At 37.5% G+C, this 128,535-nt stretch overlaps 3 protein-coding genes across 4 annotated transcripts in view; 2 read left to right on the forward strand and 1 right to left on the reverse strand.

The window, feature by feature from the left end:
* The window catches only part of birc7 (baculoviral IAP repeat containing 7), a 9,853-nt gene extending 6,365 nt beyond the window's left edge, over window positions 1-3,488 (forward strand). Inside the window, exons 6-7 of the mRNA XM_059527364.1 lie at window positions 2,820-2,873; window positions 3,056-3,488. Coding sequence (XP_059383347.1) covers window positions 2,820-2,873; window positions 3,056-3,258 — 257 coding nt within the window. The 3' untranslated portion in view covers window positions 3,259-3,488. The remainder of the gene's footprint in view (window positions 1-2,819; window positions 2,874-3,055) is intronic.
* A 2,488-nt stretch (window positions 3,489-5,976) lies between these two features.
* LOC132117683 (sodium/potassium-transporting ATPase subunit beta-1-interacting protein 3-like) lies at window positions 5,977-65,814 on the reverse strand. 2 transcript variants are annotated; one of them, XM_059526996.1, is made up of 7 exons: window positions 65,559-65,814; window positions 35,869-36,006; window positions 30,508-30,588; window positions 24,974-25,171; window positions 15,969-16,029; window positions 10,880-10,964; window positions 5,977-6,317 (listed from the first exon to the last, which is right to left on the reverse strand). In XM_059526996.1, exons 1-7 carry the CDS (start codon window positions 65,610-65,612, stop codon window positions 6,308-6,310), a joined length of 627 nt encoding a protein of 208 aa, XP_059382979.1. In that variant the 5' UTR covers window positions 65,613-65,814; the 3' UTR covers window positions 5,977-6,307. The 2 variants fall into 2 exon arrangements, with proteins under 2 accessions (XP_059382979.1, XP_059382981.1); XM_059526998.1 differs by lacking the exon at window positions 10,880-10,964.
* Window positions 65,815-71,541: 5,727 nt separating this feature from the next.
* On the forward strand, window positions 71,542-121,518 carry LOC132117962 (uncharacterized). Its single transcript, XM_059527365.1, has 6 exons — window positions 71,542-71,763; window positions 104,160-104,342; window positions 109,487-109,722; window positions 111,210-111,751; window positions 115,264-115,383; window positions 120,438-121,518. Exons 3-6 carry the CDS (start codon window positions 109,584-109,586, stop codon window positions 120,900-120,902), a joined length of 1,266 nt encoding a protein of 421 aa, XP_059383348.1. The 5' UTR covers window positions 71,542-71,763; window positions 104,160-104,342; window positions 109,487-109,583; the 3' UTR covers window positions 120,903-121,518.
* Window positions 121,519-128,535: the final 7,017 nt, after the last annotated feature.

Below are 128,535 nucleotides of genomic sequence, written 5' to 3' on the forward strand. Positions count from 1 at the left end.
TAATTTCATTATGAATATTATTTCCTATACATATACCAGACACATTTCTCCTAAATAAACACAACAAAGGTTCAACTGCTAATGCATACAACTGACCAGACAAAGGACATCCCTGTCTGATTCCCCTTTGCATTTGAAATGGTTGACTTAAATCTCCTCCAATTTTCACTAAACATGAAGCATTTGTATACAAGATCTTAATCCAGGATAAAAAACCATCACCGCAACCAAAAGCTTTTAGTGTTCTGAATAAATATTCATGGTCTACACGATCAAACACCTTCTCTTGATCTAATGATAGAAGACCTAAGCTGGTACCATTTATTTTACAATAATCCAGTAAATCTCTCACTAGAAAAATATTATCATAAATTCATTAAATCTGGAATACAATATGATTGATCCTTTGAATGATATTACCCAAAACACACTTTAATCTATTGACCAAAATTTTTGCTAGAATTTTATAATCAGTAGTGAGGATGGAAACGGGTCTCCAGTTCTTCATGAGACTTAGGTCTCCTTTTTTAGGAATAAGAACAAGAATAGCCCTCTGACAGCTCCTGGGAAGGCATTGTTCCTCATAACGTTCCTGTACCACCTCATAGAAGTCTCTAACTATGATTCCCCACATAACTTTATAAAATTCCCCCGGCAGACCATCAATACCTGGTGCACGGCCAGGTTTCACCTGTTGTACTGCCTCAGTCAGTTCTTGAAAGGAAAAAACACTGTCCAACCTTTCTCGCTGTTTTTCATTAAGAGTAGGAAGTTGTTCAATCAAGTCCGATGTACTTTGTGGATCTTTTCTCCAGCTCTAAAAAGTTCTGAATAAAAGTCCACAGCAATTTTCCTCATCTTCTTTGGGTCAGACGTTTTAGACCCATCAGGGAATGTCAGACAATGCATTATATTCTGCTTTTTTGAGACTTTTTCAAGATTAAAAAAATATGTAGTTGGTGCATCCATATCACGCACTGAGAGAAACCGTGACCTTATTAGTGCCCCCTTAGCTTGCACCTGTAGAAGAGAGGTAAGAGCACTCTTTCTCTCACATAAGTTCTCAGTCATTACAGCATCTGGTTGCAGCAGCAAATTCAATGTAATCTGCACTATTTCCTTCTCTAAGTCGGTGATTTTTCTCTTAAACTGTGTTGTAGAGAAAGAAGAAAACTGCTGACAAAAAAATTCTAATTTGTGTTTTTCCCAATTCCCACCACTTAATTAAATTTTCATATTCACAACTTTTTACAACAAGAAGGCGACCTTTTTCTAATTCTACGTTTAACAGTAGCTATATCTACATTGAGGTAAGGTGAAAAAAGTATGGCTACCCCAGCACTTAAATTGGTTCCATGGCTTAGAGAGTAATTGCCCTCCCAACACAATCCCCAATCTGCCTCATTACTCTCAACACTATGAGTTTCTTGTAAGAAGGTTACATGCGATTCTTTAAGCTTAAGAAACTCAGTTAATAAACCTCGTTTTTCTCTATTCCTTTAAAGAACTAACTTTTATGATTTGCATGATAGAGGAGGGAAAGAGAAACAAGAAAGAAAAAAGACAGAGGAAGAAAAAAAAATAAGAGCAGCACCCATCACCATGTGAACCTATTTATTTTTTCTCTTTCCTTTTAAACTTTTACAAACTACTGTAGCCAGTTTCTTCTTCAAACACACGTCATCATCATCGTCATTCTCAACAAACTGTAAACCACTTCCACTAGCCTTTTCAATTTCCATATCCTTGCCACATCTGATCAGCTCCTTCTAAAACACCAAGCACTTTAGGAAGAGAAGAGTCAATCATCTGATCTTGATAACGGCTCCTTATCTGACTCAACCTGTCCTTCCCAAAGCTCTGTTCTCAAGCGAATGAATACGTCCACTGTTGGTTGGGCTTTTCTCTTGAGTCTTCTCTATTTGTTTTTCATTCTGTACTTTTTGTTTTTTACTTTTCGATTGTGGGTCTTTTTTCAGCTTTGTCAGTTTTACCGCGATCCGACTGCATTCTTGTTTCATTGTTTTCAGTCTCTGCACTTTTCTCCTCGTTTTTGTCTCAGTGAGGACAAAACAATTTTTGTGGCCTACGTCCCCACAATCAAAGCATCTCATACTTTCTGTAGTTGCAAAAATCATATAAGAGCTTTTGCCGTGTTGTATATACGGAAGGACACCTCCAAAAACTTTGTCGATGCTTGCAAAAACATGAAAACCTGTCTCCGAAAAGACGTTACGTGCTTCAGTGCGTCGTTCTTACAGCCAAGAGGAACAGCTCTAATTGTACTTGCAAATTTGACAAAATGACTTAGTTCTTTTATAATCACTTTGTTTTTAATGAACGGGGGCGCATTCGAGATTATGACACACGTCGCAGGTGAACGCAGAGGTGTCACCTGCACAAACGTGTCCGACATTTCGATTCCACTCTCTACGAGCACATTCACTAATTTTTCTTCCTCTAAAAACACAACAATGGCCTTGTTCATCCTAGACGCCGAAACAATCTTATCATGGCCAACAACCTTTCCCATAGCCATAAGAACATCCTCCACCGTGCAAATTTGATCTGGAAAACATTTGCAACCGTTTCCAATAGAGAAACCCGGTGTTCCCTTATTAGAAGGCGAGGCCATGTTTAACATGAGACAGAGAGACAACATGTCCTGTTCACGCTTGTCTATATCAAAGCAACAGAGAAAGGAAATTTGGAAACGGATTAGTAAATAATGACATAATTTAAATTTTTGAACTTGTCTTTTAATTTTCCGATAATGTGTGCCATTCATTCCTCTAACATGTGGATGTTTGTTCCCTCAGAGACTGTGGGGAGGCAGAGAACACCAAGAACGCAGGTCTCAGACAGGGAGAGAGGTTCATATTAACATGCTTTCGTGGCACTTTTAAAGTGTGTGTGTGTGTGTGTGTGTTTGGGTATATCCTAATCTTCTCTCCATCTTGTAGCTTCAGGGATGAATCAGATCATACTATCAATCATCTCATCTGACCCAGACTGATCTGAAATGTCGTAACTTGTTCATTTGTGTGTTTTCTAGTGCGATCAGACCGGAGTCCGGAGGAACAGCTGCGACAGCTTCAGGAAGAGAGGACCTGTAAGGTCTGCATGGACAAACTCGTCTCTATGGTCTTCATCCCCTGTGGCCACCTGGTCGTCTGCACCGACTGCGCAGCCAGTCTGCGCCACTGCCCCATATGCAGGGCAGTCATCCGGGGAAGTGTGCGAGCATTCATGTCATGAAGCGCAAACACATGTTCATATACTGCATTGTACAACAGTGTCATTAGCAAGAATTATACTGCACTCGGGATATATAGTGAAAAATACTCAATAAATGTTACAAAGAGCTTCCAAATCAGCATCAGTGCTCTGAAACATGGACATATTGCATGATATTTGGCTATACATTAAAGCTACAGGGGTCCAGAAGTTCACTTCACATCTAAAGTCTAATTTAATACATTTGAGAAAATATTTATAAATTATATATAGATGCAGTTTAACTGCAAGAACATCTGATCATCTGTACGAAAAAAGGCACATCTGTACATAAAGAAAAAAAACAAGGTTTAAATGAGATTTTTAAATCCCAGATTTCTTACGTGGACTTTTGGACCCTACAGTAGTTTCAAATGTTTTGCATGCTTGTAAGTTCTGGACAAAGTTGATTTTGTGTCATGCCAAAGGGAGCAGCTTTTGTACATTTTAAATCTTAAAAATATATAAAATGAATTTTCGTATGGCAGTTTATAAGAGACCATATTGTAGAACAATATTTTATTATTGCTGTATTAACATTGCACTTCTATTTTCATTAAAAAACAATTTGCATTGCACATCTTTGTCAAAGCTCTGCTTCTGTTACATATTAACCCTCATACCGAGTTCCAGTAGTTTTGACCCGTAGAAAATGATGTTTTCGCATTGGACTAACACCTACAGACTTTACTCGAAGAGGGTATAACACAAACAAGACATGTAGTTAGTAGATGAATAGCATACTTTTATTAACAAACATCTATTTACACTCTGGTTAGCAAACGTGTTGATGGACAGGCAGTCAATAAAGAACTATGGAGAAGAGACCAAACACAGAATAGAGAGACAAAAACACCTGTAAAGAGACGAGGGGAGAGGTGTGATATAAATCAATATCATTCTGTTTCTCCTTATAACACTTCTGCAGCAGACTACCATTGCTGGAGTATGTTGAAGATCCTAAACTCTACAAATACAAAAGAGAGGGGTAGAAAAGGCAGTTTTCCTGGTCCATAGACTCGAGTTGTCTTGTACAGAAAGACATTGAACACTAGGGGGCAGGACAGATCCATGACCATTATGAGGATCCGACAACGTTGAACAAGATAACTGTAAGTCGTTATTAAGCTGAAAACGTTAGTTTATGACATTTAGTTCATTGCAAATTGATAAGGCTTCCCCAAACTTCAACATTTAAAGGATAAGGTCATCTAAAAATGAAGATTTTCATCATTTACTCACCCTTATGTTGATACAAAACTGCTGATTTACTTACTTCTGAGGAACACAAAAGAAGATGTTCTGTAGAATGTTCAAGCTGCTCTTTTCCAAACAACAAAAGCAAAAAGCTAATACAGGACTTCATATGACTTTGAACATACAGTAGTCATATGCAATCTTAAAAATACAGGTGTCAAAATGGGGTTGCCATAGAAAAAAACAAAACATTTTGGTTCCCCGAATAACTTTGCAGCGAACAGTTCTTTAAAGAACCTTTTTTTTTCTTAGTACAGAACAATATCTATTACACAAAAGGTTCCATGGAACTCTTCATGGAACCCCAGATGCCAATAAAGAACCTTTATTGTTAAGAGTGACCACTTTTATGGTGCTTTCTTTGACTGGAAAAAGAGCAACATGAGCATTTTTCAAAAGTTCACCTTTTGGCATTTCAAGGGAATAAGAAAAACTTAAAAGCAATAGCAACATCCAGTTCCTTTACTATCAGACCACGAGCACCCAAAATGCTGCCGATACAGTACACAAGTCTCATGATATGAAACATCTGGGATAACAAGCAACTATCAGACTATGAAAGTTAGCGAAAACATACTGACCTTTGGCCTTCACATCTCAGTTTGGAAAGAAATACACAGTCCCTCTCTTCAAAACATGTCACACACACTATGATACATGTCAGGTCAGTCATTTGTGCTTTGAGGTTTATGTTTCCAGTAAACAGCTACAGTAGCTCTGCATCTACAGTGAAAGACATTGACAGCCACTCAACCGCTACTCATATTCACAGAACGACATGCTGACGATTTGTTCACAAACTAATATTTGATCACAAAAGCACCATTCAAATGAAAGAACCGTTTTCTGTTTCGTAACATCAGCCAGTCCTGTTATAATATCAACTGAGGTTATGTAATAATTGTACTGCCAGTGACTACCAGAGGAAGGCCAAAACTAGTTTCTGTTCGATCTAAAGGCTGATGCAAACACACTGTGCAATACATGAGGATTATTAACATTAAAAATACAGACAACATGCACAGTAACCCTAAAAATGTAATTGCATTAGATGCAAATCAATTAATAAGCATCTGAAAACAAATCAGCCGGACAACTGAATAACTATTATACATTATTTCATGTGATTTGAGTGTCTAAATACAGTGATTTGGGGTTCACTGCATATAAATCAAGTCTTAAAGCAAAACAAAAAAGACTAAAACTGAATTTTACAGTGAATTATGAGAATGGTACATCAAACTATGACACAAAACAACTCAGAAAAGCTCTAATTGTTTCTTGTATTTATATTTTACACTTCCTTTGCTACTATTTTTGACTGCCACAGGAGGCCAGCTTGCTTTGTCTATTTGTTGTATTTTTTATGTTTTCCTCCTCTCTGCTCCCTGCTCGGTTTGACTGTGCAGATCCTGTGTGAAGGTACACAGCACACAATGGCCCTCCTGCACACACACAACACAGAGCTGGAACTGCTGCACCTGAACATCTGAACTCTCCTTGAATAACTCAAACGCATGGACCACACACCACACCAACAAAATAATGGGACTTTTTGTTTCGATATGTTTTACATCCACTTGTAAGAGCGTCTAAATGAGGCAGCTGGAGCAATGTGCCAGAGCGTCTGATGGAGCAGCTGGGTTTTGTCCAGTACTCCAGAAAGGGCTGATTTAGGGACGATTAGGTAGCGTTTTAAACAGAGGAGAGGCGGGAAGTGAGGAGCAGAGAGGAGGAATGGGCAGAGCGCCTCTTCTTCACAACACACTTTCATTTACGAAGACCTGAAAAACACATAAAGAAATGTTATTAGAGCCAACCAATATATCAGCTTAACAGATCACTTTGGTACTGATAGTTACTTGCTTTATTTGGAGTGTTCTGTGATTCATTTTGTGTATCACTTCATTCTTTTATGTTTTTTATTGATTTATTATGAGATTGTTATTTAAGTGTTACTTTTTTGGTTCAGTTTAAATGTATACACTACTTTTAAACTGCGTGGGGTCAATATGGTTAAAATAATTAAATAAATGTATACTTCTATTCAGCAAGGATGCATTAAATTGAACAAAGGTGACCATAAAAATATTACAAAATGTTACTGAAGATTTAAATAAATGCTGTTCTTTTGAACTTATTCACAAAGAATCCCAAACGTTTCATTCATAATATCATAAAATGAATAAATCAATAAATAAACAGTTTCTGCAAAAATACTAAGCAGCACAACTGTTTTCAGAATTGATATCAGTGTAGTAATGGCTGCGGAAAACTGAGCTTTTCATTAAAGGAGATTTCATTTTATAAAAAAAACAAAACAAAACAAAAAAAAATTATATATATATATATATATATAGGTATTTTAAATAGAAATGATATTTCACAGTATTACTGTTTTACTGTATTTTTGCTCAAATTCATGCAGCCTTGGTCTTATCACCCATGAACCGTCGCACATTAGTGTATCTGATATTTTTATTTCATTTAATAATTACAAAAGATTTTCATGGAAAAATTATAATTTGATTATTTGTTAAGTGTGTAATAAAGCTTAGCAACATTTTACATTAGGTGGAAAGTTTTCATTCATTTTTTTGACAATCATATTAACGATCTGGTTGGTTTATTGGCCTGTTTTCCCACCTTAAATATTGGTATTAGTAAAATCCACTTTCAATCAACCTCTAATTACAGTACTACATGTTCAGATTTACTTGTGAATGTGCACACACACACACACACACACACACACACACACACACAAACACACACCTGCTGGTTTGATTTATTAAAATCCCTGTGATGGTGAAACGCTTGTGTATCTAGAGACAGGACAAGTACTTTGCTCATTTGCAACTAGTCTGATTAAACTGTCATGAAAAATGTCCCTGGGGCAAATATAATGTGTTTAGCACCTCCATGTACACAGATTGAAAAGGCTTCTTCTGCACACACTCATTACAGAGTCTGCATAATTTAAGGCTTATTGAAATGAGGCCAGGACCTGTCTCAGAGGAACCACTCCACTGATCCAAATTTCCCACATCAAAACCACGATAAATCTCATACTGTAAGATCGAGGGTATATTGCAGCTGGCAGAAGGAGATCAAGACCCTTTCTGTCATAAAAGCATTTACCGTATTTTCCGGACTATAAGTCGCACTTTTTTTCATAGTTTGGCTGGTCCTGCAACTTATAGTCAGGTGCGACTTATTTATCAAAATTAATTTGACATGAACCAAGAGAAATGAACTAAGAGACATGAACCAAGAGAAAATATTACCGTCTCCAGCCGCGAGAGGGCGCTCTATGCTGCTCAGTGCTCCTGTAGTCTACCACTGAAAACATAGAGCGCCCTCTCGCGGCTGGAGACAATAATGTTTTCTCTTGGTTCTAAATAAATGCGACTTATAGTCCAGTGCGACTTATATATGTTTTTTATGTTTTTGGACTGATGCAACTTATACTCAGGTGCGACTTATAGTCCCTTACAGAGGGATTTATAGTCCCCCTCTACATGAGATGAACAGGCCTGTCACTCTGTCAGAACTTTCTTCTCTGGAGTAAAGCACAAGTAGGTCTATAATACCTCAAGCTTTCACATTAATATCAATGGCTGTTGCTTGAAAGGTCCCCTGGAAGCAAGTGACCCGCGTGTTGCTGTCTCTGCTTGAGGGCACTTCACGGTTCTGAGGTAATGTCTTTCAGCCAATCACCTGAGCCATAACTGTCATGTGACGAATCAATCTGGAGCCACAGGAAAATGACATCCTGACCCACTGACTGGTTGATAAATCAACAGGAACACACACACACACACACACACACACACACAATCCCAAAGACTTCAGTAGTGACTAAACTGTGACACTGAAGTCAGCAAAAAAAAAAAAAGGTATAATGTATGTATAATGCTTAAGAGAAAGATAAAACTATCTTAAAATAATACAATATTTTATTTATTAATTAATATATTTATGTATTTACATTGTTATCGATATATTTATTTAAAGGCTTTTTTGTTTGTTCTTTTGTTTTTGTTTTCTATTTACTGTTGTATTGGCTGATTGTTTGCTTAGAATAAAAAAAATATAAAAAATAAAAATGACTAAATTAAGGCTAATCTCATGATTTCCAACCAGTCTTTAGAAAGCCCAATGAAACAGTAATTATGCAAATAATTTTTTTCTTCTCTAGACATTTACACAGATAACCTAGCATCCTTGTGTTTATTTTTCCCTACACATTTCCCAAACTACCCCCCCCCCCCCTTTTTGTCAAAGCGAATATTTCAATAATTTAACATTGCATGTTCACAGATCTCTGATATCGGCTGATGATCAAATGACATGCAAGTAAACTTTTTTTTTTTTTGATTACTTCTACAGTATCTTAAATGTATTTATATGCATTTTTATGCATTTACATATATGGCTATACAACTTGGCCAAAAACTTTATTGTGATTATTCTGTCGTATACTGCATCATATCAATTCTCAAGCTTTTATTTTGACAGAACACTGATGAAACGCTGTTATTTACTATTGCAATCTTCATTTGAATGTAAATACGGTGTACACTGCATTCCCAGATTCACACATTAATGCAGTGCTTAATTAATTCAATTATTAGCTTTTCTCAACTCATTAAGCCCTGACTTATATGATTCACAGTGATTCATGGGATGAGAAATTCATTCCTGTTTATAATGTTGTGATGTTATGATCCATCTTAAAGCTAGTTTGGTTTGGTTCAAGGCTTTAAGAAATCTTTTTAATATAATACGTGTCTTTGATCTTCTTTATTAATGTTCAGTGCATGAAAGAACATGCAGTCTCAAATTAAAACAGCTTCCCTACTACTAATCCTACTACTAAGACTACTAATGTATTATTGAAACTAAATCACAAATATAAGTTATTCTGAACAAAACTTTTCTAGTAAGTTGAATGGCCGGACACACTTACACGTCAATAACCCGTTTAGTTTTCAGCAGCCTGGCTCATCCAGCCACAGAAAGCAGCGCAGACTATTATTCTCAAGAAGATGCTAATAGTTTAGTTGGCACTTAACTAATGATAAAAGCAAGGAAAGTTGGACAAACTTTGCGCCGCTTCCGGTTGCCAGCCTTTAAAACGAGATCTGAACTTAAAAAGCCTCTGCAGTGCATAAACAATAAAAGTGCTGGCATAGGTCTCATGTTAAAAATGAGACTGCGCTGGAAGCATATCAACACACTGGCACTTTCTCCATGTTAAACTAACAAACATTTATATGTCCTAGCTGATATAAAAGCTCCTTTAGTGTTCGATTGAGCTTCCCACTGTTTGACTAATCCCTCACTGGACGAGTTCAGAAGCTTAATGAATGAACTAATTAAGAACTTACACTAATTAAAAGAAAACAAACTTTAATTAATGCTTCAGATAAGGGGCAAGCAGGGACAAGTATAAGAGGATCTATTTTACTTAACTCGCACACACAGATAGGATTCACATTCATGCACACATTTTACTTTTAAATAGGGACATAAAATAGACGCCTAAATTGGTTTTATTACAGCTGTAAATTAAACCTACTAATTAAAAACTCTGAATAATTACTATAATTATTTTAATTTGTAATACTTTTATACTACATGAGTGCTTGAATCTGATTGGCTGACGGATGTTCTGAGGTGTGCAATTAGCTTCAAGGATTGGATCTTGATTTCACTTCACTTTGCCAAAATGATTTCGGTTATTTCAAAGATCCTTTATGACCTAAAACAGCAAAATGACCAAATCCCACAACAACACTGACCAAGCAAATAAAGCAACACATAAAGCAAACTAATTATTTCTTTGTTTTTGCCACAAAATTAATAACTCAACAGCCCATTGTCAATTATTCCTTACATATTTTACATCATTTATGAAACAATTTTCAAACTGATTAAATGTCCTCAATAGGAGGTTTCGCCAGATTTTGTGCACATGTGGTACATTAACTGCATTTCCCCCCCCCCCCCCACACACACACACACACACACACATTTTGTGAAAAGTGGGGACATCCCATAGGCGTAATGGTTTTTATACTGTAGAAACTGTATATTCTATCGCCCTTCACTAACCCTACACCTAACCCTAACCCTCACTGGAAACTTTGTGCATCTTTACTTTCTTAAAAAAACTCATTCTGTATGATTTATAAGTGTTTTGAAAATGGGGACATGGGTTATGTCCTCATAAGTCACCCTCTCCTTGTAATACCTGTGTCATACCCATGTCATTATACCTGATATGTCACAAAAACAAGAGCACACACACACACACACACACACACACACAGGTACTTACTGAGGCACAGGCTTTAACAGAAGATGAGATGGTTTCTCATTGACATGGTAGAGAGGGAATGGCTCAAATCCACCAATAAAATCAACTGAAAACCAAACAAAAGATGAAATTAAAGAATTAAAGAAATGAAACAGGACAATGAGCCATGAAGAGAACAAATGAAACATGAAATGATAATCGCTATGTAAAAACCACTAACAGACATAATGCATGACTGAAATGTGAAAATTAACGCTGGAATATACTGAGACACTTCACATTACACAAATCCGACAATTATTAACAATGAACTGTGTGTACATATGAAATGTAAAATAATATAACTCTTACACACACACATTCATCTAAGTTTGACTAAAATTAAAGTACATTAAGTTTTTTCCTCCCTCTCTCTCTCTCACACACACACACACACACACACACACAGAGAGAGAGACAGAGGAATGAATAACAGGTTTCTGAATGAGTGATTTTCATTATCAGATGTCTGGCTGCATTCAGTGCTAGACTCGACACAGAGAATACAGACACACACTCTCTCATTCCTAACTTAAATACAGCAAAAAAAGAGGGAGAGATCACCCCTGCGTCCCAATTCCAATAGCACCTATTGTAAATATAAATAAGTATGTGAGATTAGTATGAGCCCCAAAGCACAGCATGTTGAATATAGTGTGCCAATGTGTCCAAATCGTGTATGATTTCTGCTGGGAGTTTTGAAATATGATATATTTATAAATAAGATATTGCACTATGAAGCTTGTGAGTTAAAGAGATTGTTTACTCATAAATTACAATTTTCATCTTGTATTCAACTTTATTCATTCTGATCTCAAGTGACTAACTTTCTGTTGTGAACACAAATGGCCATTCTTGTCCATACAAAAAAAAAATTATACTATACACTAATAAGATGGCTCAGTTATCAAAGGCACTTTTATAAGCATGCATTCTAGTGCATACTTGCATAGTAGGTGAACTGGGATCTGCTGTAACTGAACATGTGTTTTAGCTGTGAAAGCACAAATCCATAAAACCGCAACAGACGGCAATCTCAAGAGCAATTTCACCTCCATGTTTACACACATTAAACATACAGCAGGTTGGAAAATAGCAGGACTGGTTTGTTTATCACAAACGACAGGCTTTGAGCTCAAAATGTGTCATTAGTGTCTGCAGGATCCGTGGAGCTCCAGAGACCATGAGCGGCTGCTGTGCGAGGAATGCTGGGAAGGCAGAAGTTATTCCTACTAATGTGAGCAAATGGAAAACTTCACACGTACTTCATACTTTAAGACTTGTTTGAAGGGTTGGTTCACCCATAAATGAAGTTCTGTCAGCGTGTTCATGTCTTTCCAATCTCATAAGGCGTTGGTTAATCTTTGAAACCCAAATTAAGATATAAACAAAACTAAGAAACACTTATTTATTAAAACTAGTTTGTATAAAACGATATGAAACATTAAATCACAAAAAACTCAAATTAACCATTTAAATACTATTTGTGAATTCAGGCAACACAAGTTTATAATGTATACCATGAAAATTGTTACATTAAACACAGTGTTTATGTTTTTACTCCAGTCTTCAGTGTCACATGATTCTTCAGAAATCATTCTGATATGATGATTTGCTGCTTAAGAAACATTTATTATCATCAATGTTGAAAACACTTATGCTGCTTAATTTTCTTTGCAAAAGAAAGAGCATTGTGTTAGGAGCGCAGGGTTGTGGGTTCGATTCCCAGGGAACACATGTTAGGTAGAAAATGTTAACCTGACTGCACTGTAAGTCGCTTTGGATAAGAGTGTCTGCCAGATGCATTAATTTAATTTAATATATATTACAGTGTATAGTAGGAGTTTAAACCGTGTTAGCTTGGCATTGCATTACAGGTAGAAAACACATACATCTCACACAAATGAAACAACTTGAATTCACATAAACAATTCTCTGTGACTCTATACGGTATGTGTCTGTGTCTCTCTGATGCCCCTGTCTCTCTCCTCCACTTTTACTTGTCTCTCTCTATACCCTGCATTATGTCACACACATACATTGGGGAAGCGCACATGCTAACATTCAGCTCTACACTATTTTGACCCACTTTCATAAAAAGCCTGCATAGGAATCTGCTCAGCACTGATAACCAACCAGACACTCGAGGTCCCACACACATACTCTCTCTCCTGTTCCTGCTCTGATGTGAAGCCAGGTTTGTGTTTTCTTTTGGTAAAGGCAGGTCTGAGAGAGGATCCGGGCTTAGATCAGTACTCAAGAGCCCACGCATCCCTAGAGCTGGCAGTAGGACTGTGATTAGATTAGATTCACACCGCAGCAAAGTGACTGCTGCTGCTGCTTTTAATGAGCCAGCGACAACAGTGGGACTGCGACTACAAAACTAATTATGGACGCAAGTCAGTTAAAACAGAAAGAAAGAGCGAGTGAGATGAGAAGGAAGGGTGGACAAGGCAGAAGAAGAATCCATGGAGAAAAATGAAGCCTGATACATTATTATTCAAATCACCTGTAGAGAGAGAGAGAGAGAGAGAGAGAGAGAGAGAGAGAGAGAGAGACAGACAGACAGAGAGAGAGAAACTTCAGAGGCGAGAAAATTAAATCCTCCACTTCAAATGAGTGTGTAAATGAAACACACACAGCTTTGCATGATAGAAAACAGACTCACTGGGCTGCTTACACACACACACACACTCATCTCTGTATGTCCAATGGCAATGTAGCATGAGGAAAGGAAAAAGTGTGTTAGCCTGCAAATTTGAACTTAGTCATGTCAACAATCATCTCCCTTAGATACCTAAAATACATATTTTAGGAGAAGTACAGCATCTGAGGTGAAGTTGGTGCTTTGAAGGTCTGCAATTTAAGCCACAGAACTGCAGAAGAACCACACAAGATTCTTTCTATCACTTTCCAGTCATTGCCTTCACACCCAAATAATGCTTGGGAAGCTGTGAAATGGCAACTTGGCAATGTAAAGCGTCTCAACTACTGCTTAAAAAATATTATCATAACTTGTTGAAACTATAATTATAAAAAAAAAAAAAAAAATGGCGAAGAGTAGCATTTAACATAATATTATGCTGTACACTTATTGTAATAGAATTAATGTTATTCTTTATACACTAAAAGATTTTCACTTCTTTTGAATCAAATGATTTATATGAACCAACAATGAACAAATCAATTCACTAAAATGAATCAGACTTCCCAAAACTTCATATGTGAGAGATTTAACATTTTAGCACAGCGCAGTCTAGTTTGCTGTATGGGCTGCAAAACAATTAACAATTAATGAGAGTATTTTTTGGGGGGTGAATTATCCCTTTAATAAACAAGTACTGAAAATGTAGCTACTGTAAATTACTTTTCCAAATTTTCATTAGCGCGACTACGTTTTGCTACCTGCTATTCCTGATCAGTTTAAGGGTGCTTTCTGTCATTCTAGAGAGCATTTAATTGGACAAAAATTTAAGACCGTGTCTTTATATATCTTCAGTCTAGAAGAGAAACTTTATCATTTCCAAATGCTTCAATGTGTTAAAAGTTTATTTTGCCAACTTTTAGCAGTGAACTAGCATACAGATGTCCTCAAAACTAACAGGCATGAAAGCCACCAAATGGACATTTTGATTTCATGCGCTCTTTAAATCTCCTGGGCTATGAAGCAACCTCAGAGCAATAAAACTTTCCTCCGTGTACTTTTAATCACTTTGATGTTTGTAAATTTGTACAGAGCACACATACAGAGTTCACCCGAGCACATGTGCATGATAAAATACAAAAAGACAAACCGCCTGTTCTTGATGAGTGATGATGCTCAAAGGTCACTGGAAAACAAAAGCAAACAAGAACAGAAAGTTCACCAACTGTCTGCAATCTAATCCTTCTTATCCAGGAGACACATTCCTCCAGGGAATGTTCAGCGGTGGTAAATGAAAGAACGGTATTGCCTACTTATTCGGAAGAGGGGAAAACATTAATAGTCAGCTGAGGGCTGGTGTTTGGCCCTTACAAACATGGCAGTGCATTATCTCTCATCCCCTGGGCTTCACTCTGGTCCTCTCCCACTTCTATTCTGCCAAGAGCAAATAATTGCTGTGTATATGCACTGTGAACAATATTTTGAAAACTGATGTGAAGGAACAAAATTCCAAAGAAGTAAGAGCTCCAAAGAAAAGAGCACACCTATCTCTGCTAACAGTATCTGTACAACACTGGAATGCACTTTCTTCACCTGGCAAACTCTAATCTGGTTGTTTATCAGATTTATCTGGCAAACTCCAATATCTGCTGCTACTGGAATCTTCCAAGAGTGTTATACACAGACACAGAAATTTCCCACACTAACACACAACCCAGGCTTCACTGGAAAAAAATGTGCCTGGGGTGATATTTCTGAAAAATAATACTAGGTTGCTTCTTGCATGTTTCATGGCATGCATTCATGAGTGAGTGGCGCCAAAAGTGCTTTCTCTCTGATGAATCTGGCAATTTTATTCTGCTGGTTGTTGTATGCATCACAGCGGTTTTTAAATGAAATGTCCAGTGCCACTAAAATGTTAATCACGTCTCTATGACATTTGAATATAACGTACCACCTACAATAAACCTTACCTTAAACCTAACTGATAATGTAAAAAAACAACAACAAAAAAACAGCAAACTTAATATAAAAACACATGTGCTGTTGCAAACATGCCATTTTAGTTTGCTTCTTCAAGTCTTTCAGCTTTTTCATTATACAGTAACTAGTGTTTCACAGGACTCGCAAGTCTCAAAGGCAACGCTGTACCAGGTGCACTACAGAGCAAGTTTACTATATGGAGCTGGTTTAACACACTTACAAAAACACAATTTTACAAACTGAGTTGAGTAATAAGTGTCTGTTTTAGACACATAAACAGGGGAAAGAATGTGTTGTTTGGACAGACTTTTATTTTTCTCATATCTCACACACGCAAACACACACACATTTTGACCTGAGCAGATAGACATCAGCCCTCCACACCAGCAGAACTATTGCCAACCAGACGGACGGGCACGATAGGAGATAAGAGAAGATACTCACAGCTGTCCTCCTCCTCTGTGATGACACTGATGACGTAGCAGGCGTAGACGAAACCCAGCAGCTGAGGAGACAAACACAAACACGTCAGTGTATCGACAGAGACAGACAGCACCAAGAGCACACCATTTCACATTTCCCTTTCGACTCATGTCTTCACCTTACGTCAGTACATCATTATTCTGTAGCTAGATTTTTTTGTATTTCTGTGATTGCCTGGACAAAAATATCCTGTGATTCTAGGTGTGATGTGGGTGGTCGCCAGGGTGTTGTTATGTGTTTTGGGTAATTACTAGAGCGTTGCCTACTGGCCCAAGTTCAGAGACCCAACCCCTACGAAGGAGATTATGTTTCCACAAGTTTATTATATATTGTACAACAAGTTAAGAATTGCTTGTGATGTTATTTTCAGTAAAAACATCCACTAAATGAATAAATGTAAATGTATATGCAAATGAAAAAGGTTTGATGCATCATTCATGTGTGGGATTAGTTACTCACCAAAGTTTAATACTCAGCATTAGGGGTTTGTTGAAATCCCTAACCATAAGTGTGTGCAGCAGGAATAGCAGGCACATCTAATAAACCATTCATTATGAGAAACACATGGCCAATAATGCATTACTCAAAGAGACGTTAGAGAGAGTTTAACAAAGTCCTGTGCCAAGTGAACAGGGGATGGGTGTGTGTGTGTGTGTGTGTTTGTGTGTGAATGACGGGCATATTGATGGGTATGGCAGTGCCACAGAGGCAGATGGCACAGCTCTGTATGAAAACACACAAGAGGGCAAACCCAAGTCCCAGAGAGTGGCACTATTCCAAACCAATTAATCTGTTATTGGGCGGACTGCCCACATGCACCTACCCTGAAAAGAAAAAAAAAATGCTGTGTGTCTGCATATGAACTAGAAAGAGATATATATCTATATGAGAGAAAGAGAGAGAGAGAGAGAAATGGATACTGAAAAAAAATGTAATGCCTAAATGACTATGTCTATGTCTATGAGGCCTGTGAGAGGTTGTGATCAAACTAAACGCCACATTGCAGGTGAGACACACAATTGCATTGCAATTCAGACCTCCAATCAGCATCTATTACACTGAAGGAGTTGTGATATACCAACTGCATCAGAGGAAATGTCATAAACCAGACTGCTAGTATGTTATATTAATCTTGAATCTGTTGCTCCAGGTTGCCATGTGTAGGCTAAAGGCTGTGGAAGTCATTTTAAGCCAGTAATAAAACAGTTATATTTTTACATCGAAAACGATTTTTGCCCTGAGGAAGACCATTGCGGTCGAAACATGTCGGCATTTTAATTTTGATATTGGCCATACCACAATAAAGGCTTCTTAACGTTTACCTTCTCCACCTGAATTCTTTTTGAGTGCCTGGGACCTGTGTATTTTTCAGTTATATTTTTACATTTTAAATAAGTGTTTTCTATTTGAATATGTTTTTAAATGTAATTTATTCCTGTAATCAAAGTAAAATTTTCAACATCATTACTTCAGTCTTCAGTCTCACATGATCTTCAGAAATCATTCTGATATGCTGCTCAAGAAACATTTCTGATTATTATTATTGTCGTTAAAAACAGTTTTGTTACTTATTATTTTTGTGGAAACAGTGATACAAATTCTCAGGATTCTTTGATTGATATAAAGTTTAAAACAACAGCATTTATTTGAAATAAAAAAGTTTTGTAACATTAAAAATAAATTACTTTGATAATCAATGTAATACATCCTTGCTCAATAAAACTGATTTCTTTAAAAAAAATTAAAAGAAAATATTCATTTTATAAACATGCATTGCTCAGGGCTCTGATCATTTTCTATTGTGATAATAACTGGCTTACTGTACATTTTCCCTTGTTCCATACAGACTAAATCACACAGCAGAACAGGCTATTTATTATTCAGCTATAAATAATAAATCCTTTGTTTAAGAGCACTCTTACTCTGCGATCATGAGACAGATGTAACCCAAATGTAATAAATTCAAAATGAATTCTTGCTCCGGGCATCTCAGACGAAGAGCGGCTCTGCACCTGAGATCCGACCACTCTCAGCTCAGATCCAGTGCAACACTTGATATCACGCTAATTATGGTCATTAAAAAACATAAGCTATTTAAAAGTCAAAGTCTTAAAGCCAGGACCCTCTGTTTCAGGCCTTCCTCTTCTGAGTTTCTTTCTCCCCTCTGGTGAAGTGGTACAAAGTGCTGCAGATTTAACCTGTTCTCTCTCCTCTGATATATAAAGCGACAGTGCTGAGAGGTTGAGTGAACGGTATTTGGGCTGTGTTTCATGGACGGATCAGTCAGGTCAAAGGGTAAAGCTGCTGTAGAGAGACAAGGTTTCTGGGTCAGTGGCCTCCATCTCCCTCAGGGTGTTTCTCATGCCAGCTAATTCAGATTTCAATCTCTCAGTCTAGCCTCTATAATGCCTTTAATATGAATGGAAGTATCTCAAAAAATTTTTCGTAATCATTGTGGAATCTGCCTTAAGAAATAATTCTTAAAACTCATTAAAACTGTAATATAAAAGAAAATCAACTTGGAATTCAGCCAATATCAAAATTCTTTAAAATAGTGCCAAACTTCAGAAAAAAAGTGCTATTTTTATATACAGAAATCCTTATTTTCAAGAATCTTAGACTTCCACTCTTCTTTTTATCTCAGGATGATAACCATATATATATCATCCTGTTTATATAACATCATATTGAATTCTTTCAAAGGATAACCACAATATAAATTTGGAAATTGACTATTAATTGTCTGTAAAAAAAAAGTTGTTTGTGATGAATCTTAGCTGTGTATACGGCATTGGATGTGAATTATTTACAAGTTTATGACCAATTCTCTGATTCGGAAAGAGTGAGAGACGTTCTGTCGGTATGACTGACAGATCAAACGCGGCTCTATGCACACGACCTGGTTCTGTCATCCCAACATCTGTCTGATCTGCGCTCTGGTACTACACACCTAAATAATGCTCCAGTTTGAGTTCCCCTGGAAATAAAACCTATATTAGGAAGAAATCACATCACAGGCCTGAATTTCAGTTTCACAGATAAGAGAGAGAGAGAGAGTGAGAGAGGGAGGGAGAGAGAGAGAGAGAGAGAGAGAGAGAGAGGGAGGGAGAGAGAGAGAGAGAGAGAGAGAGAGAGAGGGAGGGAGGGAGAGAGGGAGAGAGAGAGAGAGAGAGAGAGAGAGAGGAGAGGGAGGGAGAGAGAGAGAGAGAGAGAGAGAGAGAGAGAGAGAGGGAGGGAGGGAGAGAGAGAGAGAGAGAGAGAGAGAGAGAGAGAGTGAGAGAGGGAGGGAGAGAGAGAGAGAGAGAGAGAGAGAGAGAGAGAGAGGGAGGGAGGGAGGGAGAGAGAGAGAGAGAGAGAGAGAGAGAGAGGGAGGGAGGGAGAGAGGGGGAGAGAGAGAGAGAGAGAGAGAGAGAGAGAGAGAGAGAGAGAGAGAGAGAGAGAGATTATTTACCAGTATGTCTGTAGAACAAAAAGGTGATGTTCGTTGTGTATATGCATTCTTTAAAGATGTCTCTTATGCTAATCAAGGGTGCACTTATTTGATGAAAAATACTGTCAAATTCGCAATATTGTGAAACATTACTACAATATAAAATCACAGTTTTCCATATAAGATACTTTAAAATATAATTTATTCCTGTGATGCAAAGCTAAAAAATTTTTAGCATCATTGCTCCAATCTTCAGTGTCACGTGATCCTTCAGAAATCAGCTGAACATGTTGATTTATTATCAATGTTGGAAAGAGATGAGCTGTGTTTAAAAAAAAATATTTGAACATATTATATTTTTTTCAGGACTCTTTGATGAATAAAAAGTTAAAAGAAATATAAGTCTTTTGTAACAATATCAACTACTGTTCAAATGTTTGGGGTCAGGATTTACTTATTTATTTATTTTTATTTTTTTGAAAGAAGACAATTCAAGAAGTTAAATTGATAAAAAGCGATGGTAAAGACTTAAATTGTTGCAAAAAATTATTAAGTTCAGCTAATTGCATTTAATTTAAATTTACACTATAACATATACATATATTATTATTTATTTATTTTTTATGTAAAAAAAATATTCCCTTCCCTTCACACTATAGTATAGAATGTAGCTATATTATTCCCATAATAAGTATTCCTTTAGAAGTAAAGTATAGTAGTACTTTACAAGTGAGCACCAGCTGGAGCATCAGTCCAAAAACTCCACTTCCATTTCTTATCTGCTCTCAAGTAGTGTTATCTACCTCTGTGTCAGCTGGCTGATGCAGAGGGAGAGAAAAAAATTATAATAAGAGAGACTGTAGTAATACAGACCCAAAACTGTGAATGCATGTCTGAAAGATGAACACATATCACAAAAACCTAATGTTTTGACCCAGAACATGAACATGATGTCTGACAGGGTAATTATGTGCCAAAGTCACCCTGCAGTGACAGAAATTAGTCCAGCGCGCACACACACACACACACACACACACACACAGACTCTGGAAGTCTCTCTCTCTCGTTCACAGCTGTATCACATCTGAATCAGAACACTCTCAACAACACTCCACAGAAGTGCTCTCGCTGCAACACACACGTACAGCACTTCACACCCACCAGATCTCAGATTAAATACCAGGCAAATATATCCCACCTGTCATGGCTGCCGAGCGGCTAAACAAACCGCTCTCAGATGATGCAGCCGGCCACGTCTAATCAGAAATCCACTTACATTTGTGTATACATGAGAAGTGATTAAACCGCCGCAGGGAGCGAAGGGAGACACTTTGAAGTGAAACTTTTCTTAATCATGTTCTCAGACGTGAACTCAGCAACAGTCGGATGGGCGAAAAAACAAGCTGAATTTGTGATAACGCTGCAGAGTTTGAACGTGACCCTTTTTTTAAAGTGTGTTTGGGTGCTGAAGGAAAATGAGCAGGAATTCACCCAGGAATCATACATTTTTAAACTGCTTGTTTCTTAATATTTAAAACATTTAAAAATGTGGCATTTTGAAGCTCTATCTCATGCCAATACCTAGAGAGTAGTTAATTAATATTTATTATTATTATTAATAGTAGAAAAAGCAGTAATTAGTAATAGTATAGTGATTCAATTTCATAAATGTCAATTGAAAGAAATAGTAAAAAAAAAAAAAATTGTTTTGGACAGTTTTCTTTTGAAATGATGTCACGTTTGTGGCCTCAATGCAATACTAAACTTTGCAACAAAATCCAAAAACTTTTTGAATATCTAGTAGATTTTCAGAGTGAAAATCTGCTAGATATTCGCTCCCTGGGGAAGAGAGCATGATGGGAAAGGAAGTGATGAATTCCCATACCTTCCTGACTAGATATTCTTCTCTGTCTGAAGCTGAAACTGCCTTATCTTAATTTAAGTGTTTTACTGAACAGAGAAGCAACTGAGATATGAGAGGAAGAGATGTCAGATGAGAAAAAAAAGAGGGAAAACAGCAAGAGACAAAGATGGAAGAGGAATGAACTCATCCACCCACCTATGCAGATAAAACATAAACGGAAAAAGTACAGAAAACTGAGTGAAAACTGAGACGCATACTAGTTATGACAGCAGTACTGCTTTTCTTTTAAAAAATGGTTAGTTAAAGAATGTGCTTAACCTTCAAACTATATTGACTGTCAAACTAAATATTATACAGATTTATTTTCATTTGATTTATATTTGCAATCCCATTACTAACTTTGGAACATTCATTTGTAAAAAATTTTAATTCAAATTAAATAGACAAAATGTATAATATAATATAATATAATCATGCCAAACTAGTCTGTAAATAAATAACTGCATTTGTGCACAGATATTTAAAGAAAAGTAATCATGGCAGACCAAAGTGGTAAAATAAATAAATCAGTCATTGAGAGCTAAAAGTGTAATCCCAGAAAGAAGGATGCTGAAGAATGAAAAACAGAAGAGCGGGTCGCATGTGAAGGGCGATGTTTATGAGTTCTCTGCACAGGTAGCTCCCTCATGAGTTACACTAATGAGGAGAGCAGATGGTGCTCTCTCTCTCTCTCACACACACACACACACACACACACTCCTCTCAGTTGTCACAGAGGGAGGGATTTACATGTAGCTCTGCTAATGACTCTTTCAGTTGTTCACTTGTCATCTCAGGTGTGTGTCCTGCTCTACTCTCTGACTGTCCTCCTGTGATGAAATTCCCAGAAGCATGAGAACGTGACTATTCACTACAGAAGAAGTCTTTTTGATAGTGACCTAGATAGTCTGAAGTTACACACACATAAACGTCTCAGAAATGTTTATGGAGCATCTGGCCCGACTCACTTGCTCTATCATTTGCTCTCTCAATCCTGAGCAACAAAACAATTTGTCACAGGTGACAGACCTCTCTCCAAATGTTGCCCACTTCACCAGCCATGTTACTCCCAAATATATTAATTTGTTTAGTTGGTTAGTTAGTGTAAATATCAGTGCTGTCAAACAATTAATTATTAATCGCATCCAAAATAAAGGTTTTTGTTTGCATAATATATATGTGTGAATTAAGAGAGATTTTGGTGGAAGAAATGAAATTAATAAAAAAAAATATATAAAACCATTTTTTTGCATTATCATTGCAGAAGAAATATTACTGTATTGAAGAAAAAATACTGTAATAGAATCTTGCATCTCAAATGTGATACTGTATCTTAATTGCTCTAAATCATTTTAAGTTATATAATTATTATAATTAGTAGTATTATGAATTCAGACTTCTTGACTATGCCTTGACCCACTGAATAAAAATAAAAATACATTTGCATCCAAAATAAAAGGTTTTGTTTGCATAAAATATGTGTGTGTACTGTTTATATTATGTATATATAAATACACATATATACAGTTTATATATATTTTTTTTTTCAATATTTACATGTCTATATTTATATTCATATAATTGATATTATAGATAAATATATTTAATATATGAAAAATGTATATTTATATATACATAATAAATAAACAGTACACACACATATATTATGCAAACAAAAACTTTTATTTTTGGATTTTTTTATTTTTCTTCTTTAGTGGGTCAAGACGTAGTCAAGAAGTCTGAATTCATAATACTACTAATTATAATAATTATATAATAATTAATTAACTTAAAATGATTTAGAGCAATTAGGATACAGTATCACCTTTGAGATGCAAGATTCTATTACAGTATTTTTTCTTCAATACAATAATATTTCTTCTGCAATGATAATGAAAAAAAAATTCTTTTTTTTTTTTATTAATTTCATTTCTTCCACCAAAATCTTTTTTCTCTCTTAATTAATTAATTAATTAATTAATTAATCATGAATTCATTCATTCAAACCTCGTTGAGAGATTCACATGGCCCTTTAGCCATCTTCTCATTTGTCTGAGCATTGTAGTACTTCATTTTCAAACTGTGGTGTAGACCACAAGCGGAGTACTTTGGGCACTGGAGATAAAGACCCGTTCCCCTCTCACGTATCTCTGCATTCCCATTGAAGAAGCCTGTAGAAACTTGACTGGAGTGTGTGTTCCTGCAGGCCACTTTGTTCAACTCTCACCGTGAAGTTATCAGTTCATTGTTTGAGCATAAGCAGATAAAAATCACTCTTAATAAGCTTCCAGCACTCCTAACCTACACTGAACCAGTTTTTAGTTTGAAATACAAACCTTTTGTAAAAATATATATGTCTTTACTGTCACTTTTGATCAATTTAATGTATCCTTGCTGAATTAAAGTATTAATTTCTTGAAACAGCACATGTTTGTAGCGCGGCTGACACAGAAGAGCGTAGGCAGTTCGAGTGATGTAGAGACACAGAGGAGTCTGTTGACAAAGGAATTGTTGAATAAAGGCATTGTTTTTGTTTTATTTGCATAAAAAAAGTACCAAGCCTCTTGGTTTTCATCCAAAATATTTTAAATTGTGCTCCAAAGACAAACAAAGCTTTTACAGGTTTGGAACGACATGGGGGTAAGTGATATAAGTATGTATGTATATATATATATATATATATATATATATATATATATATATGTGTGTGTGTGTGTGTGTGTGTGTGTGTGTGTGTGTGTGTGTGTGTGTGTGTGTGTGTGTGTGTGTGTGTGTTTATATATAAATAAAGACATACACAGTACACATACACATAATACGTAAACACAAACTTTTATTTTGGATGTGATTAATCACAATTAAATGATTTGACATTAATCGATTATTCAGTTTAGCCCTATTATATTATATTATATTATATTATATTATATTATATTATATTATATTATATTATATTATATTATATTATATTATATTATATTATATTATATTATATTATATTATATATTGTACTGGTGTTTGCAGATGCCACTTCGTTTAATATTTTGGCGTTTTCTCTATCTAATGCAATAAGATTCAGAAATTATAAGTGTGGCTTAAGTCCAAATACTTTTGGAGGCCATTGTCCACAGTGCATTTAAGTCAGTAAATCAAATCAGTTTTCAGAAAATGAGCTCACAGTCTTTGTGCTGGCTGCCTGCTGATTATAATCCACTGAGTTTACCCAGACCTCAACTCAAGAGGCCACTTCAGCACAACAGCAGGGCTTCAGGACTCAGGCAGGGGGGGTTTACACATGCACAGAGTGTGCAGGCTACACTTTAGTTTGCTGTGGCTTTAAAGCACTGGTTAATCATGTACAGAGACAGCCAATGATTTCCTACAGTAATGAAAAAGCACCATTAGGATGAATGCATGTCTGAGAAAAAAAATGGATTATGGGATGCTTTTAGTTATGCCATGTAGCAAACATACACATATAGTAAGTCTACATATAGTATGTGGAGACCATAAATTAGAGTAAAAACAGGGTATTTGGACTGTTGAACGAACGCTTATTTAGTGCTTTAGCTTTTCTGCATGACATGGCATATTTGTTTGTGTGTGTATGTGCATGTGTTTGGAGTGACTTACAGAGATAAGGATTTGGAAGCCGCTGTGCAGGACTTCAATGTACTGGTACTCCAGCAGGCAGCCCATGATGGATATATAGGACTGTGTGTCTGCACTGCGGTCTCCGCTGGCGGGGATCTCTCTTCGGACACAGCCTGGCCCGTGCTCGCTCCACCAGGAGTGGTGTGCCGAGATGTTAAATGTCAAGAAGTCGCTGTCCTAAAACGACAGAGAGGAGGAGCTGTCATCAGCCTCAGCCGCATGTCAATATAAAGGATGAGGGAGCGAGTGACAGAGAGGCTGCACACTGTAAAGCATGCATGCATAATTTAACACGGAGCTGACAAAGAATCTGTTCCATAGACATGAGAGAGGGAGGAAATACATGTATAAATACAAAAGATGGAGAAAGCATACTATCGCTTTCAATATGCGTTCATTGTATATTTGTTGTGGTCATATTTATGACTGATTTTACACATGACAACTAATAAATTAGGTAAATTGTCCACATGTGGACAAAATAGAAAATACAAATAAAAAAATAAAAATAAAAACAAAAAGCACTTTAAAGGCATTTCAGGGCAATTACATAAATCTCAGGAAATATATCAAACATCATAAAAGTGTTAACAATATTACAAGCTATATGGCCCAGCCCTATTATCAGTTTGTGTAACAGCTTGTTCAGCAATACTATCTTACAACATTTCTTTCCATTTAAAATAAAAATAAAAAATTGACTCCCAATTCACATATTACTACAAATAAAGAGAATAATTCTGTTTGCATCTGTTCACACAGTTGTCACGGTGTCTGGTCTGTGTTTCCCTGGGTGTCCACTAGTGGTCTCACTTCCCCATAGGCACCTCACCGCAGGCACTAAATTTCCCACAAAGCCTTGTCCCTTCATCACGGTAATTGCACACCTGTTAATTGCACTCAGGTGTCTTCACTTTTATTGTCATTATCCTGTCTATTTAAACCGGTCTGTTTTCTGTCTGTGTCATGGAGTCCTTATTTTCCGTCACCTGGTTTCCTCTAGTTTCGAGTTTCTTGTTTCCTGTTTGTTTCTAGACTGATTTTTGGTTATGACCCCCTGCTTGTTTTGATTCTGATTCTTGGATTACCCTATAAACACACACTGCTCTTGGATCTCTCGTCTCCTGTGTCCCGATCGTTACAGAAGGACTCCATCCGATCAGATCCAGCGGTGTGGGATTTTGTCTCCTTCTGTCTCGACCGCACAGATGTGGTGGTCTTCTGCGCTGCCCTGGTGGGCTTCTGTCTCGACCGCACGGCTCCAGTTCCACCTGATCCACCCAGGATACTTGCCCTGTCGGCTCGGCCCTGGGCCCCAAACTTTCTGTTCCCTCCTGGTCTCCTTGTTTTGCACTTCCTGTCCCTGTTTCCCTCTGTTGCCTGGCCCTCCGTCCCTCTCCCTGGTCCTCCGCCGGTCCACCTCCCTCCTGGTTTCTGTGTTCCTTGGTTTGTTCTTGTGTTCGGGTGGAGCATCTGGTAGCTGCTCCGTAGAGGAGGGGGTAATGTCACGGTGTCTGGTCTGTGTTTCCCTGGGTGTCCACTAGTGGTCTCACTTCCCCATAGGCACCTCACCGCAGGCACTACATTTCCCACAAAGCCTTGTCCCTTCATCACGGTAATTGCACACCTGTTAATTGCACTCAGGTGTCTTCACTTTTATCGTCATTGTCCTGTCTATTTAAACCGGTCTGTTTTCTGTCTGTGTCATGGAGTCCTTATTTTCCGTCACCTGGTTTCCTCGTGTTCCCTCTAGTTTCGAGTTTCTTGTTTCCTGTTTGTTTGTTTCTGAACTGATTTTTGGTTATGCTTGTTTACCCCCTGCTTGTTTTGATTCTGATTCTTGGATTACCCAATAAACACACACTGCTCTTGGATCTCTCGTCTGTCCCGATCGTTACAACAGTCCTTAACCTGAACGCTCAACGTGTGAAAGTGCTGTGAAACACAAGTGTCGCCTCAGAGTTATGTGTCTGTGTTGCAATTGTTCCTCAAACGTTCAAGGATACGTGTACATCAGATGTAATTGATTGTCAATCCACACAGTTCTCAGGCTGTGTGAGATGAATGACACTAGTCAAAATGAAAACGTATGGACTTTTCTATGCTTATTAGAGAGGAACCCGTCCTTGACCTCTTTCTGGCTAATGGAGACACAGAGGCATTTGTCCCCTTTATCATCTGCAGGCATTATCATTATACGCGTCACTATATGTCACTGAGAAGAGTGTGTGTTTGAATGTTCAGAGAGGGGGTCGATACAGACCGTCCTGTCCCGTATTTAATCACAGCCACAGTGTGAGACTGACAGCCACAGCCTGCGGCCATGCATGAGAGGACAACCCCACCAAAACACCTCAATCACGCAGACAGAGAGATAGAAAGAGAGCATGTGTCATAAAGTGCCAAACCACTTAATATGCCTTTCCTCTTCAGTGAAACTACATGTCTCATGTTCAGAGAGTTAATATGGTTCTCCATTATCTGAATGTGAGAGATTAATTCCACATTCATGTTGTGTCAGAATTATCGTAATTATGAGATGACAACTCTGAATCTTCTGAATTATTCGTTTCCGTGGCAGTGCTCACAGCCATCATAGATTCATGTGCGGTTTTGTTGTTGATGACAGCAAAATACTTTAAGACAAGAAGATTAAAGATCAAAGAATCAGCACGGTAGAAAAGTTTACAATTAATATTCTTATTAAAATAGTCGCTTTTTTTCCCCTGGATCATCGGACAGACATGATTAACACCGCAAGGCATACAGATAGAAAAACATGATAAACACTGTGAGAGAGAGACACTATAAACACACTGACAGACTGACGGACAGATATGAAACCCATTACAAGACAAACAGATAGGCAGATTTGATAAACACTGAGACGGCAGACAGAGAGACAGACAGATACACAGAATCTAATGTCAGACTGTTTCATTCATCTCATCACAGTCTAATCATAATCAGTCTTACAGTAGGGGGTCCTCAGTGCAGCATCATATTATCATATGGTGTGTCACTTGCTGAATGACAGTAGAGACATCAGTGAGATATATTTTGAGTTGTTTCATTGAGGCATGTGGTGGGCCGTGTTAATACAGGGGTTGCATGAAAAGGGCTGAATAATGAGGAGCAGGTGGCAGAGGGTCGGACTCGGGCCATTAACACAACAGATGGACACACAGCGCTCCCTCACCGCTACATATGGACAGCAGGAGGACAAGCAGCTAACGGAGAAAACACACACACACATATAAACACACAGAGACAGAAGAGAAAGGATCAATGCGCAAACTTGCTGCTTTCTGGACTGCAGAACTGTCTGAATCAGCTCAATATTCATGCATAGACTTTATCGAGGTGAGGGGGGTTTTGGGGGAAGGGTGTCCCACCTGTGACAGCACAGGAAAGAAAAGGGAGGGAGTGACGGAGCGTGACTGTGTGAGACAGAGGAAGAAGAGGATGAGGATGAAAGAGAAATAAAACCCCACAGAATTCAAGGTAGCATATAAATGTGACTGAGCACATGCGCATCAAATAAATGAATAAATAAGCACATAAAATGCTTCCCATATCTTTTGTTGTTAACGTCCAAGGCCATGAGTCCAATTCCACGACTTTATTATTAGCAAAGAACAAATCTTATTGAAAAAGATTCAAATAAATACATGAATCTAACAACATTTAATACATATAAGGGTGGGTTGTGCTGAACGCATTATGTTTTGTGGGATGAATTATTGGCTGCTGAGCTATTGAAATTCAAGAGACACTAAGAAACCAAGCACTCAAACCATAAGAAAAAGCCTGTTGAGATTTTTCAAAGTAAGATATATATGAAACATAGGAATAAACTACTGTTTAAAAATGTGGATTTGGTAAGATTTGTGAATGTTTTTGAAAGAAGTCTCGTGTTCATCAAGGTTGCAGTTATTTGATCAATATTGTGCGATTCAAAACAACTCTTTTCTATATATACAGTATATATATTTTAATATGTAATGTATTTCTCTGATGCAAAGCTGAATTTTCAGCATCATTACTCCAGTCTTTGATTTTAACATTTCTTATAATTAATTACATTTAAAATAAATTAAAATAAGAGCATTTATTTGAAACAGAAATCTTCTGTAACATTGCAAATGTATTTTTGATCAATTTAACTCTTCCTTGCTGGATTAAGAATTTTGTATCGTAAACAATTTTGATACTGGGTTGCCTCTCCACTTGATGTCCAATGTTAAATCTGGATTTTGAAGCAAAACCGTTTAAGAAACATCCTCTAAGCAAGTATGCAGAACATTCTTACAGACTCCAATAGTGACCGTCATTTTACTGAGGAGGATGTAATTAACCTGTTTTGTTGGACATGGAACAACATTCCTGTCAAACAAAACATTATCCTAACCCTATTCCCAACCACAACTATTAGCAGTTCTTAAAGGGATAGTTCACCCAAAAATGAAAAGTTGTATCTGCTTACCCCATGGGCATCCAAGATGTAGGTGACTTTGTTTGAGATACACATGTAACACTTCAGTAGAACTCAAACTGAGATTTTTAACACAAACCGGTGACGTCTATCAGTCTTATAATGGAGATGGATGGGAATCACGGCCAAAACATACAATAAAACTAAAAAAAATTCATTTTTGGGTAAACTATCCCTTTAAAAATTAAATTAAGTTCAGACCCCAAACTTAGTCCTAACTTAACTGTAAACCCATAAAAATCTGATTGGTTAATTACAGGGGGAAAAAAAGAGTACTTTATGTTCTGCTTGATGAAAATCATGGTCACCCAAACCCAGTATTTCCTTAGTATGAATTCTGTACAAGTTCTGATGTTTTCTGGACAAATATTTCCTTTGTCCTGGGATAAAATGAGTCATTTGTCCCATGCAGCTGCGACAATTGTGGAAAAGGTTCATTTTGAAAGAACTGCAGTTCATTTTACAAGTACCAGATTAACTCCTCATGCATTTGCACGCAGACTTTATGATGTTCTTGTGCAATCTCACTCCACCTTCTGAAAGCAAATAAGAGCTTTTCATTGTGGGAACAAGAAATCTGAGTCCAGGAAACAGGCCAAGCAGGAGTCATTAACAAGCACCCACAGAGAGAGGAGAATGTGTAAATTATACAGCGAGCTTGTTTCTCACTGTGCTAATACACTAGGGGCTGAGTGTTTGAGTCCATGACCTGTTAGCACATGTAGACAGAAGTGTATCATAGGATGGGTTCGGGATAACACAATTACTTGTTATAACTTTCCAAAAGGCTTTCATCTGAATTCATTTCCTCTACACTGTTGTTTAATGTGCCAGTTTCTGGTGTTTAGTGCAACCTAAGCGTAAGACACAAAGCTCTGGCACTTCTAAATAAAGTTTAAGACAGTGTGTAAAAACATAAATGGCCCCATTTAGCTGTAAAACAGGGTCATTAAAATGCCTCGTACCTCATACATCGACGGCTGACCCGTGTGTAACTTTAGATGGGAATCTCTCTTACCTTTGATAGACCTCCAACATCCAGGTAGAAGCAGATGATAAAGACATTCCAGGCCACCCACAGCGCTGTCCACACAGTATACTGTCAAAAAGATGGACAATACATTACTCCAACAATTCATTCAAACATTCACACATAGGCTTAACTGGTATGGTCAAATTTACTGTTGCTCAATTAAGCTCCACGGACAAAATCCACCCATTTCAGCAGGAATCTGCACATTTGGCAACTGTGTGTGAGAATGGAAAACATCCCAAAGCAGATTTCTCTCATGTTCAAGTTGATCTTATGAATTTGCAGAGCTGACAAACCTGAAAGCTGATTTGTTTGAAAGTGACTTCTGTGTGAGCTGTACTTTTTACATCTTCACACTATTGACAATTGACAATGTATTTATTTTGCCCACTAAATTTCAATGAAATATCGCTAATGTGGCCACAGTATAAGAAACTTATGCACTTTGTTAATGTGAGAAAAAAAAAAACGATTGTTTTTTCTCAGGTATTTTACCGGTGTTTTAGGGTTAAAGGAAAAGCCTATAAACTTGACAGAAAAAGTAATTTTCTGCCACGACATTTTCCATTTTTCTATAGATTTTTTTTTCCCGTAAACTGTATGTTATGATACATAACATACAGCCCTAAAGGCATTGTTGACTGAAAAATATACATGTAGATATTATTTACTTACCATCATGTCATTACAAACCTTTATGACTTTCTTCGTTTCTGCTTTTGTTCATACAATGAAAGAGATCTAAAAACAACTTTTGGACCCCATTGACATTCTCTAATACAGACAAAACATTTTCATCTCTTTTAAGTGCTCCACAGAGGAATAAATGACAAAATATTCATATCACATCACATTATTTCAGTAAAACCATTCAGTATAGTATTAAAGTACCATGGTATTACCACCTGATACGATCACTGTACCACTGTATTACCAGGGACAGCTGGCAACTACCCATCTAGAACAAGTGAAAACTCAAGCCGTTTCAGTAGCCGTAACATCAGAGCTGTTATATATGGAAAACAGAAGTTGAGTGGATGCTTGAAAACATCGGCATTGAGCATGTGTGTATTAAGGGTTCAGTCTTGAGAAAAGCACTGTTCTTTTACACAGGCTCTTATCATTCATCTCCAGATTTGAATCTTTCTTCGTTCTGATTTTATCTTCTTTTTATAGCAGATCATCAAGACTTTTGTCTTCCTAGCCGTTTGTACTGTTGTTTGCCACACACAAACACAATCAATTAGGATTTTACCAGCCTATAAATCCCATTGAAATGCTAATCTGAAATAGCGCTCCAACAGCTTCATATTTCTGTTCATAAACTCTAAGATTCAGTTAAACCGTTGACTTCCATTGTACGTACTTTACTGTAAATGACAGGTCAAGTTGTGTTTCACTCAGAGTACTCCTTTAAAGTTCAAACTGGCTTGACAGGACACCTAGCAAAAATACCAGCAGGTCAGCAAGACTAAGGCTTTAATATGTCTGTCTCTCAGAAGATGGATGTCTTGAAGGGAAATGATGCACCTCAGACAGCATGATTCACATGCCAAATCACCGTTATATGGGGACTGGTGTGATGTTATGCTGCTGTGAAGCAGAATGAGTCTTTATAACACGTGACAGGGACACAAGCCTGAGCAATACTCCTCACCATTCCCAGGAGTCTCAGCAGCGCAAGTCTTGTTTCAGGCTCATCTCTCGCTCTTCAACACTTTCTCACGCCTTTGTCTATTCTTGGCTTCTCAACATTTTGTCACTTTGATTAACTTGATATTTCTTCTCTATTTCTTCTCTGTGAGATCAGTGTTTGACTTGAATTAGCATCACATTTTGGTGTAATCAAATGTGTAAATCTAATGTGTAATGAGCAACTAATTGATAATTTACTGTGTACTCCCATTCAATGGCTTCAGAGTTTTATACACATAAGAGGTAAAATTATTACAGTTTTTTTGAAGACTAATGTCTTAAAGACTTTATTATGTGGCTTGCAATCTATGTTTGTTATATTTTGAGGCTATGCTTGTAGATAAAATGTCTACATTGAATGCAAATGTGAGTGACTTTGGATAAAAGGTTTATATGTATGCTCATGTACTTCTAAAAGTTTACTAAATACATATTTAGCAGATATTCCCAATATAATATTTACAGTTTTTCTACTTCTGGCAATAAGACCAAAATGTCAATAACTCATCTTCTCAGTTTTATGTCTTATTATCTTTATATCAATTTCAATGCTAAAGAGAATGAAGATGCCCCTAATATCAGAAAAAACACTATAGTAAAATGCATATGAAAATAATGCCAATCATAATTAGATTGGAATACTAACTTAGTTTTACAATATATATTTTAATGTATAATTTTGCAATGATAAAAGTTAACAATAACAGTATTCTGCATTGATATTGCAAGACTTTATGTTTTTTCACAGAATCTAGCTACTATATTTGAATATATAAATAAAAGTAACCATATTTAATTCCATTTTGTTTAAAACTTATATGACTTCTTACAGTCTGATTAAATAATGAATCAAAATAGATATTTTACTGTGGCTAATGTTACTTCTAGCTCATTTACATTCTTCTAAACAAAGTATACATATTTTTGTAAATTTAGTTGGCCATATAATTTTTTTGAAACATGAAAATTTGCAAACTGTACACAGAATATAACATTCAGATATTAATTATAAATTATAATGCAGCAATAGTAAAAATAGTCTGTTATGCTAATTCAAACAAAGCCATGATGTAAACCGAAGACTCTTGGTTATAAAAAATAAAAATAACAATTCTGTATGAATATATTAATTCCAACAATAGCATGCTTCTCGTCTCATCAACTAAACTTAAAGGGTTAGTTCACACAAAAATGAAAATTATGACATTAATAACTTACCCTCATGTCGTTCCAAACCCGTAAGACCTCCATTGATCTTAGGAACACAGTTTAAGATATTTTAGATTTAGTCTAAGAGCTCTCAGTCCCTCCATTGAAGCTCTGTGTACGGTCTACTGTCCATGTCCAGAAAGGTAAGAAAAACATCATCAAAGTAGTCCATGTGACATCAGAGGGTCAGTTAGAATATTTTGAAGCATCGAAAATACATTTTGGTCCAAAAATAGAGAAAAACTACAACTTTATTCAGCATTGTCTTCTCTTCCGTGTCTGTTGTGAGAGAGAGAGTTCAAAACAAAGCAGTTTGTGATATCCGGTTCGCGAACTAATCATTCAATGTAACCGGATCTTTTTGAACCAGTTCACCAAATTGAACTGAATCGTTTGAAACGGTTCTCGTCTCTAATACGCATTAATCCACAAATGACTTAAGCAGTTAAAATGACTTAAACATTTGCGATGACTGCCCTTTTTTGACGAGTGGGGCAGGGCCGAGGGCCGTGGGAACGAGCGAGGCCGGTGGAGTGATTGGGAAATGAACGACACCTGTTCGACCCACCGGTCTTGAGTCCCACGGAGGAGATGGAAGGATATAAAACAGGAGCGACGACAGTGAAGGACGAGAGAGGACCAGGCTTGGTTCAAGCCTTCGGTTTACCCGCGTTCATAACATTAGCACAGAATCAGTTCAGAATCAATCACCAAAAGAATCAGTTCGGTTCAGACGCCCTGTGTGTCGGTTTGCTTCACGCTGAATCACACATGCGCAGTATCATCAGCTCCTCGGTTCTAGAATCGGACGCGTCTGACAGAAACGGTTCTTGACTCGAGAATGAGTCATTATCTGGCTCAACTCGGTGTTCATCTTCAGTTCTCTCTTCACAGCAGTTCAGTCAGTGTACTGTTTGAGTGCATGCATTACTCCAGGATATTGGTTTGTTTGAACTCAGAGGGAGTGTCAGCCACATTAAAAAAGTAAACAGCTTAAGTCATTTGTGGATTAATGCGTATTGGAGACGCGAACCATTTAAAATGATTCAGTTCGATTTGGTGAACTGGTTCAAAAAGATCCGGTTACATCGAATGATTCGTTCGCGAACCAGATATGACAAACTGCTTTGTTTTGAACTCTCTCTCTCACAACAGACCCGGAAGAGAAGACAATGCTGAATAAAGTCAATAGTTTTTATTATTTTTGTACCAAAATGTATTTTCGATGCTTCAAAATATTCTAACTAACCCTCTGATGTCACATGGACTACTTTGATGATGTTTTTCTTACCTTTCTGGACATGGACAGTAGACCGTACACACAGCTTCAATGGAGGGACTGAGAGCTCTCGGACTAAATCTAAAATATCTTAAACTGTGTCCCGAAGATAAACGGAGGTCTCACGGGTTTGGAACGACATGAGGGTGAGTCATTAATGACATAATTTTCATTTTTGGGTGAACCAACCCTTTAAGACTTGATAATCCTGTTGAAGTTGAAGTGAAGCTGCATCATGGGTTGACCCAGTGAGGAACTGAAGGGAGCTGGACTCTAATAATTTAATTCATGGTAATAATTAGTTGCAGATTTAGGGGATTAAAATGCCATACAATGTGTCAAAGTATAAGGCTAGTCCAGTGTCTGCAGGGTGCATTATCAGAGCTGCGTTCAATTCTGCTTCAGAGGCCTGCTGTCTTTGATCAGCAGTAAGCAGATTTGCATATAAGCATTCCTAAAACAGTACGACATAAAGAAACAGATCCGAACTGACACTGTTATTAAACAAATTTTCAGCCAGCATGGTTGGAGAAACCTACTGTAGCAAAACCAGTCAAGAACATGTCTGGGTCATATTTCAGAATGAACAAAATGAAAAATAACATTTTGATGAATCTTTTGGGGCATTTGTGTGTGTGTGTGTGTGTGTGTGTGTCCATATTGCATTTTGTGACACTTTATATTATCTTGATGCAAAAAAAAAAGAAAGAAAGAAAGAAAAACACCAACTCTATGACAGAAAAACAAAAAAGTAATTGAGACTTTTATGACTTTATTTTCACATTTCTTTTATCCCACCACAGAAAAAATTAATAAAAGGAAGCCTAACTGTGACATTTTAATTTCACAATTCTGTTTTTTTCCTCTGAATTGTGAGTTTCTATCTCACAGTTAAGAGTTATATACTCAAAACTCAAAGGAAACAGATCTGAATTCAGAGATATAACCTTGTAAGAAAACAATTACTTTTTTAATTCCATGGCAGAAACAAGCTTCCATATTCATGAGATGAGAATCAAATGAGAATGACAACTGAAAATAAATTATATTCAAGAGTAAAATATCCAAACTTCATTTCTTCCATTTTAATTTTTGTGATTAAAATGTGTCCAGAAAGATTTACAAGGTCATCATAGCGAAGATGAATTTAAAGCAGCACTTACCACCACAATGTAGCGAGGTCTATATTGAATAGTGCCAAACAAGCCCAGGATGACAACCAGGATGTGGAAGAAGTTTGCAAGGATAGGAGCCCACTGGTAGCCCAAGAAATCAAACACCTGCCTCTCTAGCGCCACCATCTGAGAGAGAAAGAAAGACATGAGAGGACATACTGTATATTTAGATGGATGATTCAGATGAGGAACCATTGGAATAAAGATTTAAAGCATGATAATTTTTCCTTTTATTCTTTAATTATTTCAGTTGGAGGACTATCAAATGATTTTTGACAAGAGATTTTTATTTGTCAAACTTTTGCGAGAACCAGAACATCTTAGTAATGATTCTTTCAAATTCATCTAAAATCTCTAAAATAATGACACTGTAGTAGCAACATCTGGAGCTGTTCAAACGCAACATCAAACACCTTTCTAAAACTTCAATTATTGTCACACATTTGGAGCCAACACATTTAGTTGTGGTGCCAGAGGTTTTTTTCTTTTTTATATAAGCATGTTAATGCAAATATATCAAATACACAGTGTAATCACATCATAAAGTGGTTCAGAAAAGAGATTTTGATTATATATATATATATATATATATATACAGAAATACCACGTTTTCTCATTATTGACTATTTCCAAAGAGAACTCTCTCCAAACGCACTTTACCTGGTTCTGCATGTCCTCTGAATAAGAAAAAAACACTTGTTTTATCATCAAGCATCTTAAGTGGCTCTTAAAACTCCCCACACTTGTTTTAATCATTCTAGCATGCATTTACTCAAGAGTGTATCAGTCTACTAATGTGTGGAGCACAAGGGTGGCGATTCGCAGACAGGTCCCTGTGTCCCGCCGCCTCCTCCTGTGAGACTCGCTGCAAAGGGATGGTTTAATGAGATTACAGTGAGAGTGTGGTGCATGTTGTGAGCTGGCGAGCCAGTGACTGCCTACTGTGAGATGATGAAAGAGGAAAAGACATGGAAACCTGCACCGCTTGCAAAAGGAAATAATGTTGTGTGATAGATGGTAATGAAACGAAAACGTTAATGTCAGTCTAATTAAACAACCCTGTTTCTGCACTCATGTGTGCCAATTTAATGTCAAATAGAATGGAAGAGATTCAAATATTGTCGAATTCATCATATAAACTTTTGAAAATAAAGTTGTTGTTTTGTTTTTCTTTGGCATCCTTGGTTTCTATTCCACAAAAAGGTTCTTTATAGTGTAAAAAACGTTCTTTAGAATCTTCAAATGTTCTTGACAATAAGAAACAAACTGTTCTTTTAACAAGTGTTTACTGAAAAGTTATTAGTGGAACCATAAATGGTTCTTTTATGGCTTTTCCTGTGAAAAACACTTTTTGTAATCTTGGCTTTTAAGAGTTTTGGAGAAATACAGATGACTACAGTGAGTTTGATAACTTCAGTGAGTTTGCCTACTACTTAAAGGCCATATTCTTGGGTTTAAGTGAATATTTCACACATAGATGAACATTCTGTCATCATTTACTGAAAAAAAGAAGGGACACAAAAAGTCATGAGCCAAGTTTCCATCCAAAGTTGCAAATTTAACTTGTGTGCAAAATTGGAATGTCCAGCCCAATCTCACGGCAATCCGTACATATTTTATGAGGTGGCTAATTCATATGAATTCGTATAACCTCACTTGTACAAATTTATAAGATTTTTGCTAAATCATACATATTTTAGAGTTGCACAATTTGTACGAATTTGTACGAATTACCTACTCCTAACCCTACCCCTAAACTAGACAAATCGTTCTAAATCGTAAGGTCATACGATTTAGCCACCTCATAAAATACGTAAAAATTGATTGTGAGATGATGTTGGAATATTGCATAAAACATTTGCAAACAAGCAACGTTTCCATCCAACGAGTCAAAGAGAACAAAATCGTCACTTCCCAAAGAAACTGGCAGTATATATCACTAAGAAAAGTAGGAGAAGCTACTGAACACAATAATTTTCCTATAAAATAAATAAATTCCACCTCAGAACAAGACGAAACACAATGAATGCGATTATTGCTTTCGGAGCTGGAACGCAGTCTTTAATAGTGCTGAGAGGCAATTATACAGAAATACTTTGATGACAGACTTTGCTCGGGCATTTCCGAATGAACATATCAACATTTCAGATGCTGTGGAACAAGATCGGTCCGCTGGTTAGTCAGGATTTACCGTCCCACAGCGCAAAGTCACTTGACTTATTTGATGTGCTTGGAGGAATTTTATTATCAAAATGGATTTCCATCTCCCATTATTCACATTAACCCCTTTTTCACACCAGTCAAAAACCACCACTTTTTTGTGAACTAAGGCATTTTTATTCAAAATTCAATGTTTCCATCAATCGTTTCTGATGCGACAATTAAAAATGTGCATAAAAGCAGGGTGATGAAAACAGCTAGTTGACTGGAAAGTTTTTACTCTTGACTCTCTAATTTGTGCCTTTGCGCACTGAAACATGGTGTGTGAAGATAACAAAGCTGTCTTATAAACGATAATGATGTACCAAGTATGAATATATGAAAATGTAAATGAGATTTAAAGGGTTAGTTCCCCCACAAATTAAAATTCTGTCTCTTTCATGGCATTCCAAGCCTGTTACACATTTGTTCATCTTCAGAACACAAATTAAGATATTTTCGATGAAATCCGAGAGCTTTCTGACCCTGCATAGACAACAACACAATGTTCAAGGCCCACAAAGGTAGTAAGAATATTGTTAAAATAGTCCATGTGACATCAGTTGTTCAACCTTAATGTTATGAAGCTACGAGAATACTTTTTGTGTGCAAAGAAAACAAAAATAACAACTATATTCAACAATTTAATCTCTTCCATGTCAGCCTTCAACACGCATTCATTTTTCTTTGTGCACAAATCGTATTCTCATAGCTTTATAACATTAGGTTTGAACAATGATTTCATCATAAAATTTGTGTAGATGAACAAAGTCTTTCGGATTTGGAATGAAATGAGGGCGAGTAAGTAATGAGACAATTTTCAATTTTGGGTGAACTACCCCTTTATGAACTACCAGCTAACAGTAAGATTTATATTTCAGTCTGTTCCTCAAACAAAACTATTGTCTCATTTCACAAGACATGGTATATACAGTGTACAAGCTGTATGGACTATTTTTTAGATACGTTTTGAAACTTTTCTGCTTTTAATGTATAGAAACAAATCAGCATGAACATTCTTCAAAATATTTAGTGTTCTACACTCTTATAAAGGTCTTATAAAAATAAAGATTCCTTATTGGAATCAATGGTTTTAACTAAAGGTTCTTTATAGTGGGAAAAGGTTATTTAGATTAATAAAACTTCACAGACCTGGCAGACACAATTAAGCATCTGCCATGATGGCTTGATCCGAGCCGAACATCTTGGACAATGTGTGGAGCAGAGAGCAGGAGTGATCACACACACACACACACACACACACACACACAGAGAGAAGTGTGGTGGGGGTGGGTTGTGACAAAAAAGAAAGGGAGAGGTTGAGGAATGAGGAGAGAATGAGTACAGATGAGAGTGGAAGAAAGAATACAATGAAGAAGATGAATTGACGGGGAAACAGACGAGTGGGATGTCACTGAAAACAAGTGACAAATAACAGAGAGAGGGAGAGAGAGAATAAAGGAGAAGAGTAGATTGAAACTGACAGACAAAAAATATAGAAATAACACTTGGGTAAAAAAAAATAAAAAAGTTTATTGGAGTGTTTCACAAGAAAATACTATTTCAGTTTTTCTGCTTCAAAATTTCAGTCTCAAAATGTTTTTATTTTATTAATTTATTTTTTTATTATTTGTTAAATTTGCTACTACCTCTTGAGTAAAAAATGTTTTAAAGTAAACAATCACACTATTTTTTAGTGTATATGAATTTTCTCTTTTTGCATTTAAATAGTCAACTCCAAAATAATTGAAAGTGCCCCTATTATGGATTTTTGAAAATTACCTTTCATGTCTGTAACACATCTCTAAGTGAAAGAAAACCGCTTGCAAAGTTATAAATCAGAAAGTGCACCATGTATAAAGTTATTTTCTTGAATCCCAAGCAGTTTCATGTTGACGTCAACATGAAACATTAGCATATTGCCCGCCCACTTGTTGCGCAGACCCGGGAAAACATTCATTCTTTGCCACTAGGTGCCGATTTTGGAGCGGTAAAAAGTTTCCCTGGTAACTGATGTCCACAACACTGCTTTATTGCCTTAGTGACTCCAGCAAAAAAGAAAAATTGTGAGTGCAAGTGTTAGTTATGGAGCAAGTTGTTACATTTTGCAGAACAAGTCCAGGAACTTTTATAAAGAAAGCAATTAAAAACCCTATCTTCCCAATCCAATTTTCAGTTCATGTTGACTAGGTTCCACTATTTCACATTTAGCACAGATTTTTAGTGAGCAGACTCTCACTCTCCAGTGAAAAACACTGAATATTGACCATTATCCAAGTGTAACATTCCCAACCTAATGGCGTCCAAGTTTCCTGCCAGAGAGAGAGAAATCAAACTCACGACACACAGGAGGATAACACAACCGGACGACTGATCGCTTTAGTAACCATCTGAGAAGCCAAAATTGGGAAAGACTGTTATTGGTGAGTGCTGGAATTAGGCTAATCAGGACTTTGGCAGGTGGTGTGATGGTGCTTGTGGAGTCCTGGAACAGTTTCAGTGCCGGAGTCTGATTTCTGTCCAGGCTGTAGAGAAGAGTGCTGGGTTGGGTTTTGGGGTTGTCCCGGAGTATGAACAGATTAATGGAAGAAAATGTGGTCAGGTCAGCTGGGGCTGAGGGTAGAGATCTCAAACTAATTGAGATGTCAGACTGGAGAGCTTCAGGTTATATGAAGACCTTAATGCAGCTGATAGTGAGTCTAAAGGCTTAAGTTGATAAGTAAGATTTGTTTTTCGTATAGTTAGTATATGTATAAACAATGTGCACCCAGATCTATGTAAGAAAGAGATGGTTCCTTAAATAACCTTTGACTGAATGGTTGTTTGTGGAAACAAAAATGGTTCTTCTATAGCATCACTGCTTTCATCTAAAATTTGTATTGCATTTCAGATTTATTTAAAAAAAAATTCATTAACAAATGGTCTACCACAGATGTGTGCAAATGTTAACATGTGTGCAGCAGATCACACAACAATCACACATGACAGTTGTAACTGAACATACAGTTAACTTTTTTCTCACTAACTAACTTTAATGGCTGAACAGCAACCTCTAGATAGCGTGAAAGCAAAGGAATCGGAGAGATGGCATGTTTAGTGTTTCACGCATGCAAACAGCTAATGATGAAGGAGAACGAACTCTCTTTCTCTCTCTCCTTGACTTGTGGGACTCATTAGCACGTGCAGGAATGGCCGAATGCTTTTAGAGGCTGAAAGATGAAGCAGAGGTTCCTGGCAAAGTATTCCGATCTCCATCATATCAGATTCACTCCCGCTCCTTAAACCAGCCATTTCCCCTAGATTAGCTTCAGCTAGCCCACAAATCAACTTGTGTAATGCGCCATTTTTGTATCTGATCGATTACCACGAGGCTGGGATCCGCTGCGGTACTCATCTGTTTAAGTTGGAGCTAATCCCATAAAGAGTGTGTGTAATCCTTCAAATCATTTGGAGAAGATGTTACGGGTGTGTCAGCGGGGGTGAAGCTGGGAATAAAGTCCAATAAGAGAAGGAAAGAAGTTTTCCATTTCTCTAAAGCCTAAGTTATAATCAAAAGAGCTTTTGTTCACCACTAATAAATCCACACAGCTACTTAGTAAACACTGGGGAGAAAAATCTTATTATATAACCTTATTTTATACAGCAAGGATGAATTGAAATGAACAAAAGTGACATTAAAGACATTTACAATGTTACAAAAGATTTCAATTTCAAACAAATGAGGGTTTCCACAAAATTATTAATCAGCACTGTTCAATTAATTAATCAGCTGTTTTCAGCATAAGTAATAATAAATGTTTCTGGAGCAGCACATCAGAATATTATACTGATTTCTGAAGGATCATTTGACACTGAAGACTGGAGGAATGATGCTGAAAATTCAGCTTTATATCATAGGAATAAAATACATTTTAAAATATATTCAAACCAAACATTTGCTTTAAATTCGAATAATATTTCACAATATTTTTACTGTGTTTTAACGTGTTTCATTGAGATATTTAAGCATTAAGCATTAAAAAGTATAGTTGTAAACTATTCCAAAGCTATTCAAGCACACACACCACCCTCTGTGTTTCTGAATGATAGCGAGGGTGTGATTTCCGGTCGTGACGGGTCACGGATCCATCTATCCATCCATTCCCCTTCTCCCTACTTCCTGACCAACATCAGAGAGATCAGCCTAACCCTCTTTTTCTGACCCATTCTTCCTACTGATAAAGAGGTGGCTGTTTTCCATCCTTGATAACAGGCCTGCTGTACAAACATCACTCAGACAGAGATAAAAGCAGAACATCTGAACAATTCACAATCATTCCATGACCCTCCATTTTTTAAAACTTTCCTCTAGCTGGAAATATCCCGTTAAGTCATTTCTACCTCAGTCTCAGGCTGCCTCAGACCGCATATTGATGCATATTGCATATAAAAATAGCAAGAGCTGGCTGAAATCACCAGCTTCAATCTGATTGGCTGGCTTTACACAGCTTGTGGAATTAAGAGAGCCAGTGTCAGAAAACAAAAGAAGCTTAGGAAGAAAAAAAAATGTGAAAACAAAAAAAGAAAAGGTCCCCTGAAATGTGCAGGCAACAAAATATTGCTGTACTGAATTTGCAACATCTGCCAACACATAAACAGAATGATGAACTGCAAACAGCTAATGAACTGCAGTTGGCCACTTAACATGTTGTTCAGAGAGTCTCTGTGGTTTCGGATCAAAATGAACTACAAGTTAAAGGCATAGTTCCCCCCAAAATGAATATTTTGTCATTGTCAAGATTTTCCAAACCTGTATGAGGATCTTTCTTATGTTGAACACAAAAGAAGATATTTTGAAGAAAGTTGTTAGCCAAACTGTCCCAATTGACCATTCCCAAACAACCGCACACCCTTAGTTACTGTTGCTATCTCTGATACGGTGACACATAATAGGCTTGTTTGATTTTATGCGTGCAGAAAATATTTGCTGCCACTTGACAAAAGCAATGCATTATGGTTAGAAAATTTGTCCGACTTTTATCAGCACTGCAGCGCTCGTTTTACTTTAGAGAGTAAAACGAGACCAGCTGCCGAAGTCATGCGCTGCAGTTACTCAAAATTGGCTGCGAAAGCCTTGATGACGACACACTTTATTCTCATTGGTTAGATTCTGTGATGACAAGCGCGATGGTGTCGCCTGTTTATTCTAACAATTCAATTCAAATAATGCTCACAAATCTGTTTTTATAACAGTAAAGCTTTGTAACAGTAAAAAAAAACACTCACAAAAGCATATATACCCACACTTTATTGGTATTTAAATAGTTGATGTCAAACTTTATTTATTTATTTATTTCTACTATTTTTGTTAAAATTTTGTTAATTTTGTTAAAATATTGCCTTTATTTAACTTCATTTCAATGTCACTACCAGGAGCAGAAAGTGTCCAAACTTGAGTGGCTACTCTCGCTAGCCGGTGACAGGTTAGTGTATTTTATCTCAAACAATCCAAATATCTGGGTTCTGATTGGTCAGATCGCCTGTCAATCAAGCTCCAGCGAACGGTGAGGTGACTTCCATGTTTGGTTACCCATATTCTTTTGTGCTCAACAGATAAGAAACTTAAGAAACTTAAGCAGGTTTGAAACAACTTGAATGTGATTTAATTACAGAATTTCATTTTTGCATGAACTATCCCTTTAACAAACGACAACTGACACAAATGACAATTAGTTGTCTTCATAAAACCTGAAAGCATCTGAACAGTGAGTACTTTCATTTTAAAACTAATATTGCTGTTCTGAACTAGATCTGTGGCAATTACTTCAAAAGCAAAGAAAAAGGACAAAATTATGTTTTATTTTATAGACTATAATAACACTGCAAAAAACTATTGTAATACATTCCCTTTGAAGCTAAATGCTACAGATCGATTTTTTCTCCAAGCCACAGCAAAACTGCAACAGCTGCCAGGATGTTTTTCATCAAAGTGTGTTGTAATTAAGTCTCTGTGGCATTCATCATTGTAAAATCCATCATAATTCATCTTTATTTGCAGTAATTAACTGCTCCAAACACAGTCAGCTGTCCGGTTGATAAAGCCATTAATTAGAACATCACACAATGTGCGATTACAGCTTGTTCAACACAGTCAGCAGCTTTCAGCAAGTAAACTGTGTTCAGACCTGTGAACTCTGAGCCAGTGAACATTAATGACATACTACAACATCTCTGCACTAAGGAGTTTTGCATATAAAAGACTAACACATACATCCAGTAACAGTAACATAGTGGGGGCTTGTTTAATGCTGTTAGTAAAGCCTTCTATCCATGATGTGCATTGCATATACAAACATGCTCTCTCCCTTTCAAGCCCCAGCTCACTGAAGATTTACACAGTTCAGTGATCTCAGGGTCAGCAGGAAATCAATGAAGAACTGAACGAGCTGAAATGATAATGGATGTGCATCTGGAGGCCTGGAGATGTCTACAGGCTGTTTAGTTTCACATAACCAGACCTTTGAATATCAGCATAAGGTCTGGTCCACATTGCAGATAAGACCAGTGCATTTATACAGAAACAGACGATCTGACATTCAAAGGTCTATTCACACCAAAAAACGATAACTATATTGTTGTCTACACCAAGTGACAAATATAGTATGTTTATTAGAAGCACACTGCAGTCTTTTCATTAAATTTTAATTTAATGCTTTTAAAACGATCCCCATTCACATAGATCCATGAAAACAACTAAAAACCCTGTATTTGAATGCCAGGCCAGTAGTTGGCAGTGTCACTTTGTAAAATACACTAAGCATCTGGGGTGCGTTCTCCGATAACGTTGTCTCTTAGCGCGCTACGAATACTCAAAAGGTACACCTTAACTACAGGTATACCTTTGCTACGTGTGTTCTCCGAACTATACCTTAGGATGTAGCTTAAGGTAAACCTTCTTAAGTTCGACCTTAGCAGTTGCTGTCCATGGTGGAGGCGCTGAATAGGTTGATATCGACGCCTCGATGATCGATTGTGCGCTCTTTCCTTCACAGCGGTATAGGTAAAGTATTGAGAAAACAATGTTCTTTATAAAGAAGCGTTTTAGAAATAGTACAAACTGCATTTATCGGGGCTTATTGAAATACGTACATGCAGAAATAAATATGAGTATGTGTTTATAATTTAGCAAGTGTACAATCCCAAACCCTCACGGCCATAAGTGTGTTAATGTTCTCCACAACGTATGCTGATTATCCACCAGCCGTATCACATTATTGGCGTAAATCGCTCATTTGTGTAATTGGATGATTTCCTCAATAAAAGCGCAAACATGAGAGACATACCGACATTCACTATGTCGGGGAAAAAAGTCCGCAAAAAGAGATCGCCCAGCCACACTGAGGTCTTACTCAGCCCATATCCATCCCCAACAACCTCCAGAAAACTCCCAACAGCATAAAAACGAAGAGCCGCCAGCAGCTGAATTTCGGGGCTGAGGGGGTAGCTCCGTCGAGTTTGTCTTGACAAATCTGGGCCAACAAGATGCAAGAGCTGCAGAATTTGCTCCCGTGGCAGGCAAATTTTTTTTACAATGGTCTCTTCTGACATGGTAGTCAGTGGACTAAAATGTTCTCTTATAAAGTAGTTGACATACACTAACTGGCTCCGCGGACGCCGCCGTCTTTGATTTAAAACAAGTACTCGCTGTCTCGCTGCCATAGCTATAAAGTTTGTGTAAACTCATCTTTCTTTATATAGACTCCTAAGCCTTTTCTGTCAAATGGTTCGCCAGCTGATGTGCCTTAGGATAGTAATTAAAAAAGCTAACAACCATTAGTGTATGGAAACTTTATTAATGAAAACACTTCCATACACTGGGTGTAGGCTATAACAACTTAAGTATTTTATGTGTATAATTTTAAAGTAAAGTAAAAATGTAATTTTAATTCTAAATCAGATTTTATATTAAAAGTTCATATAAAATTTTCTATGTGTAATTAAACTGCAATGTAAAATCTTTTTGCGTAGTGGTGGCCACTAGCGGTATGAACCGTAAGCAGCGATAAGGTATAGCTAAGAGCGCTCCAGACCAACCTTACGAACGCATGACTTACAGAAGGTATACTTAACTAAGAAGGTTTCGGAAACCACGTATTAACGATAAGGTACTTCTTAAGGTACAACTTAAGAACGACGTAGCGTTAAGGTAGTTTCGGAGAACGCACCCCTGGCACATAACTATAGACTGAACACATAATTCGTATGCGTCACAGCTTTCACAAATATGATTTTTCGTAGTTCACACAGAGATGATAACGGTATTGTTTTCGAAAAAGTGCATGTCGAAATTTTCCAACATTTTGTGTTTTCAGTCAACCAAAATGTTGTGTAAATGAATGGACAAAACGTATAAAGTTTAAGTCAGGTTTTAGATTAAAACTGTGTCATGTAAATGCCCATTAATCTATTTTTACGCTCCTCATCCAGTTAACAAAAATACTGCAGTACTGACTAACTAAAGTTCCCTTTCAAGGGAACTTCGAACTGCGTCCTCTGAGGGGACACTATGGGGAACACCTCGTCGTGACCCGTGTCTGAAGCATACTTTGAAAAACGCCAACGTGTTGGCCGGCGACAGCCTCTGACGTCACTACCAGCGCGACTATAAATACGCGCCCGTAGGACCCGTCACTATCTTCTTCGTCTTCAGTTGACTGTTTTGTTTGAAGCGTGCATCTGAGAAACGACCAAAACGGTAAGAGCGATCTATTACTGTTTTCATCATGGCTTCCACTAGCAAGGCGTTTAGACAGTGTGTGCATCCGTGTCAGCGTTATCTGACACCCGATGACACGCACACTCTTTGCGTCTCTTGTTTGGGCGAAGAGCACGCGCGCGATGTCCTTGAGGGGGCGGTCTGCGTGCACTGCGAGCGTTTCTCTCTGAGAAAGCTCCACTCTCGTTTGTCTCTCTTTTCGAGGAAAGAGGGACAGCCATCTGGATCCCGCGGCTCAGGTCCCGCCGTTGCCGAGGCACGGAGGAGAATGAGCTCGTGGGGATCACAAATGGATCTCGCTGAGGAGTGTAGAGAGGGACCTTCCTTTTCACACTCTATGGCGGCGAACGAGAGCCAACTTCGGGAGGCAGATGTGGTATCATTAACCCATTCTGACACTGAAGTTAGTGCTCTGCTGGGTTCTACCCAGGAAGAGCAGGAGATGTCTGAGAGTGGTGAAGAAGCTGAGGCTGAGCCTTCTCAATCCTCCTGTCCCGCGTATGAGGAGCTGTTAGAGGTTATGGATCGCGCCACGGCAAAATTAGATTTGCCATGGAAGCGTGCCAGCAAGGTGGCGCCACGAGGTCGCCTTGCTGAGCGGTACTTGTCTGACCATAGCCCTCCAGCCCAGGTGAGCCTTCCATTCTTGCCTGACTTACATGCAGAAGTCGAAAAGGAATGGAAGAGGCCGTTTTCCTCTCGCATCCACCGGTTTCAGCATACGAGCTATGCTAATATCGAGGGCTTGCATGAGAACGGCTATGAGAGGATGCCCCCTGTAGAAGAGACGCTGGCTTGCTATCTCTCTGTGGGGCAAACATCCTCTCTTAAATCTCCCGCTTTGCCATCTAAGCCCCTCCAAGATACATCCCGCTTAAATGGCAGGTCATACGCGGCAGCCGGTCAGGCTGTGGCTTCACTGCACACGATGGCGGTGCTCCAGGCCTACCAGGCTGACCTGCTGAAGGACCTGGATACAGGTGAGGGCCTTTCACCTGACCAGGTAGCCGAGCTGCGCCGCACCACAGACCTCTCTCTCCGAGCTACCAAGCAGGCCGCCTCCGCCATGGGCAGGTCTATGGCGGCCATGGTGGTGACGGAGAGACATCTGTGGGTGAACCTGGCTGACATCGGGAAGGAAGAAAGGGGGTTTCTTCTCGATGCTCCGGTCTCGCCTTCTGAGCTTTTTGGTACCTCCATCGAGATGGTGGTCGGGAAGTTCAGGGAGGCAAGGGCGCGCTCAGCGGCCTTTAAATCCTTCATTCCACGAAGGTCCAGGTCCGAGCCCGAGCAACTCAGGGGTCCTGGCTCATCTCGATCTGAGGGTCGTAGAGGGGCGCAGAAGGCTAGTGTTGCGGCTCGCGCTCCTCCCCCGCCTAAGGGCAGGGGCAAGAGGAACCGCGGGTCACGGAGCGGTAAGCAGGGTCTGAGGGACGTGATTCGGACGAGGCAGCGTCCTCGCCCGGGTCAGAGCGGTAGTATGACCTAGTAGCTCCGGATGTTTTTAACCTCTGTTTTTAACCTCTGTTTTTTGTCCTCCCCTGCCTAATTCCCCTGTAGCCACCAGCTTCCACCTGATCGAGGTTAGGTGGACGGTGCTGGTGGTTATATGTCTACTAACAATCTCTGTGAGTTTCCTTACAGTAGCTAGGTGGCCAAAGAATTGGCACAGCACTGCAGGGAATTCCATAGATGTCCGGCTAGAGGACGCAGTGTCTCGTTCCCTCTCAGGGAACCATGGTTACATTCGTAACCTGAGACGTTCCCTTTCAAGGGAACTTCGAACTGCGTCCTCTGAGGGGCCGCCTGGCGAGGTGATGCTCCCCTCGCCTAGAAAAGAGGGTTGGAGCTCACCGCTCCCGTGCGATCCAGCGCCTCTGCGATGCTTGGGAACCTCTCTGTACACACGCTTGCCTGTGTACTTTCTCAAAGCCACATAATGGTCAGTGTGCACGTTAACGCTTGCGCACTGTCTGAAATCCACGTAAAGTGGTAAGTGTGCACGCAAGACTCTGCGCACTTTCTGAAATCCACATAAAGTGGTAAGTGTGCACGCAAGACTCTGCGCACTTTTCTAAAATCCTGTATGGTAAGGGTTACGCGCTCCGCTTCGTTCCCTTTCTTGGGATGATTCGCCCCCGGTGTTCCTTGGGCTTCATCCAACCAGTGTGTATTTGTTATGCACCTCAAGCATCGCTTCCCTCAACATGAGGGGCTGGGTTGTCTCCCTGGAGATTTGGCTCCCACATACTGTGCGTCTCCACTAAATAGCATATTGTGGTTTTCAGATAGTAGGCTTCACCAGGTCTCTCTGAAGGTGAGCTCCCACGTTCGGTGGTCGCCAGGTAGTAGGCCTCACCAGGCCTCCCTGGAGATTTAGCTCCCACATACTATGCGTTTCCACGGAATAGCATGTTGTGGCTTTTTTCAGATAGTAGGCTTCACCAGGTCTCTCTGAAGACGAGCTCCCACATACTGTGGTTGCCAGGTAGTGGGCCTCACCAGGCCTCCCTGGAGATTTAGCTCCCACATATTGTGCGTTCCACTAAATAGCACATTGTGGTTTTTCAGATAGTAGGCTTCATCAGGTCTCTCTGAAGACGAGCTCCCACATACTGTGGTTGCCAGGTGGTAGGCCTCACCAGGCCTCCCTGGAGATTTAGCTCCCACATATTGTGCGTTCCACTAAATAGCACATTGTGGTTTTCAGATAGTAGGCTTCATCAGGTCTCTCTGAAGACGAGCTCCCACATACTGTGGTTGCCAGGTGGTAGGCCTCACCAGGCCTCCCTGGAGATTTAGCTCCCACATACTGTGCGTTTCATAAAGAAAATACGAGCTCCCGCGATTTGTGGTTGTCAGGTGGTAGGCCTCACCAAGCCTCCCTGGAGTTGAGTTCCATATTGCTTTCAGTTTCCACTGAGGTGGTTATCTGGTAACAGATAGTAAGCCTCTCTAGGCCTCTCTGTAGATGAACTCCCACATATTGTGGTTATCAGGTAGCAGGCTTCACAGGCCTCTCTGAATGTGAGCTCCCACATACTGTGGTTGTCAGGTAACCTTTCAGTACACACGCTTGCCTGTGTACTTTCTCAAATCCACGTAAAGTGGTAAGTGTGCACGCAAGACTCTGCGCACTTTCTGAAATCCACGTAAAGTGGTAAGTGTGCACGCAAGACTCTGCGCACTTTCTAAAATCCTGTATGGTAAGGGTTACGCGCTCCGCTTCGTTCCCTTTCTCGGGATGATTCGCCCCGGTGTTCCTTGGGCTTCATCCAACCGGTGTGTACTTATTGTACACCCCAAGCCCCCTCAACTTGGGGGGGCTGTGTGGGCAATTCTCGGGTAGTTCAGCAGCACCCCCCTTTTCTGAAAGGGTCACCTATGAGCATGCTGCTCGGAGCTCGGAGTCTTCCTCTCTTGGGAGACTGATTCCCGGTTCTTCAGAGCGCTCCAGTACCACATACTGTTTGAGACGCTCTGTGAGAGCAGGCATCCTGCTGAGGCAGGGGCTGAGGCCTCCAATTGCTCTGCTCCCGGGCCATTCTTCTACGAGCTGCTCTGACAGAGTCCCACGAGAACCCCTCCTTAGAACAGTATTTTAAATCCATGTTATGGTAAGTGTGCACGGGAGTCTTTGCGCACTTTCTAAAATCCACATTGTGGTAAGTTCGCACGCTAGTCTCTGCGTTCTTTCTAAAATCCCTAGATGGTAAGGGCTTCGCGCTGCTGCTTCGTGCCCTTTTCTTGAGTTGGTTTAAGCCCCGTTCATCTTGGGCACCACTCCACCTAGGTATCCTCGGATACCTATCTAGAACAGGGCGCCGCTACTAGAGTGCTGTAGGGACAGCCCTTTCGGCAGGTTTTTGCGAAAGCTAGCAGTAGCCCCTGTGTGACAGGCAAAGACTTGGTAGAGGAAAGTGCCAGGCTCTTAGCCGTATCCCTTTAAAGGAATCTCCGTGATTCCAAGCCTTTAGCTCTACCCCGGGCCAAGGCCCTACAGGATAAGTTGGGTATGTAGCTTAGGCCTTTGGCCGTAAGGGATAATGTCATAAGGCAGCCGTCAGACCGTCCCAGGGGCGACTCCCGGTGAAGAGAAAAGCGGTAGAGTTGGTACTTAGTGTTTGCCATGATTCTGGTCTGCACTCCCCTCAGCATGGCGGCGTGGGTATACTGTTCCCCATAGTGTCCCCTCAGAGGACGCAGTTCGAAGTTCCCTTGAAAGGGAACGTCTCAGGTTACGAATGTAACCATGGTTCCCTGAGAGGGAACGAGACACTGCGTCCTCTAGCTCCCTGCCATGCTTCGGACGCAAGCTTCACGAAGAAGATAGTGGCGGGTCCTACGGGCGCGTATTTATAGTCGCGCTGGTAGTGACGTCAGAGGCTGTCGCCGGCCAACACGTTGGCGTTTTTCAAAGTATGCTTCAGACACGGGTCACGACGAGGTGTTCCCCATAGTGTCCCCTCAGAGGACGCAGTGTCTCGTTCCCTCTCAGGGAACCATGGTTACATTCGTAACCTGAGACGTTATATAGTCCCTTTGTCTAACTGCACACATAGAAATTAAATGTCTAGAATTAGCAAATTTTAAATAAGCACATTTAACAAGCAGCAGATCATCTTTTTTTACTTTTTTTCTGCAGTTTAACAATTCAAAGGGCTAAATCTGCACTGATCTGAATGTTCTTATTTATCATCATCACTTCACTTAGTTGCATGCCCCTCCTCGTTTTGCATATTAAATCCATATCCTTCACAATAGCTTGATTCCTGCTGCATAATTTTGGGGGTTGCTATGGGAACCATTCCACTGGACAGCTCATAAAGGTGCTTCTATGGAGAGAGAGAGCACTCTGATCTCTGTATTCATTTTTATAATTGGTCTTTCAACAGTAAAGGTGAGACGAGGAGGAGCGGAAAGTCAGCACACTCCACCCCCTGTTCCTCTCTAAGCCCCCCGGCACATACGATAAATCACACTCTACAATCAATAATTCACACATGCTCAAGGAGGGGGAGGAGGTCAAAGAGACAATTAGAGACAGATTCAGATAAAGGGAGGAGCATGTGCAGAGACAATGGTGACTAGGGAATCTCCCTTACATTTTTTCATTTTTGGTAGTACGTATTCTAGCATAACCACTCAAAACTCTGTCTCTCAATATCTCTATTCTGAAAAACTTTCTGCAATTTTAAAACCCATCTGAGGCATTTCCTCTTCAAACAGGAAGTTTGGGTGGGGCCTTAACAAAGCCAGTAGGGTTTTGTTCATCTCAGCCATTGAACATCGGTACATTGAAATTGTAAACTGATGTCTGAACAGTTACTAGATTTCACAAGGAACAAACTTGGCTATACAATATGAAGTCTGCATTTTAATCTGTATGAGGACATGAACAAATAAACTTCATCTCCAGAGCTGCTCTGAGAGTCACTTCAGCAGCATTTTACAATTTGATGGAAACACACAGAAACTCAAAGGTCTTTTCTATAACACGCCAAAATAAAAACTTGTATTTACTTGAAGAAATTATGAAATATTCCTTTTATACAGTAGAAAGTAACTCTCAATATTATTGATAAATTGTATTACAACTATTAAAACATTATTTAAGGAACCACGCAATATCAACACGCTCTGGTGTTACGTTATAACTCCTGTTTCACACAGTCCAGTCGTATTAACGGATTCCAGCTGCACGAGGTTGCAGTCCGTAAGTGCGTTCAAGGAGCGGTGCTCTGCAGCAGTGCAGTGATTGTTAACGTACTGAGTCTATTTTTCCCATGCTGCAGGCGCTGAATTAAAGTGAATGCGCATTGTTCGCGGGAAAAATTAACATGGAAACGCAGTCACATGGGTTTTTGGCTAGGTTTAAAACAAGAAAAACAGCACTTTTAGATAAACAAGGAAAACAATATATGTTCACTTTTATGGAAGCAGAAAAACAAAGTTCATTAAGACCCGTGGGATTGCTTGTTATAAAGATTTAAACGCAAAATGCACGAGACTGTTTCTGTCTGTGGTGTTTTAATTTTAAATATTTTAACAAGAAAAGTAGGCTAATTATTGTGTTTAAATGTTTTGCCGCTTGCTTGAGCAGCTTATTATAAGTAAAATGCATGAATAATGCGTTGTTTATATTTATTGAGTTTAAACTAATGTCTATATGAAAGATTGTTCTGTGATAAAAGGCTTACGATGCTGAAATATATATATATATATACACACATATATATATATATATATTTTTTTTTTTACTGTTTATTTTTTTACATGATATGAAATCAAAACAATGAACAAATGTTGTGTTTGTGGACTAAACAGACGTGGATCAGTAGCGGACTGCAAACACGTCCTGTGTGAAAGCACAATGAGTCCGTGCTGCGGACTGCATATGCACCACAGGCAGATTATGCATATATAATTGTTTTGGTCAAACCGCCCAGCACTACCCATAAATCATAAGTAGTGTCTCAGAGTTTACAGATCACAGAATCTGTAAAGTGTGACATCACAATTTACCAGCCCCACCCACGACTGTTGACTGACACTGCTGTAATCTAACTGAGCGTGGAACGCACACAATCTGCCATGTTTATCTTCATGCTAGAGCGTTTAAAAGAAGCATTCAAGTAAGAACTGTTTTCTTATTACAGCTACATAAGTTATTCAGTTCAGAAGCAGTGACTTTCTGCTTTTATTCTATTGCTTGAGGCATATTAATAACATAGACAGCAGTATGGGTACTGTGGTACACAGATTTTATATAAACATGCAATTTCTTTCCTAGATGTTTACCTTCACAAACATAACCGACTGCGTTTTTATTACTTATGCATGTTTCTGACATAAACTTGTGTGTGCGAAAGAGAACTTAGTTTAGTACTCACATGCCTTTTGCAGCTGCTTTCTATACGTGTGCTTCAGATGTGTGCATTCAGACAACTGTATATCAGAAGTTTAAAATTATATGGTTTTTAAATGCATTATTTGGGCGCGATAGACATGATAATCAAAACCAAACAGATGTTTTTTAGCAGTTACAAGCTCTAAATATAGCTGTATAAATACCGTGAATAAATATATATTACAAATTATTCAGAATTTGGAATGCATTTTAAGAATATAATTCCCATCAGCTGCTTAAATTTTTGAGCTCTTTAATGAGCTAACATGAACTAAGACTTTTAAGATTTTTTAACAAAGATTAATAACTTCTGTAGTAAATGTAGCTATTGCTCTTTGTTTAGCTGTGCATTTATTGAATGAGCACTATGCGATTACACTATATTTTATGTATTGCACTGTATATTATGTAAAATCATTTTCTATTTTTAAACTGTCTTAAATTCATTTTAAGTCAATTTTTAAATCATTTTCATTTTCAAGTTCTTAAATTGCTTGTTTTATTTTTGTGATTATTTTTCTTCATTACTTTTTTTTTACTTTCTTTTTGAATTACCATTGCGTACAAAATGTGCTATAAATAAACTTGCCTTGCCTTGCCTTGAATGTTAATGCATTAACTAAGGTTAACTAATGAGGTCTTATTGTAAAGTGATACCTATTGGTTTTTATAGTTCTTTTGCACTTTAATGTGTAAAACATTTAACTTTTCTATATTTTTCTGTATTGCTTTATTGTTTTAAATGTTTAGTTATTTTTGTTATTAAAAAAAAGTTATTTAACCTGTTATACTGTATTATGACCACTTTTTTAAAACAAAATTTCAATACCGTGATAACACCGTACACCGTGATAAAGGCATTATCAATTAACCGCAAGAGAGAATTTGATACCGGCATATCCCTATTGGCATATAAAGAGACATGCACTAAAATATTGCACCTATATTACATATTGTAAAAAGAGGCATAATTAACCATTAAAAGGTAAATCAAAGAATATTTTAAATAGAAAAAAATGTCTTTTTTGGGTTCTTTAAGGTCATATCACTGATAGTCATGATTGACAGATTAAACTGGTTTTTGTGGCTAACACTGTTAAGCTAATTGCTTGACTAATATTTGCTAGACACAAACACATCTAGCACAATGTATTGTGTGAAATTGCGAAATAGTTGTAACTTTCCCTCAAGAGCTCATTTTCTCCGTCTCCTTCACTTCTGTAGAGTATCATATGATCAGTCACCTTTCCCCTCAGAGCTATTGATCAGCATCTGGGTGAACGACTGGCCTGCTGTTGCACTCAATACAGGGGCTTCAGTATTTCAGAGCGCGGTCAATATTCATACTCAAGGCATCAATTGACCCTATTCAGGAACATCTTGTTGTGGACTCAGCACACAGGTGGTCTAAATCAGTTGTCACGGCTGAGTAATGGTCCAAAAAACCAAATGCACAACTTAGCTAAGCGTGCTAGCTTAGCCACAATGCTTTATTCACAAAGCAGTCAAAGTTAACCTGATTCATCTATTCTAAATAAATGCTTTATATCGCTGATATCAGCAGCTGCACATGTGACTGGCCTTTCGTTTATACTTCAGTGTTTTATTCTAGGTGCAATAAGATTTACTTGCACTTCCATTTAGCCCACTCTTGTCCTGAAGATGCTGTTTGTTGGCATTATAATCAATGTCAATGTTCTCCCAGACAGCACTCTTGTTTGTCAACTGGCCAATGTTCACAGTCAGAGGCTTGACACCATCAGTTTGCCACAGTCTGATGGGACTTCAGGAATGAGAGAGAGAAACAGAGCACTTCTTCTCCAGCTTAAGGTGCTGCACAAAACATTTAATCTGTAACTCAACACTGAAGCTCACCATGGGTGATCAGGATGTCAGTAAATGGAGGTTGGATATCAGCTGGTTGTTTGCTTGCTGGTGGAACGTTGATAAAGCAGTGATTCATATGCACTGACAGTGTTGACTGTGCATGAAAAAGCACAGATATGGAAATTAAAATCCATCATTGAGAATTTCTGGGATATGAGAAAAACATAACATCTAACTCCTCCAAAATTTCAATTTGCTTCCACTTCCATTCAGTTATACATGAACTATTATGTGATTCAGTGTTTCAACTCGGTACCTACAAACTTACATATTAAGGATGTTGCCTTAAGCCAAAAGTTTTCTTCAGTTTTGACACAAATGCTAATGTATGAACATTTTAATGTATAAACATTTTAAAAAATCAGGCAGTGTAAATACTGCATGTGTGTACTATGCTAATGATGCAATTCATGTTATATACACTGTAAGCATAACCTAGAGTATTCCTGGGGTTTTAGAAGGCAGTTCTCATGAAGGAGATTCAATAGGTTCAATTCAGTTCAATGGCTGAACATCATTGGATTTATGTATAAATATTGTTAATTTCAGTCCACAGATCTAATAACCAGTCTAAGGTCACGTTCTATTTTAAGGTCCAGATCCCACAAATAACTATCTACTAACTATGGCTTTTGCATCAGTAAACTCCTAATTACTGCTTATGAATAGTTAATAAGGCAGTTGTTAAGTTTAGGTATTGGGCATGTAGAATATGGTCATGCAGAATGCAGGCCTTCCTGAGTGAAGCAGAAGCATTAGGTGGAAATGTGCTTGTGTGTGTGTGTGTGATCTTGTTTTTGTGACATATCAGGACACAACTCTGTATAATGACATGGGTATGACAAAGGTATTACAAGGAGAGGGTGACTTATGAGGACATAACCCATGTATGTCCCCATTTTTCAAAACGCTTATAAACCTTACAGAATTAGTTTTTTTGAGAACGTAAAAATGCACAAAGTTTCCTGTGAGGGTTAGGGTTAGGTGTAGGGTTAGTGAAGGGCGATAGAATATACAGTTTCTACAGTATAAAAACCATTACGCCTATGGGATGTCCCCACTTTTCTGATTCATTCCACTGACTTTTCTTTTCTGATTCATTCCACTGATTACCCTTAATAACAGCCTGAGTGCATTAATGAAAAGTTGTTAATGCAGAGTACACAGACTGTGTGTGAGTGAAAGAAAAAAGAAGTGGTGGCGTCCTTTGTTTTATAAATATTCATCTGCTTGTCTGGCTGGGGGATGCACATTGGGTGTTCGGCTGGATCATATGCAAATCAGCTGATAAACAGCGCCGCACATCCCTGCCTTCATTTGTCTGGGAGATAGAGGCTGCCGTCAGGTCTCGTAAAACCGTCAGGTGTTTCTGTCTCCCCTAGCTGTCGTGAAATAGCCAACAGGGGCAAATTAACCTTTACAGGAGGGCAAAAGGTTCCATCAACATAACCAGTGAACCCCTGTAGCCTCCTAATGACACCTCGTGAGCAAATTAAACCACAAATTACCCCATTCTAAAAAAAAATCATGCCCTCCCGTGAGGGTCTTTGACTTTGCAGAGTCAACTGGTGCATGTTTCTGTGGCTTCTTCTTTCCACTGGGAGTGCTGTTTGTTTAGATAATCTGGCTCTCAGTAGGGAAGCTAAGAGTAAAAACACATGACATGTCAACTTTACTTCTACTTACAGATGGACCAAGAGGCAAGGCATGCTGACTGGACCTCTATTAAGCATTTGTGTAGATTTCAGTGTGGGTTCAATAGGAGTTAAGCTCTTGTGACAGAATCAGTGACATGCTGTCGATTACCTCAGAAAATCATTTAATCTCATCTGTCAGTTTGTAAAACCAAGCAAATAGCATTTACAGCAATGCACTTGTATGGTAAGGCTATAAGGCAAGGCTCCTGACTAGTTATGCGTTGTTTTAACAGTATAACCAAGAAATTGTTCCATTTTCTAAACAAGAAAAATTCTAGAACCAAATGATATTCCGATGGAACACCGTACTAAAATACTTACATATAAATATGAAATACTTCAAATATTTCCTGCACTATTTCCAAGGGCGACACAACACACAACACCGATGGTGAAACCCACATGACTCCTAAGACCGCGACATATCAGGCCAACGAGAAAGTTCATTTCTATATGTGTCCCAATTCAGAGGCTGCATCTTTCAAAGGCTTCAAAATCTGAAGACCAAATGTGACACAAAAACGCATGTCAAAGACTTTCCCATTTCAAAGGTTCCTTCAAACCCGGCCTTGAAATGCGTCGTTTGATTCCCAGGCCATGCAGGAATCAGGATACAACTTATGGACCCTTTTCAGCAAAGACAATCCCAAGACTCATTGTGCAGCAGTTACGACAGGATTTTATTTTTAGCAAAATGTAATATTTCAGTTTCAAATGGGCTACTGACTTTCAAAGTACTCAAACATATAAAAAAAAGTACATTATTATGTACATAAATGTACAGTGGTTGATCTGGAAGCATTCAGGTTTTAAATTATTTCCATGCTTAGCCACACGACTTAAAACATTATTTGTGCTGATCTGTGCAAAGTTATACTCAGTCTTTCAACTTCTATCATGACCATGTAAACAAGTAAAATATACAACTGTTGCATAATAAATGCAAGCCAGTGTTGGGAAAAAAAACTTTTAAAAGTAATACATTACAATATTGTCACAGTTGGTAAACCGTGATCTCTGGGTTTTGCACTTTGTGGTGAAGTCTGTGTGTTTCGCGTCTGCACTGATTAGTTTGTGGGCGTCTCGGTCTTATTGACTTAGCCTTACGAGTTGATGCCCGGATTAATCGCCTGGGTCGTCAGACCAGTCCTAAGCGCCATACCATCTCTCCGGACAGGGGGCATTCGAGTCGAGAGAACGTGGTCGGTCACATCGACGACCACGAACCCATGCAGGTGGGGAGAGCTCGGCTGTCCCAGAGGGAGAGAGAACGGCGGAGGTCCCAAGGACTATGTCTGTACTGTGGAGGCTCAGGACATACCATCTTCACCTGCCCGGTAAAAGAGCCAGCCCGGTAGTAAACTTGAGGCTACTATCGGGTGGGATCTCCGCTGGGAAGTCCTAAACAACATCATCGACTCTCCTTCCGGTGAAACTGCGGTGGGAGAATCACACTCACGGCTGTCACGCCCTTCTGGACTCCGGAGCCGAAGGTAATTTCATCGACTCACTCCTTGCACGTCACCTGAAGATTCCTGCTCGGCCTGTGTCTCTTCCCATCCATGTCACCGCACTCAATGGCCAGGAACTGCCTCACGTCACACACTACACAGAACCCATCACTCTGCTCACCTCTGGCAATCATTGTGAAACCATATCCTTTTTCCTCATGGACTCCCCTGTAGCTCCCATTGTGTTAGGTCACCCCTGGTTAGTAAAACATAATCCACGAGTGGAGTGGGGTTCCAACACAGTCACATTGTGGAGTGAAAGTTGTCATGAGTCTTGTCTGGTTTCTGCTTGTCCTGTTGTCCCTGTTTCTGTCTTTCAGAAGGAGAACATGGTTTTGCCAAACATGCCCGCAGAGTATCTGGACCTGAAAGAGGTGTTCAGTAAGTCCCGTGCTGCTTCTCTTCCTCCGCATCGTCCCTACGACTGTGCCATAGATTTAGTGCCAGGTAAGTCTCCGCCTAAAGGCAAGTTATACTCTCTTTCTATTCCTGAGAGGGAGGCCATGGAGAAATACATTTCTGATTCCTTAGCATCTGGGTTCATCCATCCTTCCTCTTCTCCAGCGGGGGCGGGATTCTTTTTTGTGGGTAAGAAGGATGGTTCTCTGCGACCTTGTATTGATTACCGAGAGCTGAACAACATTACGATAAAGAACACTTATCCGTTACCACTCATGTCTTCAGCTTTCGAGAGGTTACAGGGAGCATCCGTATTCACAAAATTAGATTTACGTAATGCTTATCATTTGGTCCGCATCAGGAAGGGGGATGAATGGAAAACCGCCTTTAATACCCCCAGAGGGCACTTTGAATACTTGGTGATGCCGTTCGGGCTCTCCAACTCGCCGGGAGTTTTCCAAGCACTCGTTAATGACATGTAGAGAGATATGGTAGATCAGTTTATATATGTTTATCTGGATGACATACTGATTTTTTATTCATCTCTCCAGGAACACGTTCAACACGTCAGACGAGTGCTCCAGAGGTTACTTGAGTATGGGCTTTTTGTCAAGGCGGAGAAATGCGTATTCCATGCACAGTCTGTTCCCTTCCTAGGGTATATCATCTCGTCCGAGGGAATATGTATGGACCCTGACAAAGTTAAGGCTGTGATAGATTGGCCATCTCCAGATTCCCGTAAGGCCCTACAGCGGTTTCTGGGGTTCGCCAATTTCTATCGGCGTTTCATTCGCAATTTCAGCCAACTAGCCTTACCGCTGACAGCCATGACTTCTCCCAGTACTCCGTTCAGGTGGTCGGACGCAGCTGAGACTGCGTTCACTAACCTCAAAAGCCGCTTCGTTTCGGCTCCCATCCTTGTGACCCCTGATCCCACAAGGCAGTTTGTGGTGGAGGTCGACGTGTCAGAGGTGGGGGTAGGAGCAGTGTTGTCCCAACGTGCTGTCTCGGACGATAAGGTACATCCTTGCTCAATTGCTGAACGCAATTATGACATTGGTAACAGAGAGTTGTTGGCAGTCAAATTAGCTTTAGAGGAGTGACAGTCTGCCTCAAACTACCTCCAGCGTACAGGAGGATACACCCCACCTTCCATGTGTCCAAAATTAAACCCGTGTTTTATGCACGTATTAATCCGCCTACTCCGGTTCCCCCGCCGCCGCGTCTCGTAGATGGGGAACCGACTTATTCGGTTAATGGTATTCTGGTCTCGAGACGGAGGGGACGAGGATTCCAGTACCTGGTGGACTGGGAAGGTTACGGTCCGGAGGAGAGGAGTTGGGTACCTGCTAGGGACATATTGAATCACTCCCTTATTGATGATTACAATCAGCAGGTAGGCCCTTTTGGGAATTCTTAGAGGGGGGGGGGGGGGGGTACTGTCACAGTTGGTAAACCGTGATCTCTGGGTTTTGCACTTTATGGTGAAGTCTGTGTGTTTCGCGTCTGCACTGATTAGTTTGTGGGCGTCTCCGTTAATTGTCATCAGCAGCAGCTGTCACTCATTACACAGTCCCTATATATTGGCTTGTCTCACGTCTTGTGTTTGTGAGAACGTTGTTTCATGTCTGATCTCTGTCTCTTGCTTCTGTGTTGTTTGCGTTGGATGTCCGTGTCTTCCCCCGGAACCTCATCCACTCTCCGCACTTCCACAAAGCATCACGACTTACCTTCGGCTCAATTCCACGCAGTTCCTGTGCCATCCTCTCCTGCTGCCTTCTCACCGTCACCATCCGGATTCCTCACCGCCTCACCGCCGTCTTGGATTGTCGTCTTCCCAGCATCGTGTTGTACCCTTGTTTGTCTGTTTCATATTCATTAAACTGTTCAACTCGCACTTGTTTCCAGCTCCTCCTTCACCCAGTCGTCACAAATATTGCGTTACTCCATAAAAACAAGTGACTAACTGCATTATGTTACTTTTTGTAATCTGGGCTGGGCTTGCTTTTTTTTCTTTCTTCTTTATTAACAACAATATATATATATATATATATATATAATTTTATTTATTTTTTGGCAGCTGTAAAAGCCCTTTCAATGAAATGAATAAGCCTCAGGCTGAAGTAAATTGTGTTACATATTTGAAAAAGTGATGCTTCTAGTAAATTTAAAAATAATGTGCTACTTTACTTACTAAGTAATCTGATTACATAACTTGCGTTACTTGTAATGCATTTCCCCCAGCACTGATGCATGCTTATCAAAAAGAAACACAAAATAGAAAGATACATCTAAAAACAATTACTATGAAAATACAATACAGTTATCAGATGTTACCTACCTATAATAGTGCCACCACTAAAGATAATTTGGAAGAACATAAGGGTTAACAACAAAAGTCTATATTTGTGGTTTAACCCCTCCATAATGCCATACCCCATAGACTACAAATGTACGTTTATCAATGTAAACAGTGTTTGGACAAATAATGCCATCAATGTAAGTTTTTTTTTTATCTGTATGTTAGGGGGTCACAGACATTCAGGCTTGAATTTGACGTGTGTGTGTGTGTGTGTGTGTGTGTGTGTTTACGAGTCAGAAGTCAGAGAGTATCCTCCTCCTGACCTCATTACCATATCTCTCCACAAGCCTCTCTGACATATAGAGGTCAAAGCCACGGCCATTTATTACCCACAGTCCATCAGTCACTCTCTCTATTCAGGGGTTGTCAAACACACGCCATTAAGTATGTCTCTTTTCTCTAGTCAACACACCGCAAGTACAACCCTCTTCCTCCTTTTGTGTTCAACAGAAGAAAAAAGTGAGTCACACTGGTTTAGAACAAGAGTTTCATTCTTTGGTAAGTCAAAGATAAAAAAAAAAAACATTTTTAAACAAGAAAAATTTGCCTGGATACAGATTAAATTCCTCCCAGGTTAACTGTGAATCCCTTATACATCTCAGAATTACAGTAAACATTCCAAACATATAGTGATTTCCATGTCTATGTGGAGAATGTCTGTAAGAAAAAGCCAGATGAACTCACCACCAGGGAGACTTTAAACCAGCTGCTGACAGTTTCATGTGCTTTTAAACAAACTCCTCGTCTATTACTGCTAGAGCAGAGATATGGAGGAGGAGGAACCAAACCAGATGTTCCTCAACAGCTACAAAGGGTCAAGTTCACTACGGTTTCCATGTGTGTGTCTACCTGTGTTTCCCATGCTCCTCTCCTTCTCTTATCTGGCACAAACAGGTGTGTAAAGCTCTCACGAATGACACTGGATCAACAGCATCATCTCCAGTGTGTGGAATTGAGAAATAATGAGCCATTCAACAAAAAGTAAACTTGGACATGCAAACTATTCTGCCTTGATGCTAGGACATTGCTTGGTGGCTGCTAAGGTTTTCTGCATAGTTTATTGGCCTCTCGAGTATAATATTTTGGTTAGGGATGCACCAATATTAAAGGACAGAAATGAAAAAGAAAAGGAAGTAGCGACAGATCTTTCCTTTGACTATCCATAGAATATCGCAAAACTGATTCAATGATTGAAAGTCTAGCACGCATCATCAAAGAGGAGAATGTTGTTTCAATAAAGACTGAGCTTCCATTTTTATAAAAAATTACATGGTCAAAAAATTAATAAAATATAATAAATAAATAAATACAATTATAATAGTAATTTTTTAAAAAAGTATACATCGATAAATTGTCCACAATAAGATTAGTATCATTCATTTACAAAATATATTAAAACTGTTCAAAATTTGACACTTTTTCTTTATTTTCTGTAATTAAATTAAAAATAACACACTAAAAACTAGAAAGTCAGTCATTTTAAATCCCACAAATTAATTCAGGCATCACATTATAAACACTCAGCTTAAAAAAAAATTATATTCATTTTAAGATTTGATAAATATCGCATTTAAATGACTGGTTTTAAAGGTTAACTTTAAGCTGGAAAGTTAATTGGCATCAATTCATTATTCTAATATCGATTTTATTAAAAAAGCTCTAATATTGTCCAATAGCCAATATAGCACCAACACCAACATATCTCCAGAATAAAACTCATGTGCTTCCTTCAGTGAAAATCTATGACATTTTTCATCTGTTTTATAATCTTGCGAAATTCATCTGATCACTTGAAAGTAATATCACAAATCTCCTCAACAAGCCACGGCGAGGAACGAATTAGTTTAGTTTAAGGGTTTCTAGTATGAGCAAGAGTACTACGTTTGTCTAAAGCACTACTAATAAATAATAGCATCAATCCACCAGCCATCCAATACATTATTAATATTTCCAGTCAGCTTAAGAGAGTTTTGTGACATCTTTCCATTGAAAACCGCACGCATGAGAACAGCAGTAACTGCAGACTCGTTGGGGAAACTCTATAACATCAAGATAATAAGATCTCATAGCAAGAAAGAGAGCAGGACTTCATCAAAGCGCAGGAATGTTTCCCTGAGGTGCCTGAAATGAAAGGACGACGGACCCGGTCTAGCTCCGGGAGGATCAGAGGTCTGAGAGTAGCCGACGTGCAAACATGCATGTTACACCTCTGTCTTTAGAGGGCAGCAGGTGTCAGCGTTTTTTAATGCCCCTGTCAGAGAGGATTGTGGGAGGAATGGTCAGAATTACACAAGCACTGTCACAGGTACCAGAAATAAAAGACGCGACTACGGTGTCAAAATTGAATAACGTGCAATCAGTCTCCAGCAGCTGTTTAGCGGTGTAGGAGTTCAACGCATGTTTACATTGCTGTGGGATCAGTTCAGTTGTTGAGACTGGGATTGGTGGATGGGGGAGGCTGACTGAAACAATGCAAAAAGCAGCTGCAAGACTTTCCACATGGAAATGAGGACACCAGCAACTCACTGCCAATATAACACATTGACAAACAACTTCTACGAACACTTAAGCTAGGATGGAGTATCCGATGAACCAAAGCAAGCTGCAATAAAGATTAAGTGACAATTACAGTATAATAGCTTCTTGGAGAGACGAACATCTCTCTCTTTGACAGGAACATTGGTAGATCTAACTAATGACTCCTGCCAACTCTATCCAGAGTGTAAACAGATCAATTTAATGCCGAGGGCCATGCTGTGGGGTCTACAGGGTCATCGCTATGCACTTTTACATACTAAACTATTGTTTAGTAAGCATGTAAACAGTGTCAGCACAGTCAGATATTTATGGAAACTTCATTATGAAGGTGTTCTTTATGTTTTTCACCTGTTATGAGTTCAGGGCCGCAAAGGTCTGTATGCTTTGGAGGTTTTTTTAATAGTATACTAATTATCTACGAAACTGTAGAAGTGGCAGATCTTTTCTTCAGTATAATGATGATAATCATAAAATGTAGATCAGGACTTGTTTTAATCCGTTGATTGGAATGTCAGCTTGCAGTCGATTGTAAGGAAGTTAAAGTGGAATAAAAGAATGGAGAAATCCAACATAAGTCAGAGACATGTCTGCCGTTTCACTAAAAGATGGAGTTTCGATAGTTTGATTAAAAATTATGAGGTCAAAAAAAAATGTAAGCATTCATTAGACCTATAACAACAGGCATATAGAAAATAAATTGGGTGAATTTTCATTTCATGCCAACTTAAGTAGTGGTGCAAATATTTTGATGTCACAAAATGACATGTCGACTCAAATCTTTAACAAATGGTTTTAGACAATTTAACTAGCAACACACCAGAAAAACAAAATGGCAAAATTAATTCATTTTTGATGTGGAAAATATGGTTTTATTGGCAATACTGTGGGATGTTTTTCTTGTCTTATTGTGGTGACAAGTCAACAAATGGTCAGATTTTAAATGTGAAAATGTTCTATATTAATAATATATTGATTACAACACTTTGTGACACTGTGTTGACACTGTTGTGAGAAACAGAAAACCTGATTAAAGAAAAACAACATGAAGTTGTTTTAGCCCTGTATTCTGATCTATCTCAGTGAAAAATCAGTGTAACAGTATGAGAAATGTTCATCTGTGTTGACTTAAGCAGTCCAAAAGCAAAAGCATTAAACTGCCCATGAAAGTATTTTACAGCTCAGGGTTATTTTATGGAGGGGCCAACCACTTAAACACATGTTCGACCTTAACTCTGATCAAGATAAAAGAGTTCAAACACACACAATGTTTAAACAATGTACTCATGCATGTATCCAGCAACATAAACAAAAAGCAACAAACCAAAAGGCAACATATTAGGCTATAAATCAACCAGCTCACATATGTTGAGCAGTCATATTTGTCGGTGTGAAATGCACATTTATCAGAAAACAAACTTACCAACTGAAACGTGCACAGAAATATAAGGGTGCACCGTCCGCTGCAGCAGCCCATTGTGTTAAAGCTTGATAACGAGATCCTGAATATATGAGACTATCAGCAGAAAGTCCTAAACAAACACAGAGAAGCGCGTCAGTCTCTGTCCGACACAACACAAAGCGGCTCCGCTCCCATTGTTTCCAGCGGCGCTCAGTGAAACGCAGATCACTACTGTCGCGCGAGGAGTGTGTGACACTCGGGTGTGAGACTGTGAGTGAAGTGAAGTGCGAAGAAAGAGGGAGAAGAAGAAGAACGGGGGGGAGACGGGGTAAGGGGCGGGGGTCGCAGGCAGAGGGGGTGTATGTAAATCACAGTGGCTTGGTTTCACATACACGGACACAGGCTGTGTGGATAAACCACGGTGTGTGTGTGTGTGTGTGTTGATTCGAACCCAAGAAAAAAGCTGAAAAAATACCCAAAAACCACAGCATTCATGAAAATAACAACTTAAACCAAGCTACGGCTGACTGTCTGGTTTATTCTGGGCTCACAGTCTGGCCAGTCAGCTGGTTTATTTTTTGGTCAACAAACGGAAAGTGCCCAGACCCCTCTAAATCCAGCAAGCTGGGAGAGCACCTTAGACTAGCAAACAAGCACAGAAACCATATCTAAAGACAACCTCCCTAATGAAAAAAAAAACTAAACCAAAAAAAAAAAAAAACTAAACCAACCTAAAACCTAAATCAGCCTAAACCAGTTTTATCTGGTTTGAGATGGTCTTTTTTATTAAGATCAGTCATGCTTGTCGTGATCAGCCCTGGAGACCACATAAAACTAGCCAATAAGCTTAGAAGTCATATCTAGAAACCACATCCCTGCTGAAGGGGGGGAAAACCTAAACCAGCCTAAAATGGTGTGCTGGTTTTATCTGGTTTAAGGTGGTTTTCTAAGCTAAGAAGCTGAAAGTGCACCAAAATCCTCTAAAACACTTATATGTCTAGATAACACATCCCTGCTATTTAAAACAAACAAACATGTAAACCAGCCTCAGGTAGTGTGCTGGTCTGAAATGGTTTATGATGGGCTCCCAGGTTTAAAAAAAACTGAAAGTGCCTAAACCGCTCTCAGTCAGGCCTACAATAACCAGACTGGGAGACCACTTAAGACCAGGAAACAAGCACATAAACAATATCTAAAGACAACATCCCTTATAAGGAAAAAAATAGAGAGAGAAAAAAAACCTAAACCAGCCTACAATTGTGTGCTGGTTATATCTGTTTTAAGATGGTCTTCTTTGTTAAGAAGCTGAAGTGCCCAAAACCCCATCTTTAACCAGCCTTCGTGATCAGCCATTAAAGCATATGTATTATAACAAGCATAGAAGTCATATCTAGAGCCCAAAGCCCTGCTATAAAAACAAACAAAAATGTTAACCAGCCTAAGATGGTATGCTGGTCTTAGATGGTTTCCCAGGCAATTATTCAGATAAAAAATGATGAGTAAAATCAACTGGTCCCCCTTGACATTAGCCTTAGGCAGGGGGTTACAGAACATTTTTCGATTATTATGAGGGAAGATAAATTTTATGTGATCTTTATTATTATTTAATTGTTTATTAATTCATTTGACAGTGGTAGTGACTGCCAGGTTCCCACAGTTTGCAGCAATAAGGACTGCAGTAACTTCAGTATTTATTACACTGATATTTTTTTGTATTGTGTGCGGAGTGATAAATGGCATTGGTTGAGATATTTCATCATCACAAAGGTTGCACAGCAAATGCAGTCTGTATCTACAGTTATTATAGTTATTATGAGGTGTGCACTCTAGGATGTTCGCCTCATTGAAGTCTATTGTCAAGTCCGAGGCGCCATCTGCTGGTCGCGTATCACAACTATATCCTGCCTAGTGTTTTAAGATGTAAAAAATGGTGCTATTTGTTACTTTTGTCAATTTGTCACAAGCACAGTTATCATTTTTCACAACAGTAACTTGTTAGCATAATATTTTCCTGTAATATACTGTTTTTTTGGTTGACACTCAAATCTACTGTATGATAATGAGTTACAATGCAAATAAATGATGCATTGCAGTCAGTGCAGAGCCTAATGAAGGATTTATTCTTTGCGGATTTGACTGGTCAAATTTCCTGTTGCAGTTATATACATACAAAGGATGACTATAGAGCAATATACAATAACAAGCATAACTCTTTTATCAATACATAACTATTGTAAATGTCTTTTCAGAGAGAGAGAGACACTGCATTGACTTACTGATAAGTTCAACTGCCTAAAGCTATATTGCTCTTTCACCTATCATATTCAGACCCATATTTATTTACATGATAAACAAGGGCTTCCATTGCCAAACGTCTGTAAATAACACCCACATTAATAATATCACTTGTTCTTTCCTAACCCTTGTCTTCTATCCATGACAGCTGTGGCTCTGTCTGTGCTGATCCATTATAGAAAAGCGGTTAAAAGAGGTTCCTCCCCCATGCTGCTCTACTCTTTCCTCTCTGAACATGAAGAAGAGTGATGAATCTTTTACAGTTTAAGCATGTATTGCCATGGAACACTTCACTTCTCATTACATCACTGTAGCCTCTGCTTCCTCTCTTAAAAGCTTCCCTCCTCCCTGTCACACACACACACACACACAGATGCTCAAACACAAACCGCTATAAATAGTTTTTGGTGATATATTTAGATGAGAGAACTGCAAGTACTGTTTTTTGAAGAACATTATTCTTTTGCAAAAATCTAATTTGTATGAAGATTTTGTAGTAATTCTGGTTTGCAAAATTTTATGAGACATTTGTGCATTTTGTTTGTTTGCTATCATCTTTTATTTCATTTTTATTAGTTTAATGTTTTTATTGAAAACATTATTCTCTTATTATTCTCTAGATTGTTAAAGAATATTAATTGCAAAATGTAATTAATATTATTGCAAAATGTAATAAGACATCTGTACACTATTATTTGTTTGTTTTAAATTGTTTTAATATGTTTTCATTGAAGAATATTCGTTGGTAAATATATGATTTAATGAAATTCAAAATGTTTTGCAAAATTAGATGATATATTTGTACACTTTATTTGTTTATTTTAAATGCCTGTTTCTTTGTTTGTAAAGATGTTGTATTTATTTAATTAATAACATTTTTGCTTTGTTTTAGTTTCTTACAAATTCCTTTGTAAATACTTCATTTTAATGTAAAAAGATTATCTTTTAATATTAACCATTGCTTGCAAAATTTGGGGAGACATTTGTGCTTTATTCATTTATTTATTAGTTTGTTTGTTATCACTTTTATTGATGTTTATTTCTAAGTTTATTTGTTCATTGTTTTTTTGTTTTAGTTTGTTTTCTTTAACGAACATTTTAATATTAATTTGGTAACACTTTACTTAAAGTTTTTATGCTTAATGCATTACAAATGTTTTCATAATGTAAAATATAATGCATTTATTCTTTTCATAAATAATTGTAACCTAAATTAAAATGCATTATAATATTAGTAGGTTTGTTTTTCATGTGTTTAAATGCATTACTATACTTTTTTAAAGGTGTAACAACGAATATTAAATGTATTATAACTGTAGTTACAATTATTCATGAGATCATATTAAATGCATAATTAATGCATAAAACATTATAATGCATTATATATAAAGGCTTAAGGTAAAGTGATACCATTCATTTTAATGTAAGAAAGGTTTAAAAAATAAATATTTACAATGACTTGCAAATTTGATAAGGAATTCATTCATTCGTCCATTCATTTTTATGTATTTATATTTTAAAGTTTTGGTGAAGTCCCATGGTCATAAAAGAACTGTGATACAGTAAGAATGTCTATTTTACTGGATGTTGCCCAAATACTGTATGAATCACCACCGTATGCACTTTACTTTTAAAAATGCATTTATTATAAATTAATTTAAACATTTTAAATTAATTTAATTAAAAAAGAGAATCCACAGATAATAAAATAGGATCATAAAGAAATACAAATAAAATAAATAATACATATTTTAGAGCTATTTAGGTAACACTTTATATTAGAGTTACCATGTTATTTACACTAAATTCAATACATCACAATAGCGATAACAATTTGTAGTTATAAGCTGCTTCAGAAAGTACACACGTTGTTCATTAGTCTTACCCACTTACGTGTACTGATTAATGCTGTAATTACATTGGAGCATGAACACTTATGTAAAGTGTGGCATGCAGCTATTATTTGATTAAAACTATTGATTTCTACAGTGCACATTACAAGAAAGGGTTGTATTCCGGTGGAGGCAGTACAATATAATACAACTTTATTAATCCCAGAGGTGCCATGTAGTTTCAGGCATAGCACAAGCAGACACTGAGACATGCAAGTGAAGAACTAAAAGCCATATGGTAAGAGTAAGAGAGATCATTGATAATAAATAAAATTATTTCCTATGAAATATACAGTGTTAAAGAGATATAGAATATTTAATACAATGTGAACTATGCAATAACGTAAAGATGAATGACAACCAGAACCAGAATAAGGTATCAGATATATATGTGCAGTGTTCAGTGTCCTGTCTGAGCTCTCAAACTGTGTATTATTGGTGGGGTCAATGTTTTTTGAAGCAAGTTTTTTTGCAGGTTCACCAGTAGGTGGCGACTCTGAACGAATCATTTAATAGTTTGTTTAACCCGATTGATTAAGAAATACACATACTGTACTTTATTGTTTCTCCTCTATGCCCCACCTTCTGAAACACCTTGTTTTTTACAAAAGCTCATTGGTCTGAAAAGTGAGGTGTGCTCTGATTGGTCAGCTATCCAGTGCGTTGTGATTGGCCGAATACCTCAAGCGTGTGACAGAAATGTTACGCCCATAAATATATTATGATCCCCTGTCCTATGCAAATCTTCCCACATCATGAAGTAGAGATGTGAGGGCGTGTTAGAACGAGGCGTTTTAGGGGGGCATGGATGAGTCTCAACTTTGATAAAGAATATCTCTTTGGATTTGAGACTTTAGTATTTGCAACTTTACAGATCTTCTTTATGCACCAAGAGCTTGTAACACTCGAAAGAGGAAGGAAAAATTGAAAATTGAAATCGCATCATATGACCCCTTTAACAGGTAATATTTCAATCTAAAATCTAAGTCCCTCAAAATTAACTTCTAGTTTATTGAACTGTTGTATAAAATCAGTACACTCATGCTGCCTCCTTATGACTCCAGTGATTTCTTAGAAAAGCCCAAGTCGTCAATGCTTAGAACATGACGTTATAAGTAGCCTATTAAACTTAATTTTTAATCTAAACTTGCCTAAGGAGACCGGGCCATGATCTTTATGCAAAGGCTATAATGTCACAGTGCAAACCTTTTAGAAATGAATTAAACGTGGTTTTATACAAAATATCAAACATTTGATAGCTTTTTCTTTCTTTCTTTCTTTCTTTCTTTTTTTAGCCAACAGATATTGTTAATAGCCTAATGACTTCTATGATAGCCTATTATAAACGTGTGACAACTCGATATTTATGAAACATTTCCGAAGTGTGCAGTTCAATCTTTAGGTTAAATTATTAGTCAACTTTTGTCTGAATGGTTGTTTATTTGCTTATTTAATGTTTTTATAGGCTATAACTTGAAAAAAAGTAATACTGCAATTTACGTTTAAATGATTTAAAGATTTAAGTTTTGTTTTGAACTATTAGAAACCAACATCACAGAACCATATAAAACACATTTGTGTAATTAGACTTTCAACGCCAAACCATATTGTGACAACTAGCCCCGCACCACCCAATATCTGACCGCGATAAATGTAAATCTTAACTCTTTCAGAACTGGGCCGATTTTCTATCCCACTGCACGGCCCAATCGCGTTAATGATGAATAGCATCGTTTCCCCATTGGGTGGCGCTGATCGGGCTCGCGCAGACGGAGGGATGAGTCTCATCACATGGTCCTTATATGCCCAGAGAAAGCCTCTGCGCTCTCGAAACTCAATCAGAGTAGGCGTCGGTGCGCGCGCTCCGCAGCAGATGAACTGAGAGCACGAGACCAGCCGTGATGCCCAGCGTGCAGCGGTGTGCGCCGGAGGAGAGCTGACGAGCCGCGGTTTGTCACACTACAAGTCTTCTTCTCACGGAGGATGGCAGGGATGCTGCGCGCCGCATCTCTCTCTCTGGCTCTGTGAGACAGCGCACGGTAAGCGCGCTTCATCCTCCCTCACTGACCATGCCAGCAAATGTTGAACTTTGAGCTGTTCTGTCTGGCAGTCGGAGGCGTTTACGTGTTCGGCTCGGTGGGTTGTTGAACAGAACTTTATGAGACTCTTAGTAGCTGTGTCACTTATATAACTATCGTTCCGTATAGCCTAAATATGCTGTGTGGTTTCAGACTCTAGACGTCTGGCAGACAATAGTAGCCCGAGTCAGTCTAAAACACGATTAGGGTTGTGCTGAGATCTTTTTCAGAAGACTGGAGATCATTCTGAGCTCATATTGATGTTCTTATTGATTCGGGATTTTCTTGAGAGGAGTGGTGTAGAGAAAGAAACAGTAAGGGGGAGATGGTTTAAAGGGTGTCCTGAATGAGTGTTTTGAAATGAAATTTTGCTCTTCCTCTGGTACTGATAAAAAAAAACCTACCAAAAAGAACCATGGTACAACCAGTTTGTTTTTAGGACTATCAAGCCATTTCTGGTGCAAGTACTATAGCAATACCATAATTTGTTGGATATGCTGCATGGTGCTTCCATGTGTTTGGGATGGAACCATGTTATTTAGACATAACACCATGGTTTTATGTACATTTACCATTGTATTTTGAATATGTGCCATTTGCTACCATCTTTTACAAAAAGTACTGTGGCAAGACCAGTGATTGTAATATATGGTACTTGGAAATATTTATACTTATTTCATTATAAATAATGGTGTCCACAGTACATCCAAGAATACACAAAAACCATTGTATTTTTTTGCAAGTTGTGTATTTTTGGATACATCTTCTCATATCTTGATATGTACAGTAATAACAGTACTAATATGTAATAATATCTGATGGCATTACTGCCCAAAAGTACTGTTTGTGTAGGGGATATTATTTAATGTGGTTAATATTATTCCAGTGTGTGTCATTTATTTCTTTGCACCTGTGATTAAAAAAAAGCACCTTTCATCATGTCTGCAGTTTGGGAGTGAAAGTGTTAAGTTATTCCTCCTGGCCCAGCAGGATAGACTTTATTAAAGCTAGAAAGTGACTTGTAGCGAGTGCTTATGCCCCCCAGTGCATGCTGACCGAGAAACTGTGCGAGTCGGTCCGATACAGTGAATATGGATGAATGAAATCCTCTTACACTGCAGCTCAGACTCACTGTGTGTGTGTGTGTGTGTGTGTGTGTGTGTGTGTGTGTGTGTGTGTGTGTATGAGAGAGATATGCTGTCTATGGAGGGCTTAGTGACTGATGAACTGGCGTTTGCACCTTTTTGTGTCAACTGTGTTGAGTCTAATGTCATCAGCAGAATAAAAATGTACATTTGATAATTAAGTTGCAGGATTATGCATGTCTAAAGCTCTAGGACAGAAATCACCCATTCACTCTTCTGATTTTGGTCAGTTTAATCGAGTCGCAGCTTGTTCAGATAATTTACTTCATTCGTCCACCCTGATATGTCACTCAAAACTCAAAAACTCACAACTGTTTTCCTGTTGAACACAAAGAATTATTATCAAAATATCAAAGCTGCCGATCATCACTGATGTTCAAGTTCAGCTGCATGATATTTTTGATGTATTAAATAATGATTTGTTGTAAAATAATTATAATATAATATATTTACTACTGCTGTCAAACGATTAATCGCGATTAATCATCCAAAATAAAAATAATTGTTTGCATAATATATGTGTTCTCTCTATATTTATTATGTATATATAAATACACACACATACAGTATATATTTTAAAAATATTAACATTTATTTCTATATTTATATTCATATAATTTATATAATAAATAAATAAACATATATATATATATATATATATATATATATATATATATATATATATATATATATATAAACATAACCTATTTTTCTGAAATATATACATGCATGTGTGTGTATTTATATTTACATAATAAATATAGAGAGAACACATATATTATGCAAACACAAAAACTTTTATTTTGCATGATTAATCGCGATTAATCGTTTGACAGCAGTAGTAAATATATAATAATCATAATTATTATTATTGTTTACTAGAAAATAATAATTTGTTTTATAAATCAAAATTATTATTATTATTATTATTATTATAATTAGCATGTTAGGTCATTAGGTCATGTTATGTACTCTCAAATCAAATATTAGATACTAGTATTCAAAAACAAGTAAGTTATTACACATAGGGCATTACGTAGACTAGGACTGTCTACAAAAAAAAAATATATATATATATAGATAGATAGATAGATAGATAGATAGATAGATAGATAGATAGATAGATAGATATGCATTGATGAATAAATACATAAATATATAAATTACTTTCTCTCTTTTGCACATATATGCAATAAAGCCCACATGCAAACTGCAAAAATGGCATGACCTTTTAGAGCCCATTGTTTTGTTGCTTGACTCTTATATATTAAACATTCCACATCCTTACAGACTAGCTACAGTGGCTGCATTTTTAACCACATGACCGGAGTCTGTATTGTGTGACGTGACAGACGGTCATGCTGTCACAGCAGGATGCAGAAACTCGCTCACTGTGGGTTTAGCTAAGTGTTTGAAAGGTGAACGAATGGGTCAGTTTGTATGCAATATATGCATTTGGTGTAGACACTCTCCTACTTGTGCAGTGCACAGAGAGGGTTTAATATGCAGGCCGTGCACTCCTGCCACCGCTGATGTCAAAGTAGATTCAGGATCAAGTAACACTCGTATACGCTTCTGTATCTTAAGACAGACATGAGCTGAGAGAGAGAGAGAGGGAGGGAGAGAGTGAGGGAAAAATGAATAGTCCCTATGGATTAGAGTGGAATATGTGTGACTGAGGGTAGAGGGAGGGTTTAAGGCACCACACTGTATGAAAATCCCTTAATAATTAACACTACACAGTGCAGGAGGATAGAGGAAGGGTACAAACGGATGGAAAACCACTGTGTACATGATAGTTACGCAGAGTGGTCAACATGTTAACTAGAATGAATGAATTCTACTGAAAAGTGTTGGGGGATCTCCCAAAATGAATGAAACATGAAGCTCTTTTTAAAAGCGCTTTAGTGTGTCACCTTAAAGGGATGGTACAGCAAAAATGAAAACTGCATGTTGTTTTAAACCTGTATGACTAATATTCTTCTGTGAAACATAACAAATATATTTTGACATTTTGAAATGTTTTTTTTTTCTTCATGTGGAAGTCAAATGGTCAGCAAAACAACTTGGTTATATATTTTGTGTTACTCAGAAGAAAGCAAGCCATAAAGGTTTGGAATGACATGAAGTTTTCTTTTTTTCTACTTTTTTTTTTTGCTAAACTACTTGAACTAACTCTTTTATTCTTTTGGCTTCTTGAGTGGACTTCACTGTTGAGTTTGCGGTGGATTGTGCCATGAAGGACCTTCAGCATCCAAAGCACAAAAGGCTCCTGGTAGTGGAAAAACATTCTCAATTTTACAGCCTCTTCACTGTAAAAATGACAGCTCAAAATTGTTCACCTTACTAAGATTTTTGCATTCACGTTTGAAAGTTTGCGTCTGCCATCTTGTCACGATGCCAGCGGTAACTTTCCCTGGCGTCTTTGTCGAAGTGAAACATTCCTTCTAATTCTAGTTCAGATAATTCAGAAAGTTCAGATAATTTGGCTTTTTCAGCTGGGGATTTACACATTTCTGAATTAATACTTAGGCACTATACAACTCTTTATCGGTCATCTTTGGCAATATTTGTATTTGTAAGGTCTCAACAACACTGTAAAAATAAACTACTCATTTTCCAGTTTAGGAAACCTTTTGAGTCTCAAATACCAAAAAATGCTATTTTCTTGAAACTACACAAAAATCCTTGTCAGACCAACAAAGTTACCCCAAATGTTGCCCCAGCTAGTCAAACACAGTTATCTGAACAAAGAATTTCATATTGTTTCAATTTTAAGGCTTTGTGAGTTCCCAGCATGCATTGCAGCGTGAATAAATTATGCAGTTACTGTTATAGCATTATTGTTTTGCTGCTTGCTGACTATATTTCAACATTTTTATTATTGTTTAATCATTATTGTTGGTTATTTGTTGTACTGTGATGTAAAGAGCTCATCTTTTTATCATGTGTTGGTTGTCACCGTTCTTGAGGTTTGTGTGTCTAGTTTTGATGCCTAGAGTATGTTGAACTGGTCATGTTTATGTTTTAGATATAATAATCTTGAAAATTGATTTACAAACAAAGACAATGTTGTCTTTTTCACCTTTGTCATTTGAAAACAAACATACATTTTTATAATGTGGAGACTTTTCAAACATAATTCTTTTTGTTTCCAGAAAACAGAAAAAAATGAATTACCTCAGTGACAGTAATTGTTGTTTCAGTTGCTGTGACAAGAATTTTTCTATTAGTAAAATATCTGGTAATCAGAACTCAAAATAGTAAGCTTTTACAGACTTGAAAGTTACAGTAACTTGAATTAAAAAAACTTTGTTGTCAGAACTTGAAAAACTTAGCTGACGCAACTTAATAATTGTAGTTCTTCAAAACGTAAAAAATAAAGTTGATATCTTCAACTCAAAAGTTCTGTGCCGTCGGGTTGCCTTGCCAGAGTATATAAGACGCTGAAGATGATCGCAAAGAGGAGAAAAATACTATAGCAGACAGAGCAAGATCACTGTTCACGATGTGCGAAATATTGGAATAAAATCCTAAATAATGAATTGGGGAAACTATCTTCAGAAAAGTTCAGATGGTATTTATTTTCATCTTACCTTTATTTAAATCATATTAATGTAGTATTTTAAAGCGCAGCGCTGCTTTGTTTACAGCGGTAACCAAGGAAACGTTCTATCGCTGCTGTTTCATAAGTGCCACCTGCTGGCAGCGAGTGAATTTGCTTCTCATTCATTCAGAGAATTTGAGCTGAACTTTTTCTTTTTTACAGTGTGTTTTCATTTTGCCATTATTTCATAATTCCATCATTTTTATTAGTTATTGGTATTTGGTTATATAAATATGTCTGTAAATTTTATTCATTTTATTTCAGTTTTCAGTTCAGTTTTAGTGTTAGTAATTCTAGTATGTTTAGTATATAATAAATAATATATATAATTTTCAGTTATTTTAGTATGTGTATATATATATATATATATATATATATACATATATATATATATATATATATATATATATACATTAGTTAACTAGTTAGTTAACATTTAGACATCTAGTTAAGATGTCCTAATTTGTAATAGTTTATGAATAAAGCATTGAAATAATGCCGTGTCCTCTCTATTGTCTCAGGCGTTTATGGCCTTGCTATTAATAATTCAGAATCATAATATAACCATTCAATGCTAAAATAAGTCTTGTTTTAAGGTTTATAGTCGACATCAAATCAAAATTAACCATACTTGCTTGCTTTATGCACGCCTCTTTTCTTATTATAACAATTTAAGACAACATATTAAAAAGACAAATGTCTATGAAGACCTTAAGTTTTTTAGGATTAAAATGTTTAATGCTTCCTTATTCTTGTTTTTCAAAAAGCAGTTTTCTATTCACATCCCACAAGCAAAAGAAACCCGTATGTGGTGCCATTTAGAATCTATTTTTCACAAGAGTCTATTGGTTTCTGGGTTTTTAGAGCACCAGTACACAGATGGCTTTCTGTTTGAAACTTTTGAAAAAGTTCTCCTGTGGGATCAGACTGAAAACCCCTTCTGGTTCCCTTCTGTTATTCACAGCTGAACAAGAGCGACCTGCATGCATTTGGTTCACTGACATCATCTTCTGTCTGCTGGGTGGAGAGGCGGTGACCCGAGGAACAGCCTCTCGTTGCATCGAGGCCGACAGAAAGTGAGACTCATGCTGCTGTTCCTCTCATCCAGGCAGACAGGAACCCCCTCGTTCTTGATTTCTCATCACTGGCTATCATATGGTCAGGAAATAGGAGTGGGCTGCACCAAACTCAATAGGCATTTAAGCACTTAGGAGTATTTCGGGGCCTGTTGTGATACGCATTAGACCAACAGGCCATAACACTACACAATATTGATTCATTTCCTCAGGGCGAAGGGCATAATAGCCTTTATCTATTTTCTCTCCTTATCACCTTTGTTGCCTAATCACTTTGACTGTTTGCTGCCATTAAAGTGCAAACACCATAATTTCCGAAGGGGAGACAAACTCTGTCAGTAAAGGGATAAAGCATTTGTGGTGTGTATTGGGCATCATTGATGTAACAGTGGCATGGATTTAGTGACATTTCACTCTGTGGAAGAGGTCACTGAAGCCACCGGTTTTGTGTTTATAATTGATAGTTCCTACTTCTGAATCAGACATCAGTTGTCGTGATCCTACATGTGATGATTATTAACCAGAAGAGGAAACGGTGGACGTGTGTAGAGACAGACCAGTCCGACCGAAGGAACTTTTGTAAATGGTCGCAGCTAATGCATATTGACCTATTTTTTCTGAGGATGGTCTGAGATCAGCTTTCCATGTCCTCTTTTGGCCCCCGCTGAGTCCTGGTTTCTGTAGCTCACTATGGTAGTGCGCAACAGGAAAAGTGCAGCGTGCCTGTGAGCTGCAGAGCATCCGCCTAGAAAACACAGCAAACTCAGCCACAGATCTGAGAGAGAGAGGTTCAAGTGAAAGAAAGGAAGAGATTTTGGTGGTTGTGGAACATAGTTGACTATTGTTCAGTGCACAAAATATAACCCAAAATGTCAGAAATTGCTTTGCAATGTATTGATGATAATAATAATATAGTATTCATATATAATAGAAACAAAAACAATAACTAAATAGTATAATAAATTAGATATTAAGTAAAAATAAGAATTAAATATTAATAAAAATGATAAATCACTTCCTTTATACATTTAATTATGCATATGCAAATACTTTTAGCCAATATATTGCAAAAGCATGTTATTGTTTTTCTGTGGCTGCAACAAAGCTCAATATTCTAGGGGGCGCTAGAGAGCACATTGACATTTGAAGTAACTTTGGGGATGGTTACATAACAACAGTGCACTAAAAGAAAAAAATATTTTTATTTTGAAAAGTTTGACTTAGTGCAAGGCAATATACCGGTTCAAATGGGAAACTGGATTGAATTACACACATGGTATGAACTTTTGAAAAATGGCCACAGACAGCATTATGAATTGAGAGGAGATCCCTGTTAACTGTATACACTTCTGACTAATGGTTTGAGAACTATTAATAACACACAACTAATTCTTTAACTGCGCAAATAAATCAACTGTAAATCGACGTTAACAGAAGCAAGAGATGCTGAAGATGATCGCAAAGACAGGGCTCTCAAGTTTTGAACTGAGTTCAGAGTGAGATTTTGGTGGCGGCCGCAATGGCGGCAGGGGTTTGATGGGGATGGGTGTCTGATCTCATAAATGACACATATTCTTACAAATAAAATAATATTTATTTAATTCAGCATTTATTTGTGTGTGTGTGTGTGTGTGTGTGTGTGTGTGTGTGTGTGTGTGTGTGTGTGTGTGTGTGTGTGTGTGTGTGTGTGTGTGTGTGTGTGTGAGTGAATGAGTGAGCGAGAAAATGGTCAGTGTTGTTTATTGTATTATAGCACTGTGGTTTCAGGCCAGCCATTTTTACTGTCATGATGGATGACAGGGTTCCATCAAGTGCTAAGCTGTTCCTAGTTTTGGTCTTGTTTAATCCCACCATGGAGAAAACCCTCTCATCATAGGCATTTGAATGCAGGAGCACTAACACCAATGCAGCTATTTTAGAAAGCCTCCCTGCTTATGTCCCTCTCACCTTGATGGACACAGGAGATCTCGTCTGCAGACTAAGCACCAGTAAAAAAGAGCTGGTGGTTCCCATTGTGATGAATGGCCATAGGGTTGACCACTCCTTCTTAAAGGAGCACATAGGTGGCTGCTCTACTTAACCCTCTCTTTTTCCCTGTTTCCAGTGGGTTCTCCACTGTTTCCTCTATGGTGTCCTCCACAGTCTCTTCCATGGACCCATCCTCTATTGGCACCCTAATTGCCTCCTCCACTGTCTTCTCCACAGTCTCCTCCTCTGACCTAGCCACCCTTTTAGGGAGCTGATCTTTTAGAGCAAAGCATGAAAGAAAGCTCCTTTGCCTCTTCCCCTGACATCTTTGAAATAGACCAATGCAATAATCAATATTATACATTGGATAAAATATAATGAAATAGCCTAGGCAAAAACGTTTTCAAAATGGGGACCAGGATGTTGTGCAGTAAAAATAAAAGGAAAGAAAAAACTACAAATAATTCAAACTATTATGGGTACTGCCAACAAGTATTATGGATAGGCCTATTATATTAGTCTCTTATATAAAACTGTCAAAGTAGCCCCGCATCCTCTTGCATACACTTTAGCCATAAAAAAATAATAGTGGGCTAATAATAGGCGCAAATGCTATGGCCGACCACGTATGATGGCCAAAATTGCGTGTGTGTCGGGGTCATAATAACCATCAGACCAAAATATATCTGTTTTAAAAAAATTGAAAATTCATATATTGATAAAAAAAAAATCATATAGTGAAAATAGGGGTCATTGTAATGGCAAGTCAATGGAGTTGGACAAAAACTGGGGGGGGGGGGGGCACATATATTCCCCAGCAATGGTGCGATGACTTACTGTACTCATAGGATGTTCTTCTCCCACGTTGATCAGTGTGTAGAAATTAGTTCGGCGAGATGTAAATCATTTAAAATGTGACAGCCACTGTCCTCTTCTGTAACCGTTACGTTACCTACTTCAGCGAGAGTCTGAATCTGTGTTGTGCACGAGCCTGTGGAAATCTTACCCAGATACAGCAATGCTATTTTCTGATTGGCTGATCGGTAGCTATATTTTTTTATTCGATTAGCTGGTGTGTGTCAGGGCCGTCGGGGAACTCACTTGATTCCTCTACCTGTTTCACGGTTTAAAAAATAGCGCCGCAACTTGGTGGGCGTTTTCCTCGTAATGTCTCTGCATGAGAAATACAAGGTGTGGGGTCTCACGCCCAATGCGTGAGACTTGAGAGCCCTGCAAAGAGGAGAAAAATACTATAGCAGACAGAGCAAGATCACTGTTCACGATGTGCGAAATATTGGAATAAAATCCTAAATAATGAATTGGGGAAACTATCTTCAGAAAAGTTCAGATGGTATTTATTTTCATCTTACCTTTATTTAAATCATATTAATGTAGTATTTTAAAGCGCAGCGCTGCTTTGTTTACAGCGGTAACCAAGGAAACGTTCTATCGCTGCTGTTTCATAAGTGCCACCTGCTGGCAGCGAGTGAATTTGCTTCTCATTCAGCCGTCTACTGTTTCTGTTTCGTGTAGGTCCTATATTTTATGTACTGTAGCATGACTTCACAGAGCTAGGGTCAAACTGTTCTGTTTTTGCTTTACATTTTGAAATGATACTAATCACATTTTCTATCAAAACTGCTCATACTATAATGTAGCAAGTTTGTTTGGATCGTTGATTGAAGCACAGTTGTTCTTTTTAAAAAAAGTAAGAGTAAAACTGTGGTAAACCGTGAAACAACCAGAATTCTAATCCACTGGTTCACATACAGATGACAATGTCCTTGAAACAATCCCGTTCACATAAATCGGCAAATTAACTGATAATGCTGCATCATTCATAACAGTCCAGTTGAAGGCTATATCACTTTGTAAAGAAACACTACACACCTGCACACACAGCCCTAGACAGAACACGTGATGCGTATGAAGTCACAGTTTTCCAAAATTCACCTTTGTGTAGTTTACATGGATAATGGTATAGTTTTCAAAAACATGCACTTTTAAAACTGTTTTCAAAAGCTTGTGTTTTCAGGCCCCCAATACGCTGTTGTCATATAAATGAATGGCAAAATACATTTAGTTTTCTGTTTTTGGTTGAATGATTAATGAGAATTACTATTATAGTATTAATATAAATCTCTAACAATCAATCTTTTGCCCTCCTTATGTTTCTATATATGTTTCTAATTCGGCAGCAAATGAAGACTGGAGCCAGGATGTGATTTTCCAAAAAACATTTTACTTCAAAATCAGTTTAATAAAAAAATATTGAAGTCACATAAATCACTATTTACTCGCTTATATTCCACATTCCACTTATATTCTGCTCATTTACAACAGTACTTAATTATATTACATTACTTTATCTGCGCTGTGGTAACGTTTATCATGATGTCGATCAAGTACATCTGAATTTGAGTGCAGTTGTCCACTCAACTCTGGTTGGACTATTTTGTGGTGCATCGCCCAATGGCCCTAATGGAGAAACCACCCCTGGTCATATATATGAGGTGAGTTTTTGTTTTTTTATGGCTTTAATTAATAAATTTTGAAGATATTGTAAATTGAATCGTTATATGTTGTTTTAATAAACTGAGAAAACAAATCACTCATTTTAAATAATTTAACATGAACAGAGATGCTGCATTAATTGCGTCCAATGTTTTCTCGTTGACACTGCATTATCCCTAAATGCATGTCCCACAATGCAGTGCTATAGGCTCCAATTGAGAAACTGACAGATTTACTAGATCAGCTTGATAATTTTAACAGATTCTGTCGATTCTGTCGACCTCATACATTTAAGCACTGTATTACTAACATAAGATGTTCCTCTCACCATTGCATGCCAAAACAACAGGATGTAGGCCATGACTTAGAAACAGACTGTGAATAAATCAAGTGTCTGGTTTCTATTTTGTAATGAAAATGCAGTTGAATGAAACCGTGGAGACCGAGATCAAGACATTACAATGCTTATTTATAGTTTATTTACATTCACAATCTCGGTGCCATCGCCTTGGCAAACGGCAACAGCATCCTTATCAAAACAACACCTACATGTTGTTGTGAGTCACAACAGTCTGCAGTTTGCCAGGAGGTGGAAATCAGTTGTGCTAGTTCAAAGAATCTGTGGTCTTACATATGAAGAAACACACGCTGACATGCAGGAACACGCTCACACACACACACACACACACACACACACACACACACACACACACACCCTTACTGTGCTGTCCTCTTTTACCAGTGTGTCATATGAAGCAACGGCAGACACCAGTGCAAGTCTATTTTTAGCAAGTGCCTGAAAGACGCAAGCACATATGTTAAAATACCGCTTAGCGGAATAGCAGTGTTAGCTATCTTTGCATCTTGTTGCATTAACATAAACGAGACATGAATGTAACATATAGGGTAATATTTTGAATAGTACAAAGAATGTTTTGTTTGATAAATGTATGTTTTTATGCACTTGCAGAATGTGTATACTTGACTTAGCTATGCTGCTAGTGTGTGATGCTTTTTCATGAATACTGTACAAATTAGTGTCCTGTTACTATTCTAATAAGCATTAGAAGCACAAATTATGTTTGTTGTTGTTGTAATAGCTATTAGATATGGTAGGCAAAATGCTGTCTAACATAAAATTAAGCTAGCGTGAACTGTAGATATCAAATACATTAAATTTCAGTATTACCATAAAATGATGATTTCGGCTGCCAGAAGTCTTGAACCATATCTATCAAATAAAATAAATGGCAAAATTGTATTGATATGCAGTGTTGTGTTATTTTAATATTGCTTATAAACTGCACTGAAAACAAATTGTAACTCGCTTGAGGGGTTGCTCTGAAATAATTTTCACTCAGAAATTGCTAGTAAATTTTACAAATGATAACAATAAAAAAGGCAGGTAACACTGAATTTAAACTAGATTTTTTTTAGAAAGACTGAAATAAAATATTCCAATAATCTTTACAGGTTTTAAACATTATTAAAATGATTAAAAAATATTTTCCTGTGTATTATAGTATTTATTAATATTATTCTTTTATTTTTATATTTTCAGTTAATCGTAATAAAGTTCATGTGCTTTTGTCATGTTTAAAAGTATAGTGTATAATCTATTAATAAATAATTTACAGTGTGTGTGTGTGTGTGTGTATACATATATACATACATATATACACACACTGTATTTTATTTCATATTATTTCAGGGTTAATTGTAGTAATTTTACTTCAGTTTAAATGTATTTATTTCAGTTAGTTGCCAAGGCAATATTAAAAATGTTTGTTTATGTTTTATTTTTTATTTATATTTCAATATTAGCTTTATTTCAATTACTGAAAAATGACAACTACTATTTTAGTTTTAGTTAACAATAACAACACTGATATTTAATGTTCTATATTAAAAACTAACTCAAAAAATGTAATAGAAAATAAATAAATATAAAATAAATCTTAGCTTGGTGGGAAGACAATTATATTTATTTATTTATTTATTGCAAATATGGCATTGGTGACTGAAACCCTGCTCATACAACCCTGTTATTATAGTTTTATTTATTTTTTTAAATATCAAGCAATAATTTTCTTCATTCCAAAATTTCCAAAATTAGCTAGTCCCTTCTGAGTGACATCTTAATCGGCTAAATTGGTAACCAATAACCATTACTCATTCCGCCATTTTTTTATTATTTTGTTTTTACCAGTGACCTTTTAATTTGAATGTATATTTAATTTGTATTGCAAGAAAATGACAGAATCACAACAAATCATAACATAAAAATCGTAACTCAAGATTTATAATGAATTTTAATAATGAATTAAGTTCATAAAATATTTAGCATGACCACCTGCAGTTGACAATCTCAGCACCTTTTTAAAAAAAAAATTATTTTCTTTTTTTTTTTGCAGTCATATTTTACACCCTACTCGTGGAATGAGCCTACTATAGGTATGAGACTCTCAAAGAAACAGTACAGCAGGTGAGGCTTGTGCTAAAGTGACTGGAGGATGAGAGAGCTCTATTTCGGGAGTTTTCTTTGTTGAATTAATTTAGCTTATTTATGCATGCACCTCCACATGAAAGCATCCCGCGGTCCCTAGTGGAACTGATGAGTTGTGGAATGAGAGGAGTTTTAGCTCTTTCTTTCTCGCTCACGCTCACTCTCTCTGTCTGATTCACTTCTCTCACGTCTTCTGTTCTTTCTACCCATTTTTCCTTCTCTTTTTCTTTCCAGATGAATGAAAAGGTCACTAAAGTGTTTATTCCCAATGCGATTGTGTGCTTTATTGAACGTGACGAATAGATTTGTGTCGTAGCGATCCCTCTGATCAATAGCTAGAGTGTTCTGAGAACTACGGAGGACTCTAATGAGATTGTTAGTAACCCAATTAGCTGCGAACAGCTTATGAATTATGCAAGCCGTTATGCTTGGCTGCCATATCAAGAATAAACTAAACACATTATTATCAACCTGATTAGTGGTGTGCAAGATCAATGAATGTCAGTCTTCGTTATTAACTTCATGACTTTGAATGCGCCTTCGACCTTCATCGTATTTTGAGCTAAACAATCAATTCTGTCTGTCCAGTCAATGACTTTATATCTAATGACACTTTTATTTGAAATAGACCTGACTTTTAATATATAAAAGCCTTCGGTTAGTGAATAAGATGAGGTTGTGCAACTGTTTAGAGAGAAAAGAGGTCAAGGAAAGATGAGCGGTTGGTCAAATTCGACTGGGACTACATTTTTCATAAGTCTGTCAGGCGTAAACCTGCTCCTGCTTTCAAGCTGCATAAAATCAATGAGTGCACCATTAACCTACGATTGCACCGGTTCACTTCACCTCTGTCCCCCATAGTTCATGACCGCATGCGAACACCTCACTCTCCTGTTAAAAAGACAAACCAATCCAGAGCAGTTTGTGTATAGTAACTAATGTAGAAGGAAAATCAGCCAAACACACATTTGTGACCCTTGACCACAAAACCAGTCTTAATATTTCAAAATTGATATTAATACATCATCTGAAAGCTGAAAGCATCATCTGTTTGTTAGGAACGGACAATATTTGGCTGAGATACAACTATTTGAAAATCTGGAATCTGAGGATGCAAAAAAATCTAAACACTGAGAAAATCGCCTTTAAAGTTGTCCAAATTAATTCTTAGCAATGCATACTACTAATCAAAAATTATGTTTTTATATATTTTTATGGTAGGAAATTTACAAATTATCTTCATGGAACATGATCTTTATTTAATATCCTAATGATTTTTGGCATTAAAAAAAATCTATTATTTTGACAAATATAGTGTATTTTTGGCTATTGCTACAAATACACCCCTGAGACATAAGACTGGGTTTTTGCTCCAGGGTCACATATAGCTTTAGAAATGTCCTATAACTATAAATATTCTGCCTGATTAATGATTAGTGCTGAGCTGCTATGAAACTAAATCATGTGTGTCTTGAAATCCCACATTACACTGAAAATAGATCTTAGAGGAATATTCTGGGCTATTTACAGCTTCAGCGTATTAAAGGCAGGGTAGGTAAAAAAAAAAATGTATAAAAAACTTTTTTTTCCAAATTTGTTTAAACTTTATTTATATATCAATACATAATTAAAATGTAAGTACTCTGAAAAAGAAAGTATAAAAATCGAGTGTCTGTAGACCTCTCACGACTGTTTTAAAGACAGCTCATTATTTCGATTCACTCCACCCCCTCCCTTCTGGGCTCCTATAGATTATTTATTGTCTCTACTACGGCTCGCTAAGTAATGTTATGTTAGCTATATTACGCAGCTACGTGTGCTAATGACACATGCTTCATGAAAAAAATATGTATGATCAAAATACAAAAAGAAAGATTTACCTGTCCAGCAGAAATAAAGCCATCAAGGAATTACTTTTCAGCCCCTTGAGTTCCCTCAGTTCTCGCCATCGTTGGAAAGCCGCGCCGATTTTAACTCGCGTTTTATTTCTTTGTTTATCCAAATACTTTTTGTTCATTGCCTTTTCTTGTACTGTTACTGTCTTCCTTTTTTTGCCTGGTTTGCCTTCACTACTGCATAGGCTGGTACTGTGAATTTTGCTTGCTGTTTCTCTGCCATTGTTTTGGTATTCCTAGGATCCGTGCCTGTTGAATTCCTCAAATCAAACGTGCGCGCGCAAGTGGGCAGGTCATGTGTGGCAAAAGGGTGGTTGCCATGGTTGCGAGAGAGTGACAGTCGCCTAAGCCAATCCTATGTTTCATCCCGAAATGGAAATAATGAGCTGTGTTTAATACAGATTAAACGGTCTAGAGTCACTCGATTTTTATACTCTTTTTATCAGGGTACTTACATTTTAATTATGCATTGATATATATAGAAAGTTTAAACAAATTTGGAAGAAAGTTGTTTATACATGTATTACCTACCCTGCCTTTAAATTTAAACTTCAATGTACAGCATTTTTCAGGTTGCTCGCTTTCTTAAAAGAAATCACCAGGTTGAGTTCAAGTTGAGCACAGCACAGCACTTGTGGCATTGATTAAAGTTTTGACTTGTCTCTCCTTTGCTTTAAAAAAAATAAAAATCTTTTAATTAAAAAAAAACAGCGAGGTTATTACAGTGGACGTATGGGGGCAATCTGTAAATGATCAAATGTTCACTTTTAGCACTAGTTTAGTGGTGTGGCCAAAAGACACACAGAGTGTGTATGTTAACATGATTTTAATGTTGAAGGAAATGCTTACTTACAGTAGCTTTTCTGTGTAAAGTTGTATATTTGTTGACACAACAAAATAAAGCCCTAAAACAATGGTAAAAATTTTAATTCAAATATTATATATGAACCAGTTAATAATGAAGTGTTATTTGAGCTGTAAAGTTATCTAAATCATCTTTTCCTACTCTGAGGAACTTTTGGTTAGACATATGCATAAACATGAGGTTGAAAAAAAAAACGGAATTTGCTTTTAAGAACAAGGCTTTTTCTAAAAATCGAAATCTTTTTGAGGCTTTAGGTTTGAAGGATTTTTAGTGGGTGATTATTAAAGAAGCTCCCTTTGTCTTTTTGCTGCATACTGTACACTTCAGACGTCTCACACGGCTGTTATATATTATTCATGTGAGAATTATGTAACGGTGCCTACGTTGTGAAATGTCATAGAGGATTCAGAGGAGTTTGTTAGGCATCAGGTTCACAGATTTGATCGTGGATGGAAAGACAGTTACACTTTATACTGCCACGGACAATCAAGCGTCACTCTGCTTTGTTCTCCCGCTGGAGAAGGAGTTGTGGAGCGGTGTGTGTTGTGTGTTTGATCACGATGTGTCCCGGTTGCAGTGGTGTGTGGGTGTGGGTTCGTGTGCTGATGTGGAGGTAGGGTGGAGGTTGCCTGCACCTTTGCAGAAGAAGGTGGAAAGTGGGTGAGTCATTCAAAATTAAACCACAAGAGCAAGAGAGGATTTGTGCGCTCTGGGGCTGCACACACACACCTGATAATGCAGGTTAATTAATGATTAACCTGACATTTTATACATAATTAAATACCCTTTACCTAAATTAAGAAATTCATAATCAAAAAACAGGTCAGACGACTGTCCAACTAAACCCTGATCTTTCTTTCTAAATCGCTTGATTTACTATTTATTTGTATTTTGATTTGATTCAGAAGCAATATTTTATTTGTAGCAATTCAGTTTAAACGAAAGGACAGCAGACTGATTCAGTAACTTTTTTTAATAATGTTCTTAGCTGAGAAAAAACAAGTCAGAAATAGAAACAGAAAACAAAAATATTTAAATGTATAATTATTAGTGTATATATTACATCATATGTATATGACACACACACACACACACACACACACACATAAACAGTCAATATTCTTAAAACATAAAAAACTAAATTAAACATAAAATATGTAGCAATATCAATTATTAATAAAACATTTTATAATTATTTTTTTTATAAAAGATTATATATTTAATATTACACAAATCATATAAAGTTATGTATAAATGTATACTCTATTTTTTATGTAACAATAACAACATGTATATAATGATTTGTATATGTGAATATATATATATATATATATATATATACATATATAATATTTTTAATACTTTTATATATTCACATTATATACAAATCATTATATACAAATTGTTGTTATTGTTACATTAAAATATTCTGTAACTATAACAATAATATGATAAAATAAAAATATGAAAAAATAAAATAATAATAAAATAATATTTTCAAATAGAAATATTAAAAACACTATTTTTATGATTTTTAATATAAAAAAATCATAAAAACGAAATTTATATTAATTTGTTCATATAAAAATCATAATATATATGCATATATGTGTTTATATATATATAGTTAAATATATATATATATATTATATATAATATTTATATATTCACATATACAAATCATTATATACATGTTGTTATTGTTACATAAAAATAGAGTATACTTTGATACATAACTTTATATGATTTGTGTAATATTAAAAATATAATCTTTTATAAAAAAAATCATATTTAACTATATATATATATATATATATATATATGTATATATGGATATATATTATGATTTTTATATTAACAAATTAATATAAATTTAGTATTTATGATTTTTTCATATTTTAGAGTCATAAAAATAGGGTTTTAATAATTCTATTTTAAAATATTCTTTTATTATTTTTCATATATTATATTATATTATATTATATTATATTATATTATATTATATTATATTATATTATATTATATTATATTATATTATATTATACAGATTCATTATTTGAAGATTTTCTTGTGTAGGATCTGTGTTGGTCAGTTAGCTGGATTCTTAATCAAAGCTTTGAGAAACGTTTCCCATCGTCAGATTTCTCGTTCCTCACAGGACGTCTTATCATCTGTCATATCTCAGAGTTGAGAGCAGAGAAAAGGCGGTCAGCTTGTGAGGTGACCCCGTCAAAGTCACAGAGCAGGAGACGTGTCTCTGCACACTGGGTGTCTGTCTGCGCACTGATCAAGACAAGAGCAGGGTGTGTTTCTCTGTCTGAAATAAAGGGCATGGAGACCGAACGAGAGATGAAATGAGTAAAAGAGCATTCGTAGCATGGCATTGGTTCTTTCTGCCTGCGTGCAGGGCTCTTTAAGCACTCAAATTGCTTTCCGACTTCTGCGCTCTCCTCAGGGAAATACAGACGCAGAATCAGCGTATGAAGGAGAGCGGACACTGAGCCGCCTGATGGATTGGCTTCTGAGATGTGTCTCACTGTCTCTTTTTTGTGTGTGAAGCTGAGGCAGGCCACTAACGTTTATAAAGCAATATGAGTTTGTGAAACCCCAGAGGTGTTGTCAGTCTGTGAAAGATGTTGTTAAGTCGCGAGCGCACTATTGAGACCAACAGATTCTTAGTGAGCAGTATAATCTGTCTCTCAGGTTAAAGCATTGATTTACCCTTAACTTATGTTTTGTATTCACAGTTTTCCAACCCCATATGACTTCTGTTCATCTTTGAAACACAAATGAAGATATTTTTAATTAAACATGAGAGGTTTCTGTCCCTTCATTGAAAGTCTGTTCCACCAAATCTTTGATGCCTCTAAAACTTTATAAAGACGTCTTAAAAGTAATCCCCACGAATCGAGAAGTTTAATCACAAGAGGCCTGATTACTTTATGTTAAATTTAGCCTTTTATTCACAAATAAATATTGATCGGTGCACACAAATAGAGCTCATCAAATATGGTGAACACTCAGAAAAAAGGTACAAAAGTTGTCACTAGGGAAGTACTTTTTAAAAAGGTTCACTTTTGTACCTTACAGTATGTACCCCTAAAAGATGCTTCATTAGTACATTGAAGGTATATATCAATACCTAAAGAGTAAATAATTAGTACATAAATGGTACATAAAAGTACCTTTCAAAAGGGTAACACTGTCAGAAAAAAAAGCTGTCTCTTTAAAAGATATACTTCTGGGGCTGGATTCACAAAACATTCTTAAGAAGAAATTTCTTCTTAACTGCCGTTTTCTTCTTATTTTTTACATTTAGAATAGAGTTAAGAATATTTTGTTATTATCTTTTTTCTTAAGATTGTTCTTAAAGGGATACTCCACCCCAAAATGAAAATGTTGTCATTAATCACTTACCCCCATGTCGTTCCAAACCCGTAAAAGCTTTGTTCGTCTTCAGAACACATTTTAAGATATTTTGGATGAAAACCGTGAGGCTTGTGACTGTCCCATTGACCGTAACTTTATGAAGTGATGAGAACACTTTTTGTACGCAAATAAAAACAAAAATAACGACTTTATTCAACAATCTCGTCACTTCATAACATTACAGTTGAATCACTTCCAATTACCGACATGGGGGTAAGTGATTAATGACAAAATTTTCATTTTGGGGTGGAGTATCCCTTTAAGACTGAGAAGAGATGATGTCACCCCCCTCAGAGGACCCCAGATGATGCTAACCCTGAATCAACAAACAGAACTAACAAATATTGCTACAAGTGTGACTGCATCATATAATAATGTCTGTTAATAGTATTCATCGTCTGGTTGACTACGTCTTGTATAAAATTTTCAGAAAATTCCTGTCATATGCACATAAACTGACAGTCACCACTTATAAGCGACTACTAAATATTGTAGAAACGTAATTTTCTGTAAAGTTGCTTTGCAATGATTTGTATCGTAAAAAGCGCTATACAAATAAACTTGAATTGAATTTAATTGAAGTAAGACAAAACCTTAGAAGAATTCAAATTCTTGAAAATAATCTTCGTAAAATCATCGTAAATTACTTCTTAAATCTAGGACAGCCCCAGATTTTTCTTAAATCCCAAACAGTAAGAATTATTGAATTTATTTATTGGGTTATTTCAAATTAATTGATATATTTAAGCATTACAACAACAGCAACATATAATAGATAGGAGAACTAGAGATGTGTGTGTGTTTTCTTATGTGACAGCGATGACTGTTAATGTAAACATGATCGGTTAGCATTAGCCGATTATGTGATGCTACTTTTTGCTGACTTCAGAACTCAGTAGCAAGTCTAAAACGAGTCAAATAGGGAGCTTTAATTGAATGCTTTTAATTTGATCTTATAAATATGACATAATCTTTGGCAGTATACAGTGCATGTGAATGCAAAGTCCAGTAACTAATTATTAGCACTTTAAAAATAGGCCTACATATTAGTACTTAATTGGTATATAGTAGTACCTTTTGAAAAGGTCCTGCCCCAATGACAGCTTGTACCCTCTTTCTGAGATTTCACAGAAGTTTAAACATGTGAGATTTATGGGTTTGGATCAGCAAAAGGGGAGTAAATGTAAATTTTTTTTTTTTTTTTGATGAACTATCCCTTTAAGTCGTCGTTCCTTGAAAATGAGTGATCCGTTAATCACATTGAGTCAGTGATTTGATTCACTGGAATGATTCAGACTGATTTTGTGAACTGAATTAAATGAATCAAATAATTATTTGACAAAAGAGTGGTTCTTTGAATGATTCTCTAATTTCAGTGAAATTTTGGTTCGTTCCACACAGAAACTTTCATGTGATTTCAGACGACCTGGAATATAGCACTAAAGAGGTTTTCGACATTTTATGGTGATTTTAATCCTCTTTGAAGCCTGAAAGCTTCAGTACCTATTTATTAAAGACTCTGTATTTATACACTCTGTACTCATCCTTGTAATATATGTATTATATAAGGTTATTTTGTCATTCATAAACAGAGTCTGATAGCCCCTCCCCCTTCGTGATGTGATTAAAGCTGAGACTGTTGAGTGCATGGAGTGTGACATTTCACAATTTGCTTTTTGGGTTAAGTGCATCATTGGGGTATTTAAAGTGATGTCAGAGTATAGCACATAAGTACACGATTTGGGACGCACCTATTTGTAATTGCATAAAAAAGAAAGACAGATACAATTCTTTAAAAAATGACTCTCCTGTTTTAGACTGCCATGTTTCACCTTTGAGCAAAACACTCTAGATGGTGAAAATGGATGGAGGATTAGAGAGAAGATGAGATGAGGGTGGGGAAGGACGGTGGTTTGGGATCTGGGTTGCGTGTCTAACCTCGAGTAGGACCAATCCAGTAGCAGGAAAATGTTCGCAACAGTTTTTATCACTTCTATTCTCTTGAGTAACGCAACTCAATCATAGGTTTTCTAGGACATCTGTCTCATAAGTCTCTCTGGATAAAAAAACCTTTCTCTTGGAAAAAGTATTTGCTAAATGCTAAATACTACTACTGTTGCAATTTGACTGCAAACTGCAAGAGTTTGCATTTTTAATGTCAGTTAAACATGAAATTTGGTATAATTTAAAAGAGCCTTGGATCGGTAAGATTTGTAATTATTTATTTAAAGAAATGTATAGTTTCATTCAGCAACGATGCATTAAGGGTTAGTTCACCCAAAAATGAAAATTCATCCATCTTCTACTCACCCTCGAAGCATCATAGGTGTATGTGACTTTCTTCTTTCAGAATAATCCAATCAGAGTTATTTTAAATATTCTCCTTGCTCTTCCAAGCCTTTCAATGGGGGTAAGATGGACGAATTTTCATTCTCTGTGAACTAACCTTTTAAGTTGATCTAAAGTGACAGTAAAGACATTTAACATGTTACCAAACATTTCTAGTTCAAATAAAGGCTGTTCTTTTAAACTTTATAGTCATCAAAGAATCCACAAAAATATGAAGTAGCACAACTGTTTTCAGCATAAATGTTTCCAGAGCAGCTAATTAGCATATTAAATTGATTTCTGAATGATCATGTGACACTGAAGGCTGGAGTAATGATGCTGAAAATTCATCTTCCAATCACAGAAATAAATGACATGTTAAAATATATTCAAATAGAAAACACTTATTTCAATTTATAATAATATTTCACAATATTACTGTTTTTGATCAAATAAATGTGTCTTGTTGAGTATAAGTTACATCTTTAAATATTTATACTCGTTCAAATATCCTGCAAAAAAATCATGAACCTTGCAAACGTTCCCAAATTCAGCGACTAGATCTTCTTTTGAAGCACCTCTGCAACCTTGTAAACAGAAGCTTATTTCCCGATGGACTGATAAAAACCTGTGCTCCCTGACTCCTGGAAATTGCATAAAGCAGTCAGTCAGATCAGAACTAGCTCTTGCCACTGATGTGTGCAATCTGCAGCCAGTCAGCAAACGCTTTGTGTGCAGCCTATGGACGTGCCATCTGAGGCCAAAACTAGGTCAGACATGGCATAATGTTTCTCATAAATATTTCTTATTTTCCTTATCTTAATTGGTTTATACAGCTTTTATGTTATCAAATGTATTTTTGCCATTTGGTACAGGTGCTTAAAACACTGCATTCTGGATTGATGTGCTTCTGATAATCCCAATCCTGTAACTTCCCAGTCTGGAAACTAGCAGTGAATCTACAACAGATCTGAGCATGATGGATGATGTAGTCCACAATCTGTTGAGCTTCCGGCTTCTCTTACCCATTTTCTGAGAGCTGGCTATTTCTTGTGTCACAGCAGTTGTGAGTAGAGAGGAGGAGCAATGAATTATTAAATGAGCGGTGTTTGAGCAGAAATAAAAAACTGCCTTCAGAAGTGTGAAAATATTGCTCATCAACAGGGAAAAGGATGCATTGTTTTGTATTAAAGAAACACTGTGTGCTGCTAATCTACAATAGGGGTTTGTGAAAAAGGTTCTCGACAATAATCTATCATCCATCCAGTCATAGTATTGTGATTACATCTGAATCAGTGTAACATATGTATATTATCAATATTTCATTTTATTTATTTTTTCTAAAAAAATCTTAAAACTTACATTTAAATAAAATATTACTTATATATACTTTATATTATGTAGTTTATTATTTTTATGAAAATGTAAAGTTTAAATTAGATTTTTTTTTTGCTTTTTCATTTTAAAATGCAATCTTTAAACTTGAAATGTTACACTTTTAGTTACATTTATTTTATTCAAAAATATTAAATATATATAAAAAGTATATATGTAAATATTTATACAATTTTAACATTTTTATTATATTTATTATGTGTTTTTATTTTAAAATACAATTTTTACATTTTATTTTTACAATTTGAATTTTTGCCTGAATTTTAAAGGAATCTGAATTAATTATAAAATTAATGATGTAAATTATTCTTTCTTATTTTACTGTTTTTATTTTTAAGCTTAAAATTACATTTTTGCTTTTATTTCTGAAATCTTAAAAAAATAATTTACTGCTTTTGATTAGAGAGATACTTTAAAAAAAATAAACAGAATGTTTTTATTACATTTTCAAGTTCTCTCATTTCTTTAGTATTTGTATTTTTTGTACATTTTCATAAAAAAGTAATTTCTATTATCTTATCATGATTATTTGTTTAATATATTTAAATAATTTAAATAATAATTTAAAATGTATTATTTTAATAAAATGTAAATAAATGTAAAAAAATTTTTTTACTTTGTTTAAAATGTCATTTATTCTCTGTTTTTCATTTTGAAACTTTATGTTTCCATTTGCTTCTGATTCTTATTCTTATAAATATATACTTTTAAAGAGTGAACAGCAAATTATTACAAGTGAATGTGGCAAATGTGCTTGGGATTTGAACCTTTTTCAGTCTTTGTGCACTACAGCTCATGGTTTCAACTACTGCACCACATCTCCTAATAAATCATTTCTACTATAAAACAGTTTTCAACTCTAAAACTATTTCTTTTCTACACCAAAGCATTTGGCACATACATAGCAAGTGTTGATGGATGAAATGTAAACTACCGATGGCCATTTTTATGACTTATTTATTATTGATCTACTCATATAAAGTGCAAACACACACTCCCTGTGGCTGTTACTCCGAGTGCTTCTGCTGCTGTAATGATGCCGAGGGGTCGGATACCAAACAGGACTGTTGATCTACAGATTAATCACGGATCACACACTTCTGCATCACTGATACTAAAGCATAGGGAAGGGATGTATCACTCTCTCGCTCAACATGCTGCAGACGATGGCTGTGATAGAGAGAAAGAACATGTCCATGCTCAAATAATGTTATGGAGAAGTGTGCAGAAGCCTCAGCAGAAGCAGGTCTGACTAGTTTAGAGTTAAGACGCTTTATGAGAAGTTAAGCACTGAAATCATTTTAATCTGCTTTGAGCAGACGTTTGATACTTTAGGACATTTGGAGACAAATTCTGTCAGAGTCATAAAAATCCCATTTGGGTGTTTTTACAGTGTACTTGAGGCGTTTCGACCGTCTTCAGACTATTATGAGAAGACCTAAATGTGTTTACTGATGAAGTCTACAGTGACTGTAAACTTCAAATAGCTGGAGAGCAGAAAACTTCAACAGAGGTATAGTATTAAACTTTTAATGACAGTCATGGGTGTTCAGCCCGTGTTTGGGAAGTTCCTTTAACATTGTGTTTGTCAAGATGCATCCATCTATCCAGTGTAGGGTCACAGAGATGCTGGCACATAGAATAGAGAGAAACTGTGCCTGCTTTTTCAGCTTTGTTCTGGAACTATTTGTTCTACCACGAGGTAAATCACAACATTGCAAACTTTGATTTGAGGGAAAAAAGCATTTGAAAATCAGACAGAATGGTACCAGATCTACAGTCCCATGAAGCATTGCGAATGAAATAATCTAATTAAAAATAAAACAACTGACAGTGTAAGTTTATTGCAAAAGATGTGTATGTACAGTATGTATTGTGAGATTATCTTGTCTCGGTTCTCTCATGGGTGAAGTTTTTGCAGAACTATAGATTTTGAATGAATGAAATTTGTGAATGACTGAATTTACACAGAAAGTAATAATAATAATAAAAAAACAGAATAGCCTATATAACTGAGTCAAAAACATTTGTAAACAATAGTGTTTAACTTAAACAAATCAGACTTTCAGTTCAAACTACAATGTAGTATTTTGTCACACAACCTCACACTTTCTGGATAAAGTAGATTATTACTAGAACTGCTGCATATGAAAACAGCAGTGCTGCTGGCACGATAGTGAAAAAGAAGTTTAGGAATAGGCATGTACACACCGTCTTGGAACGATCACACATACTAAGAAAAAAAAATACAATGAAAATAATCAATGAATGAACATTAGAAAATGCTACAGCTATTAATTCCGGATAAAATGGGATTAACTTTCACAGGTGAGAATTTGAGGGTTTGTGTTTCATATAACTAGTTATGCAATATTGCCTAACATTAATAATAAACTGAATCCTGTGAGAATCAGCTGTTGAAGTAAATTTCAGCTTTGTCCATTTCAATATGGTTGACAGCTTTTATTTAGTGGCCAACAACAACAGCCTTTATTGAGGCATCTGTATATATATATGTGTGTGTGTATATATATATATATATATATATAAATATATAGTTCTAGGTGGTTGCTTGGTATTTCAGTCAGGAATTTCTGGAAGTTAAAACCTATTAATTTTCTTCATAGTGGAAATGTTTTTTTAACTCATAAACCATAGTCAGACCTATTGTGAGTTTTGAGGTTGTTAATAGATGCTGTGGTTTTGTTAAAGTCGTCAATCTGTATTTATCAACTTTTTTTTTAAATAATAGTGTTCAACAGTGGAATTCATGGTGATAAACTACATTACCCATGATTCTGCAAAGAAATCAAACAAATCCCACCAAAACAACAACAAAAAAAACACTTTAGTGCTCATCCACTACCATGACACACTACAGTATATATGCATAATTTGCAATAATAATAAAATATGTAGTTTATATATACATCTTTAACTCAGTTTTATATGAATCTGTTTTTTTATTTTGATGATGTCATTTGCAATGTTTCATGGGATTGTAGTTCTTTAAAGCCGTTAAGTACCTTTGTGATGTTTTGATTCACCTCGGTGCTGGTTGATTTGGTTTGTGACGTTTTAATGAACTCTTTAATGAAGATGTTTTTAATCCCTACAGGAAAACGAATGAGCAACCACTATTACATTCGACATAGCATCCAAATCTATACTGATATTCAGACCTTTAAACAAGCCTCAAATCACTCCTTTAGTGTAAGTCTGGGATTTTTTCACCTGATTCATAATGTGTCTTGGGAAAGTACATAATTATTTAAATATAGGAAAGGTTATAGTTAATGCATAATATGGGGTTTGTTTGCATCACTAACACTAAGCAATAGTGATATGAAGCTTTCTGGCAAGAGAAACCATGACCTATAACTGCTGCCAGCATGATGAAATCAGTTGATTCAGTAAGTGTTAACACACACACATGGTCTTGGTCTAACAATAAAAACTGTCATACTGCACTGCTCTTACGAAAAAGAAGTTTATTCAATTAACTATTAGTGTACTTCCTTTAAACTAAAAATGGGAAAGTATGGTTTTAATTTACTTTTTATGTACTTCTCAGAAATATACTTAAAATGACATTTAAGTATACTTGACTTATACTTACAACTATACTTGTGCTCCTAGAATCTGTGTTTTCATTATTATACAGTAGAGGGCGCTAGTACACATCTTCTGTACAGAATTTCCACACAAAAAAACAAGTTAAGAAGAAAAAGAAACACCAGATACTAACACATGTAATCTAGCAATGTAATTGTAATCTTTGTTTAAAAAAGAACGCATGAAGCTTGAATAAAATGTTTTTGTTTAAAAGCATATACCCAGTTCTTTCTTTGGATGTTTTGTATGTTCAGATATATTTATACAAAATAGATACAAATTAAAACCTAGGGACATAGTAGTATACTTAAAGTATGATGTAAAGTTCCCTTAAAGAAAACTTATGAGTATACTTGCAGTATAAAACTACTAAACTGGTAGTTTACTGAGACTATTCTTCAAAGTGTACAAAGTATTTAATTAGTAAACTATCAGTATACCTATAAGTTCACTTTTAGTATAATTGCAGGACAAACTACAAACACAGAGGTAAACTAGTTGTGTACTCAAAGTTTGCTACTGTTATACATAAATTATACTTAAAAGTATACTTTTAAATACTAGAATGTGGGCCAATTTAGTCCCAAGGAGTATTGAAACAGTACACTTACAAGTATACTACTTGAACCCTGATATTTGTATACTTGCTACTAGGGCTGGGATAAATGATTATTTTTTAAACGATTAATCTAGCGATTATTTTTTCGATGCATCGATTAATCTAACGATTAATTTTTCAGACCGATTTGATTTCGATTATCTCCCCATTAATTGACTACTAACAATTTATACATGTTGATTTACATATCTGAATGAAAAAAACATCAATTCCTTAACATTGCAATATATGTTTATTGCTCTTAAAATTACAAAAAAATAAAAGACTGACTAAGAATGCATTACTTTGCACTTGTATAGAGATAGCATTCAATAAAACCTTGAAAACACATAGCTTACTGAAACAAGCTTACTGAACACATAGGGCCTAGCTTACTGAAAAAAGAAGTTCTTTCATGTAGTTGTTGTTATTCTTTCAAATAACAACAACTTGATGTCTAGTATTCAATAAAAAAGGTCATCCAAAATACTTGTTTAGAGCAATTGAAAGAATACAGTATGTAAATTTAAACTTGAGGGCTTTAAGCTAATACAGAGAGTGCTTTTACAAAAAAAATAATAATAATTAACAGTGGGAGCCAGCAGCCTGTCATGGAGAAAAAAAATCTCCGAATGCTCCACGTGAAACTTTGGCGTTCCGCCCTTTTTCTATCGTGTCTAATGATTTTGGTTAATATGCACAAGGGAGGGAGAGAGCAAGAAGCGCTCGTGTAGTTTGAAGACTGTGAGTGCGCGAGCGCGCGTGAAACTTTGGTGTTTCGCCCTTTTTCTATCGTGTTTAATGATTTTGATTAATATGCACAAGGGAGGGAGAGAGCAAGAAGCGCTCGTGTTGTTTGACGACTGTGAGTGCGCGCGCAGCCGGGGCTCTCTCTCGTACGCGCCCTGTCACTGTCACTCACCGATCAAATAAGGCTTTTACAGCCGCCAAAAAAAATGATCAATGCAGAAAAACCCATGGATTGGTTATATAACGTTGGACAGAATATTGATCCGGCCATCACGTATATTCAGCGCACATAAAGTAAACGTTTTGCAAACGTTTTTTAGAGAAATAAAAACAGGTCGACGAATCGATGCGCATATTTTGCGTCGACGTATTTTTTGCGTCGACGTCATCGATGACCTCGACGCGTTGTCCCAGCCCTACTTGCTACATAAATTATATTTAAAAATATACTTGAACTTTACTTAAGTATACTTAATAAAATAAACTTAAAGTAAACTACTTTTAGGTAAGGGTGGTCAAAAGTCCTGTCCTGTCCACCCGTCAACCACAAGAGTCCAGATGGTCCTCTTCATAAAACAGTGCACAGTGTAAACACACAGGCCACGCTGGGGAGGTGTTAAATGCTCTACTGTCTGCAAAATAGCCAAAAGCAATGGCTCACCCAGTTCTGAAATGTCGGGGTCAGTCTGGGACTTGTTCTGCAGTCTCTCTGAGGATATGGATTGAGGGGTTTTCCGCTCTCATAATGGGATTTATCCGCATGGTGAGCTGAAAGATGGAGAGAGGGATGAAGGAAGTATGAGGAGCAGCGGGAAGCTGAACTCCCTCATTCTCACGAGGGCTGTTATGATGGCTGCAGATGGAGTTTAGTTGTCATATTAGCAGGGTGTCGAGTGCATGTGATGAGCTGCACGTGATTCCACACCGAATCCTCCCAAAACAACAGCGGCTTTGAAGAAGGAAAGAGCTTTGTGACACTGTGGAAAGTTTCATGTCACAGCTAAAAGACTGCAAACACTACAGCTCTGTTACAGAGCCTCTAATTTGAAACTTTACTGTTTATAGGCAAAATACAATCCTAGGTAACATGTTCAGGATAAAACGTTGTGGGAACGTTGTTTTGAGATGTTAATAAAAGCTTTAAAGGTTTTCTTGTTGTGATTATAATGTTATTTAAAGGATATACTGTAAAAACGCTTCTACTAATGTTATTTTTACCCAAATATAACGTTATTTCTAAGTTTATCTTAATATTCTAATTAGAACGTTATTTAAAGGTTTTAAAATGTTTCTTATAACATTCTACTAACTTTTATTTACTGAACATATAACATTATTTGGATGTTTATTTTTAATATTCGTACATATTTTACGAAGTGGCTCATTTGTATTCGTATAACCTCACTCATACAAATTCATAAAAGTTTTGCTAAATCGTAAGTATTTTATGAGTTGCGCAATTCGTATGAATTTACAAATGACCTACACCTAACCCTGCCCCTAAACCTACCTGTCACTGGGGTCTAGACAAATCGTACAAAATCGTACGAGTGAGGTCGTATGAATTCGCAACCTTGTAAAATACGTACAAGTTGATCGTGAAATAGCATTGTTTTTTTCTTGTCATGATTAGAACATTATTTAGAATGTTCATCAAGTATAAATAACATGATGAGAACATTCAAAAAATGTTGTTCTAAGAGAACGTATGAAAACTTATATTAAATATTAATCAAGTTGTGAGAACTTTACATAAACATAACTTTAAGAATGTTCTGTAAGCTGGGGTACATGAAGAAAGCTAGCTGTTATCATTGGCATTTATCTTAATGGGAGTTGCTCATTTCTATGGAAGGGTGGGACTGATCTTTTTGCTAATTGTTGAAATGTTTTTGAGCCAACCATCTAATTACTATGGAGCCATGGGAAAATTATGTCATAACAATGCTGATTGGTTAATGGCACCATAAGAAAAAACTGAAGTTTATGCTAATGCTTGCTTATAGGGGAAGTGTGGCAATGCTAAAAAAGGCAATGCATGCTTGCTTTTTTATGAATAATGATCTGATTCTAAACCAGTGTTAGCATGCTTCTAATCAATACCATTACTCTAATAAGAACAAAAATATCAGTCACAATCATACTGTATATTGGGGCAAAACAGTACATGAATTACTTTTCAATGCTGAATGAATTGATTAAATGAACAGATTAAAGAATAAGAAAAAAAAAGGTCTGTAATCCTGCGGCGAGAGTCGAAAGAAGCGTTGGGTCGCTCCGCAGGCCATTAAAGGATGATGTGAAGTCAGGTTTGGGCAGGGAGGGAACAGCTCGTCTACTTCAAATGTGATTACAATGATGCAGCGTGAGCGTGCGCATATATTCATATGACGGGATTTAGATTGCATTCACCTTAAGGGACTAGGATTGCTGCACATAATAACAGTGCATACTTTATTTACTAGTGAAGTGTGCCTCAGAAACAATGTACATTTACAGTAATGAGACTTTTGTCATCGAGAAACATTGTCGTTGATTTCCATCTAAATAGGGTCGTTGTTCATAGTTCAGACCTTTTTTTGTGGTTGTATATCTTTAGATGATGCATTTAATGCCCTGAAAGTGCAGGTTGAAGCATAAAGAAAGCTTTTTCTTCTGTGGTAATTCAGAGAAAATGCACATAGCCCTGCTACACACTGCAAACTTGCCATTTCCTCTGTGCAAAGATATGCAAGCTTAATCACACACACTCAGATTAAAGTGTGTGTGTGTGTGTGCGTGTATATATGTTGCGTTTGTGCGTTCATCAGCGCTGCTATGGTGAGAGGTGGGAACAACAGAGATGTACGAATTGTTGCTAGAGAAACCTTCCCATGGGGAAACACTGAACAACACACTCAAAATACTTTGTTCGAAGCTTGATACCGAGTCTGGTTTTTTATGCCTCCATTTATATAAATACTCTCCTCGTTTCTTTTCTTTCGTCTTTAGCTGCAGATTCTCCTCGGTCCATTCCGACTGAATGTTTAGGAAATGTGCTGAGAGCAGCATCAGATGGAGGAGAGAGGGAGGGCGGATGGTGTTGAATTTTTCTGGGGTGGTAGAAGGATGCATTGATATCTTTGAGAATGCGAAAACAGTGTTTATCTCACAGATTCTTGTTTTATCAACCATCCGCACACACGCATGCGTTTCACACCCACTATCATAAAAATGGTGAACGCTTTTGGGTTTCCATGACCTCCTTTCCCGAGTCTTTGTCATATCCCTCTCTCGCTTTCTCTGTTTCTCAGACTAATCCTGAGTGTTGGCCACATTTCTCCTCTGGCTGCATTAGTGTCATTCTGTGTTTTGTGTGTGTGAGTGTGTTTAGAGGGGAAAGCTCAGGCCATCTTGAAAAACTGATATTTGATCTCGTGTGTAAAGGAGAGGAATGGGTCCAGCTAGCTTCACACCAAACATCAACACTTCTCTCTTTAGTCTGTGATGTATGATGGATTTCTTCATATGCCAGGCTGGCATTTTTAATGACATGATGAAAAATGTCAGGGGCATATATATATATACTGTAAATATATCAAAACTTAATTTTTGATTAGTAATATGCGTTGCTAAGAATACATTTGAATACATACTTTAAAGGCCATTTTCTCAATATTTAGATGTTGTCATGGGTCAAAGACAAAAAGGGGGTTTAAGGCAAAACAATAAGTTTAATACAGACATGTTGTTTGCTGCTGAAAACTTGTATTGTCTGGTTAGGATACAGTATAATATCACAGTACTTATATTACTGAATGGTCATGTTGGTATTTTAATAGTACTTCTAAGAATACCATGCCAAAATGGACGTTCAAAAAACATTAGCATAGCTCGAGGAGAGAGTCATAGATAACACAGCGACTTGTCTTTGTACATGTATTTATCTTAATGCTTGAATGTTGACTGAGACTTTAGCTTAGTCGCGGTTAGCTTAGCTTTGCTTGTAGCTAGTCTTCATATTTTCCCCACAGACGTGCCTCAGCAGAAATATTAAACTTCAGATTTAATCCCAGGCATTACTGTACACAGAGAGAGATTAAACGCCAGACATGACTGTCACTCATGAGTGCAAGCAATAAGACACTTTAGCTAGCAACCGGCAGAGGTAGGCTACTTTTTTTAATTTGAGTCAGAATACTGGTTTTAAAACATAATTCTTTCTCTTGCTCACCTTTCTTCTTGCTGTAGGTATATTGGTCAAATCAGTTGAGCCACATAAAACAAATGAAAGAATGCACAGCAGAATTAGATTAAACATGAATAAATAATTCTTGCTCCAAACCATAAACTTCTAAAGCGACAAAACCAGCCTTATTTATATGTTACATATTTATTTGTAAATGTGAATTTTCATTAAACAGTTTCATATTGTGTGAGACACTTTAATGTATTCATTCATTTGGTTGCCAATCTAACATGTCAAAAATAGAATCTATTAATTACTATATTATAAATCTGTCATTATTAGCATAATTGAGTATCTCAGTGTAACTTGTTCATTTATTCATATCAGTTTTCTTGTGTTGTCATTCATTAGTTAAATCAGTTCTGTGTGCTGTGGGCCTAGTGGTAGCTTCTGATCTGATCTTGTTTGTGTTATCTGTGTGTGTGTGTGTGTGTGTAGGTGCCCCGGACGAGCCGTACGGCAGGACCTGTGTGTGTGTGTGTGTGTGTGTGTGTGTGTGTGTCTACAGCTCAGTGGAATGATTTCAGATCTCCCCAAGGTGCTGATACTGGGGGCCATCGCCGCCGCCTCTGCCTTTGTGGTCACCATCCTTATCGTCTTGGTATGTGTGGGGTGTCAGAGGTAAGTCTGACAAACATCTGGTTTAATGTAATGGTGTAATGGTTTTTATACTGTACAAACAGAATTATACTGTATTTTATATCCTCTAACCCTACACCTCACAGAAAACTGGCCATTTTTGAATTCCAAAAAACACTGTCTAGTTTGTTTAAAGCCATTTGGTTTTTACAGGATAAAGAACATGTCCTCATAAACCATGTTTAACTTGTAATACCCATGTCATACACACTTGCGTCCTCATAAATCGTATAATATACCAGAACACACAGACAAACACACACACACACACACACAGACTTCAAACATCTTTTATCTAAAGCACTAGGGCTAAGAACAAATTATTCACCGTATTCCATATATTTTTCAAAAAATATATATTTATATTCCTATTTAATCCATAATTTTAAAAGATAAAAGGTTGCTCTATTTAAATGTGTCCTTCTTACAGTGTAACAATTAAGCACTGAGTAATATTAATTAATAACATGTAGTTACTTTATGGGTTAGGGTTTGGTTTAGAGTTTGCTACATGTAGTATACTGTATATATATATATATATACAATTATATATAATACATATTATAATACATAATACATATTATAATTATATATAATACAATTTTGCATTGTATATTTTATTTGAATTTAAGTTCATTTATAGTGATTCATGACCATAACAGGACAATGTTCATAAGGCGAATGAGCCTTATTAATAACTGGATTACTATAATTATGCTTCATTTTCTTATTTAAGTTTAATTATGATTGCTTAATTACCTTTTGCAAAATGTGTTTTCAATTTCATTTAGATTTGTAATATCTTTCCGATCTGAAATGATCTCATCGTGTGGGAACTGATGTTATCGAACGGATGTTGAAAGAATCGTTAAGTGAATCGTTGAGAGCTATCAGAATCTAAACCAGAATGGTTCATTCCTTACAGTTCCCATCCATATCTATTGCTTTATTCCCGGTGTTTGTACGTTTGCACATAAAAGTCTCCCCACTCATATGTCGAAAGACTGCATCGACTTCTTAAAAACTCTTGTGTTCAGGACACCTCCTCCTCCTCTTTTTCTTTAGTTCTGTCTCTCTTTCCATCTCTATCTCTCCTTCCCTGCTGCGGAGCGACTTGATGAATGCTAATATCACTCCTTCAGCAGATTGCGTGCCCTCTGTAGGAGCCGTTTCGCTGGGAGCTGCCTTAAGTTAAGCTCTACGTCGGATGCTCATTTGTGACAAAGACTTTTGCTTAGAGATATTACAAGGAACGAAACCCTCCAACAAATCAGTTTCACATACTCTCAGGCGTCGTTCTATTTCTGTTTTATGTAATGTTTCACAGAAAAGATGAATAGGGACTATACTCGCTTGTTGCATACTCACCACAAAGTCATGTTTTTGCTGTACTGCAAAAGAACTTGCTGTGAATTGTTTTCAAGACTGTTGTACAGAAGCCGAGTGTGTTTGTGTTGTATTCTCACTCTAATGGTAAAAACAGAGTGAATACGACTGATGTGAAGCGCTCAGAGAGCAGGTTGGCGTTGCTGGAAAGTCACCAGATGCCTAATGGAAAACACACACTGAGCTCATTGTTCTGAGATACACAAATTATGATTGAGTAAAGCCCCTCTTTCAGAATTAAAATGTTTCCATCTCATTTCCATCGCAGAGAATGAAAATGTACTCACCCTCATGTATTCCAAACAAGTATGACTTTCTTCTGTGGAACATAAAAGGGGATGCTTCAAAGAATTTTCATGCTGCTATTTTCAATGCAATGAAAGCTTAAAGTGCCCCCCCCCCCCAAAAAAAAGAAAATTACAGTAAGTAAATGGGGCAAATCTGTAAACATTAAAATACTTACTGTTTTAGCAGTATAGCAACAAGACATATTGGGCCTCATTTATAAAGTGTGCGTACGTACATATTTGATCTTAGAGTGTGCATACGTTTAAATCCACAACAGCGCTCATATTTGTTAAAAAAATAAATAAATAAAAATTTAAAAAAAGCCTATGACATGGAATAGTACTTAGATTCACATCAGGGTCTGAGCAGACTTTTTTCTTGTTGGATTACTGCAGGTTTTCGGAAATGAAAGCTGTTCTTGCTGAACGCTGTTCTAAATTAAAGAATATGGACGATGACTGGTGAGCTTTTCATATCACCAGACGTTAACCGATGGACTGGAGGAAAGTGGATTGCTTGTGGCAAGGGCGTAGATTTGGTTTGAACATTGGGGGGGTTGAACGTTGTATGCTGCCCGTTATTTTTATTTTTTTTCAAAAAAAAATTTTTTATGTGTATTGTTATTGGATAATTTCTTTCTATCTATCTATCTATCTATCTATCTATCTATCTATCTATCTATCTATCTATCTATCTATCTATCTATCTGGCAACATGCTTTAACCTTTAACTGATTACAAATTCAACATATACAAATATGAAAGAGACAACATTTAGACATTTATTTTAAGATTTTTACATTCCACCTTAATGCATTTTAATTTTTTTTTAAAGGGAAACACATCTTTAAAACATTAAAGGCATTAATGTATAGCCTAATTTTACAAAGCTGCTGTTTTTCTATACTGTTTCCTATTTTATTTTATTGATTGAATGGCATCTTCTTTACCTGATCACCTGCTCCTCCTCTCCCTCTGCTGACTTTTCTACCCTGCAGCTATATTTACATCGAATCTGTTATAAAAACATGTTAAGAGATTATAAACTTCATAACGTTATGAAATTTGTGTATAATCATCATTCATAAAATTCTAACATAGTAGAGATTATCAAAAGAAAGAAATTAAGTATTGAAACCGCCAGTAGGCGGCAGTGTTTCATTGTTTTAATGAGTTAGCCACTTCTATCGTTCATTCATCCAATTCGTTCAAAAGTCAGATTAATTTAGTAATAAAATAAACACCGATGGGAATACTTTTGTCGTTGATAATTATAGACACTATTGAAAAATATATTAGCAAAACAGGCAGCTGCTTTGGTAACTTATAGTTGGTTATAGCTAAATACATTGCAATGGAGTGGTGTGAACTAGCTATTACACAATATTCTGTGATTTTCATGTTGAAATATTGGGGGGGTTGTAACTGATGGATTTGAATATTGGGGGGGTTACCTCCCCCCATCCCCCCCATAAACTACGCCCCTGGCTTGTGGATTACTGTAACTTGTACTGAACCTGGATTGTTCCTTTAAAACATGGCTATGCTAATGCTGCATTCACCAGTGCACAATGCACACTCAGTACCGAAGTGCAGCTGTTATTGTGCTGTGTGAGGTTTTGCAACGTGTACAGTGCATTCTGCAAGTCGTGTGTGTATACACAGGGTCACTAATACCCAGGTGCAGACGTGTCCCTCCCGCCTCCTGAGTTCTGACCTTCACAGAGGAACAGAGCCATACAGCCTTCACAACTACAAACAAACCACACACACGCTCATCATGCCAGTATGCATTACATTACATTACTACTTTTTAAATTCTACCGTTATCAATTCATCCATAAAAGCCGTCTTCATCTAGTTATGGGAGTAAATGAGAGAGAGAGAAGAGAAAACCCTCTCTTTCACAGATTCGCATGAGTGTGAGAGATGCTGCGGATGTTAAAAATGGGGTGAGAGTGAGAGGAACAAAAAGAGGTGTGTGTATTTCACAGGCAGTTGGACTGGTGGAGAAAGAGAGAAGCTATAACTGATGTCACACCAGGTGTGTGTAGGGAATGAGAGGAGAAGAAAAGCAAGGGAGGAGGGATCGTCAGGGTTACCTCTCCATCCTCTCGCTCTCTCTTCCTCCAGTACACCTGCAACACATCTCGTCCCTCATGATTACCACATCCCTAGATAAAACCAATCCCACACAGAGCCATTACAAACACACGCTGTAGTGGAATTTTACTTCCTGCCCTATTCAACAGTGCACAATAGCTCTTGTACAGAACTCAGAGGGCTGTCTACAAAGGCTGCAGCTCAACAGAATGTAATCTCATAGGCGACTGATTTAGACACTGCACATTGCCTTAATTCATCTCCATAATAAATGGGTAAATCTCTTTTGATCTCTTTTGAAACCATTAAAGTGATTATTTATGCTTATGTAAAAGCCACAATCAAGTGTTTAAATGCTGAATTCAAGGTGAAGAATACGCTACCCATAATCCTTAAAGAACAGGCACCAATTAAAATGGTCACTGTCAATGGAAATGAAAATTGCGGCAAAAGAGCTCAACAAAAACTTCCAGTTCCACGAACTGAAATTAATAGGCAAATTACATAATTCAATTATTCTCTCTACACTCAACATTATACATTAAAACAGTAATACTGTAATATATTATTACAATTTGAAATAGCTGTTTCTGAATGTATTTTAAAATGTAATTTATTCCAGTGATCAAAGCTGAATCTTCAGCATCATTACTCCAGTCTTCAGTGTCACATGATCCTTCAGAAATCAGTATAATATACTGATCTGCTGCTCAAGAAACATTTACTACTATTATCAATATTGAAAGCAGTGCAGCTTTATGGTTTTATGGAAATTCTGATTATTTGATTAAAATGAATTTCAAAAGAAAAACATTTATTTGAAATAAAACTGTCACTTTTGACAATTGTAATGCATCCTTGCTGAATAAAGTAATTTCTTTAAAAAATAAATAAATACATAAAATAAAATAAAATAAACACAAGTGGTTAAAACATAAAAAATAAAATAATAAAAAAAACATTTTTAATGTATATAATGGATTACATAACATATTTTCCAGTTTCTAAATGAAATATATTTATAATCTATATTTGTAATCATTTTGCTCTAGATTTGCCCTTCATCTTATATGAAAGTTTTCATACAATGCTGTGCTTATAATATGGTGAAAACAAAGCATATTAGAATGCAGCATAATATTTTTAACTGCATGTCAATAGTGGTTGTGTCCATTTAAATGTTGCCTACTGTATGTTGCCTTAAAAGTTTGGTAGGTGTCTCACTACATTTTAGAACAGAGCTAATATTGTGATTTACTTATAGGATGTTTCAGTCATTAAATTATTTCCTTGCATGTGTGCTGTATTTTATGTTTTCCTCACAAAGAGTTTTTCTCATTTTGTCGGCAGAAAAAGCAAGAGCAAACATGGCCAAGCCAACGAAGGGGCTCAGAGAAAAGAAACCGTGAGTGCAAAAAAACTATGAACACATACACAGAGTGTGATTATGGATATGGATGTACATACTGTACATATACATGATAATGTTTTATTTCAGGCTGCTCTGCGTCAGTCCAAGCTGAACTCAATGAGTAAATCTGACACCCGCCTGCATGACATGCACAGGCTGCCCTGCAACGCCAATGGTGAGAGAGACAGACAGATGTAACTGTACACAAGGCTCATTTACCACACATACGCACATATGCACTGGTCGACGCATGTGCGTGCAAGGGCTGACGTCTCCAGAGACTTGTCATGGTCCGATGTTTACGAGCTCATCTTCCCACTGCCACAGACGTGTGATCTGCGAGGCTGAGAATGACACACAGAACACACACATCCCAAAGCCTTATATACTGTACACTGGCTTCTAATCTTTTAAATGCAGACTAAGGGAGACTCAGCTTTATTTAATGTGTAAAACACTAAATACACAATAAGAAGGAAAGCAATACCCAGTTCATATCAATGCCAAATCAAGATGGACCTGATTTATTTTTGTAGTACATGCTCCTGATCATAATATTCACAAATTATCAGTCTACACTATTCCAAACAAGAATTACAACACTATTTAAAGCTTACAAAAACATTTCTTACAATGTTCTATTAACCTTATTTTTACTCGAAATGTTATTTGAATGTTTGTTTTTAAATATTCTACAAATTTTAAAATGTCCAGTGATTGTTTTGTGATTAGAATATTACTTAAAGCTTCCTAAAAATGTTCTTACAATTTTCTACTAACTTCATTTCCCCCCAAGATATAACATTACTTGAAGATTCGTTTTTAATATTCTAAGAATTCTTGCCGTGATTAGAATGTTATATAAAGATAAACAAAAACACATTTCTTACAACGTTCTACTAATTTCGTTTCTACCGAAAATATGTTACTTGAATGTTTACTCTTAGAAAATGTTCTCTCGAGGTTGAGAACGAGTATAGATCACATTATAACAATGTTATGAGGATGTTGATATCAGTATATTTTCTCTCATAGTTTTAAGGACATTCGTCAAGTAAAAACAGACATCGTAAGAATGTTTTCTCTCAGCGTTATCAGACTGTATATCAAATATTAACTAAGTGATAAGAATGTTCATAAACACTATTTTAGAATGTTTTGTTCTAAAAATATAACTTTTAAAAATGTTATTGAATGTTGTGAGAATGTTCCTTGTTATGCTAAACTAGTCACCTAAACTATTAGCTTGCTAAATAGGCTAGGCTAAACCGGAAAGGTAAATGCTTAATTTGACTCTTTTTAGATTTGGTAGTATCATCTGATACAAAGTTTAGAAAACAAACTGCAATTTTTTTGTTGCCAGTGTAGTTTCATGTTGGCTTTAAACTCATTGTACTGTCTATAAGCAGGTTTAAACATATGTAAGTAAGATTGTGAAAGTGTGGTCAAAATACCAGATAATCAAATAGTAATGGTCTGCCCTCTTGTGTTTGCCTGGAGTAATGTCAAATGTGTCATTTTTAATGACACTTTGGATTTTATTTACCCTTTATATATGTACGCGTTCGGTATTTTATCCAATATGACATCATTACTCCTAACTTTAATCTCAATCCTCTTTCCCATCTCTCTCATATTATTCTTTGTTATTCTGATTGACAGGCGCCACCAAGAGCCGGCCGGCCAGCATGGACCTTCTTCTCCTGCATACCCGACGCTCCAATTCTGACCTCCGTCCCAGCCCAGGCCGCCAGCTGCCTCGTGTTTCCAACAAAAATGAGAATGAGGAACGTGAGCACACCTACTCTGAAGTCTGCCGCCGCTCCTCTCCCACATTCCTCCCTCCAGATGACGGCCTGTACGAGAGTGTTGGGATCAAAGGGGCGGGGCCTGATAAAGCTGCCCCACCTGCTGCCCCAGTCTCGACATCAAACAACACGCCCACTCAGCGCCATGCACACAGCCCGACGCTCAATGGGAACGGCCGAGGTGGAAGCAGAGGAGTCGTGAACGGCATGAGTCAAGACGAAGTGACGGCGGAGTACGCCTCCATACGGAAGGTGAAGAAGCTGGAGCGCGGCAGGAGGGAGGAAGTGCTGGAGGATGGAGAAAGAGAGCACCAGAGCATGTCCAGCAGTGAGTCCTCCAGCAGCACCTTGCCTAGGAAAACACTGGAACCGTTTCACCTACCCAATTTCCCAAAGGTGAATATGACACAGATCAGCCACACAGGTCCAGAACAGATATAGAAAAACAGCCTCAGCTCATAACTCAGAATATGACAGAAACCTTTAAGAGTGGATCAGATATGTCTGGAGAACACTCTTTCAAGTAACCATCTACAACACCCTAGCAACTATACTAATGCAGTAAAAGTCTTTAAGCAATCTTTAGCAACCATCCAGAACACCACAGCAACTGATAATTAACATAAACCACAGAACAACATAATAACTAATCAGCAACACCCAAGCAACCATCCAGAACACCCAGCAATTCACTAAACACTTAAAACAACTTAGTAATGGCATAGCAACTCGCTATCATCCACCCAGAAACATCCATAACATCCATTAAACCTCAGATCAACTTATTTACTGCATATGTACCACATAGAACACCCTAGCATTCACATTCCTGCACTAAACACTCAGAACACATAGCAATGCCATGGCAAGAACTCGGAACATTTTAGCATCATGGTATATTTTGCACCAATCCCATTTTCTGCAGATAAACTAATGCAAGAACTTGGCCTTGCTAAAGATGGGCCTATTAGATGAGAACCCATCTGTAGCAATGCCACGTTCTTGCATTTGATTTCCAGGCAATTGAAAAATAATAATAATAATAGTAAGTGAGAAAAAAAAGAGTTATAATTGTCTGCCGTTTGCACTGGTGTAAATAGCAAGCACTTAAATGCAGGGCCTGGTAGTGCAGTTATACGTTTGGACCACTAGAGACTGCTGTGTCCTATAAAAATATCCCTTACATTCACCAACCTGAAGCATTATCAAAAATCTTCATGACTGATATGAATATGACTGATGACAGTTACATGGCAAATCTTTTAGAAGTTTATATGCTACAATGTTTTTGATTAAAATGGGTTCAAGAAATAAACATTACCAAGTGTTAAAATGTTGCCTTGCCCAGAATCTTACTCATTTAAAATGACAAAATATTCTATTGGCATCAAAGTTATGCATTGTCAGTTTTTTTTTTAGCTGTGTGTGTGTGTGTGTGTGTGTGTGTGTGTGTGTGTGTTTGTTTGCATTTCACCCATATTCCCGTCCGTCTGTCAGCTGATACCTGTTTATGTTGTGTTCGGCTTTCAAGGACAGATAAGCCTTGCAGAGATCAGACCAGCCATGTGGAATGATGGTGCCTTTAAAATGGAAAACACACAGACAATCATCGGATGATGATCCAGTCTTCCTGTTAACTCAGCTCTGCTCTACTTGTCTTTATGTGTGTGTTTGTGCTATTTATTTGCCACATACATATAGAGATAAAAATCTTTACACAGGCACGGTATTGTATTCAGTGCATACTTGTCTTTCTAAATCTGACTTACAGTGTGCCATTTGATGTTTAAGGAAGGCTAAATGATGTGTGTCTGTGTCTTTGACCTGCATTAGCCAAGCCTGCATCTAGAGCAAACATTGTTCGAGTTTACGTGAAAGCGAGCATGCAGTATGATTGTGTGGCACATGTGTCACTCCAGGGCTGGATTATGTAAGGTCTGTTGGCAGGCTGCCCGCCCCGCCATGTGTTTTTTTGTTAAATCATCAGGGAGGAACAGGTAGTTGCTTCAGCCAGGGAAATAAATAGCAGCAAACACTGTAGCCATTCATCTGTTAGTATTAATCATTCATACAGGAGGTGTGTTTCTTTCCCTCTTTAATCACTGACTCTCTATACAGCATACATATCTGTTCCTGTGATGATTAACTCACAGAACATTTCCATTGTAGAAACAAACACCAATCAGTCCTAAATTAAAGCAACAGTTCATGTCGTTCCAGACCAGCATGACTTTCTTTTGTTGTTCTGTGGGACACAAATGATGAATTTTGAAAGAATGCTCTGCCCCCTGTTTTATTTTTATAATGAAAGTGAATGAGGACTGGTGCTGTCGAGCTCCAAAAAAAAAAAAAAATAGTCACAAAAATGGTTCATATGATTTTTGCAAAAAAAAATAAAGAAAGAAATTCCAAGCATTCTGAAATCATATAACAGCTTTCTGTGACAAACGGACCGAAATTAGGTCTTTATTCCCCTTCACCCAAGTAAAAAAGTATTATATATAAAATACATTTATTTTATGCTTAGTTAAAACCTATTAACATATTTATTGACAAATCGCTCAAGACTTACTGGTAAGAATATATATATAATTAAACCTTATTTGGAGTGCTACTTGAGCACAAAGTCTTCATTATAAAGCCTCAAATCTGTTTTAATGTCACTATTGATAAGGATTGTTTGATCTTTGATTAATATCAATCTTTAAATGCAAGATATTTAAAGTGTACCTTAAAGTGTACCTGAAGTTTACTTGCAATAGTTCCACTTTAGCACAATCAGTTATACTCCAGTATATCTTTAATTGGACTTCAGGGCTACTTCCACACAATTAAAGTGAATTAAATAGAAAATTTGTTTTCCATTATAGCAGACTTTAAGTACACATGCAGTTTAGTATACCAAAAGTACAGTTGTGGGGTATTTTTATTAAGTACATAAATATATTAATGTATTTGTAGTATACTTAGCATGAAATATGCATTTCAAGAATTATATTTCAAATACATTTGAGTGTTATTTTTCACTATAGGGCAGTGAGCTGTTAACAGTGTTATTTCAGATTCTTGTGTACAAAATTATAGTTTTCATTAATATTTAGCTTATATTTTATATTTGTACAATTAATTTTTTTTTCATAATTTTTTGATTTTTTATATTACTATTTCAGTTTCAAATGTATTTATTTCCAGTAATTTTATTGCTTCAGCTTAAACTTATTTTACTTAGTTGACGTTTTTCATGTAATATTTATATTTTATTGTATTTCAGATTTATTTCAGTTACCAATTTTTTGTTTTGTTTTAGTTAACAATATAACCCTGTTGTTGAAGGAATAGTTCACACAAAATTAATATTTGCTAAGAATGTACTCACCCCAAATGGGTGCTGTCAGAATGAGAGTTAAACCACCTGATAAAACATAACCCCTACACCAGTCCATTAATCAACTTATCTTGTGAAGTAAAAAGTTGCATTTTTGTAAGGAATTATGGTGTGGACATTGTGATGTTTTTATCAGCTGTTTGGACTCTCATTCTGACGGCACCCATTCACTACAGAGGATCCATTGGAGAATGAGTGATGTAATGCTACATTTCTCCAAATCTGTGCAGAAGCAAACTAATCTATATCTTTGATGTCCTAAAGTTGTGTACATTTTCAGCCATTTTTAATCAATTAGACAGTAGAATCGAATCAGTCGGACTGGAGATTAATGATTCAGAATCTTTTTGTGAACAAGAGTTGCTGATTCATTGCAAAAATTGATTCGTTCACAAAACGGATGTTGTTGCTTCTCTCATGAACACGGAGAGCTAGAATTCAGATGACACAAAAATCAGTCTGTTTGCATTAGCAGTGCTTGAGGAGACCTGAACAGCTCGCATGTTCCTCGTGTGTCCAACAGGAGGCGGTCTTCATGGGCAATGGAGAGCAGTACATTTGGAAACCACCAGAAGAGGACGAGATGATCGTGCCAGGGGCTCCTCAGCTGGAGAACGGACACAGCCATCCCACCGCCGTGGAGGTAACGTCTGCCTCGCTATCCCAGCACTGCAGACGGGTCATGACTTTTGGTCTATGTTTGCATGAAGGGATCAGGTTTCAGACTTTGACCTTTGACCTCTAAATCTCAGGACCACTTGCGAACCTTTCGGATCTCTTTGGTCTGTCCCTTGTGTGTCAGTAAAGAGTGTTTTCTGGGACAGGAAGTGGGTAGAATGATGGATGCAGTCTAAAAAATGTGTGGCTTGAAAGCGAGAGAGAAAGTTTGAGCCTTCATTTCTCCCTCCCCCTCTCAACTCTCTTCCCGCTCTCTCTCTCTCTCTCTCTCTCTCTCTCTCTCGCTCTCTCTATGGCGGGCTTGGAATGGCTTGACTAACAGGCAGGTCAAAGGTCTGTAGACTGTGCTTGTTGACTGTCCGTTCAGGGTTGGTGTGAGGGAAGGAGAGAAGGAATATGAGAAGTTAGGACAGACAGACACTCTGGGTCAACTTGTGTTTAATTAACTTCCTGTGGCCAATCAATACTTACAACTTGGATTCAGATAAAAGCATTTAGAGCCAATATGTGTTGTGTAGATTATGTTTGAAGAATAGATACAGATTCTAACAGGAAGTTATATGCACCGTTATCACTGAAAAAAAAATTCTTAATCGGTGTTGTCTCCTTTTGAGGTAAAATAAAACCCTTAAGGTTAATGGTGTAATAGAAAAGCAAAGTCATGTAATATAATACTTCAAGACTAAGAATAGACTACTAGTTTGGATTTATTTTATTTTTGTTTTTAATATTTAAAATTTCTTATGCTCAGCAAGGCTGCATTTATTTGATCTGAAATACAAAAAGAAATAAAAAAGTAAAATTGTGAAATATTATTACAATAAAAAAAGTTTGATATCTGAATATATTTTAAAATGTATTTTATTCGTGTGATAAAAGCTGTATTTTCAGCATCATTACTCCATTCTCCAGTGTCACATGATCCTTCAGAAATCATTATAATATACTGATTTGCTGCTTGAGAAATATTTATTATTATTATCAATGTATAAAACAGTCATGCTGCTTAATAATATACACTTAACTTTTGAACAATAGTATATGTCAAATAAAGTTTAAGTAGTTTTGTTGTTTTAAATATAAAGCTCTCTAAACATAGTTGGTTAAAACAAGGACATTTTGAGAGTAAGTAAAAGCAATCTTAGTTCAAGATACACTCAAAAAATGTATATTTAGGCCTTAAATTTACTGTATGTATTTGAATTGTATTGTTTGTTCCATAGCTAGCCATATTTTAACAATTAATTGTACTTTTTACTTGACTATATATATAATTATTTTTATTTTTTTGCATGAACAGATTCTAAGAAATTAGAATAAATGCCTTTTAAAAATCTTTATTTAAATAAAATCAAATAATGCAATGGATTTATATGCATATGCTAATTAATCTACATAAATGCATACAAGCATACTATACATATATATATATATATATATATATATATATATATATATATATATATATATATATAGAATCATTGATACTAACACAACTATTATGTTCTCTGATTTTAAAATTTGCACCTAGGGTGGCATTGAACGTACTTTGAAAATGACATTCTACACTTATTTTGTTGGACAGCAGTGTAACAGTAAGCTGAATGTCTTGCTCAGATGGAAGTGTGTGAGCTGAGTACACTCCTCCACGCTCCGGCTCTCTCTCATCTCTGCTCATTCCTGCTCTTGTCCAGACACACCCAGTTTCATATCATGAGATGTGTGGGTGTGACACTGCATGGCCCTCTGCTCCACTTCACTTTACACATTATACTCACCATGGGAAAAATCACTGGACTTTTAAAAAACATCTTTAGACTTTTTATTTATTTTTTTTTTCCGTTAATTTCAAGGGTTGTGCATTGTGACAAATTCATCTTTAAAATTATTCCCTGTGGTTTCTCTCTAAGCTCATAAAAACTGCATGCAATTTATTATATTACTACATTATTAATTTACATTTGGAATTGTTTGCTATTTATCTATTGTAATTACATAATATAATCTTAATTAAAAATCTCCAAACAGTTCATTTCCCATTGCATTTGTGACACCTGTTTACCCACATATGCTGCAAGTCATGTTAGATTGAGTTGCCTCAGAAAACTGCATTTGTCAAGAGAAAGAGAAATGAGGGAAAAGAAGTGTGTGTGTGTGTGTGTGTGTTGGGGGAGATTGCAAGGGAATGAGAAAGAGAGAGCAATAAGAGAGTAACAAGAAAGAGGGAAAGAAAAGACAGTGAGAGAGCAAGAGGAAGGAGAAAAAAACCTCTCAAGGCTTTCTCAACAGCTGCAGAGTGTTTTGAAACCCCAGTCATTGTGATTTCCTCTCACTCTGCAAAGCGCTGCACAGCACGGTAAACAATGCTCGACACGGAGGAAAAGAGATCAGCAGGGCGCACACAGACACACACACACATTTGGGAGTTTCAAACAACATGAAACTCAGCGGTTTTCTTAAAATCGTCTGGTCCAGTCATGCCTGTGTTCATCGTGCGATTACAGTACAGGCTAAAATACTGAACGCTGCAGTGCTGTTTCCCAGACTGGTTACAGGTGTTAGCATGACAAACGCAATCGCATCTGCAGCTCGATTCATGCCATAACATCTCCTCAGCCGTTACACATGAATGCCATAAAGGTCACTATGTGAGTTGAAGAGCCGAGTTGAATTCTTGACTGAGATTTTAAACATGCCATTGAGATGGGAGTGCTAAATGTCATCTACCACAGAGAGGGCATGTGAGGTGAACACACACACACACATCGGTGTTAGGGCAATATTGACAATATCTAAATATTTTGGCGATTTTTTAAAATAGCAATCATTTAATTATATTTTTAATGTGTTTTAATCTGGTTTAAGCCTGTTGTGGATAAATAAACATGACCCTAAAACCACCAGTAGGTGGCGCCATACTTTTCGACAGTTATAGGGTTAATTTTATATAGTATGAATATGGGTAGTATGAGGGAAATTCAGGTCACTTCACTACCATTTATAAATTGTCTCCCCTGGCCTCATGGGATAGTAAAGTATCCACTGAATGTGGATCCTAGCGCAGCTTTGGTCTATCCGGGTACTTTTCGCCTGCTGTTTTATGAATACTGTAAATTCTTTTGGCAAACTGTTTTTCACAAACAATATAGTAGTGAAGTGTTCAATTTGAGACACAGCACCTGTTTTAATGGGTGATTCATTGACTCATTCATTTAAATGATTTGTTCGAAATGGCTGTTTCATTTAGAAACAAAGCAAGTGACTCTCTTCATGAATCGATAATTGAATGAAATTATTAGTTCAAAAACAGATTCATTCTTGAACAAAACATCACAGTGTTGCTCTGAGATGAACAAATGTTCTACTTTGGCTTTGTTTGTAATTGTATTTTCATTGGCAAAACAGAAAAAAACAGACACTGTTCTCTCTATAATGTAAGCTGCTCAATATTAACTTCTTGTTCGTTAAACGGTTGTACAGAATCAATCACATTTGTGGTCATCCTCGCACACTGATATTCTGAAAAAAAATTATTTTTTAACTACAATATCATATATTCACATATAACATATTGTCACATATATAAGAGTATTTTTTGGGTTCATAACTAGAATTATAAGGGCATTGTAACAGGCTTCATCACATAGTTATTGCTTTTGGACTTTTGTTTTTAGCAAAGTGAGTAACATACTGTGAGCTCGCACTTTGTTAAAACAACAATTGCAATATTATCGTAGATTATAAATATCGCACACCCCTAAATAGTTTAATAGACCACACATGGACATTATGGAGGATTGTGGGAAATCTTCCTACCTTAATAGCTTCTGTCTGGTTAGAGGGTTAATGGTGTCTTGGTGGGCCGCTGTGGTGAAAGTTTAACAGGCTTATCTGCAGGTTAGGTAACAGATAAGAGCGTTTACACTGGCTCTGTGGATCTAAAGTGGGTCATGTTTCTGCTGTGTGCAAGCAGAGTCCTGTTACCACACACACTATGACACACGAGTCAAACACTCAGTGCTGCAGGCATCAGTGTAGTGCGTATACTACAACTTCAGGCATATTAGAGGTTGTGATGTGTCAACTTTTATCTATCCTGATGCCTTTTTACCTTTACCTTGCTTAGCCAGTTGTCTCTATTACTATTGATTAAATCATTACATCTGATTATTAATTGTTTATGTATTGTGAATGATACTTCAAATTATAGTCTTGTTGAGAAGAGGCATGCCGTCACTTTTATAAGTGATCAAACTTCAAGAATAAACCTGATTAAAAAATGATTAAATTGATGGAGATAAACAAATATCAAAAAGATGAGACAAGTATGCAACCAACTAGTAGCCAGACTGAACAATCTTCCAACTGCTTAGAACACCCTAGCAACCATCTAGAATACCAAAGCAACCATTTGGAACACCCTAGCAACCATCTAGAATACCCTAGAAAACACTTAGACCATCATAGCAATAGCCAAAAAAATCATGCCACCCACCATGTACAACTTAACAATTCCTTAGTACAACCTAGTACACAGAACAGCATAGGAACCACAAAACCAACCTAACAACCACTTAGAACAACCTAGCAACCACCCAGAACAGCTTAGCAACCACTTAAAACACCCTAGCAACCCCCAAGCACAACTTACTAACCGCCCAAAACAACTTAGCAAGCACTTGGAATGCCCTAGCAGTAGTAATAACCTACACCACGTGTCAGATTGATGATCACCAACCACTCATAAGAGCATAGCAACTACCTACAACAACCTAGCAACCAACCAGAACACCCTAGTAACTGCACAGGCAAGTTGTAGATAGCAGTTGGTGGTGGAAATTAACTTTACAAATTCTGAAATCAGTGTGTTTTTTGTAACTCCTTCAGCAGTATAATTGTAACTTGAGAATGCGCCCCAGGATGGTTATTATTAAGAAATCCTCTTTGGCAAAGCTGATCTTTGGCAGGCTCTTAAGTGTTTCTCACTCTGCGGTTCTCTCTCTGTCTCTCTGTCCTCAGATCTCTGACATGTACTCTACCGTTTGTAAGACCCTGAAGAGGAAACACCAGCAGGGTCAAAGCCAGGAGGACAGCAGGCCGGTGGCCTCTGCTGCGTCCCAAGCGCTGGACGGGGGCGGTGCGGGATGGCCTTCCGCCGGTGCTGCAGGGGAGGAGTCGTGGGGGAGGAGCGCCCCCCAGGAGGAGCCCTGCTACGAGCCTGTGGGCGAGAAGACGTGGCCCCGGGGCCTGGCGCAAGAGTCAGACCCGGCCTACGCCACCATCGACTCCCACCGGAAACGGGAGAAGCTGGCCAGCAACACGCTGAAGCCTAGAAAGAAACCCGTCCAGGTTCCAGGCAGAGCCATGACCTGCGAGAACTTTTATGAGACTATCGGCGACGTGAAGCAGGGCGCAAACGCAGCGAGCACCACCACTATCTTTACCTTTAACGACGGCATGGAAATGTACGTTACGGGGCTATAAAAAAGCCTGACTTTAACCATCAAATTAAGCACCTACAGAGAAGGGAAAACAAACTGCAACCTTCTGTCAAATGAGAAGATACACAGCCTACAGCTGCCAAACACACGCCAACCTACACAACCAATGTATATTTATTCTTACCATAGGAGTCCACAATCAGCTGCAACTCATGCAAACAAAACAACACTGAATTGGCTGAACCAGGCCTGCAGCTGAGCTGTTTTTAGCCGACAGGCATGGACACCAAATCCAGGGATCTAGACTGGTTTTTCCACCGTGCTACAGTTGCTAATGATAGTTTACTACAGGGTTAAAATCAATATGACTCACTGTAGCACAGGGGAGTTTGCATCTGATTACATACACTGCCAGCCAAACGTCTGGATTAATTAAGATTAACTAAGATTTTTAATGTTTTAGTAAGAAATCTCTCACTTAGACTGTAAATATTCGATCAAAAATACCATAAATTCAGTAAAACGGTTTAATATTACTACAATTTAAATATCTGTTTTCTATATGTATATATTTTAATTTGTAATGTATTCCTGTGATGCAAAGCTGAATTTTCAGCATGATTATTTCAGTCTTCAGTGTCACGTGATCCTTCTGAAATAATGATGCTGAAAATTCAGCTTTGCATCACAGGAACAAATATATCTAAATAGAAAACATTAAAATTGAAATAATATTTTTTGTAGTAATATTTCTGTATTATTGATCAGAAATACAGCCTGTGTGAAGTTAAGAAACTTTCAGGAGCATTAAAAAAAAATCTTAATTGTTCCAAGCTTTTGAGGGGCTGTGTAAAATCACAATGGACACACTGTTGGTCAATCTCACTGCCGTGTGAGCACGATCTTCACATTAACACAGGGATCACATGAGGCGTCAGCTTTAGCCCCTCCCCTCCTGCTCTGAAAACACACCTGACTGGTTCTCTCAGCTTGAGACGGCTAGCCACCATCACAGTGTTAGTTTAGCTGAAACAACAGAATACAGAGTTAACTTCCCTTGTTTTCCACCTTAAACATTATGTATGTAGTGTGACAGTTTAGGTGGTGTACATAAAGTATGTCTGGTCATTTTCAGTACGCATGTAACTTGCAGGTAGGCCCAAGTGGAATCTGCAGAATTGTTTTTTTTGGCACTGATCTTGGAGAAGAAAATGGTGCTAAAATGGGTTTAATGAAGCTACCTGGTTATCTTAATGCATTAGATACCATTATTATTACTTTACAATAAAATGCATATAATAATATTTTTTGTATGCACTAATGCTCAAAAGTTTAGGGTCTGTATGATTTATTTTTTTATTATTGTTTTAAGTCTTTAGGTTCACCAAGGATGCATTTATTTAATCAAACATACAGTCAATAAAGCAACATTTTAAATATTATTACAGTTCAAAATTACTAATTTTAATATATTTTAAAATATAATTTATTCCTGTTTTTTTTTTAAATTCAATAAAATTTCTTCTTATTGTCATTACCAATGTTGAAAATAGGTGTGCTGCTTAATGTTACAAAAATATTATGTAATATTATATCAGCTGAATAAAAGAATACATTTTCTTTAAAAAAAACATATCTTACTGACCCAAAACATTTGAACTGGAGTGTGGGTATCTCTCTATTTAAATAATAACTAAACAATAATTATTTATCGATACGAATATTTAATCAATAAACCTTCAAAATAATCAAGAAACAATTTTGCAGAGCTTTCTGTGGAGTTTTGCGGATGCAGATTCAATGTGGGCCTGCATAAATGTCACTTTATGGCTGTGTAAGTTCATTAGCTCTACATTTCTTTTGATTTGGTTATTTCGTCTATAGCATGCCACTTCTGCCCAATCTTTGGATGTGTCAGGTAGTTTTAGTGATATGCCACTCGTTTCTCACAAGTTTTGCAATATTAACAGAATGGAAAGTAGGAAGATTCTACAAGATTTTTCGGGATGCCTCAGCCTAGCTAGTTAACATGTCATTTTCAATGGCCATTTTTAACGTGAGAGTTTATGAGGCTTGTAGCGTCAGTGTGCTGGAACGTTGTGGTATGCGTACAGAGGGCAATAAATGCTTTTAGTTTGGCCGGGGCCACTCTCGATCCACTGTTCTCAGGTCAGTGTGTGCCAGTACTGCTCCGCGGCTCGCTGGGCCTCTGGCTGGCTTCGCTGTCAGCAGCATTTCATGGAGACAGTGTCCAAGGAAAACACACCACAAGGCTTATGGTCACTAGTAAATGTCATTTAGAAACTGTCTCATATTCTAGGCTGTCTGTGCGACTTGATCCTATTGTAAACAATGCCTTTCCCACATGCATTACGGGAGCTTGGGTTAGGATCGTGGGGAAATAATAGCACAATGGAATAACATCTGCAAGGGGAAACCATTCAAGATGATCTCCGAAGACTTCCGAGGGCCATCGGCATGAAATAAAACATCTCCAATGCATGGTTGGTGACTTCACTGCACCAAGCATATTCAGATCATTGAAGTCTGTTAGAGGGCTACAGGAAAGCTCTGAGGAAAGGGATTTTGGGATTGGAGAGGGCCAAGAAATTATCAGCTCAGGGATGGATAGATAGATTTCATTAAGGAAAAATAACCAATATACTGTCCTCATCCATGTCACATGCATCCTCTGGTGAGAAACGTTGGGTTTGTCATGTCAGTTTTAATATGTACTAAGATGAAAGATTTTTATGTCACTCTATTTTCTTATAAAACTGTATTGGTTGTTTCCACTTGTAGCAACGTGTTGAGAAAGCTACTATCACTGCCATTCACATGTTCCACTGTTCTGTTCAAGTATAGGCTGCAACTATTTCCTTGCTCGCAATGCATGTTTCTGGAAACAAAAGCTTTCTTTTTTTTCTCTCCTCTCTGGTGCAACAGATATAATGTATGATTAATTCCCGTGCCTCTCACTATAAGACATAGTGCCAAAAAAAAGAATAACAGTCACCAAATGGGAAGTGGAGACTCCACAGACGGCTGCTGCTGAGAGGTTATGGATCTTCTCAGGGAGCACAAAACACATATCTGGTCCAGGACTCATCCAAAATGGCAGGGATCTGGTCTCAAAGCAACTGTAGGCCCTCCCTGCTGTTATTAACATGTGTCCTTGTGATTTGACATTTGCAATATTGAGGGAGGAAGTGTGCTCCAATTTAGCTTTGGTTTGGCGGTTCCTCCCAATCCTGAATCTGTCTTTCTAGCACAAGGCTTGCTTTGTATTGCAGGGTGGATCAGTGCTTTTGATGTTGTCGCTTCTGAGTGAGGCTCGGAGAACCGATCGTCCGGCCGTGCATTGTTTTTGATGAAAACTCTTTCAGGGTGTGATTTGTACAGGTTGCACAAAGGTTTATTGGTTTTTCAACCACATGTTTGTTCTTAAAGGAGGCCGAGAAATGGCATGCCCAAAGTATAATATTTATTGGTAAGTATGTAAATAAAATATCTATTAAAAATCCATCTGCTTGCGTTCAACAGACGTATTGACCTACGTGATGCTTCTTGTTCACTCAAACCATATGTGGTTAAACAGAAATAGACATTCTATCATGACAAAACAGACCAAATCGCATGTATATAGAGTGTACTGCAATGCAACATAACCATATTATAAAAGAAAAGCTCTGGTATTGATGTTTTAAAAAGCAATGAAAGGTTTCTATTTCTGCTGTTTAGGTTGTATGTTGTGAAGTGTGTACATTGTAAACACCGCTTCCCCAGCATATGTCCTTGGCTTAACTGAGTTTATGTGTGGTCCATCCAAAGTGTAACACAGAGAATGGTGTATATATATAAAAGAATCTGTTTAGTAATATTCTGTGTGAAAAAAAAGATTGTAATGTTTTCTATATATGTAAAAAAATCATTCATATAAATATTTGTTTTTACTTTTTTAATAAAGTTGCACCTATGACTGGCTGTGCGTTGGTTATTTTGCTGTAGTATATCATGATTGTTTATGATTATTGAAGAATTCGATTTTTTAAAAGGCTTTTGTTAAAGCCATTTTGAGCCATGGAATAAAAAAGGTAATAAAAAGCGTCTTTTTATCTCACAATTCAACATTTAAACTCAGAAATGTTAAATAAAAAGTTGCCTTTGTATTTATTTATTTTCTGTGGCTTAATACTAAGAAAAAATGTGAGGATAAAGTCAGAATGATATATATATATATATATATATCCATCCATCCATCCATCCATCATCTTCCGCTTATCCGGGGCCGGGTCGCGGGGGCAACAGTCTAAGCAGAGACACCCAGACTTCCCTCTCCCTAGCCACTTCTTCCAGCTCTTCCGGGGGGACCCCGAGGCGTTCCCTTGTCCTTTCGGTCATGACCCACAGCTCATGACCATAGGTGAGAGTAGGAACGTAGATTGACCAGTAAATCGAGAGTTTTGCTTTACAGCTCAGCTCCTTCTTCACCAAGACAGACCGGTACAGCAACCGCATTACTGCAGAAGCTGCACTGATCCATCTGTCAATCTCACGTTCCATCCTTCCTTAACTCGTGAACAAGACCCCAAGATACCTGAACTCCTCAACTTGAGGCAGGAACTCTCCACCAACCTGAAGTGGGCAATCCACCCTTTTCCGACTGAGAACCATGGCCTCGGACTTGGAGGTGCTGATTCTCATCCCAGCCGCTTCACACTCGGCTGCAAACCGTCCCAGTGCACGCTGAAGGTCCTGGTCTGAGGAGGCCAACACGACAACATCATCCGCAAAAAGCAGCGACAAAATCGTATGGTCCCCAAACGGACACTCTCCGGCCCTTGGCTGCGCCTAGAAATTCTGTCCATAAAAATTATGAACAGAACCGGTGACAAAGGGCAGCCCTGCTGGAGTCCAACATGCACCGGGAACAGGTCTGACTTACTGCCGGCAAAGCGAACAATTTCTTGCTCCGGTCGTACAGGGACCGAACAGCCCTAAGCAGGGGGCCGCCGACCCCATACTGCCAGAGCACCCTCCACAGGATGTCGCGAGTAAGACGGTCGAATGCCTTCTCCAAATCCACAAAACACATGTGGACTGGTTGGGCAAACTCCCATGAACCCTCCAGCACCCTGGAAAGGGTATAGAGCTGGTCCAGTGTTCCACGACCGGGACGAAAACCACACAGTTCCTCCTGAATCCGAGGTTCCACTATCGGCCGAATTCTCCTCTCCAGTACCCTGGCATAGACTTTCCCGGGGAGGCTGAGAAGTGTGATCCCCCTATAGTTGGAACACACTCTCCGGTCCCCCTTCTTGAAAAGAGGGACCACCACCCCGGTCTGCCAGTCCAGAGGTACTGTCCCCAACCGCCATGCGATGTTGTAGAGGCGTGACAGCCAAGACAGCCCCACAACATCCAGAGACTTGAGGTACTCAGGGCAGATCTCATCCACCCCTGGTGCCTTGCCACCAAGGAGCTTTTTAACTACCTCGATGACTTCAGCCCGGGTGATGGACGAGTCCTCCTCCGAGTCCCCAGCCACTGCTTCCTCAACGGAACACAAGTCGGTGGGATTGAGGAGATCCTCAAAGTATTCCTTCCACCGCCCGACGATATCCCCAGTTGAGGTCAACAGGTGCCCATCTCCACTATAAACAGTGTTGGTAGGGCACTGCTTCCCCCTCCTGAGGCGTCGAACAGTTTGCCAGAATCTCTTCGAGGCCAACCGATAGTCTTTCTCCATGGCCTCACTGAACTCCTCCCAGGCCCGATTTTTTGCCTCCACGACTACCCGGGCTGCAGTTCGCTTGGCCTGCCGGTACCTGTCAGCTGCCTCCGGAGTCCCACAAGCCATCCAGGCCCGATAAGACTCTTTCTTCAGCTTGACGGCATCCCTTACTTCCGGTGTCCACCACCGGGTTCGGGGATTGCTGCCTCGACAGGCACCGGAAACCTTACAGCTACAGCTCCGAGCAGCCGCAGCGACAATGGAGGTGGAGAACATGGTCCACTCAGACTCAATAGCTCCAGATTCCCTCGGGATCTGGTCGAAGCTCTGCCGGAGGTGGGAGTTGAAGATCTCTCTGACAGTGGGCTCGGCCAAATGTTCCCAACAGACCCTGACAGTACGTTTGGGTCTGCCGAGTCTGTCCAGCTTCCTCCACCGCCATCGGACTCAACTCACCACCAGGTGGTGATCAGTTGACAGCTCCGCCCCTCTCTTCACCCGAGTGTCCAAGACATATGGCCAAAGGTCTGATGACACGACCACAAAGTCGATCATCGACCTCCGGCCTAGGGTGTCCTGGTGCCACGTGCACTGATGGACACCCTTATGCTTGAACATGGTATTCGTTATGGACAAACCGTGGTTAGCACAGAAATCCAATAACAGAACACCACTTGGGTTCAGGTCAGGGGGGCCTTCCTCCCAATCACGCCCCTCCAGGTGTCACTGTCACTGCCCACGTGAGCGTTGAAGTCCCCCAGTAGAACGATGGAGTCTCCAGTCGGAGCACTTTCCAGCACCCCTCCCAGAGACTCCAAGAGGGCCGGGTAGTCCGCACTGCCGTTCGGCCCGTAGGCACAAACGACAGTGAGAGACCTATCCCCGACTCGAAGGTGCAGGGAAGCGACCCTCTCGTTCACCGGGGTGAACTCCAACACATGGCGGCTGAGCTGGGGGGCTATAAGCAAACCCACTCCAGCCCTCCGCCTCTCACCATGGGCAACTCCAGAGTAGTAGAGAGTCCTGCCTCTCTTAAGAAGTGTGGTTCCAGAGCCCAAGCTGTGCGTGGAGGTGAGCCCGACTATCTCTAGTCAGTACCTCTCGACCTCCCGCACAAGCTCAGGCTCCTTCCCCGCCAGCGAGGTGACATTCCACGTCCCTAAAGCCAGATTCTGTGTCCAGAGATCGGGTCGTCAGGGATCTCGCCTTCGACTGTCACCCGATCCTCTATGCACCAGCCCCTTACGCTCCCTCCTGCAGGTGGTGAGCCCACGGGAGGGCGGCCCCACGTCACTCCTTCGGGCTGAGCCCGGCCGGACCCCATGGGGGAAGGCCCGGCCACCAGGCGCTCGCATACGAGCCCCAACCCCGGGCCTGACTCCAGGGTGGGGCCCCGGGTGCCATGCCGTGCGACGTCTCGGTCCTTGATGTGTATGTTAACATAAGGGATTTGTGAACTGTTCTTAGTCTGGCCCGTCACCAAGGACCTGTTTGCCCTGGGAGACCCTACCAGGAGCATATAGCCACAGACAACATAGCTCCCAGGATCATTCGGGTACTCAAACCTCTCCAACACGATAAGGTGACAGTTCAAGGAGAGGTATATATATATATATATATATATATATATATATATATATATATATATATATATATATATATATATATATATATATATATATATTAGAACTGTTAAAGTCTCTCAGTTATGAGATATAAACTGAGAATAGTGTGGGAAAAGGTCAGAACTGTGAAATTCAGTCGCAATTACCTGTTATTTTTCTATTATGTGGTGGAAACAGGCTTCAATTGGAATCAGTAGGTAGGAGAATACATTATTAAGTCTCTGAAAATTGCTGTTAAATGATTATTTATTGCACAAATACATGCATGTCCAAAAGGTCCACAGAATGTGCATCAAAATCAAATATGAAGATCTTTA

The sequence above is a fragment of the Carassius carassius genome, chromosome 37, assembly GCF_963082965.1.
Source record: "Carassius carassius chromosome 37, fCarCar2.1, whole genome shotgun sequence".
In the NCBI taxonomy this organism is placed as follows: Eukaryota; Metazoa; Chordata; class Actinopteri; order Cypriniformes; family Cyprinidae; genus Carassius; species Carassius carassius.

Coding starts and splice junctions, on each gene's coding strand:
- LOC132117962 (XM_059527365.1), top strand. CDS start 109,584: ATGGATATGGATGTACATACTGTACATATACATGATAATGTTTTATTT. Junction 109,723..111,209: donor GCTGCCCTGCAACGCCAATG/GTGAGAGAGACA, acceptor TCTGATTGACAG/GCGCCACCAAGAGCCGGCCG. Junction 111,752..115,263: donor ACCTACCCAATTTCCCAAAG/GTGAATATGACA, acceptor TGTGTCCAACAG/GAGGCGGTCTTCATGGGCAA.
- LOC132117683 (XM_059526996.1), bottom strand. CDS start 65,612: ATGGGCTGCTGCAGCGGACGGTGCACCCTTATATTTCTGTGCACGTTT. Junction 36,007..65,558: donor TTCTGTGCACGTTTCAGTTG/GTAAGTTTGTTT, acceptor TTTCTCTCTCAG/ATGGTGGCGCTAGAGAGGCA. Junction 10,965..15,968: donor CACAGAGGAGGAGGACAGCT/GTGAGTATCTTC, acceptor TTTGGTTTTCAG/TTGATTTTATTGGTGGATTT.